This window comes from Rattus norvegicus, chromosome 3, assembly GCF_036323735.1.
Source record: "Rattus norvegicus strain BN/NHsdMcwi chromosome 3, GRCr8, whole genome shotgun sequence".
In the NCBI taxonomy this organism is placed as follows: Eukaryota; Metazoa; Chordata; class Mammalia; order Rodentia; family Muridae; genus Rattus; species Rattus norvegicus.
Window position 1 is genome coordinate 25,134,723 of NC_086021.1, and position 144,179 is coordinate 25,278,901.

The 144,179-nt window shown below is 42.2% G+C and overlaps 3 pseudogenes; all 3 read right to left on the reverse strand.

Moving 5' to 3' along the window:
- Positions 1-9,330: 9,330 nt before the first annotated feature.
- Nid2-ps11 (nidogen 2, pseudogene 11) lies at positions 9,331-46,098 on the reverse strand (annotated as a pseudogene).
- A 3,616-nt stretch (positions 46,099-49,714) lies between these two features.
- On the reverse strand, positions 49,715-86,825 carry Uba52-ps1 (ubiquitin A-52 residue ribosomal protein fusion product 1, pseudogene 1; annotated as a pseudogene).
- A 55,257-nt stretch (positions 86,826-142,082) lies between these two features.
- On the reverse strand, positions 142,083-142,849 carry LOC134486050 (ubiquitin-conjugating enzyme E2 variant 1-like; annotated as a pseudogene).
- Positions 142,850-144,179: the final 1,330 nt, after the last annotated feature.

Genomic DNA, 144,179 nt, shown 5'->3' on the forward strand with positions numbered 1-144,179 from the left:
GATGTATGTACAGAGAGCAGTCTCTTCTGGTTTCCCAGGCTTGTCTGCCTCTCTGAAGGTTCCCCTACCTTTATTCTTGTCAGGTTTGTATCCCCCGCCTCCCAAGATATCTTCGAGATCCTTGTCTGACCAACCTACAGAAAAACCACACATTTCAGTGGCCAAAAGAAAAAAATCTTAGCAGCAAACATTTGGATTAGTCAAAGTTGTCCATGACACGTGAGTGTTCTTCATGGAACTGAGAGTGTGGTTCAGTGACACAGCAGATGTAAGGTCTCAAAACCACACCTTGTGCTCATACTAAGGATTGATGGGGAGGGGGAGAAGGAGGGGGAAGGGAAGGACGTTGAGGGAAATGAACAAGGAAGAAAGGGGGTAGGCAAAATTTCAACTGGCCCCTCAGACAGCTCATTGCCGATGTATATGTTCTATAGAACGGCGAATCATCTTGAGTGTTTGTGTGACCACAGAGAGAAGAAATACAATCCTATAATTAAGTTCAGATGAGACGCCATCCCCCTGCCTCGATGGCAGCTCTCTGAGGCTCTGACTCTATAGAAGACTCTGCTTCTTAACTGAACCAAGGAGATTAATGCCTTTCTGCAAAAATAAGTCTCAACTTTCTCACGATCTGAAACACAATCACAGATGACTAATACAAGAAGCAGAATCATTATTAACCATAGTTCAGTGATTAAGTACACATCTTCCTGAATGTCCTGTGCTCTGTGTGCAAAGTGTGCTTAAACTCTATTCCAGAGGACAGAGGGGTGATTTGCTAAGCCCCTGGCGTCACTGTTACTTCTCTTACTTGGCTTTGTCTGCTTTGTGTCATGAGACCACTTTTGCCAGGCAGAATGAATGTCATACCAACTGGATGACTTGGGAAGCATTTCTTAAAACTGAATGAAATGAATCCAACAGTCCAGGACAGCCACTGATGGTGCTTGTCGACAAGATTTCGGGTGAAGCCTTTGTAAGCTACCGTGAGTCTTTTACAGTGGTATGGGTGGTGTTAGGAGCAAGTTAGATTTTTTTTTTATTCTAGGATGCAGCATTACACTGAACTTTTATAAACCATAAGAGAACAAGGTTTTCCAAAGACTAACCTGCAATGCTAGAAAACAACAAATGGACACAAGTCCATTGAACGGGTGTTGTAGTTCAAAAGTGAAATGTCCCTATAGGCTCATGTGCTGGGACTCTTGAGGCCTGCTTTTGGAAATATATCACTGGAAGGTGACATCTGGGTTTTACTAGCCCACTTCCTGTCTCTGTCTCTCTGCTTCCTGTGTGTGGATACAACTCGAGCAGCAGAGTCATATCGGGGCCTCATCGCTTCTAAAATGATAAGCTGAAATAATCCTTCCTCTTCTCTTCACTTGCTAGGTACTTGGTCAGGGCAACCAGAACAGTAATGAAAGGAGAACAAAGTGAGGAAAGGTACTAAACACTTTTTAAAATGTATTGTTCATTTATATGTCTGTTTTAAACCCTTTTGAATTTAATTGTATTTAAGAGTGTGTGTGTGTGTGTGTGTATGTGTGTGTGTATGTGTGTGTGTGTGTGTGTGTGTGTGTGTGTGTAGGTCAGAGGACAGCTTTCAAGCTGCATATCTCAATATGAGAATCCAGGTATCTCCTAGCAAGATTGACATTCTAGAAATTTCTAAGAAGTATAAAATATTGCCACTCTCTGACAAATTGTTTTTCTCTCGACACAGACTCATACAATGTGCTATTTATGTTAATATGTATTGGTTTAGTATTATCATTTTATACGAACAATACTGATTTTTTTTAAAAAAAATTAAATATATAGATGATAAACAGAGGTAGATATGACACACACAGACAATAGTTATTGAGAGTCCCAGTAATTCGGAGAATCCCAAGACCAAAATATATAACTACTACTATTGTGGGATTCTCCTGCAGGTCAACATGGCCCAGATCTGGCCCAGATCTACAGTACTCTGGATGTCTCAGAACGCCATTGCAGGTGTAAGACAAACCATACCAGGAACTATAGCACTGGCCTGTAATGTTGAGCATCTAGAACTTACCTCCTCCTTCTCCTGTACTTGGCTTTTTGGGGCTATCTAGATCATTCTGATCATCCAAGGCATCTTCCAAGTCAAACCCATCAAGTTGTGGGGACCACAGAACAAATTAGATAATCACTACTGTACTGGGTAGTTTGTTTTGTTTGTTTGTTTGTTTGTTTTTGTTTTTTTTTTCCCCGAGCTGGGGACCGAACCCAGGGCCTTGCACTTGCTAGGGAAGCGCTCTACCACTAAGCTAAATCCACAACCCCTACTGGGTAGTTTTTATGTCGGCATGACCTAGAGCCATCTACAAGGAGGGAACGGTGTTTAGGAAAAGGCCTCCATAAGCTCAGGCTGTTAGGCATTTTCTCAGTGATCGATCAGTGGGGAAGGACATGGTACACCGTGGAAGGTACCATCCCTACACTGGTGGTCATAAGCCAAATAAAATAAACCCTTTCTTTTCTATGTTGGTTTTGATCATGGTGTTTAATTATCACCATAGAAACACAAACTAGGATACCCACTGAAACAGGTAGCTGATGTAGAAAATCCTTCCTTCCTTTTTACCTCTGAGAGCTTGTCTTACCCATAGGATTTGATGGTGCTCTAGTTGTTCCTGGCCTTCTCGTTGTAGTAGTGGTGTTGTGGTCCCCTCTCTCTGACAGTAGGAGGGAAAACAGCAATAAAAAATAAATAATAATAAAATGCATACTTACATCATAGTTTAAGGAAGTCACACCGTGAATAGGCCATTGTTAGTACTTATTAAAGCTCCTATACAACCTCATGACTACCCGGAAAAAGATGGCAAAGAGATGGAACAGGTTTAAATGAGGGAGAGTCTAACCATTCTTCATATGTTGGGGACCGAGAGACCCACATCTCACCACTTGACCAGAGCTAAAACATGAGCCCAGATCTGCTGCACACATGGAGTAGGGAATTCTAGACGATCCCCGAGACCTTTGAGCTACGGTTTCCTCCACTGTTTGTGCAAGAACTGAACAGCACATTACGATGCCCAGAGATGAATGAGCTGGTGTTGTCTGTAATCTGCAGAGAACTGTTTTATAAGCTAGCATTTATGTGATGTACAGAGAACTGCTTTACAAACTGAAAGTGGTTAAAGAAGCAAATTTGACCATCATGTTATACAGTCCATTAAAATCAACTAAAAGTGGATCAAAGATCTAAAAAGCTAGTTTCTAAACACTCAGCAGAAAACATTTTGGAAAAAATATATATCCGGTTCCTGTCAGCCTGCACTTCTTTGCTTCATCCATCTTATCTAGTTTGGTGGCTGTATATGTATGGGCCACATGTGGGGTAGGCTCTGAATGGCCGTTCCTTCAGACTCTGCTCTAAACTTTGCCTCCCTATCCCCTTCTAAGGGTACTTTTGTTCCCCTTTTAAAGAAGGAGTGGAGCATCCGCATTTTGGTCATCATTCTTGAGTTTCATGTGATCTATGGCAATGCACTCTTTTAATCACAGCACTCCGAGGAACAGAGGCAAGAGGATCTCTGAACTTGAAAACAGCCTGGTCCACAGAGTGAGTTCCAGGACAGCCAAGAGAAACCCTGCATTAAAGAAACAACAACAAAAACAAAAAGAGAAAGAAATGAAAAGAAAAAACAACAAGGATTTCCAAACAACTCACTTGCACCGTCACAGAACAAGAAACAAATGGGTGTTGTAGTCAAACGTGAAATGACCCTACAGGCCAATTGTTGGGAATACGTCACTGGAAGGTGACATGTAAGTTTTACTAGTCCACTTCCTGTCTCTGTCTCTGTGCTTCCTGCGTGTCACTCCAACATGAGCAGTGGGGTCACATAGGGCCCAGGTTAAGAGTAAAGGAGAGCTACTGTGGCATTTTGTAAGTGATGGATTGGATGCTGCCTTGTCATTACTATTACATGTCGATGCTACTGAACTCATTTCAGCAGTGTCTCAGAAAGCAAAGTATTTAAAGCAGAGGTAACGGAAATTACTATAAACGTAAAGTAAACCTAAAGGTATAAAACCAAGAAGATCCAAATAAAGACACACACCAGAAAACACACCACACTGGCAACATCAGCTCCAACACTCTCTATGGTCAATGAAAGCTTATAGAAGTCCCACTGATTGTTTCTTTCCAGAAATAGTCAAATTTGATCTAAACTTTTTGGGAAGGCAGAATCTGAGATTGTCTTTTTTAAACCTTAAAAAGAATAAAGTGGGATGAATCACTCTACCTAATATTTCATAGTTAACATTTATCAAAGAAGTGGCAGACAGATAGATACAGGCAACAGAACAGAATGAAGAGCTCAAAAGACCTCAGATCTGCTCAAGAGGTTTTTGTTGTACATATGCAAAGCAACTCAAGGGAGGATGAAATCTTTTCAGCAAAAGGTGCTGGAATAATTAAACTTCTAAAACAAAAAGCAATGGGTTTCATTTTATATACAACTAACTGCAAATTGATAGGTTCTATTTGCTTAAATATTAAACCATTAAATTTTCAGAAGGAAGTGTTTCAGAATTGAATGCTTAGTAAAAACTTCAGATATTCGACAACAGAAACACGGCCCATAAGAGGAAAAGTTGTTACGAACATGGAAAGAGCAGGCCACCTGGTGCACGGCCACGATCCAGGAAGCTGAGGTGGGAGGACCGGGCATTTGAGATCCAGCTAGGACTGCTTGCCAAGATAGTAAATTCAGTCTCAAAAGAGGGAGGAAGAGGAAGAAGTGGCATAGGAATAGGATCTGTAGAAAGGAGGGAGGACAAAGAATTCTAGACAAGAAAACCATCAGGCAGCTTTAATGGAGCTAACGTTCTTGTGGGCTGGTGGCGTAGCTCAGAAGCAAGCATGCATTTACTTAGAGGTCCTAGGTTTTCCTCAGAACAAACGGGGAAAAACAAGGGGGAGGAGAGGAAAGAAAGGAAATCAGGAGTTGGCTTTTTGAGAAAAGAAAACAAGATTGAAAACTTGTTCTAATGACTCAAAATTATAAATGGGAGAGGAGGCATTGCAACTAATACTAAATAGGTACAAAGGAAACTACAGTGGACAATGTATTCTGACAAATCAGACACGCTAGAAGAAATGGATAGAGTTCTAGAAGCACACAAACTATTAAGGTGATTATGAAAAATCAAAATATAAATGGATGGATGATAATTAGAATAATTAACAACCTCCCAACAAAGAAATATCCAGGTAAAAGAAGGTTATTAAAATGAATTCAAGGAAAAGTTAAAGCTAATCCTTCTCAAATCCTTGCAGATCTGAAGAGGAGGAAAGAATTCCAAATTCACTTCATGAGAACAGCATGACCCTCACGCGAAGCCAGAGTAGAATGCCAAAAACAAGCAAAACTACATGAATAGAGGCAAAAATCAAGGAAACATTACATTAGCAAAGAAAATGAACAGCATATTTAAAAGATTGCACCCTATAATCAAAACTGGATTTATGCCCTGGACACAGGATTGCTCAACATAAATTAAATCATTAAACATTAAAAGTATGAAGCATAAAAACCATGTGATCATGTCAGTAGGTATAGAAAGAGAAATTGACAAAATTTAACATCTTTTTGATGATAATTCCACATGTCAGCCATAGAAGCTAGAGTGGTTAGCGCGAGTTGTCAACTCAATGAGTTCTAGAACCTCCTGAGAGAGAGGCCTCCAGCAATATGGTAGGAGATCATCTTGACTCGGTAAACTGTGTTGAAAAGAAGCACCTATGGCAGATGACATGGTTCTTCAGTCTGAGATCCTAGCCTGTACACAGGTGATGGAGTGAGCTGAGTGTATGCCATCATCACTCAAACTGGGCAAAAATAACTCTCCCTTAAGCGACTTCCACCCTGGCGCTTTCTTACAGCAAGTAGAAAAGTAACGAAGATGAAAGCGATGTCACCCAACGGAATGAAGACCACACAGGATGAGGCAGCAGGGTACATAGTCAAGGGGGAAACACTGAAAGATTTCCTTCTAACCTGAGGAACAAGACAACCGTGGCCAATCTACCAATTCTATTCAATGCAGTACCAGCAGTCCTAGCAAGAATGAGGAAAAGATATTGAAAACGGTCTGTAGGTGACAGGACTGTATGCACAGAAGATCCATGAGAAACAAGTGTGGTGGTGCCCACCTATGAACCCAGAATCTGACAGGCAGACTCAGGAGGAGGAGGACTTAGAGGGCAGCCTGAATTATATAACAAATTTCAAATGAGCCTGGGCTACAGATATGGAAAAATAGACAAATTGAAAGAGGAAACACTGGCATACCCATGGTTTTGAAGATGAACAAAGTAGTCATAAGCCAAAGAATGTATATGGCAAAAGGAGAGAAATAACTCCCCCGCAGAGCCTCCAAGAGGAATGCTGCCACACAGGCACTAGTGCTTTGCGCCACTGAACTATCCCTGCAGCCTCCCTTGATCATATCTGCTGCCAGTAACGAAACTTGGAATTTAAGACAGTTTTCCAAAAACTTGCTGGTGGCTGTGATATGAGCAGCTTTTCAATATCTAGGTGGTTTTTTAAATCATTGTTTTACTCATCATTTATTTGCTTATTTGTTTTTGGACAAGAGGTCTTGCTGTTGTAACCCTGAGTACCCTGGAACTTGCAATACAGAACAGGATTATCCTCAAACTTTTGGTATTCTCCCCACCTCTGCCTCCACAGTGCTGGGATTACAGGCGGTGCCACCCTGTATGACTTACTGAACGCTTTGTTCAATGAGATAGGTGGCAACAGATATCGGTGTGATTCTGTAATATATTACATTGTGCATTGGTTGGGGTATCAGTGTTTCCAAGTGACCAGTGCACGGCGCTAGCAAACTGTGAGTGATCCATTCAAAGAATAGGAGAGTCCAATGGAAGAGCTGGAGGAAGGACTGAAGGACCAGAAGAGGTCACGGACTCCAAAGGACTATGAACAGAGTCAACTAACCTGGACCCTTGGAGCTCTCAGGGTCTGAACCTCCAACCAGGGAGCATGCACATCTGGCCCTAGGTCCCCACACATGTGTAGCGGATATGCAGCTTGGGCACGTTGGCTCCAAACAACTGGACCAGGGGCTGTCCCTAAAGCTGTTGCCTGCCTGTGAATCCTGTTTCCCTGGCTAGGCTACCTTACTAGCCTCAGTGGAAGAGGATGAATCCAGCCCCAAAGAGGCTAGATGTGCCAGCTAGGTGTGGGGGGTGGGGAGTGGGGACGGATACCCTGGGGGCTCCACCCTCGCTGAGGAGAAGGGGCGAGATAGAGGGAGAGACTGTGTAAGGGAGCAGGGAAACTGGCAGCAATTTGGACAAAAAGGGAGTAAATAAATAAATAAGAAAATACTAAAGAAAAAAAGCACATTGAGTTCTTTCCCCTTTTCTCCTACATATTTGCATGAGTCTGGATTTTCTCCGCATGTTGTACTGAACCTCAGGAACTTATAACTGCTCAGTCCAGATGCAGATATTAAAAATCCAGGAGGAGTGATAACACACATCTGTAGTCCCAGCAAAGAGGTCCGGGGGTGGGGAGGTAGAGGCAGGTAGACAGATCTCTGTGAATTTGAGGCCAGTCTGGTCTGTCTAGTAAAGTGTGGTCTACATAGTGACTCCTAGGTCTGTCTCAGAGTAACACACACACACACACACAGACACACACATACATACACAAACACACACATACACACAAACACACACACATTTACACATTTACACACACAGACATGCACACACACATACACATAGACACACAAACATACACACACACATACACACACACAGACATGCATGCAATCACACACACACACACACAGAGGCGCACACAGACACAGACATGCACACGCACACACACACACACACACACACACACACACAGATAGAATCCAGATGCATTCTATTGAAGCCAGACATTACAGAAAACTATAAAATAATGTCATTCATTACTCTAAATTATGTTTTCACCTTATAAGCACAGTTATTTCTCATACAAACCCACCACATATGTAAATGCATATGGCTTTTTACTTTCCTCGGATTAATATCAGTTTTTAGTTCTAAGTTCTCAGATGAGAAGTATTTATAGATGTGACCCACATACACAAACTCTCCCGAGATCTTCAAAAACTTAGAGAATTTCAAGAAAACGTCTGAATATCTTCGTTGAAGACTTCTCCTTAGGCCTCAGGTTGCCCAACTCTGCTCGACTATGAATGGCTCATGTTTAACCTGGGAGCTATGGGGATAGGCTGGGGCTTAAGTCAAGTTCAGCTCACCCCTTCTGACTCCTGTACCTGGATTCTGCAGCCATCGTCACCCAAAGCAATAGGGAAGTGGAAACGCATGGCTTTCACGTAAGGCACAGTGACCAACCAGATGGGATTCTGTTGAATTAAATCTAACATTCACATGGGTGCCTTTGCTAACTTTTCATATGTGCAGCTAAAAATTCTACACGGCTCCTTTTGACCCTGTCCCAGATGGAGTCCTAACGAGTCCCTCCTTGTGTCCCTTCTCAGGTGAGTCTGGCCTCCTCACTTCCCACACCTCATTACTTGCTGGATTTGATGGGGCTCTGATTGTTCCTGTCCTTCTAGTTATGGTGCTAAAGTGGCTCTCTGAAGGGGGAAGGGAGGACGAAAGGAAGCAGATTGTAAAACACAGTGGCTGCTTTATGGTTAACGGAAGTCACATCGTGAGAATGGTCTCGATATAGGTCCCCGAGGCCATTGTGGGGATCACACTGAAGAATCATAAAAAGTCATGGGTTCTGAAGGTAGAAATGCACATCAGTGGCCAAGAGTCACTGTTGCTCTAGTACTGGACCCAAGTCAAAGCCGGCCCTGTCGGCACAGAGAATTTCAGGACAACTCGGGCTAAATCAAGAGACCCTGTCTCAAAACAAAACAGTGAGAGGAATGAAACGGGTCGGAGTTCTCTTTTTGTACAGCAGAAAAAATGCGAAGGCAGATGCATGTTCTCTTGTGGTTTCAACATAATGAAAATTGTGAAATTTTCTAAATGTAAAAGGAAGATGACACACGTATGACGAGACGACACAAGCCTTGCACAACAGAACAAACAGGTAGATGGAGGTACAGCTAGTCTCATATGCGTGTACTTTTCTGAAGGCAAGATTGTCAGTGTGGTGCATGGCTGACCACTTGTGTTTGCTTGGTGGACTTGTTTGTTTGAGTCACGCTTTACTGAGGAAGTTTCTTTCAGTGCATCCTCCAGATTAAAATCATCGCAGTCTCCATATCCTGCAAAGAAGAAGACAATTTTAAGTTAGTTTTTAGGTAGTTTTAATTTTTAGGTAGTTTTTAAAATGAAGGAAGGAGATTCAAGACTTGTGTGTGAGCTGGATGATGGCTTAGGGGCAGCTAATTTGAAAGAGGAAACCTTTTCTCAGCAAAGGCAAAGAGTGATACTCTGCACCTACATAGGCAAGAAATAAATATATTTTTTATTTATTTAATATATGTTATTAATATGATACACACACACAAACACACACACACACACACACACACATAAAATCAACGAGTGTGCAAGAATCCTTGGAGACCAGAAGAGAGCATTGGACCCCCTAAAACTGGACTTAGAGGCATCTGCGAGTTATCGTGTGGACGCTGGGAACTGAATCCAGGTCCTCTTGAGAGCTTCTCTACTCCCAGAAACTGGGAGTCAGCAGTTGTTCTACTACAGGCGCAAGGCGAGCCTGGTATGCACAGTGATTTCAAGTACAGCTTGGTGTACGTGTCAAGTCCTAGGCCAGCCAGGGCTACACGCTGAAACCCTATCTCAAAGAAGAGGAGGAAGGTATATCATGAAGGAGGCCTCTTGAAGATAGAAACGGACTGGAGTGAAGCAGCTCTAAACAAGGCAGGACAAGGATTTTAGTTTCAGTCTAGCTACAACCTACCCTGTGACTCTTTACTGCACACCATTTTCTTTAAGGACTTTTGTCCCTTCCAACAGCTCAAAGTATGGTCCTCCATAAAGTCAGTCACTGCTAATCCCTTCCTAGAGTGAGAAGGTAGACTTGTAGGGCACATAAAACTTAACAAAATGCCTCTGGTTCCTCGGGCTACCTGTAAATTGTTCAGAGCGCTCTATGTCTACAGCTTTGGTGAGCTATCACCCATGCTGGGGTGGAACTTCAAAACCAAACTTTGTAGATGTATGTGCAGGTGTGTGTGTGTCTGTGTGTGTGTGTGTGTGTGTGTGTGTGTATGTTTCTATGTTTAGGTTCACACACACCTTTGTGGGTATTTGAAGGCCCTTCTTTTTTTGAGGCAGAATCTTTCATACATACACAGAACATAGCAATTAAGTCAAGTCAGCTTGCTACTCAGTGCCAAGGATCTGCTCTCCCCCTTTCACCAACAATGAGAGCACAAGTGTGTGCCACTAGCATTGGCTTGTCACGTGGGTGTTCGGTATTGAGCTCAGACTCCTGTGCTTATGCAGCAATCACTTTACGGACTGAACCCTCTCCCCAGCCTCTGTGGTGAGCTTTTGGTGATGCAGCTGCCTTTCAGGCACACAGTTTCTTCTCAGTAACTAAGCCTCAATAAATTAATTGATTTACCAAGCTAATAGACATGCCAAAGTGGATGAAAGCCCATGAAGCCTCAACTCTACACAAAGAACTACATGCAACTAAGAAATGCTGAGACTTTGATAGTCTTCCCCGGGGAAGAGCAGGTCAATTTTTACCCAATACCAAGTAGTCAGTACTGAAAACATAAACATACGAGCAACATTAGACAGGTTGAATAGGTTATATTTATGTATGTAGGAAAATCTATACATAGTTGCATGTAACAACAATTAATGAAAAAGGAGGTCGTGGACTTGAAAGAGAGCAAGCAAGAGTAGATGGGAGTCATTTTAACATTTTATTTTATTTTATTTTCATCCTGTGTATGTGTGAATGCCCAAGGCAACCAGAGGCATCAGAGCCTGTGAGCTAGAAGTCCAGGCAGTTGTGAGCCATCTGCCAAGGGTACTAGGCACCAAACTCAGTTCTTCTGGAAGAATAAAATACACTTCCAAATACTGAGCCATCTCTCCAGCCCACATGGAAGGGTTTGGTGGAAGGAGAAGTGGAGGGAATGGAGAAATGTTGGGATTATGTTATAATTTCAAAAGTAAAAGTGAAAATTTTTAAAACACACTTAAAGCATCATGTTCCTCCCCCACCCAACCAGAGAATCATTATGTCCTGGCTATCACCCCACATCCCTGTGGTATCACTGGGTAGATGAGTTCTAACATTTCTGCACAAAGAATGCCCAAGAGGCCTGAGGCAAGACACCTGTGGTAGAGCCGCTGAGACACAACCCCACTGTACACTCAACATGTTTGTCACACTTAGACCTGCATTGAGAGTAACATAGATATTACCAAATGAGACACATACAAAAACATGAATACCAGACCTGTGCAAAAATAGCAGAACCCAGGCTACAAAAGAAGAAGACTGCATGCACAGTCCATTTAGCTTACTGTGTGCTCATTAACCACCACTTAGTGGAAGGAAAAAGTACTTAGGCCCCTGCAATGGGTCTGAGTCATTTCAGCTGACCCCGCACTTAACACACATATTGTGGAATTTTCATTTCTGATTTTCATAAGATCTTACATTGTTTTTAAAACCATATATGGAAGTTGTCTAGATATGATCTTTTCTGAGAATCTATTGTGGTTTTATGTAAAAGAAAAACAGTGTGACATCACGACACAATGCTAATGATATAATGTTCAATTTCCTGTAATGCATGCAGTCCCTCAGGGGTGTTCTCATTTCGAGTGTCAGGGCATACACAGTTGATACTTTATGAGGCAGAAATCACTATAAGATGTAACTAAGCTAGCTTCTAAGGTATTGGAGATACAGTTATTATCTTGTGTTATCTGGACAGGCTCAAAGTGAATTCTAGGGTCATGATAAGAAAAGAAGAGTGGAAGCACAAGGCCCTGGGTTCGGTCCCCAGCCCCGAAAAAAAAGAACCAAAAAAAAAAAAAAAGAAAGAAAAGGAGAGTGATAATCAGACAATATGTGGTCAGTGGATCAGGGGAAGGAGCCATGATCCATGAGATGAAGACGCATTTCATAAAACAAAAAGAAACAAAACAAACAATAAGAACAAACTCAGGAAAGGCAAAGAAACTAGAGCCTTCAGAGGAGGACAACGCTGCTAAAGCTGAACTTTATTCTAGTGGGAATCTTTCAGCCGCCTAATACCCAAAATGTTAATGGATGGATTTGTGTTGCTTTAGGCATCTAAGTTCAAGGCAGAAATAGAGAGACTATTTCCCCCTTTCTCCTATGTGTATCACAATCCATCACAGACCTGGAGAACAGTAAGTACATTGTATTCTTTGCCTGAAAGAAGTTTCCACAGCAGGTGACATCTGTTTAAAATAAACCATATGCTCGCCTTTGTTCTTCTGAGGTCTGCAGTATTCATTGGGAAATCTTTCCACATCCTATTAAGCTAACTCTTGAATGTCACACTTTTAACAAGCAAATATTCTTTTTATAAAAAAAAAATGGAGTCCTACTTCCAATTATGTATATTCTAACTGGGCAATATGACTGGCAAAGGCCTTAATTGAGGTTCATAATTCACACCTAGTGTATTATTAGGCCTTTGCTACACATTGGCATTTGTGAACATTTTACCATGGCCCTGTCGTCTGCACAGCTTCTTGCAATTACTGTGATTACAAAGGATTTGTGAAAGCTGAGGTGACAAAGAATGGCATTCCACTCACCTGAGGGACACATCCTTTGCTCACACTTATCTAAATCCAGAAGAAAGGCTTCTAAGACATCACATCTATCCACAGGAAACTTGTTAGCTGTTCTTATATTTTAGTGAGATACAAAGTAGTTAAGAATGGGGCGGAGGAGGGTTGGGGATTGAGCTCAGTGGTAGAGCGCTTGCCTTTCGCACGCAAGGCCCTGGGTTCGGTCCCCAGCTCTGAAAAAAAGAAAAAAAAAAAGAATGGGGCGTGGGGAGGAAGGAAGGATTCCATTCAAATCCAGGAACACTCAGGAGCATGGCTCTGCTGATATTTTGAACTCTGGGGAATTCTACTCTGGGGAATTGGAAAAAAATATTATTTCTTTTCAAATTTTAAGTTATCCAGTTTATTGTACAGTTATCTTCTGCATAAAAAGCAGAAACCCTGATAACCTGAACTCAATTCCTTGAACCAATGTAGAGATGGGAAATTATCAACTCCATAACTTTTCTTGGACTTCCACAGGCACCATGGTACATATCAATCTCTCTTTCTGTGTGTGTGTCACTCTGTCTGTCTGTCTGTCTCTCTCTCTTCTTACACATATACATACACATACACATAAATATACACACTCTTGTGCATGCACACACGCGCGCACACACACTCACACACACACACACACATGCACACACTCACTCATGCTCACACTAAATTACCCAAAATGTAAGCTCTCAGCTGCTCCTGACACCATGGCTTCTCTCTGCCATCATGGACTCTAACCTTCTGGAAATTTTATTTTTAATTTGCTTTGGACATGGTGTCTTTCAAAGCAATAAAGAAGTAAATAATACATACTGTCATGTATTCGGTCTTTAATGGATCAAATGTTGCTGTGTGGCCAGTTGTTAATGTATACTTTAACTCCACTGTGTCCCAGTAGCCCTAAGAAAGCAGTGCAACACAGATACCTACAGTGTCCAAACATAAGATATAGTCTGACAAGACTTCCTAAAAGCTGCCTGCAAGCCAGTCTTCTCCTATCTGCCCTCAGAAGATGTTGAACTCTCAGCTTCTCCAGCCCTACATCTGTATGGACACTGTCCTGCCCCCGCCCTAATGATAACGGACTGAACCTCTGAACCTGTAAGCTGGCCCCACTTTTTCCTAAGAGCAGGAACCATAGAGGTTGGCAAGGAAAAAGACAATGGACAAATGGGTTCTGTCTTTGATTAGAGTACTGAGCACTCCTTGAAGGAGGAGATAGTGAAGATACACTATTTTACACCTATCCTGTGATCAAAAATTATTACACAGATCAATAAGGAGGCAACAGAGAATCATTGATAGAGTGTTTGTCTAGCACACACAAGGTCATGGTTTCCAGCATCAGTACTCAAAAGAATGGAAAGAAGGGAGGGAAAATGGAGGAGGGTGTGGTTGAAACATTAGAAACTATAGCGTGTCAAATGACTATCTTTCCAGTATCTTTTTCTCCCTCAATGACCTGCTCCTCCTCACACTGTACATAGTGTACTAATGAACGCTCATGAACAGATCATAAGCACAAAAACACGCATGTCAAACTATGCTTTGAAATCAGGGCAAGTTATAATGTGGGATGCCTCAGTAGGTATGGTTTCCAAAAGCAAAGATAGATCATCTTCGACTGGTCCTTTAGTTTTTATCTAATACCTGTCTGCAATTTTCATGTCCTCTTTACATGGGTACATAGGTATGTTACCTTCTTCATCTTCTAGATTTTCCCAGCATTCTCTGCTGACTTAACAGTCAGCCTGTGAAAGAGGGTGTGTGCTCCTGGCACTGTTTGTTGCCAGCCAAGGCAGGCTGGTGTGCACACGTGTGTTCTTTCTTCAAACTCAAGAGAGAGGAAAATGGACTCCCATTTTGGAGTGTTTTCCTTAGAACTATCTGCAAAAGCAAACAGACTCTTAAAAATCCCTCTGGTGCATTTGTATCTTTGGCGTTTTGCAAGAAGGGGTGAGAAGGAAGAGAAAGGACGACTGACTGAGAAGGTTATTCTCATTCCCACTACTGGCGAGGGGTTTGGTTTCCTAAGTATTAATCAAAATCGCTCTTGATTATAGCAAAAACAACCTTTGCTATAGTTTTAATGAAATTAATGAGAATATATGGTAATTCTGAGCAATCTTGCTCTAGAGATTAAAGAACAGCCTGCCAGGAAACATACGAATAAAGCATTAAGATCGAAATTTGCATAATGAAGTTTCTTCCTTACATTGCCCACCCCACCCCCAGCATCACTAGCTGTGCTAAGTTCTAAGAAAAAAGATGTTTAAAGTCAGGTTGGCAAAGCCTGGCTTTCCCCCTGAGCCGGAACATACTTTTCCAATACTCTTTTTTAAACTCATGCCTGCCAGACTAACAGATAGACAATGACGATTGACCAAAATTACAGAGTGCAGAGGTTTTGAGCCCTCTTCTTAAACTCTTAAATGAAAAAAAGAAAAAAAAACTGCTTTCCTGCCACTTTGGTACCATACCAATTTGTGTGTCCTGCTCTATGGAAGTGTCCTGCCAAGTCGTAGCCTAAGCAATATATCAAAGCCCCAAATGACAAGCATTGTTTAAGAATACCGGACAGAAAGGCTCCCCCCTCGAGTACTACTCCCTCTCAAAAACAAAGCATAATTTTAGAAAGACAAGGTTGGGGCTGTGCACAGAGCTCAGAAGCATTTGGCTAGTAAGCGACTATGCTAGGTTCAATCCCTTGTTTATGTTATATTCTCTTGGTTTTGTTGTACTAGATTATAAACTGAGAGCAAAGAAGAATATTTTACGTCCTTGTCTGTTAACACAAAGTACATGACTTGATAAACAAAAGATACTGACTTTTTAAAATAAGTCAATAAAGAAATTATCAAACCTTTCATATACTGCTTAAGATTAGGGCAAACAAGAGGAATGACTTGGATAGATAGACAGACAGACAGATCAATAGATAGATATTGTAATGATAATGAAAAAAATGAAAAAAAATACAGCAAAGGAAACAGGAAAAAAGAGCATTGTAAGCAGGAACCAGGAGAAAATATACACAAGGAACTGAGCCAAAGGCTTGACCAGGCAATTCATTAAAGAAGAAACTATCTTAGACAACCCTGTAGTAATTGGAAGCATGTAAACTAAATTTAATTACAAATAAATAATTATAATATAATTGTATAATAAATGTCTAAATCTTGTGGGTTTAGATCATGACAAAGTTGACACGTGCTGACAAGGCCATTACACAATGGCTACTTTAGTACACTGCTGGTGGCCAGAATCAAAACAGCCACTTCAGGAGACACTCAGGTATTACTTCATAACAATAAAGTGATATACACTGTGCACAGCAGAAACCACTCTCCTGAGTATAATTTTGCCAAAGGAAGCATCAAACTTTTTGGTCTTACAACCCTAGATGCTAAAACACTTGAAGACCTTCATGTGCTTTTTAAATATGGTTTCTGACTATTGATATTTATCATATGACAGGTTAAAATGGATTTTTAAGGCATGAGACAGAGTGCATCTTCCACTAGACATCAAAGTACATGTTTTTAAAACTTTTGTTATAAAAGATTTTCAAATTAAACAACAAACAAAAACCAACAAAACCAAAAATAAAATAAAAGTCATCATGCACTGAGACTGGCGAGACCTAACATGTACCCATCTCAGTGACTTGCTATACAGTTAGGACAGCCAAAGCTCACCAGAGTCCAGGGTAGGTCTGAGATGAGTGGAGCTGACACCAACCCACAAAGATGGCCCCTGACCTCAATTCTTCCAACACATCTGTACTAAGGCAGCAAGGAAAACAGAAAACCTTGGTGTTTGAGTATATTGAAATCAAGAGAGGGAATTGTAAAAAAACAAAAAAAAAAAAACAAAAACAAAAAAACAAAAACCAACAACAAAAACACATCTGCAAGCTGTCTGAAACCTTTATCCTTGCATTTCATTGCAGAAGCAGGAGGGGCTTATAAGTTCAAGACTTGCCTGACATACACACAGAGATCCTGTCTCTGAAAAACTCTGCCAAGGTCTAGGCTGTGTCTTGGCAGTAGTAGAGCACCTGCATGATATGTACAAGGCTCTCCTCCTTCCCAGCCCTAGAACCACACACATATAGAGATATCTCAAGAGTCATGAGATAGACATCTTTGTCAGTATCACTGGCGCTCCACCAGTAGAAATCTACTGCTTGGCACACACTGGACGCTCTCTGCAGTCGTCTTCAGGTTGCAAGGCAAGTGAGCAGGGTGCTGTACCTGCTGGGTAAAGGCAAGAGATTCTGTGCCAAACATCTTACACCACACAGGACAGCACCCACGTTTCCCTTGCTTACAAGATATCTACTGTCAATCAACCAACTTTCCTTTTCCTGTTATTGCCCCACCACTACTTCCTGGAACCCAGAACCTCGTATATGCTAGACAGGTTTCTCACACTATGCTACCCCAACCCACATACAAGTTCCAGGCTAAAATTCAAAGGCCTGGTGCTAAGGAACTGCTCTGCTGTCTGTATCTAGAAACAGGCAAACCTAAGTAACTTTTCTCTGTCATAGACAAGGGCCCCCAGGTTGCCCCAGCTCCTGATCTAGACTTCTGAAGACCGATGCTCTGCCAATTCCACTAAGGGAGCTGTTCCACTGGACATTATACTCTCTGTATGAAGCCTCAACCATAGAGAAAATTCTAGAAAAAATCTTTGGATCCACCTAGTTCACGCCCAACCCCAATGGAGAGGGAACGTGACAACCGACAATTGACAGACACATCATGGCCTCATTCAAAGGGCTAGAAATAAAGAGATGTGCAGGTCACCAAATACCTCTAATGGTCATTGCTATTCAAAGAACTAAAGGGACCAGCTTCATGCTAGAGGTATACAGTCACTGCCACTGGGAAGACTGGGGAGAACTTTAGGGGTGCAGCATTTCAGCAGGACCCTACATCTCCATGAGTTTGTGCCTGTTGAGAAACTGGGGCTAAAATTCATTGGACACTCCTCCACTTTCATGATGGAATATGTACCGTGACCTAGACTCTCCACCATCCAATGGGACTTACAATGTGTAGAGTTCAATGAAAGCAACACTGTGTGACTGTGAAGGCCACAAAGGGCAGATATGCAGATGTATGGAAAAGTGGAGTCAAGGTTTCATATACCAGCGGGTAGCCTCTAATTGGCTGTGTAGTTGAGGCTAGCCTTGAAGTCCTGGTTCTCCTGCCTCCACCTCCTGAGTGTTGAGATTACAGACATTCACCAAAAATCCAATGGTGATCTTATATATACCTACTTTAGAACAACAAATCCTCAGTCACTGGACCTCTGAGAAGGCTACTGGGAGAGCTGAGTCTAGAATAAAAAAAGGTTCAGGAGCCTCTGAGCCAGGCTTTCTGGGAACCCAAGAGCAGCAGAGGAACAACATTAAAAATGTACAAAGTGACAGTAGACATAAAGTTGGAAAAGCCAAACCATCAGGTAGGAAGCACAACTGGAGACAGGAAAGTCACTGTGTCTAGAAAGTCTACTCTCAGAACCCAGTGAAGCTCCTGGCTTCAGGCCCCTCTGAGCAGCCTTTTCGTTGTCATCTCACACTGTGACCCTTCAACACCATTTCTCACGCTGTGGAGACCCCCAACCATAACTTTATTTTTGTTGCTACCCACAAATATCCATTCAAATGGCTTCTGTACACTTGATACAGGTACCTGGTGTCTGTCTTGTACTGGAAAATGAAGACATGGCCTATACCACCAAAGGAGGGGCTGAAAACTTATCCAACGTCTCAAGAATGAGGCTCTAGACCCTGTGGAGGACTAGCTGACAAAATGGTGACACCAGTACCACTGAGGGAAAGAAAATTCTCTCTGTCCTCATGATGCCCAATTCCCAGAACTGATGAAGGCACTCAAGGAGCTTGAAGCCAATCCCACACTCTTTCTGGGGCACATGTATAAAGCTTGATACCCCCAAATCAGTGCACAAGTTCCTGTTAGGAACCCAGTCTGTCCACTCAGTATAATTAGCTCATTGTGCTCTTACCCACAATTATGTACACCTTATTCTGGTTGGCTGTTTGCTGAGGGGAGTCTAGCCCCAAATTCAAGATCCTGCTGACTCAGCTCCTGGAACACTGAGAATAAAAGGCATGTGTCACCATGTAGGGTATAATTAGGAAAGCATTTTTTTTTCTATTAGACATGATGTGGTATTATGGATTCCGTTCCTTTCCGTAGGCTAGTGTGAACCTTATCAAGTAATCTAGACTGCTCTCAAACTTACAGCAATCCTTCTGCATCATCCCCAAATGCTGCGATTACAGACATAGGCCAACACATCCAGCTTACCTTTTAAAAAACTTACATTTATCTACTCATTCCTTTCTTTTTCTGGGACTGAAGATAGAACCTAGGGCCTTGCACATGCCAAATATATATTCTACCTGACAATGAGCAACATCATCAGCCTTTGGGGATTATTTTAAATGAATATAGAGTTCACATAACACAAGTCACCCTTTCAATGTGTCTAATTCAATGATTTTTATGATACTTTGAGAACATACAGCATTACCTTTCTCTATTTCTAGAAGGTTTTTATTACTTCCCAAAGCCTTGGTCCTTTAAGCTGTCACTTGCCATCATCCCCTTCCCCCTTTTTGTTTGTATAGGTGTGAGATCTCTGACCATTTCATGTAAACAACACTGTCAGGATTTGCAGAGTGTATTTATTAAAATGTTGCTGGGAACATCGAAGAAGTAAGATTAATTTGTACTAATCTGAAAGGGGCTACTGGAAGGTAGGTCCTGTGCTGAGCACTTTAGACACATTTATTTAATCCTGATAACTGCCACACCAGGAGAAAAGGGCCGTCATCCCCATTGTATTACTGAAGAAACGAATAGTAATGTCCCCAAAAGGTTGCTAAAGCCTTTGGAGCTACATGTTGCTTACACAGGACCAACAGTCCTACTGTTACTGACCAGTTCTTTTATTTTGTTTTAAAACTTAACATATAAAGTAATGGGCTTCATTATGACATTTCATACTTCACTCATGCTCACTGTCCCCATTATCCACTACTTATTCTCCCTTCTGATTTCACATCTGAGAAAAAGGTTCTATTTATCTTTTCCCTATTAACCTCCTCTTTTTCTTGCCACATTACTACTCCCTTACCTCTTCTCAACAGTCCTGCTTTATCTTCATGTCTTATGCATATAAATATATACATGGATCCACATATAGACTTAGCACATGAGGGGAAAAACTTGGGTATTTGTTTTTCCGGGTGATGTCTTTTACTTAACATGATCATATCCAGTTCTATCCATTTTCCAGCAAGGAATATAACTTTTTTTTTCACAGATGAATGAAATCCATTGTGAGGCTGGTAAAATGGTTCAGTAGGTAGAGGCACTTGCCATCAAGCCTGATAACCTGAGTTTGATCCTTGGGACCTGTAGGGTGGAAGAAGACAATAAACTAAAGAAACTTGTCCTTTGACTTCCATGTGTACCCTGCAGTGTGGCTAGACATATATACCCCAATAGTAAAATAATAATAAAAAGAATGATAATGATAATCATCTCAAAACTCCATTATGTACATGTATGTACCACATTGTCATTAGCTACCTGTCAACTTATGGGAGTCTAGACTGGTTCCATACCCTGGCTATTGGGAATAATCACAAACATGGTGCACAGCTATCTTCGTGGTCCGTTGACTTAAGGTCCTTTAGGTACATGCACAGGAGTGGTGAAGCTGAATCATATGGGAATTCTATTCACAGATTTTGAGGAACCGCATACTAATTTCCACAGTGGCTGCCCCAATCTTGAATAAGCCGCCCCCACCCCATCCTCATCAACACCATTCTAAGCTCAAGCAATTTCAATTTGCATTTCCCAAAGACCTAGGATATTGAACATTTCCTCAAATATTTATTAGCCGTTTATAGTTTGTCCATTGAGAGCTGTCTATCTGATTGGATGGTCCTGACTATGGCAAGATAGAATTGCAAAGCAGTTTGAAAAAATTCACTATGTACGTTGAGTGTCAGAGCAGATAACTGTGGCAACCTTCCCAGGTTGGTGCATGGCATACATGTGTGTGATGCACCTGTCCTCAGAAGATGTTTCAGAAGTGGTAGAACACATTAACATTAACTCCCCTTGGTCTCTATAGAGTGACGTTTTAATCACCCTTTCAACTTTTGAGAGCTAAAATGTGTTGCTACTTCCTAGCGCCTGGAGGGACATTGGAACCCTCCAGGAGTTCCACAGTGCTTCTGGAACCTTTTGCATGCCTTCTAGGGTTGCTCAGGTACAACCCATTCCTGAGGACCAGGAACAAGAATAAAGGGACACTGGCAGAGCTCCCTGGACCCTGCTACAGAAAAATTAGGTCCCTACCTTTAAAGCAAAGATACTTCTGGTTCAGTATTCTTAGGTCAAACGAAACAAAACAAAAAGGTCACAGAGTGGCGTTCTTATCTGGTTGAACCCTGCCATTCTTTCTGACCTGTAGCCACAGTCCCCTTACTTGGAAGTGAGGATATCTAACCTAAACAGTTGTAGTGTTGATTCAAAACAAGATGTATGTCAGACATGGTGGCACATAAGTGTAACTCCAAGTCTCAGGTGGGAGAGGCAAGAGATTCAGGAATCTAAGCCTAGGTCTCAGGAAGCAGAGGCAGGAGGATCAAGAGTTCAAGGCCAGCTTTGAACACATAGCAAATTTGAGACTCTATCTTTTAAAAAAAGAAAGCAAGCAAACAAGGATGGAAGGCATACGATGGGCACAAAAGACACCCAGGGAGTAGTACTTGATCTAAGATGGACACATTCCTGGACCAGAGACATCTTTTGCGATTATTAGTCATTATATGGACTGATTGAACGGGTTTAGAGAACTCATTTTCAGAAAGCCACAGAATGTTAGAAGTGGGGCAGCCTCCAGGTCTAAATGAATTATGCCGCATGTTTTAAGATGGTGACTGTGGAGTCACAGAAGCCTGGGAGCAAACCCTAGCCGCCAATTATTCACTGTATGACTTCGCCTCTACCAGCTTCCCCCATCTCTCTCACTTCAAAGCAGGAAAACCTAAGGGCATTCACAGTCTAGTTTCAAAACCTCCATGCTATAAGATGCAATTATCTACCATGCACAGGGCTTTGCGTTTCAACTCAGCAAAGGAAAAACAATTGACATTTACAGTCTCAGGCATCTCCCGCAGTGTTTGGGACACAAAGCTCAAGGATAAGTTGAGCTACTGGATACTTTTCTCTACAAAAGTACACTAGACAATAAAAATTTTATCCCCAAAGGGAGACTAAAATCATGAGCCACTCTTTATCCCTGTGATTGTTTGCTTTCTTCTCTCCTTAGCAGTCCATGACATAGATCTGACATTTATGCTGGGTTTCTTCCTCTACCACATTGTCATCGCAGAGATACAAGTGTTGGCTGTCTTCACCCTCTGCAGCATCAGTTCTTAGAACCCAGAACCCAGACTGGCCATCTCTCTGTAGCTCACTGAAAGGTTCTTGTACCAACACCAACAGAATTGCCTTAAGAAAACCATTTCTGCATTCATTCATTCATTCATTTATCATAATGACCTGGGCAAGGAGTTCTCTTTCCCAGTGTTCCTTATATGTGACATAAACCTTGCTAGAAGTCAGTTCTAAGGCCAAGTTTGGTTTGCCTAAGCCTATGTTTCTCACTGTTTGGGTTTGCCTTCATTTTTAGAAAGCTCAAAGCATAATGCTGCTTTGAATCAACTACAATTGCAGTGTTTTCTTGAAGCCATTTTTCCTCTCCTGATGTGGAGATGGGACATAATAAATGAAAGAAGACTCTGCTGGTGCATGCTTAATATGCTATTCTGAATCACCGATTGTATTTATCATAAGAAGACACTACTCAGACTTGAATGTGCCTGCAAATTCCTGGGGATCTGATTACTATGCTAAATAGATCATTGAATCTGACACAGTAACTCAGGAGCTACTGCATTTCTAATCTTAGACCCCAGGTGATGCCACTTAGGCCTGGTCTATAAATTGAGTTGCACAAGGTGAAAGAAACGTGTTCCCTTGATTCAGCACAATTTCTGTGTCCACCTCCTCCACAAAATATGACCAGAGTCTCTAGAAGTGTAGGGACAGACACCAAAAGCACGTAAGATGCTGTTAAGAAGTACAAGTCACCCCACACTAATTTCCCTTTGTCTCTCTACTAACCCTCCGAGTTCCCGATGATAGTGGCCAGAGAGTCTCCTGGGAAGCTCTCCAGATGCTTTTGCTGCAGGTGGCCTCAAGGCCAATTTTCAAAATGACTGCTTTTTCCAAGGTTTTTCCCAAGGTACACTGCTGGGGACAGCTGTTATCACTAATACTTGGCTAGGATTTTAACATCCTAGTGTTTTCATACCAGCCCTAAGAAGGTCCCATCCCTCATCTTCAATTCAGAGTTGGTTCAGTTCCAGAAAATCTTAGACCCTCACCCCTAGGCCCAGAGCAGCCAGGTCTCCCTATTCCTACCCCGATGCCACACCTCAGGCCAGCCAGGTAGAGACAAAGTCGCTCATGAACAGAGCGACCCCCAGGCACCAGGGCGGGGTCCCTGGGTGCCCCAGCCCTCACTCACCTTACCTGTCTGGACCAGGATGGCCAAGGAGAAAACTAGGTAAAGGAGGAGAGCAGTGAGCCTAGCCACCATGGCTGGGAGCAAGTACAGGGCCCCAGAGGAGGACAGCTATCCCAGGAGGGCCTGAGAGGTGGGTGGGGAGGAGGGGCTGGAGAGGAGGAGCCTATCACAGCAGCAGGACCCCACCAACAGCTAGAACCACTTGAGCAGCTTGGCAGCAGTCTGGAGGTGGGACATAGGGGAGGGGCGGAGGCGGGGCTAACAGACACCCTTGGGTCGCCTGATCCGGATTGGGTGGTATGTCTACTTGCTGCCCACAGAACCCTCCCCATCCTGCTTCACTATGGGAATGTCAGAAGAGGCCTGCGAGTATCAGAAGCCAGGGGGTGAGAAACAGCAGTGGAGACTGTGCTCAGAAATGGCCACCTGTGAGACCACCACACCCTGGCCCAGAGCTTTCGACCTGGCCACACCTTCCTCCTCTACTTCAGTTCTCCCAGCTGCGAGGACCCCAGCACCTCAGCAGTGCTTGCTACTCCAGGTTGAAAGCTGCAACAAAATCCCTGCCTCAGACTAAAAGAACTGGTCTGTTTGTGTAGCTGCTGGGAACCAGGTGGAAGCTGAGGATCAGGGCAGGCAACAGGGAGGGTGAGCTCAGTCCAGAGTAAAAGCTGTAGGGAACAACAGTTCCTGATGCTTGAGTTAGGGATGGCCTTAGTGAAGGGAAAGTTCACAGCTGCTCATTCTACTGAGACTAACAAATGCGCTGCAGCCTTTCCCCCTGAATCTCTCTCTCTCTCTGCAAATGGAGCCCACCTCCCTGGCAGTGAGAATGCAGATACTCTCTGCTGTGACAACCAAAAACCTACTGCAGCCTGGAATTGAAAGCTCCCAATATGAGCAGGGCTGCAGCCAGCTCTCAGCACAAAGAAACACTGCTCAGGGTGGCAGCATGGAACCTGTCTATACCATCATGCTGCATAAGCTGCCCTGGGGCCACTTCAGAGCACCTCTCCTATTCCTATGCCTATGGGGCCTACACAACACATATACATATGCACAGGCAGGCAGGCAGGCAGGCGTGCACAGACACACACACACACACACACACACACACACACACGCACACACACCCTAATGAAAACAATACTAAAAAGAAGAGAAATTTTCTGAGCCTTTAACAAAATCCTAATTCCCTGACTCAGCAAACCAAATCCTATATGCTTAAAGGGGAAGTTAAAATTTATTGGGAAGGGTGCTCTCTGTTCAGAAAATAAGGTTCAAACAGCATCTATCTTTAAACTACACAACACAGCTGCGGGGGAACTCAATTCCATCCACTACCAGAAGCTGCGCATTTCCTACCTTGAGCTGGTACTAGAAGGTCTCAGCCCCATGTCAACAGCTGCCCAGAGTAAGCCCACAGCTGCTGGATAAACCTCCGGGAGAACAGTGTTTCCTCTGAACATAAATAATAACAATTACATGTTTCTATGGTTCACACAGCTCACCAAACATTCTTCCTTAAGGGGTAGGCTTTCCCACACATGAACTTGTACACATGAACACACATAAATATTTTTTAAATAAAATTTAAAAGTATTTTTCTCCTCTAAGACTTAGAAGCTTCCAGTTGGACAATCTCCCCCTGAAAGTCTTTTTCATAACCATTCTAGCATTTAGATGTCAGCATTGACTACATTTGGCAGCTGATTAAATACCACAGATCATGTCCCTCCTCGGTTATGCTCTTACCCTCAGTTCCCAGTGACTGGTTCCATTTCAGGCCTTTCTGAGCTCTTAAACAGCCACTCGGAACCTTTGACACTGTGACACATTATCATCTACAAAGTTCACGCTTCAAGAACCATGACCGATTGCAAAAGAAAACTCTCTGAAGGTTTTACATCAGTTTACAGTTTTCTGCTGGGCCATAGCCCGCTCCTCAGGTTTCAGACAACTGTACATACAACCACTTTCCAATAACTGTGTGCTCTTCCTGGGCCAAGAAAATACAACCCCCAACAAAAGGCCACTCAAAAACCCATCTGTAACACAAAATCCCTTTGAGGAAATTTTTGATTCGTGCCTTTAAATCTCTTTAGATAGAAAAAATTCACACTGAATATATTAGGAGATTGTTAAAAGAATTTGAAAGTTCTAGAACGTTTAAAAGAAATCCATGCCTTTGGCTTTAACAAAAACAAATGCTCATCAAACTCCATCAAGCAGAAAAGGAGCCAGGAGGCAAAAGCTTTTTAATGAGACTTTCTGTTTTCAGTTTCTCTGTTTTCCAGCCCAGCTGTTCACTCCCCCCCCCCATCCTCCAGTTTGCTATGTTTTAAATCCTCTAAAGATTAGTAATGATGGTCTTAATTGTCTTCTGAGGAACAGACTAATGCAGGCACTCAAAACATAACATATACTAACAACAAATCCTGGCAATACGTTTATAAATGAAAATCAGACTTAAGGGTAAAATAAGTTGCCTTAGCATGGCCAAGATTCAAACTTGACAACAACAGTCCTACCCTAACTATTACTCTATACTCTGTTAAACACAAAGTGTTTTTTTCCCTCCTGAACTATTTCTCTAAATAACTCCTGAACCTGCAGAAAATGTCCCAGCAGAACCAGAAGGTCCTCTCTGCTAGGTTAATGTTTTTGTCAATACACGGACAGAAAAACTGTGAAGTTGAAATGCTGTGGAGAGAGGTATGACCTCTGACACATCCTCCTGGCAGAGATCATTGAGCAGGGAGAGCGGGAGATAGGCGTGGGGGAGGATGAATCTAGGACCAGTTTCCCACTCCATCAGGGTGGATGAAAAGTTGTTCCCTCTGGGCATTCCCCTGCCTTCTTCCTGCTACCTTTAGTGCTAGTGAGTCACAGAACCAGGTTAAGGTGGTTCAGGGGAGGTGAAGGCCACAGCTGTGGGGACAAGAACCAGAACTAATAGCAGACACAGGTGTCTATACCATGTTCTCTCCCTAAGGCTCTTTAGCATGTTTGCCTAAGCCTGCACAGCTAACTACCACAGTCAAAGCTAAATGGTTGTACCCTCCATCCTGCAATGCCTATGAAGCCTCGACATGGCTCACCTTCTCTGAACTTGCAAACCGAAATTTTTCATTACACTTGGGAGGAGAGCTGGCTGTATAATCCAGGCTAGCCTAGAATTGTCTATATGGCCCAGGCTACTCTTGAACCTAGAAAATCCTTATGTCTCAGCCTGCCCCAGCTTGTCCCAGCCTGCCCGGTACAGGGATGGGCCCAGGTGAATGACCATGTCTAGTTTGTCAACTCTGCTATATTTTCTTTAAACAAAACCTCAAATGCCCAGTTTTTCAATGCACTTGCCTTGAGCTTTAGAACTCACATGGTCATCCAGTCCTACCACATACCTCCCTCCACTCAGGGGTGGCATATACCAGACTCGGGGTAATTAGGAAGGATTTCTCCTTCCAAGGGAGCGACGGGAACCTCTGGCTGTGAAAGCACTGGCCATGCCTCTGGGTAGGACTGGGTGTTTCTGTTCCCAAGGTCTTTCCTGCCTGGAGTTAGGAAAGCTGCATTTGCCTGTGGAGGAGCTGGGGTTCTGGTGCCCATTGGATCCAAAATCAATGCTGCGTCCTTGAAATCCAGGACCTCTACCTCTCCCACAGGTGGCCCCTGTTTGATTTGACGGACCAAAGAAGCCGATTCTGTTTCCCGGTAGGATGGCCAGTTACCAGGTGCTGGGTGTGGCAAAGGAGAAGCGTGATCAGAATCTGGAGACGTGGTGCCAACATCCACAAAGCTCGAATTAGCCTTTGATTTGAAAGACACATCAATTCATTGATTCTGCTGTGGCCTTCCAGGGCCTCCCCTGGTTCAATTGGTGGGTATTCTATATCCTCTCCATTCTCAGTGTGATAATTGCAACTGTCCTCAGTACAGATCTCCAGGGATGCAGCATGGTTGAAGGAGTGCTCCAGCACTGAGGAGCAGGCTGTGGAATGGTCACCTCTGACTGTGGCTGGCCAGACATTGTCCAGGGCCAGCCTGCTGCTGATGTGAAAAGCCCAAGCCCCAGGAATCCCCAGGTTGCTTAGTCTAAGAACAGAGGAAAGTGTGGATTGTAACCAGTCCATTCATCCTCCTTCAGAATTCATATTGAAATCAAAAGACTTTAACGATCAAAGCCAAACTTTCCATGCTATGTCAAACAGAAGCAAAGCTTCTAAGTAACTGAGATAAATACCATACAGGAACTTTGTTATAAGCTGCCTTTTGTCTGGCATTGTGTATGGAACACTAAACCATCAGGTTATATGTCTGCTTCAGAAGCCTGAATCAAATATTCTGTCAAAAATCTGGCTGTCTTGAGAGCAAACATGGAATGCAAGAATATTTTATGCTTTCTCGACGTGAATGAAAACTTAAATCGGACTCAAGCTTACTTAAGCTTAAAATTCCTAAAACACTTAAATAATACTGATTTCTACAAGCCGTGCCTACACCAGTGCTTATCAGTCTTCACTGTGCTCTGCAAGATAGGGGTGGTAGCTCTGCTAGATCTTAGTGAGGAAAAAGTTGGTTTTGAGAGGTTAGCTAATCTTCAAATCATACAGCCCAAAGTTGGCAAAGCCACGGCAAGAATTTCATGTTAACAAGAAATTTTGTCTTACAAACATCTCTGTGTACTCTGATTCACATGGACTAATGTATTAATGACAGAGGATGATAGATCTATCAGTACTTTTTAATGACCAAGTCTAAAACAATTTTTGGGCAAAAGTTCAACATGGGTAAGATACAAATGTATTAATCAAAATGAGGCTCAGTATTTGGGAACAGATCTTCATTTTCTCTGTAGAGTAGACCATGAACCCCTGTTAGTTCCCAAGAATCTCCTTTCTCAGAGGACGCACACCAGATAGTCCCAGCTATCCTGAAACTCGAGATCTTCTGCTGGGATGTGGCACTACTCTTGCCAGCTCAGGCACCTACTATCTCAGTGTCAATGGTACGCTTGCTGTGAAGAGGACAGCCATGTGTAAGATGACTCCTAACCCTAAGAGAAAGCTCGGATTAGGAAGGCTCTGGAAGGCTGAAGGAATGCCCATTCAGAGCCTGCCCCACATGTGGCCCATATATATACACACCCCGAACTAGATAAGATGGATGAAACAAAGAAGTGCAGGCTGACAGGAACTGGATGTAGATCTCTCCTGAGAGATACAGCCAGAATATGGCAAATGCATAGGTGAATGCCAGCAGCAAACCACTGAACCGAGAATGGGACCACCCCATTGAAGGAATCACAGAAAGGACTGAAAGAGCTTGAAGAGGCTTGAGATGCAAACATGGAATGCAAGAATATTTGCCCATATGAACAACAATGCCAACCAACCAGAGCTTCAGGTGACTAAGTCACTACCCAAAGACTGACCCTGGGCTCCAACTGCATAGGTAACATTGAAGAGCCTAGTAAGGGCACCAGTGGAAGGGGAAGCCCTTCATCCTGCCAAGACTGAACCTCCAGTGAACGTGATTGTTGGGGGGAGGGCGGTAATGGGGGGAGGGTGGGGAGGGGAACACCCATATAGAGTGGGAGGGGAAAGGTGTTAGGGGGATGTTGGCCTGAAAACCAGGAAAGGTAATAACAATTGAAATGTAAATAAAAAATACCCAATTTAATAAAGATGGAGAAAAAAAATCACTCTGGAAAACGGGACCTAACCAATGATATCAATCCTGTGTTTGCACGAAATACCAAAGCTCAAATTATCCCAGACTATGTAATTTCCTCAAAAGTCAACAATCAAGAATAAGAGGGAATGGCTAAAAAGAGGTATTAAGATCCAGTGAATCATATAACGAGATCTTTGTTCACTGGGGCAAGTATTCATCATTCTAGTCTCGGTTTCTACTGCAATAGTGAAGAGAGTTGAGGTTTTCTTCAGTTCTCTATCTCTCTCTCATTCTGTGCACTGTCCACTAGCCACTACTTGTACCCAAGTGTATTCATGATACTCTGCTGTACTGGCTGGATTTCATCACCCTGATGCAGACCTGAGAAGAGATTGCCTCAATCACACAGGCCTGAAGGCAAGTCTGGAGGAGGGGCGATTTCTTGGTTAATGATTGGTGGGAGGAAGAGCAGTTCACTATGGGTGATACCACCCTAGGGTATCATCTCTGGTTGTGTAAGAAATCAGGCTGAGTAAGACAGAGGAACCAAGCCAATAATAATGTTCCTCCATGGCTTCTGTTCCAGTTCCTACCTCCTTCTAGGTTACTGTCTTGCTTTAGTTCCTGCCTTGACTCCCCTAATGCACTGTGTGACCCAGGACAGTAAACCAAATAAACCCTCTCCTCCCCAATCAGGTCAGTGTTCGTCCCTTCTGTGATTTGTTATATTCAATTGCTAAGGTTTCTTTTCATTTTTTGAGACACAGTCTCATGTAGCTGATGATAACCTTGAGCTTCTATTCCTCCTGCCTGCACCTCCCAAACACTGGGATACCAGGTGTGATACTAAACCCTGTTTGTGTGGCACCAAGGTCAAAACTCTGGGCTTTGTGTCCCCTAGGCAATATTCTACCAGCAGAGCTTCAACTCTTGCCCTCAGTTGGTGCTTATAGAAATAAGGCCTGCAAATAAATCACACCACAGAAGACAAAACTTCAGGCGGAAAAAATGACTTAGCAGGTAAAGCCACTTACCTACAAGAGCTTAGATCTATACCCAGAATCCACGTGGTAGGGGGAGAGCACAAACTCTGACAAACTGGATTCCGACCCAGACACCTCCCCAACACCTGTGTCCAACCCCCAACTCCCACACAGTAATGTAATTATAAAAACTGAAACCAATCAGTAAGAAGAGACCCTGGAGCCCCAGCCCATCCCACAGCAGGGTATTGCAGCTGGGAAACCTCTTGAGTTTGGAAGTGGACAGCTTCAAAGCTTCAAAGAGAAGGAAAATACAAATCATGCAAGAGTGGAGCTAAATAAACGCCTTCTAATGAGACATAAATCAATATCCTGGCGTTTGCCACAGCTCCTGGTGGGAATCTAAACAGTTAATTTACCCTCCACACTGAGGTCGTTTATGAATGCTCACAGATAGAATGTGTCTCCTAGAAAGAAAAACTGTATCACAAAACAGAACAGCCATGCTGGCCTGCCTGGGACTAATCCCTTCCCAGGAACTACTCTCTTCCCTACCTGAATATGCATGTTTCAGAAGAGGCCTGCAAACATGAATAATGTATGACCTCTGTTGGAGGAAGAGATTTCTGGACTAGGAAAATGTTCTTCTCCTTGGAGGGGTACAGCAAAGCATCCAGAGGGAGCTAGGACCATGATCCTGAGCTACTTTAGTTTACAAATGTTGTCCTCAATGCTGGGCATGTGTGATGCAATGTTTCAACCCTTAAGACAATGATACTGACAGAATCTGGAGGAAAGAAGGCTAGGAGACAGTGTTAAGTATGCAAACACTGAATGGGAGGCAAAGCCCACACTGAAAGGGGAGGTAGCAGAGTTGTCACTCAGAGTAGTGGTAGGATAATTCTGACTTGCATTTTATGTTATTCCATTGTCTGTAGTTTGTCTCATTTTATAAGCGTGAGGCACAGCAAATTTGTCAATCACTCTGGTCATGTCTCACGCTGCTCCTTTCTGGCACACGCCTGTGTCTTAAAAATTGTAGTATTTCAAGCACTCAGCCCTCCTTCCAAGGGGCTCTAGGTACAACCTGGGGAGAGAGAGTCTTTAAGCTAGAGGGTAAGAGGTTAAAGGAGAAAGGATAGAGGCCAACTGCTAAGTCCGTTCTAGAGTCTAGACTACACAGACTAGGGTGAGATGGAGACCAAGACCCGGTACGGATCACTGAACAGGAGGGGACACTTGTATGTAGAACCCTTGGAAATAAGGCTGAGTGCTTGAAATACTATGATTTTTAAAGGCAGAACCCCTGGACACCAACAGAATCTGGGAAGGACCAAGAATCACAGAGTATTAGAATGAGAATTGGTACCTGCATAGCCATAAGAAGCTGCTGTGCGTGTGCGTGTGTGTGCCCATGTGTCTGAGCCTGTGTGTGTGTGCAAAAAGCATGTGAGGAGGAAGATGTGTTTCCCTACTAGAGCCATAAAGGCCTTCATACACGTGCTCACACACACATGCATGCACATGCACGCACTCGCATGTGCTCGTGCACACACACACACACACACACACACACACACACAAACACTGTCATCCATTCACTCCGGTTCTTCACTGTTTCCTTTGATGCTTTCCAGAAATATCAAAATTGCAGAAGAGGAGCAGAGTGAGCAGTAACCGGAGTGACTGATAAAAGGAACGAAAATACAAACAACCAGGTAACATGAAATCCAAGTAAGAAATACCCTATCTACTCTGCATAAGAGATCACCCCTGTATCCATACTTCAGAGCTGTATTGACTATGGCTCGGCCATTTGACTCTGACATAAGCAACTTTCATAATTTCGGTAAGACTATTGGTAAAACTGGGAAGATAGTTATACTTACCGCCTATAAGTTGAGAGAGTTTTAATTAAGATAATATCTGCAAGGGTTTTATCACAATGCTCTGCAGATAAAGTGATCGGCAAATTTTTGCTCTGTCACTCTATCTACCCAAGATCTAGGTTGACTGAGAAGCAACTATGGGAAGCCACAAAGTAACTACTGTGGGCTAAGCTAGTATTGCAAAATACAAAGACAAAAGAGCCCACCTGAAGTCAATAGTCTCTTAGGAGCACCAACTGGACAGACACCTGCAGAATAGCCTATTGCAGCACTAGCAGAATAACCCACTGGGGAGACTAAGAAATGGATTTGTCTCTGGCAACGCTGTGGGTAAACCAGTCAGCATGATTTCTGGTGATGGTCCCAGGAGAAACCTTAGACGACTAAAAGCCTCATCTACCTCCCCCCCATTATAGTACTCATAATTTAATCCTTAACAAGACCTGTTTGAAAGACTGAAGCATGATGCCTCCTATCCAGAAATCATTAACCTGAAAAGGGTCCACTGAGGCAGTTAGTTATGACTGGATATTTTTATGTAGCCCCAAGAACAATGTTTTTCACAGCAAGCTCTAGTAGTTCTGCAAAAACATATAATCACTGCTGGTTCTGTTTTCTATGGCTGACAGATAGTGCAGGAAAAAGAAAGAATCTTTTAAATCTTGGACAGCCTGAAGCTCCAGAGGTCCAGCTTAGCTCTTGGTTTTCAACCAGCGCCTTTCTTAGAAGCCACCAAAGGTTATTATCAAATGGTTTCTGGCCACTAGAGATAGTGTCCCTCCTAAATGTCCTTCCAGTGCATAGTACAGTCACGCACTCCACATTACTCACTGGTAGAGATTCTTCACCGACTGCTCACTGTTAGTCAGGCTGAAATACAAGGCTTTTCTCCTCACGTCATCTGCTTCCCCTTGGCAGAATCTCACCTTAGCAGGAAGCTGCAGCTGGACACTGTAGGATTCTTTGGGGTGAGTTACAAAAACTGAAGACCACTGGCAGGATAGAGAAAGAGGGCATAGGAATCACATTCATCGGATGCCAGAACGGCCTGGAAAGTGTTCAGCTGTGGACAAAAAGGAATTGCAGACACCCTTAAACAAATAAATAAAGAAAAGAAGAAAATCAGAACACAGGTAAGGTGTTCCAACAAGGGGGCGGAGGCCAGATCCTTTTTAGGATTTCCCCATGTTGGTTTTGAACATAATCTCCTTTAGAATCCCCTCTTCAAATTACAAATATAATTTTGTAAACCATGTGTTATTTTTTTAATCTTTTCTACAAATTTAGATCAATAGCTAAATAATGCATAAATGAAACACTGGTTTAAAATCTTTAGGATTGTAGGGAAGAGGATGAAGAATAACTAACTAACACTAAGGATATTTGAAAAAGCCATATGAAGGGCCAGAGAGACGGACAGTTAAGGGCACAGGCTGCTCTTGCAGAGGTCCTGGGTTCAATTCCCAGCACCTACTCCCCCATGGTAACTCACCCCTGCTTGTAACTTCAGTTCCAGGACTTCTGACAGCCTCACACAGACATACAAGTAGGTAAAACGTCCACGAACATTAAAATACAAAAGCCATATGAAAAGCTACTTGCCAACTTACAACGAACGTTACAAGGTGGGTAATTCTCCTTCCATTGGCTACAAGTTCTCAAAAAGTCCAGAGCTAGATGTAGGACACCTTGCTCTCAAGTTGTTGGTCGAGGATGTCACAGAGATGATACCAGAGTTGTCAATTCTCATTGCTCAGGGCTACCCATCAGAATGTGATGGTAAGATCCTATAGCTGATGACACCACACAAGTAGGTCAAAGAACTTGAAGAAATCACGCAGACCTGCCTGCACAGTATTTAGCAGGAAGCTTCCACCCCTGCTAGCTACCCTTTATGATGCTAGAAGATGCTATGCAGACTATTCTCACTCCACTGTGACTACTCAGGGCTACATAACAAAAGCCCTGGCAAGATGTACTCATGGGTGCGCCATAAATGGCAGGAATGTAATGAGGATCACTAATCATTTTCTGGGTGGATTTAAGGTCTGCACTACAAGAGGAAACTTTTGCCTGGCATTGTAAATGTGGTCAGGAAAACCATGGCAGACAGGCACATAAGCCCTGGGAGTGAACCATAACTACTATTTTCTTAAATGGATATATAGTAGCAAACTATACCAGTTACAAGCTCATAGATTAACACAGCTCTCGGTGGTCATTGGGGGAGCATCTTCATACAGTGGATGGTAGTTAATACACATTCATAACTAGTCCAAGTATTGAGAATGAACTCTCTGTGGAGAGCTCAGCCACAGAAGCTCCCACCATATCAAGTTCCCTCAAGGCTCAGGGAATATTGGAAAGAAAGAGGTGGAAAGAGTTTAAGAGCCAAAGGTCAGAAGGAGTTGGATCAAAACAATGACATGTTCTCATGATATGGTCGTTGAAATCACAAACTCAGTGCAGTTGGTGTCCAGCAGAAGAGCAAACCACTCAACATTCCAGCACAGATGTGGTAGGGAACTGAAGCCCCTGCCTGCAGCTGAGAAGATTATGTCACTTGAGAAGTGCTAGGGGAGGGTTTTCTTTAGGGGTATGGTCCCTAGTGAGTGGACCATGCTGCAGTGGTGGCCCCTCACTCATGAGTAGGCTTCGCTGTATTCAAGGGATTATTAGAACAAATACAGGGGGTGAAGTGGATATATTGAAATATACTGTATCAATGTATGAAATTCTCAACAAATAACATTAAAACAGTGTATTTAAAAGTGTTAAGGTTGTAAGCTTTCCAGTCCAAACTCTTTTGAGAGTTCTGGACAAGGAACAAAATTGACTTGCTCATTCCTATACCCTCAGTTCCTACTTTGTGTCTGAATGGCCTTCACATCCATATATCATATTAGCATCCATGCATGCACCCACCCATGCATCCATCCATCTATGCATCCATCCATCCATGCATCCAACCATCCATGCATCCAGCAAGCCATGCATCCATCCATCTAGGCATCGATCTATCCATCCATGCATCCAACATCCATGCATCCATCCATCTATGCATCCATCTATCCATCCATCCATCATGCATCCAGCAAGACATGCATCCATCCATCTATGCATCCACCCATTGCCTACTGCAGGCAACACTCAGTCAGGAAGCAGCTGATCAAAAGGCATCCTTACTGATTTCACTGCCAAAGTCCCTTTCCTTTTCAGTCTCTTTACAGCACGAGTTATCTTGTCACATTGCAGATGAAGAAAGAGACCCAGGGGCTTGCTTAAGGTCGGGCAATGATTGATGGTGGAAGCCAGCCAGACCCAACAGCTCATCCCCTGCAACAGACATTCATCTGAACTCTACCAAACAAGCCATTCCAGGACACCTGCTCTGACCCAATCTCCCTTCCCAGGCTCAGCTCCACTAAGTCCTCTGCACAGTGTTTAAGGGTCCCCACTCCTACTAAGTGCTTTGATGCTGTGTCCATATTTCCCTGCACCAAGAAAATCCTAACCAGCAAGCACTGCCTCCTGGGGGTCGAGGACTGTGATTCCCTGCGGAACCCCTTCCATCCTTCGGCACCCACTATGTTGGTTTTCCAGTATGTATTTGGCTCCTGTTGGTTGTCTGGTTTGGCTTTGGCCTCCACTCACTAACCCATCTGAATATTAATTCATCGGGGTTGGGTACCCGCTAAACCACATTATGTTTGATGCTGCAGTCAGGAAAGAGCCAAAAAACTATGCCCCAAGAGCCTGAATTATAGGAGAGAGGAACAGCCAGGACTGGAATTTTAGGAGAGTGACTGGGGACAGGCATGGTGGCAGAGGCCACAGAAAAAGGAGAGTGTCCAGGACACCAGAGTGGGGTAGGGTAGCATCACAGTGGCAGCCAATGAATGAAGATAAACACTGTGGGAGCCAAAGCACACCTAGATGAGAGTTGGAGTCTGAATTAACACCAGGGTGACTGTGGAATTACTCCCTGATATTTCATTTACTGAGTTTCAAAGGGACCTTTTCTGCCATTACCACCTTCTTCCACCAAAGGATTAGTTAAGGGATGCTCCACTGTCTTAGACTCTGTAGTTGGCTTCTCTCACTAGATCATATATGCTTTACAATTTAATAGGGAACTGGGGAGACATTTCTCTTACAAATACTCGCTTTATAAAGAAGGTGGATGACAAGAAGGAAAAGAAATCACTTATTGGTATCATTACCTCTTCATTTTGCTAAACAAGACAAACTGACGCAGCAAGACCCTCAAAACTGAATACAAGGAACGAATGTGTCCTTGTGTTTTTTTTCTGCCTTGTTCTAGAACATCTCAAATGTTACTTTTACCTTTCTGACACATAATGCTAAAGTACAGCTTTGAGGTTTGGGTAATAAGACAAAGAAATGCAGATATTAATATGGTTTCAAAAAAAAAAAAAACTCTGTAGCTCCTCTGTATTCTCTAAATGGAAGAGTCTGCTTACCTTCCTTGTTTTTCAAAAAAAAAGTTCATGAATTCAGTCCCCACATTCTACATTTGTTGCAGCTGTAGTCCTCAAGTATGTCATCTGCAGGGCTTGACCTTCCCCAGAAAGGTCAAATCCCCTAAGTTTCCAACTCAGGTACACGAAGAACATGCGTCATCCATCATCAGTCAGGGTAGGGCCAGAGGCTGCGAAAGCTTTATTTCAGTCACAACAAAGTTCAAGTAGGAGATAAAAAGCCGAACTAATAATCCCATCCTTAAATAACCAACTGTGGAGGCTCCTGGTATGGTGGCCACAATCAACTTCACAAGATAAGGGAGAGCCAAGGTTCTAAATTTACAGAAATTCCATATGATAAGGGATGTCTACATGTGGAGAAGAGAAGGCAGTGGGGAGGAGGTCTGGGAAGAAGTGAGGAGGCTGTGATGGGAGAGCCTGACTTTTAACCTGGAGATCTGCACATGTAGTGCCTTATTTGCTCTATGTCTTTTCTGTGTCACCTTTTGGCGAAGAACTCACTTCAGATGGCAAGTTTTTAATTTCCTCATCCCCACTAAAAGAGGCAAATAACAGAGGAGAAAACAACAAAAACTCCCTTTTAATATAGTTTATGATCCCAAAGTACATTCCAGAAGAGTTGAGCTGCTTGAAATCTGCCACACATGAACCCCTTGTCAGGGCTACAGACTTCTACACAGAATTGCTAAAAGGCCACTTCATAGGCTCTGAAGAGCCCCTCCTTAGAGACACCCTCTGTCTGACTCTTTTCCAAAGGGAAAGTCCCTCACATTCCCAGAGACAAGTTTTCCAAGAGTCCTCCACAGCGGTTCTGAAGGTAAGCCCTCAGTTGCACTGCCAAAACCTGTACAAGAGTCATGGCCTCCCAACCTCCCCAAAGAGAAAGAGAGAGTGCCAGCTAGGAGAGGAGCTCTCCACAGGGTGGGGAGCAGTACAAAGAGGATCAGGTCAGAGTTGCCCAGCTGCAAGGTCTCCAGTTTCCTGTTCAGACAGAAAACCAGAAGGCTTCTCAAACATACCATCCAACAAGGGTAAAACATCAACCAGCAGAATGACATCTTTACAACAAGGGATTTGTCTATTCAGCCTTACCAAAATGATAACAAAATAAGAAATGAGGTGATTCCTTCCTGGGGGACAAAGTTCAATGATCAGTCTTCTTTAAGGACACATTCTCTGGAGGTGTAAGGCCACTGATTCTGGCCTACGATGTTTGGTGTGAACACCAACCACCACTTTGTATGTTACTTTTTCCCCATTCCCATGGGGATACTGATGTGCTTGGGGTATTCCAAATTCACCCCTGTACTGCAGAGTTAAGAGAATGCCTAATGCTTTCATGATGGCATAGTGTATCCTCCTTCATATGTAGTCTTCAAGGACACCTAAGCAGTTTTCTTCAACCCATTTTCATATATCTAGTTATTCTCTATCCTCTCTGTCTTCACTGACATGTGGTAAATTACACACGTCCTGTTTCTGTGGATTCTAGCTTCATAATCCAAAGATCTCCAGCTAAATCCAAAGTTCTTGATCAACAACTGTCACCTCTGCACCAACTCAACACCCACCTTCATGTTAAAGCATCCAGGGACCAGCTGTGATGCATACTATTAGCTGTCAATCTGACGCTATCTACAACCAACCAGGAAACAGTCACCAGGCATGTCTCTGATAAAGTATCTTGATTAGATTAATTAAGGAGGGAAGACCCACCTTAAATATAGACACCACCATTCCCTGGGCTCAGGCTTGCACTGCATACAAAGAAGAAAGAAAGCTTAGAAACAACACCCATCTTTCTCTGCTTCCTGGCTACAGATACAATGTTTCCATCCTTTTCTGAAGCAACTTCCACGCTCCCATCCCTCTCCCAGGATGCAGCCCAGACTAGGGCAAGCTCTCCTACCACTCACTCTCGGTTCCCATTCCTGTGGTCCTTCCAACCCAAATGAAATTCCTCATCAACAAAAACCTTCGACATACTATCTAACTCAGTTCTAGATAACACCCTCTTCCCCAGTGAGAACACAACAGCCTTCCCCTGACACCAAAAACACACAGAGCAACAACAACAACAACAACCACAACAACAACAACAACAACAAAAAACGGTACCATTCATTACTCAGATCTTCCAGCCATAACCTCTTTGCTCTATGAAGTGACAGTTTAAGAAATCTCAGATTAACTAAATGAACAAACACTTTATTTGTTCATTTTTTCAATGCAGTTGCACCATGCCATTCTTGCATGCCAGGTAGAACACTCTGTCACACCCAACGTGAACATCCTGGAGGGAATGAAGAGAGCAGAAACATTTCACGCTGTAAAGATATTATTCATCTGATGTCATTTCCAGTGACTAATATTAATATTGCTATACCAGATGTCAGAAAACTATGTAGCGATCACAGAATCTTCCAGGCAAAGGAGATTGTTGTGTGCCAAAATCTACCTCAAAAATAAAAAATCTATCAAAGCAAGAGTTCAATCCCACGGTCTTCAAAGTATTCAGAAGAGCCTTCCACAGGAGTAATTGAAAACACATCTTGTGCTCAAAACCTCATCGAATGGAACAAGTCCTGAAGCCCATTCAGCCTATGGCAATATCTGAAGAACAATATGGATGTTTGGAAAAGTTAAAAAACAAGAAAGCTACAGAATTTTCCCCACCAAATTCCCCTACAAAAAGATAAGAAAAACAAAGGGGAAAAAACCCAAAACAGTAATTTGGACAACCCTCCTCTTAAAAAGTACTTACAGAGAGGGCCAGAGAAGGCTTGAAAGGTAAATAAATCCCTTGCCTTGAATTCCGAGTTCAGTTCCAGGAACCCACGTAAAAGGAGAGAACTGGTACCGGGAGGATCTCCTCCCAATCTCTGCATGTGCACCCCGCTACGTGCACACATAAATCATACAAAACCACATACCATACATGTCCTACACACATACCATACACACACCCCACATATATATCATGCACACACAAGTGGCCTCAGTGCAGTATGCACATACCATACAAACACCACATACTCACACACAACATGCACACACCATATGTATATAAACACACCATACACACACACACAAGCACACACATTATGCACATACACACATCATACACATAAACCATACAGACACACACATCACACACACACATATACAAACACACACATAATGCACAAATGCAGACATACATACACATCATGAACATGCAGACACACAATTTCATATACAGCATTAACATAGATTATTTACATACACACTCACCATACATAGACATACATATTCACATGTAGCACGTAAACATATACGTACACATACATGCACACACAGAGAGAGAATAAAATGAAATAAAACAACCAAGTCCTTACATAAAGGAGTTCTACCACAAGATCGTTACATGGCAGGAACAACACATCGCCTTGGTTAATTCTCATGACAACCCTAAAAAGTCAGCACTACCATGTCAATCTACAGCTTAGAAAATGAAGACTGAGGGATTATGTCTTCCAAGACTACTGCTGCAAGTGTTTTCTGCCTTGTTCCTGACTTCACAAGTACCTTGAAGGTGTAATGAAAGAATTACTGTCCCTATGGGTGTTGCTCACTCATGAAGGACATACTTAGCTAACCTTCATGACGACTTGTGTTCAAGTCCCAGAACTGCAAAATTGAAGGAAGAGCTGGGAAAATGGTTCAGTGTGAGGAGTTGCTATTCAGGCATGAGCACCTGAGTTTGATCCCTAGAATACACACTGAACAAAAACAGTCATAGTGTCTGTCAGTCCCAGACCTGTAGTCCCATAGAAGGAAGGCAGCTTCCTGAGCTTCGTCACCCAGCAATCCATCCTGGCTTAGCTGCTGAGTACTGGGTCAGAGGGAGGTGTGCCTGAAAATGATTTGAAAGGGAGCTGAATAGAGTGCTCAGCAGGTTAAAGGCACTTACTTTGGAAGCCTGATGACCAGAGCTCAATTCCCAGACCCCATGAAGGAGGATTAGCAGAGAGCTGACTCTGAATTTATGTTGTGACTACCACAGTGTCAAAGCATGCACACGTACGCAGAACAAATAAATAATTTTGAAAAGGTGGATAGTGCCTAAGGAATGACACTCAAAGTTCTTCTCTGGTCTGCACACACGTGCATCTCCACACAAATGTGAACCATGCATGAATGTTTGTGTGTGCCTGTACATGCGCACACATTCACAGACACACACAGAGACACAGGTACCACATGCACGGACACCAAAAGGAAACTGTTTCTAATGAAATGTTGCTAATGAAATGAGAATCCTATGTAGTAAACTCATCTCTCTGGGGCTGTAACCTTCATGTCAAATAAACACTAAAACATTTGGGACCCACCGCAGCCTCAAGACCCCGGAGCCTCAGTGCAAATGCTCCTTGCTCTACTTTTTTGTTTGTTTGTTTGTTTTTTCTGTTGCAAGAGGCTAGCTAATTCAGCTGAATTTTCCTTGAGAGCATCAGAACATAATTTCAAAGTGAGGTTGTCATCAGAAGCATCCTTCACAGCAACTTCACTCCAGTCACACTTCCTTTGAATATGGCTCCAAGAACTATCCTAGCACCAAAGCCGCAATGAACACTAAAACGCTAACCTTATTTATTAGATGTCTTCAGAAAAAGTGCAGCGATTGTTACTGTAACTACTTATATGATTCGTGTACAGGAAATGGGTCTTGCATGAAAAGTGTAAGAAAGGGGAAAAGTATGTCTTCTAAGGTGACTTTGCCTCACTTAAGGCAGATTTGGAAATTATTTTCTCTTCTGTGATATAAACAGTAATTACTGTACTTATCCTGTGGGACTGTGTCGAGAAGACAGTATAAAACACTCCTGCAAGAAGGTAAGGAGAGGGGGGCAGAGGGATGGCTCCCTGGTTGAGATCATTGGCTCTTCTTCCAGAGGACCCATGTTCATTTCCCAGCACTCACATGACAGCTCACAACTGTAGCTAATCCGGTCCAGGGTATTCCACGGGCACTGCATGCAACGGTATGTAGGCATATGACCCATGTGCATAAACACAATTTTAAAAATTTAAAGAGAAGTCTGATGGTGTGAACAAACAGACTATTTAACAGTTGTCTAGTTTGCCCTTCGACCCTTACTAACTAAGGTCACCAGAAAGACTGTGGCTCAGCTAGTAGAGTGCCTGGCCAGCCTGCACTCTCGGTTCAGTTCCCATCAAATGGGTAGGGTGTGATGCTGCACACCCACTATCTCAGCACAGGTCAGTCAGGTCAAAAGGATCAGAGATTCAAGATCATCCTCCATTATGAGGTTTGAGGCCAACCTGAGATGCATGGGGTGGGGGGATCAAAAGCAAAACAAAAGGAACAACATAAACGTCAGACTCCCCACTTCAAATCGTTCAAGGCTGCCTACTTCCAGGAACCAATTGCAGTCCTCAGAGGGGACAACGTCTCTACACTTCAGTGCTCCTGCATCAGATCCCAACACCCTGCTCTTCTGAAAGACACTGTGCCTGCCATGCCCCTAGTACATTAACCTCCAGCGCACAGGCTGATACATGCTCTGCCTTCTATACAGGAGAAATTGCTTGCTCACTGAAACCTACCCAAATGGAATCCCTGAATCAAGATGGGTTAGGAGGAAGCTCTAGCTGGAGAGTCTACCATATTACCACAACAAAAGGTTATCAGTGGTGTTCCTACTAAATGTAAGAGAGGCCATTCAGAGTAAGAGCATTCCGCTTAGAGACTATGTCTATTTCAGTGCTGATATAAGGAAAATGTGTAAAAGTAGTTTCTGAATTAACAAATATCGACTATGTTCAGATAGAGATTATATATGATATATATGACTCTCTGCATATATAACACTAACCCTAACCCCTTACTCCTAACCCTAAACCCTAGCTCCTAACCCTAACCCTGTGACATAGATTTTTTTAACATTACAGGAGAAGCTGGAAGGCAGCACACCCTATGAAGTGCTTGCTGTGCGTGCATGAAGTCCTGATTTGAATGGCAGCACCCAGATCAAAAGCAGGTCGTGGCAGCACACTTGTAATCTCTGCTCTGGAGAGAAAAACAAGCAGATCCCTAGGGCTCACTGGCCAGCAAGCCTAGCGAAACTGGGGAGCCCCAGGTCCCAGAGAGACCCTGAGTAGAAAGACAAGATGGCTCCCAAGCAAAGACATTTAAAGTTGACCTCTGGTTCACACATGCATATGCACACATGCATATGCACACATGTGCATGCACACCCACACACTCACTCTTAAATTAAAAATTTTTAAAAAGACTGTAAGAAAATAGAAATATTAGAATTGGCGACCTAGTGGCTTGTATTATAAAAGTTTATTTTTTTCCACTATAGGCTTGTTATACATGATATTAGATAAACGTTTTAAAAAGAATGTATGAATGAATGACTGAGCGAATGAAACCTAACAGTGGGGACTGTCTTCTCTAGCCCTCTAGCTGGCTGGCCTGAGCCAAGGAGGCAGTGTTTGAATTGAAGGTATTCTGTTGAACTGTAATTGAGATGTCAAAGCCAAGGCATTACAAGGCTAGTCAGTAAACAAAACTGGATGTTAACCTGTCAAGTAAGAAACTGTAACTTCAAACAATTTCTCCATCTCTGCTGGTGCAGGCTTTAGGAAAACATGTCTCTTCCTTTAAGTTCACAGAACAAACTCAGGAACAAGGGGCAAGCTCTTAGGGAAGACATCACTTCTGTAGCTCAGAGGCACTAGGGGAGTTAAAGCAAACACAGATTTGCTCCAGGTCTATGGCATTTTACACCCAGGTGGAATTTCACAAGAGGACTCTGTCTCTACCTACAGCAGGAATGAGGCCATTTACCCTCACCCACCCAGACCCGCTTCACATGTTGCCAAGACCAAAGCCAGAGCAGAGTTGGTGTTTTCTCCAGGAAGACAGCAAAGCAGGCTCCTGCAGACAGAAGTATGCAAACTGTTACAAAGGCAATGTGGAGAAAGCTACAGGGAACTTACTAAGAAGTTCATGGCATGCTTGCTCACTCTCCTGTGATGTCAGGTCAGGCTGTGCAGTGTTTTGACACTTTAAAAAGTGTTGGCTTTGAAGAGGTGGCTCAGCTCCTTGTAGTCCTTTCAGCATGCTAGCTCAAATCTCTGTATCCATTGTCAGTCAAGCAGTTCACAACTGTCTGTATGTAACAACTCCAGCTTCAGGGGCCCCAGCCCTCTTCTGGCCCTTCCAATACAAGCAGACAAAGAGAAACACACACACACACACACACACACACACACACACACACACACACACACACACACATGAATAAAATAAAAACCTTATAAAGCATTTTATAGTATTGATTATAGTAAAAATGTCACGGGAGTAACCTTAATGACCACTAGGAAGGGTGAGATTTTATAAGGTTGTAATAAATGTTACAGAAATACACTGACCAGAGTATACTAAACAGCAGAACAAGCAAGTGAAACAGTAATATGGGCACTGTGGACCCACTGTTGTCAACGGCAACAATATTAAAGAAATAAATAGAAATGTACACACGAACCTACAGGATATTTTTGGTTTCTCCAGACAGGGTTTCTCTGTATTCTGTCCTGGAACTCACTTTGTAGACCAGGCTCGCCTAGAACTCACAGATATCTGTTTGCCTTTCTGACTCTGCTGGGATTGAAGGTGAGTGACACCACACCCAGCTCATACAAAAAAAAAAAAAAAAAAAAAAAAAGTTGTTCCTTTTTAAATTTCCCAAATTTTTAATTTTTTGATGAATATATCATTAGAACTATTTGTGTACTTATAGGTGACTCCAGAAAAAAAAAAAAAAAAACCTGTAAAGTGCCTTAAGTTCCCTCAGGGTCTTTGGTATCTGCACCTTAGTCCCTCATTTTACTAAGCGATTTTCTTAGTGTTGAGGAGGGGAATAAAGGGAATGCCTCTTAGCCAATGTCTTAGTTTCCTTTTCAAGTCCAACCCTTCTGTTTATTCAGCTGCAGGGTACACCTCTGCTTACCTCTCCAGACCACGAAGCCCCAAGCCTGTCCTCCTCCTAGGCGCCCACTTGCTCCCAGGTGGCCAGGAAGAAGTGGGTGGGGGGAAGCCTGTGCACAGACTCAGCCAGACTCAGCACAGCCCAGGAGGTGTCCTCCATACAGGATCCGGCCACTGCTGTGACTCAAGTGGATGTCAGCCAGGAATGGGGCGATGGCTGGGAAGTCAGTAGGAAAATCAGCAACGACATACTAAGTCTCCCTGGGTAAGTCCTGGGTGGAGATGATCCCATTGGTGCCCATCTACAATAAGACCACAAGGCGGTGAGACAGTTCAGCAGGTAAGGGCACTCTGCTGTCAAACCTGATGACTTGAGATTTAGGACCCGACAGAAGGTGGGATAAAAAAAAACAAAAAAAAAAAAAAAACAAAACTGGTTGTTCTCTGCTCTTCACACGCATAAGGTAGCACGTGAATCCCGCCCCACATAAACATTTTTAAAAGGGCAAAACGGTGGTCACTCAAACTGGTGGTGGGCAACCACCAGTCGAACGCACCTACGGTCCGATTTGCTTTCGAGTCAAGAAGACTCCCTCCTCTTGGCAGGTTGAGACACATCCAGGGTAACAAACTCAACTTTGGCGACAGTGCTCAAGTGCACTGCGACTCACAGGTGCGGCCGCTCTTGAACCCGCTCATCTTTCTCCACCACTGCACACCTTGGGCACCGTGTCCTTAATTAGATTGCTATGCCTGCGTGCACAGCCTCCCACCGCCCCTAAAGGCAAACCGCACTAGACGCCTCAATTTCATCTTCCTGCCTGGGAAGTCGAAGTAGAGGGGGACGGTTCCAGCTCTCCCTTGAAATGATCCTTATTCCTCCACAGTAGGGATCAAGAAGCTGCAGCACCGCTGCTAAGTCCGGTCACCAGCGGCGATGACAGTTAAACATGGAGGTTAGTTGCTCCACAGCCTGGGAAGAAACAACAACCCCACATCAAGCCTCGCACCTCTGGGAGCTGAACTTACGTAGAGGTTGCTGAACTGGACACCGTAAAAGCTACTTCTACTTACTGCTAGCTTCGCCGCCGCGGAGCTTTCAACGTCGCCCTCCCGCAGCAGTCGGTCTCCCCACGACTCCCCGTAAGGAAAGAGCTCTTCAGGATGCAGAGCCCCGTCTCGTGACAGCAGCACCAGCACCAGGAGCAGCGATAGCGGTGATGGCGGTGCCAGCCGCCTGGCTGTCCGGTCCCAAGACATGCTCACCCCTCCCTGGCCCCGCCCTCCACACCTTGAGTCTCTGCAGGCCACTGTGCCCGCCAGACGCCCACTCGGACCTTTGGTCCGAAATGCGGGCCCAAACACCGCGCTGATTGGCTACAGCTCTCGGCCACCGACCAATCAGCGACTCTGTGAAAGTTTGCCAGCGGCCACTACAACTGGCTCTCATTAGGTTTTCTAAGACTGCTGTAGTTTGGTGGAGCAGCCAGCCTGGGAAAGTGAGACTGTTGGCCAGATCTGGTCTGGGCTGTCCCAACTACTCCTGGGCTACCCACAACTCTCCAGTATGGGTTATGACGCTGCAGGAGGTGACCTCATGAGCTGGAGGGACACTCAGCGCGCTGGCAGCTGTAGGCTGTAAGCAACTGTGCATTCTAGGTCGGCAGAGCGAGGGAGTGTAATGAGATTACACACTGGAGTTTTCTCCCTGCCCTGGAGTCCCGGGTACCCCTCTTGCAAGAGGCCAGGCCTTCTGATAAAGATTCAAAGGAGCTTTGTCTCTATCCCAGGACTGCCCCGCCCCACCCACAATTCCTGCTGAGAAGCATGCCTTTGTGAAAGGCTGACTCCCAAACTCTATCCCCAATCACTGGCTAACCTTTGGGAGGACACTGCCACCCTCTGAAATGTCCTCCCCAGCTGTTTACCTTCCCTGGGGCAAACCACCCCAGGCAGACTGTGAATCCCACTTTGTTGTGACACCATTCAATTGGAGCCTAGAGTGAAGCTGCCTGGCGCCAGCGCGGGACAACTGAGTGTTTTCTCCCAAAGTAAAGGAACTGGCCTAGCAGGAGGCCACAGAGTCCATAATCCCAGCTGCCCTGTAGGGCTGGAAACCTCACAACCTGGAAAGCAGCTGCACCTGGGTTGGGGAACCCCCTCCACCATAAACATCCCCTCTGCTCTAAGCCTCAGGAGCCAGATGAGATTTTATTACCATTTTATTATCAGGAGCGTGAAATTTCCCACATACAGCCAGTTTTCTCTCAGCTAGGCCCACCCCCCACGGGCTCCTTAGAAGCAAAGGTAGTTTTTAAAAAAGCCTTAGAGATACTTTAAAGGACTCCCAAAACCAGCTTTCTCGTTGTGTTTATTCCAAGCCATGTAATTCTTAATTATTTATATATTATTTAATATATTTCTTTATTATTTGGCTCCAAGGGGCCAAATAATAAAATCCTTGAAGATACTAGACTGACAGACTCCGAATCAACAAAACAGAAAAGGCCCAGAGCAGTTTGTCCCCGCAAGTGGAGAGAGCTATGTTTTCTCCCTCAGAAAACAAACTGAAACTTGCACTTTTTTTTCTCATTTGCCCCCCTGTGACCAAGTATTTACATTTTGCTGAGGACAAAATGGTGTCTCAGAGGCAGGAGGCGATTTGACTTGTCCAAAGTCACCTTATTTACTCTTCCATACACAGTACATTCTGCCTCTGGCTCACCATCCCTCCATTCTGCATAACAATAGCTCTAACATTGACTGGAGGTCTAGCCTACAAATTAGAGGCAAACCAAAATCAAAGATGGAATCCCCACAGCTTGATTTCCTAGTGTTCTCTTTCTTGTATAAATGCCCATCCTCCCATACACTCCTACTCTCCAACAACACACGCCTGCCAACCTGAGAAGGGTAGGCTAGCTTGTGAATTCTGACCAACAGAATGGGGCCATAGTGTTCAGAATTCACTTCAATGGCCTTTCTGTCTTGCCAGTCAACACCGTATCTCCACTGGATCTGAGGAAGATATATACTGCCTTAGGAGGGCAACACATACTGAAGAACTCCAGAGAGACTCTGGTCACCAGCCAGCAAGAACCAAACTGCCAAGAGACCTGTAAATGAGCTTCTGGAGTCTTGAGATGGCACCACAACCATGGTTGACTTTGGTTGAAGCCATGTGATAGACCCTTGAAGCAAGGGCCTCATTTAAGCCATAACACATTCTTAATTCATAATGACCCTGAGAAATACTAAATATGTGTTGTCTTAAGGCATTTCATTTGAGAGGAGTTGCTGGACATCAATAGATAACCAAATCAGGAGAACACTGTGCTAAGGAAACTAAACTTGAAGAGTGTTTGGTTTTTTTTGTTTGTTTGTTTGTTTGTTTGTTTTAAGTGATTACTGTCACGTGACTGATGTATGTCAAAGCTTATCTTTAAACCCAGTTTTGTCTTGTCTCTGGACTTCTACCTTCATCTGCAAATTGTACTGACTCAATGGCATTTTTACTTTGCAATGTAACAGGTTAGATTCATCTCTGGCTATGCTATCAGCTGTCAAATGCCACCTCCTACATTTCATGATGCAGAATAACTCAAACACTAGTCCTGTTCCCTGTGGTGGGTAAATTTTTCCACCAGTCTACAAATGACCCTTTGTATCCCTCAAGGCATGAAGCAATAGTCTTCAGAATGCTTTCCTGGACAACAACTTGATTTAGAAGCCTCTTGCTCAGCACATACCCCACGTTTACATACCAAGGTGGAATGTCTTCCCATATCTCTCTTGTGATCCAATTAGACACCTTCAGTATGCTTTGGGAGAAGAAATGTTGTCTTATTCTGAGCCTGTCAAATGCCTAGAAATTCGAGGAGTATTTGTTGAGTGAGTGAAGCCAAGCAAGCCAGCCTGGGACTAGGACCCAGTTTTGCTGGCCCAGAACAGCGGTCTTTCTCACTGTCCACCCCACCTTTTCTACTAATGGGACCTAATTTGTAATCCTCTTTACCAGGCTGCTTAGCAACCCACCCACTACTGTACTCCAGTTTTCATCAGTCTCTCATTCATTTGGCAATATTCCTGCAAGCTTACCCAGGTGGGTAAGCTATGATGGGTTTCATGACCTGGTCCTCGACCTTACTGGCCCACGATCACAATTAGGTTTGGAAACTGAAGCATACGTACAAGGCTCTAACATACCATGTAGTCACCAGCAAAACAGGCAAACTGACTTTGAAAGTAAAGATAGTACTGGATTTGATTCCTACATAATCTGAGGATCAAGAAGTGAATCCGGCAGAGAGATGGCTGAAGTGAATGGTCTTGTGTCCCTGAATTACAGCTGTACTTAAACAGACATTCTTTGGAGCTTTTACATTTATTTTTAAATGACTCCATGGCATCAAAAGAGAGGCTTCTCCTTTAAAATGTCACTTTGTGTCTTGGGGAAAAGACAATTTCTGTCATAGCTGTTCCACTAATCAGAGGGAAGAGCTGCTTCTCTGGTACCTATAGCTCCGTTTGCAAGGATAGAATTTCTGTGAGCTGCCCAGCTGGCTGAAGAGGCAGAGGCCCCTTTCAAGCTCAGATTCTAAGGGACTACAGAAGTGTTGGGTCCTTGGTCTTGGGTTGGGTCCTTATGGTGACTGACACCATTTGAGAACTGAGATTATTTTATCCCCCTCAAGATAGGGACTGAACCAGACACCATGCTTCCCAATTGATCTCACGTGACTCTCAACACATTCCTGTTATGAATACTGTGACCTCAAGAATGATGATACTTCCTGTTATTTTGCTTAGGAAAATGAAAGCACATCTGTTCCTCTGTGTGCAGATAGATGCAAGTTCTCAAGAGCACGTTCCATGCATAGTCAATGGTTAGTGAGATGAGCATGCTCAATGTTTAGTCTGATGAGCATGCTCAATGGTTAGTGAGATGAGCATGCTCAATGGTTAGTCAGATGAGCATGCTCAATGTTTAGTCAGATGAGCATGCTCCAAGGATAGGCCAGAAGTATATGCTCCATGGACTGTCAGACAATCATGTGCCATGCAAAGTCAGGGGAGCACACTCTCTGTGTAGCCCAGCTCTTGTAGTACTCAGGGACTCTTTGCATAACTTTGCTATCCAACTATATTCCAAGGTCGGTGTGATGGCCTGTGAAAAAATAGAATAGGGCAAATTAGCACGTCTTCTCAGACTGAGGCTCACGTGGAATTATGTTGGGCCTAAGAAATACCACGCGCAAGATAGTATTTGATGTAAGATGTACGGTGTATAATGACTGTGAGTCTTGCAGTCTTGTCATCTATGTTACTGACCATGTAGGTTTCCTATAATTTTAAATACAGAGATGGTATGGGGGGGGGCATTCAGATTCTTTCCCAACAGCCTTCCTCTTCTTTTCTTTGGACTCAAAAGCTTCATACTGTTCAGATTCTAAGTGCAGCAAAGCTAGGAATGGTGGCCCCCATTCTGACAGACAACTAAAATTGGTCCAGCAGTCATGATTACAGTTGCTACCTCTTCCATTGCAGAACACATCCCTTGGATGTCTGAAACTGTGTGTTAGGGCTTTTACTATGCACCCCTAGGACAGCATTGAGTTGTTAATTAGGTGCAGCTGAAGGGGCCAGAGACAGCTCAGCAGTTAAAAGAATTTGCTGCTCTCAGAGAGCCCCTGAGTTTGGTACTGGGCACCCAATTCCTCAGGACTGTCTCATACTCTAGGGAACGTGGAAACCAGAGACATGCAGACACACATACCTACACGTAGTTAAAAATCATAATAAAAGTAAGCCCTAAAGGCATTAACAAAAACAGAATGGAACAAGATGCTTTAATAAGACTTACTGAAAAAAACCTATGCATTATTTATTTCTGGAAGTTTGGGGGCTGCAGGTAGTTGGCCATTAATAACTAAGGCAATAAAATACAAAGCCATGGATAAAGGGCAATGCCTGAATGTCTTTTCTCATTCCTACAAATGTCTACTGTGTCTTCAACCATTCCCTTCCTATTGGCCTTTCTCCTAATCCCTAACTATACACCAGTCAAGCCATTAATATTTTTCTCTACTTCCTACTGCATTGATTTTTTTCTCTGCATTTTTAGAGCCTCTGCTAAGAAGGAATTTAAACTAGCCAGGTGCCTTCCTTTACAATACAGGGAAATGGACTGTTCCGTTTCCACCAATAGATGGCTCAGATGGAGACCAGCTATGAAATCATATGACAAAATTGTCTATGCAATTTCCAGCCTTTTACCTTTAGACCTCTTTGGTATTTCTCACCCTTCTGGAGTCTCTTTCTAGAAATTCTCTGCCTGGCTCTCCTCTCTGGTCATCTCCTTATATTCTTCCTTAAAGTCTTTGTTTTACGCCTCTGCTCTAAAAGCATGTCATTACTGAGGCCTGATTCTCTTTCTGCTCCATGCCATCCTGGAGTGTCCGGACTCTTCTAATGGCCCCTACTCACAGCTAGAGTCTCAGACCCAGCCCTGAGCCTTTGGCTTTTGAACTTACATCCAGCCTTTTGCTGAGTTTCCCCTGAGACTCCACATCAAGAACGAGAAGAATTTCTAAATTCCACGTTTCTTCTAAAGGCATGTATTGTTACCATTAGCCTGCTGCAGGTCCTCATTGTATCTCACCTGCTCCCTATGGTAGAAGAAATGGTAGCTTAACTTATTCGTTGTTTATTCCCAGTTTCCCATGCCCAGACCTTTTATACAAGGAGAATTACTGCTTGCTTAGCTTTTCTTACAGCCAAAGGTGGCCATTGGAGATGGTATGTACCTGACTTGCAGAAATCTACTGAAGCTGTTGGTCTCTGGAAGGGCCTTTATGATGGATGATACAGGAACTGTTGGCTTATATCCCATTCTTGTATCATTAAACACAATTGCAAGGTCCTGTGCTCCACCAACCATCTTCTTATGGCAGAATGGCCTCTATGAGAGCAAAGCATGACAAAGCCAAACTGCAGAGAGCCCTGCCCTCCTGTCACCACCCCTTCACTGTGAGAGAAAACACACCACTGCTGGCGTAAACTTTTCTTACATGTAGGAATTCCTATGCCTTATTAATACACTCTACACTTAACCCTGCACTGTCCATAAAATTTAAACAAACCTATGGTATATCTCTGTCTGACATGCTTGGGTGGAGCTTCCCCACCTTCCTGGAAAGCTAATGCTGTTCTGTATCTCCTCTGATATATACTGTTCTTTCCAGCCTTACATCCTCAGAATACTGAACTGTTTCTCTCCAGTACCCCATCCGCAAAAACAGCTGGATCCTGGTATATCTCAGCAGATGCTGCTCCTTGCCATTCCCACCTGCAGATGTTCCAAAGAACCTGCTCTTTCTGCCTGCCTAATACTTGTGCATATGTTTCTCAGCCTTTCCTCTAAACTCTCCAGTACTCTAGTTAGGTCTGTCATTTCCAAAGGCTCCAGGGTTTGAACTGTAGTTTCATGTCATGGTACATCTTTGACCCACTCTGTCTGTCTCTGTCTCTCTGCTCTCTTATCTACCTTATGTAGTCACTTAAGAATGCTTGTTTCTCTGATCATAGGACAAGAGAAAGCTTTACAAATGTATTCCTGGCTGGATTTGCATAGTCATTGGAATGTGGTCAGCGATGCATAGTATCTCTTTATCTTATTTTTCACAGCACAGACCTGCTACACAGGGATGTTCAGTAAACCCTTGCTGACATGAATAGGAAAAAATACTACTAGAATGGCTTTCCTAACTCCCACACTTTCTCCTGTATAATCCACTCCCTGATTCTTTGCATTCTTGCTACATTCTTGATTGTTACTAGGAATACATGAGACTTGAGTTAAAAAACAAAGAAAAACAAGAAGCAAACCCACACACAAACTATACTTAAATATATTCTATCAGTCTCTATGTCCTCCACACAGAAGTCTTCTGCTCCCCAGACTCTGTTTCTCTTAGGTTCTACTTTTCATTTCCTTTAAGACTTTCCCAGCTGCCCTAACACAGTGTTCTGTAAATAAATGCTGGTGTACTTCTGATGATGCAGAAAGAGATCATGGCTGCCCAAATATAACATCAGTGTGAGCTGTCTCCACTGGGTAGTGAAAGCAGCCATGTTTTCAGTTGTCTTTGGCTTTCTTTGTGCTGTTTGCCTAGATATGCTCTGCTTTCCCCCAAATCAAATCACCTGTTATTGTTACATGTGACCTGCTGGCCACCAGCACTTCCTCTAGAACTTGGTACTTGAGCCAGAACGATGTTCCTGAAGTCAATGATAGCAATAGCAAGCCTTAACTGAGCCATCTATAACGTACAGGGCTTGGCCTGGGCACTCTTTCCACTGTTTTGTTTATCCGGTAATCGTGCCTCATTTTCAGATACAGAAATGGAGTGTAGAGGGATTACCTGCCTTAACCAAGAACCCACTCAGCAAGAATGAAAACCAAACTTCAAGCCCACGCTATCTGACCTCTGACCTCCCTCAAAACATGGGCAACAGCTGAACCTCTAATTCTGCCAGCCAGTTCTTGTGTTCCCAATTTTCATGAAGCTAGAATTATGTGTGCTCAACTGGACATACCTCATAAAATTAGTGGACTTTAAATATCTGAATTCTTTAGTCTGAAAAAATATGACACCATGCCATTTAAAAGCTTGCAGTCTAGATTTGTTGATGATGTTCTCATAATTTATTAAAAATTTTATTACACAATAGACATTGCAATGGATTCACAATCTTCATCACATCGTATGAGATAAGAAAATTGAGATTTTGAAATTTTAAGTGGCTTGCTCGTGCTCCAAGAGCTAACAGTAGCTAAATGAGAATCTGAATGGCCCGAAAAGCAACCTCACCCATAAATATAGCTATGCTTCATTAACCCAGCAGCAGGAACAGGGGTTGTAAGCCATCCAGAATTACTGCAAAGTTCTCAGAATTCTTCCGAGAATGAACATCACACATTATACCACAACGTAAAATACTAAATGAAGAGTGGGTTCCACTGAGATGGTATCGTTTACTGGTAGTAGAATGTCTTGTTACACACTGCATGTCTCTTCCTACTGAAATACTATTGTCATGATTATCCTGGGCAGTAGTGAGTTCTCACTTTCTCAGTGATGGAAAAGGGGGCTATATTCTAAGGCTGCGTTTCTTCTTTGTTTTGGTCATTGTGTTGGCTACTTTTAACTGTCATTTTTACACAATCTAGAATCACCTGGGAAGAGAGTCTTAGGAATTGTTTCGTTCATGTTGGACTATAGGCACGTTTTGGTGGTTGTGGTGGTGGTGGTGGTAGATATCTTCAATTTTTTTTTTTTAATCTCAGCACCCAACGACTATCTTACTCTTGGTACCAATTTTTGTTCTAGTCTTATTTGCCTTACTGTCATTACATATCTTGGCCAGAATCAATTTAGGGAACAAGGGATTATGGTGGCTTGAATGAGAATGGCTGCCAAAGGTTCATAAGTTTGAATACTTAGTAAGAAGTCCTAGCTCACTATGGGCAGCACCATTCCCTAAGTTGGGCCCTGAACTATATATAGAAGTGAAAAAAGCTTCTAAGTAACTATCCGTGCAAATATGCTCTCTTTACTCTTGACTGTGTATATTCTTCAGCCATCTGCCTGAAATTCCTGCAATTCCTATGATTTTCCTGAAATAATGGACTGTTACCTGAACTTGTAAGTCAAATAAACTCTGTGTTTGTCACTATTCTATTGCTATGAGGAGATACCATGACTAAAGCAACTCTTGTAAAAGGAAACATTTAATTGGGGGCTTGCTTACAGTTTTAGAAAATCAGTACACGTTATCATGGCCTGAAGCAAATAAGAAGGTGCTGGGGCAGTAACTGAGAGCTATACATCCTAATATATCCCAGAATGATACACTGGACTTTGAAACCACTAAACCCATTCCTCCAATAACATGCCTCCTCCAATAAGGCCGTACCTATCCCCAAAGGCCACACCTCCTAATCCTTCTCAAATAATTCAACTCCCTGATGACTGAGTATTCAAACATATAAGCCTATTGGGGTTCATATACAAAAGAATGTAAATGACTAAACTAAGTACTACACCAAGGACTGTGGAGAACCAACCCACTCACTGGACATTCTGTGCATGTGATGGCTTGTACTGGGTAGGGTTTCTCCTAAAAGGAAGAAACACACAATGTAAAGCTATAAAACTAGAGGATACCACAAACTGTGGCTTTCTTCTTTGTGAAAAATTAACAGATTTTAAAAATTCGGTTTTTACAAAAATCACGAGCAACAGAATACTGAGGCAGCCACATGCCCTTCCCTCTATAAGAGGTCTGAAATGGCACTGTTGTTTTTTCCTGATCTTTGAGAAGAGACAATCAGACAATTTCAGTTGGGTTCTATTGAAAAGCCCTCATTGGGATCTAGAGGTGAGGTGGTCCATTCAGATATTTTGATGTTCAGAAGCCTACCTCCAAGAAGAAAACCGGACCAACCAACTTAGCCTCAACACAACCCTTTTCTTCTGGTCAACTTTAAATAGTGGGAGGGAAAAATAAAACAATAAAAGCCTAAAGCATAATAAGGTTATGAGGAGGTAAAGAGCTACTCTATCGATAAAAAACTCCACAAAGGTCCGCTGAGGTAATCCAAAGCTAGAACTGAAGCATATAGATTCACTGAATCCCAGACAGTTATATAACACAAATGTCTTGTATTTTACACACTGCAGGGCCCCTAAGAATTGCACCCCAAGCACCATCAACTGTGTCCTGTGTATTGAGGACTTACACATTCTGTTTAAGTAGTTTCTGACTACATGTGTTCTCTACTGTGTGGTGATATTTTGGTACAATCCCTCTAGGACCTTGGCCTTCCTACAGGCTTTCCTTCTCTTGGGCATGCTTGAGGTTTTAGGCACAGTCAAAACAATAGGCCATTTCTTTCCATTCCCCCTGTGTATTGTTAAGTCAGCAGAAGATAAAGCAACTCAAATTGCACTAAAGGTACCTTAGCTGAATTATAATTAATTTTGTTAGGCTTTCCGTTTTAAATTTTCATCACATTTTTATGTGTATGTATGTATATACATGTATGGGTGCAGAGGTCAGAGGCCAACTTGTGGGTGGTAGATCCTTCTACCATATGTGATCCAGGCATTGAATTCAAGTCATCAAGCTTTGTGTGGCAAAAGCCTTTTGCTGAGCCTTCATGCTGGTCCTCAATTTTTATAATAGTTCTTCATGAGGCAAATGGACTTGACAAACAGATCTTATATTCAAGATTATTATTAGTGTTGGTGAACTTTCCCATATTGATGTAAAAGGTAAAAAAAACCCTCCTAAACATTAATGATTGAACAAAGTGAGCATTCAACTAAATGGGTGGCTCCTCAGCTAGGCTATGAGAAATTAGAAATCTACAGAAATAGCCAAGCCCAGGAGTTTAATGTAGGCCTTGTTCTGTCTGAGAACAGAACTTCGACTAGATGTTGACCCTTCACATCATTGTGTTGAACATTGAGCATCCTATTTCCCCAGTCCATCCCTCTCCTGTATTCTGCTGAAACCTGTGGCACTGTTCTGTGTAAGGTGATGCCATTATGGAGCAAGGGGAGTCTGGGATAAGGCATACCCTATCATTGGATGAGAAGGAAGGGTAGGTGGGGAAAAGTCTAGGAAGGAGGGAGGAGAAAGAGAGGTGAGGAAAATCAAGATGGGGACAACAGAGCAGGATGATCCAGGTCCAGGTGGATAGTTTTCCAAAGCATTATTTAAATTTGGCTTATGAGAAAGGAACAGATTTGTAGAGATAACAGTACTTGTTTGGTTCACATGTTATGAAAGAAACCAGTATGTTTACTTCCCTTTGACTCATGACCCCAGTCCTCACTCTTTTTGTGAGCTACATCTTAAAAGGACAAAGTTTTGCATTTTGCCCTATATTCATAAGTGCATGTTCATCCAAATTACTGGCAGTATTTCATTATTTTTGCCTACGAAGATGTTGTCTGATTCCTGGCAGCTGTAGTGACTGGTGTTTGCAGGATGCTGGGATTCGGACTGCAGGTCTCATAATCGCACAGCAAGTTCTTTCAACCTGGAAAGTATCTGTCTAATCACCAGACTATAGTTTATAAGGAGTCAAATATAGATTTAAACATGGACACTAAGGGAGGAGTAACACGCATGAAAGCATGACAGGCATGAGAGAAGGGGAGGCAAATGTGGGGAGTTGAGCTGTGTAAAGCAAAGACAGAGTGAGCTGGGGCCAAGAACAGATAATTAGAAAAGCTTTTAATTAATTAATTAATTAATTAACTCATTAACGTATTCTGTGTCCATATGTCTATATATGTTAGTGTGTGTATATGGAGACCAGAGGACAAACGAGTGGGGAGGGCGTCCGCCTACCCCATGGACTGTAGTGATAGAATGTGGATCCTCATAGGTGATGACAAGTTCCTTTACCCCCTTTTAAAAGTGACAGTTTTTATTTGTGTGTGTGTGTGTGTGTGTGTGTGTGTATGCCTCTGACAACTTAGTTCATAGATAAAAGACAACGACAAGCTTTATATTTACATTAATCAGCAAAGGAGCTGGGCAGATATGGATCCTCTTGCTGTTTTGTCTGTTTCACAGCCAAGAATCCCACTATAAAATTAAGTTTCCTATGTCTGGGCTTCTCTTAACTCTAATTAGCCAACCTACCTGACCCATGGAGGCTTCCTCCTCCCTTCACATTCTTTTCCCCTCATGGTTCTTCTCTGATGCCAAAAGTCCTGGAATGCTAAACCCTGTCTCTGTGTCTTCTGCCCAACTGTTGACTTTTGGCATCTTTATTCACTTATCAGAAATAATTTGGGGAAAACATCATATCTCATCACTTGGGTCTACTTATGGACTCTTGTCTCTGGGACAATCAGGCCTTGGGGGTCTGCAGTTAGCATTACAATGCAGAGCAACAGACCAAACCTCAAAACAAGGAGGTCAGGGGCATCTGGTAGGGGTCAGGTTTCAGTGTAGGTCCCAGGTAGTGAACTGATTACATCAGGCTTGGCCACACAAGAACCTTTACCCATTGAGCTATTTTATTGGCTCATGAAAAACCTTTCACAGGCTCGTTTGGCCTGGTGGCTCTGCATATGTGAGCTTGCATGTGTGGAGGCCAGAGGACAACCTTGGGGTTTACTCTTCAGGTGCCGTCAATAGGACAGGTCGAATTGGCCATCTGGCTAGGGAGGATATGGAGTCTCTGTCTCCCCAGCATAAGTGTGTGCCACCAAACCAGGTTTCTTTACTGTTGTTGTTATTTTAATTTGCTTCTTGTGTTTGGACTGAAGTTTATTATCCGAGTTTCTGGCCCCATGGCTTTCTATGTGTGCAGGAGAGGACAAAAAATATCTGTGATCAATGCGTGTATTGTATATGATTGTTCTTGAGTCTAGCATAAAAGTGAACAGAATGTTCCTTTCTGGCTTAGTCTTGTTTGATCACACTCAAGGTTTAAGAGGAACTTCTTTGTTTTATTTAATGTTTTATTAGGTATATTTTTTATTTACATTTCCATGTTATTCCCCTTCCCGGTTTCCTGTCCATAAGCCCACATTCCTTCCCCCCCCCTCCCAAGAGGGTCTTCTTGAAGGTTTAGTTATAGGACAAGGGTTGTATAATTCTCTAAACTCCATGATTCTTACATCTAAGATTACTAAGAATGTACTTTGTTTCATTTTTTTCCCTTTTGGCACAATCTCAATTATGTAGCTGAAATGTGGAATAAATTACTAATATAAAATTATTAAGTGTTCTTAAGTTCACTAGGGCACAGGCCAAGCGATTGGAAAAGACTAGATCTGATGCAAATACTGAGACTTTTCTCTTGCCTGTGCTGGCCCAAAGATAGGCAGCTAATCCGCAGAGGGCAGCATTTCTCTGGCTATTCAGGACCACGGGTCACTCTGTCTGCTTAGCCATTCTCTACAGATTTCATTTGACACTATTTTAGTCTACTGTAGAGAAATGACAGGAAGCAACTGCTCCTAGCTTGCCAGCTGCAGGGCACGCTAGGATGGTTTGGTCACTCCCAGCATACTGAGATACTGAGGAGGTACACTTCCTTAAGCAGAGGACTCTGATGACTTACTGACAAGTAAGCTGCAAACCTGAGGACGTGGCCTTCATGTTCATTCTCTCATGAGAAAGTAACTTTTTTTACAGTTTAATTAGACAACAGCACATCTAACAGATCAAAGAGTTGGACTGCTGACAAGTTTCTCAGTTTGCAAAGAGGTTTGCATCACTTCAATCCAAGATGTGCTATTGGTAGGGACGCAGCAGCTGGTGAGAAATATAAATTGTGGGAAACTTTTATCCTGCTTTGCTTTTAAAAGAAGTTGAAACTGAATAAACTGTGCATTGGCTGACTGGGCTGTGAACCCCCCATATCCAGGTTAATGCAAACTTCACTTGAGACCTCAATGTACTAGACTGTAGCATTGAATCCATTTTTCTGCTTTGGCTCCATAGTTAGGCATGGCACTGTTCTAGAGTTCTCTGAATGAAACACACATGTGCCCAGACGTGCACATGCACATGCACACACACACACACACACACACACACACGCACACCAGTTAATTTTGATACGCCTCGAATATGCCCAATGGCTGGACATTTCTAATCCTCCTGATATCTACCATACATTTCCCTCTGGTATCCCACGAGGGATCTATGTTTAAATCTGTGTTTTATCTTTGCTGCCTGTTACCTTCTGGGAAAGCCTCCACTTTCCCTATAGGATCCTATTCCCTTCACCTATATTGTAGGCTGCTTTCTCTCTTGCAGCTCTTAAATCTGATCCTTCTAAATATGGATCATGGTGATTCTCTTCATTCTCCCCTCTCTCAATCCCTTGCCCTTTCTTTCTGTCTTTCTACCCAGCCATTGCTTATATGGCAACTGTTTATTTGCAATTAAAGGACTCCAGGAGTCTCAGGCCTGGTTTTTTGGGGAGCCAAAATAAGACAATGCTCAACACCATATGTTGAACCTTTACACATACATTCTTGATATTAAATTAAGCAAATATCTTTAAGAATATAGGAATTTGGCCGCTGCAGAGAGCCCCTGGGCAGCACCCCACGAGCGAACCTGAGCCTCGGGACCACAGGTAAGACCAAATTTTCTGCTGCAAGAAAGCTGCCTGGTGAGCTTGGGACACACGGAAGCAGAATTTCTCTAGGACCGGGCACGTTCTGTGTTTACCGGAAGTCCCACACCCTCGGATCCCGGCCCGCAGCAGCTCTCTGCTCCCAGACCCGGTGAGAGAGAGACCCAACCGCCTGGTCAGGTGGGCACTCCTGAGGCTGCAGAGCGAAAGAGACCACCAACACTGCTCACCCCTGCCCACATCCCTGGCCCAAGAGGAAACTGTATAAGGCCTCTGGGCTCCCGTGGGGGAGGGCCCAGGAGCGGCAGGACACCTGCCTGAGACACCGCCAGAACCTGAAAGAAACAGACCGGATAAACAGTTCTCTGCACCCAAATACCGTGGGAGGGAGAGCTAAACCTTCAGAGAGGCAGACAAGCCTGGGAAACCAGAAGAGACTGCTCCCTGCATACACATCTCGGACGCCAGAGGAAAAAGCCAAAAACCATCTGGAACCCTGGTGCACTGAAGCTCCCGGAAGGGGCGGCACAGGTCTTCCTGGTTGCTGCCGCTGCAGAGAGCCCCTGGGCAGCACCCCACGAGCGAACTTGAGCCTCGGGACCACAGGTAAGACCAAATTTTCTGCTGCAAGAAAGCTGCCTGGTGAACTCAAGACACGGGCCCACAGGAACAGCTGAAGACCTGTAGAGAGGAAAAACTACACGCCCGAAAGCAGAACACTCTGTCCCCATAACTGACTGAAAGAGAGGAAAACAGGTCTACAGCACTCCTGACACACAGGCTTATAGGACAGTCTAGCCACTGTCAGAAATAGCAGAACAAAGTAACACTAGAGATAATCTGATGGCGAGAGGCAAGCGCAGGAACCCAAGCAACAGAAATCAAGACTACATGCCATCATCGGAGCCCAATTCTCCCACCAAAACAAACATGGAATATCCAAACACACCAGAAAAGCAAGATCTAGTTTCAAAATCATATTTGATCATGATGCTGGAGGACTTCAAGAAAGACATGAACACACTTAGGGAAACACAGGAAAACATTAATAAACAAGTAGAAGCCTACAGAGAGGAATCGAAAAAATCCCTGAAAGAATTCCAGGAAAACACAATCAAACAGTTGAAGGAATTAAAAATGGAAATAGAAGCAATCAAGAAAGAACACATGGAAACAACCCTGGATATAGAAAACCAAAAGAAGAGACAAGGAGCTGTAGATACAAGCTTCACCAACAGAATACAAGAGATGGAAGAGAGAATCTCAGGAGCAGAAGATTCCATAGAAATCATTGACTCAACTGTCAAAGATAATGTAAAGCAGAAAAAGCTACTGGTCCAAAACATACAGGAAATCCAGGACTCAATGAGAAGATCAAACCTAAGGATAATAGGTATAGAAGAGAGTGAAGACTCCCAGCTCAAAGGAACAGTAAATATCTTCAACAAAATCATAGAAGAAAACTTCCCTAACCTAAAAAAAGAGATACCCATAGACATACAAGAAGCCTACAGAACTCCAAATAGACTGGACCAGAAAAGAAACACCTCCCGTCACATAATTGTCAAAACACCAAACGCACAAAATAAAGAAAGAATATTAAAAGCAGTAAGGGAAAAAGGTCAAGTAACATATAAAGGGAGACCTATCAGAATCACACCAGACTTCTCGCCAGAAACTATGAAGGCCAGAAGATCCTGCACTGATGTCATACAGACCCTAAGAGAACACAAATGCCAGCCCAGGTTACTGTATCCAGCAAAACTCTCAATTAACATTGATGGAGAAACCAAGATATTCCATGACAAAACCAAATTTACACAATATCTTTCTACAAATCCAGCACTACAAAGGATAATAAATGGTAAAGCCCAACATAAGGAGGCAAGCTATACCCTAGAAGAAGCAAGAAACTAATCGTCTTGGCAACAAAACAAAGAGAATTAAAGCACACAAACATAACCTCACATCCAAATATGAATATAAAGGGAAACAATAATCACTATTCCTTAATATCTCTCAATATCAATGGCCTCAACTCCCCAATAAAAAGACATAGATTAACAAAATGGATACACAACGAGGACCCTGCATTCTGCTGCCTACAGGAAACACACCTCAGAGACAAAGACAGAAACTACCTCAGAGTGAAAGGCTGCAAAACAACTTTCCAAGCAAATGGTCAGAAGAAGCAAGCTGGAGTAGCCATTCTAATATCAAATAAAATCAATTTCCAACTAAAAGTCATCAAAAAAGATAAGGAAGGACACTTGATATTCATCAAAGGAAAAATCCACCAAGATGAGCTCTCAATCCTAAATATCTATGCCCCAAATACAAGGGCACCTACATACGTAAAAGAAACCTTACTAAAGCTCAAAGCACACATTGCACCTCACACAATAATAGTGGGAGATTTCAACACACCACTCTCATCAATGGACAGATCATGGAAACAGAAATTAAACAGTGATGTCGACAGACTAAGAGAAGTCATGAGCCAAATGGACTTAACGGATATTTATAGAACATTCTATCCTAAAGCAAAAGGATATACCTTCTTCTCAGCTCCTCATGGTACTTTCTCCAAAATTGACCATATAATTGGTCAAAAAACGGGCCTCAACAGGTACAGAAAGATAGAAATAATCCCATGCGTGCTATCGGACCACCACGGCCTAAAACTGGTCTTCAATAACAATAAGGGAAGAATGCCCACATATATGTGGAAATTGAACAATGCTCTACTCAATGATAACCTGGTCAAGGAAGAAATAAAGAAAGAAATTAAAAACTTTTTAGAATTTAATGAAAATGAAGATACAACATACTCAAACTTATGGGACACAATGAAAGCTGTGCTAAGAGGAAAACTCATAGCGCTGAGTGCCTGCAGAAAGAAACAGGAAAGAGCATATGTCAGCAGCTTGACAGCACACCTAAAAGCTCTAGAACAAAAAGAAGCAAATACACCCAGGAGGAGTAGAAGGCAAGAAATAATCAAACTCAGAGCTGAAATCAACCAAGTAGAAACAAAAAGGACCATAGAAAGAATCAACAGAACCAAAAGTTGGTTCTTTGAGAAAATCAACAAGATAGATAAACCCTTAGCCAGACTAACGTGAGGACACAGAGAGTGCGTCCAAATTAACAAAATCAGAAATGAAAAGGGAGACATAACTACAGATTCAGAGGAAATTCAAAAAATCATCAGATCTTACTATAAAAACCTATATTCAACAAAATTTAAAAATCTTCAGGAAATGGACAATTTCTTAGACAGATACCAGGTATCGAAGTTAAATCAGGAACAGATAAACCAGTTAAACAACCCCATAACTACTAAGGAAATAGAAGCAGTCATTAAAGGTTTCCCAACCAAAAAGAGCCCAGGTCCAGACGGGTTTAGTGCAGAATTCTATCAAACCTTCATAGAAGACATCATACCAATATTATCCAAACTATTCCACAAAATTGAAACAGATGGAGCCCTACCGAATTCCTTCTACGAAGCCACAATTACTCTTATACCTAAACCACACAAAGACCCAACAAAGAAAGAGAACTTCAGACCAATTTCCCTTATGAATATCGACGCAAAAATACTCAATAAAATTCTGGCAAACCGAATTCAAGAGCACATCAAAACAATCATCCACCATGATCAAGTAGGCTTCATCCCAGGCATGCAGGGATGGTTTAATATACGGAAAACCATCAACGTGATCCATTATATAAACAAACTGAAAGAACAGAACCACATGATCATTTCATTAGATGCTGAGAAAGCATTTGACAAAATTCAACACCCCTTCATGATAAAAGTCCTGGAAAGAATAGGAATTCAAGGCCCATACCTAAACATAGTAAAAGCCATATACAGCAAACCAGTTGCTAACATTAAACTAAATGGAGAGAAACTTGAAGCAATCCCACTAAAATCAGGGACTAGACAAGGCTGCCCACTCTCTCCCTACTTATTCAATATAGTTCTTGAAGTTCTAGCCAGAGCAATCATACAACAAAAGGAGATCAAAGGGATCCAGATCGGAAAAGAAGAGGTCAAAATATCACTATTTGCAGATGACATGATAGTATATTTAAGTGATCCCAAAAGTTCCACCAGAGAACTACTAAAGCTGATAAACAACTTCAGCAAAGTGGCTGGGTATAAAATTAACTCAAATAAATCAGTTGCCTTCCTCTATACAAAAGAGAAACAAGCCGAGAAAGAAATTAGGGAAACGACACCCTTCATAATAGACCCAAATAATATAAAGTCCCTCGGTGTGACTTTAACCAAGCAAGTAAAAGATCTGTACAATAAGAACTTCAAGACACTGAGGAAAGAAATTGAAGAAGACCTCAGAAGATGGAAAGATCTCCCATGCTCATGGATAGGCAGGATTAATATAGTAAAAATGGCCATTTTACCAAAAGCGATCTACAGATTCAATGCAATCCCCATCAAAATACCAATCCAATTCTTCAAAGAGTTAGACAGAACAATTTGCAAATTCATGTGGAATAACAAAAAACCCAGGATAGCTAAAGCTATCTTCAACAATAAAAGGACTTCAGGGGGAATCACTATCCCTGAACTCAAGCAGTATTACAGAGCAATAGTGATAAAAACTGCATGGTATTGGTACAGAGACAGACAGATAGACCAATGGAATAGAATTGAAGACCCAGAAATGAACCCACACACCTATGGTCACTTGATTTTTGACAAAGGAGCCAAAACCATCCAATGGAAAAAAGATAGCATTTTCAGCAAATGGCGCTGGTTCAACTGGAGGGCAACATGTAGAAGAATGCAGATCGATCCATGCTTATCACCCAGTACAAAGCTTAAGTCCAAGTGGATCAAGGACCTCCACATCAAACCAGACACACTCAAACTAATAGAAGAAAAACTAGGGAAGCATCTGGAACACATGGGCACTGGAAAAAATTTCCTGAACAAAACACCAATGGCTTATGCTCTAAGATCAAGAATCGACAAATGGGATCTCATAAAACTGCAAAGCTTCTGTAAGGCAAAGGACACTGTGGTTAGGACAAAACGGCAACCAACAGATTGGGAAAAGATCTTTACCAATCCTACAACAGATGGAGGCCTTATATCCAAAATATACAAAGAACTCAAGAAGTTAGGCCGCAGGGAAACAAATAACCCTATTAAAAAATGGGGTTCAGAGCTAAACAAAGAATTCACAGCTGAGGAATGCCGAATGGCTGAGAAACACCTAAAGAAATGTTCAACATCTTTAGTCATAAGGGAAATGCAAATCAAAACAACCCTGAGATTTCACCTCACACCAGTGCGATTGGCTAAGATCAAAAACTCAGGTGACAGCAGATGCTGGCGAGGATGTGGAGAAAGAGGAACACTCCTCCATTGTTGGTGGGATTGCAGACTGGTAAAACCATTCTGGAAATCAGTCTGGAGGTTCCTCAGAAAATTGGACATTGAACTGCCTGAGGATCCAGCTATACCTCTCTTGGGCATATACCCAAAAGATGCCTCAACATATAAAAGAGACACGTGCTCCACTATGTTCATCGCAGCCTTATTTATAATAGCCAGAAAATGGAAAGAACCCAGATGCCCTTCAACAGAGGAATGGATACAGAAAATGTGGTACATCTACACAATGGAATATTACTCAGCTATCAAAAACAACGAGTTTATGAAATTCGTAGGCAAATGGTTGGAACTGGAAAATATCATCCTGAGTGAGCTAACCCAATCACAGAAAGACATACATGGTATGCACTCATTGATAAGTGGCTATTAGCCCAAATGCTTGAATTACCCTCGATCCCTAGAACAAACGAAACTCAAGACGGATGATCAAAATGGGAATGCTTCACTCCTTCTTTAAATGAGGAAAAAGAATACCCTTGGCAGGGAAGGGAGAGGCAAAGGTTAAAACAGAGACTGAAGGAACACCCATTCAGAGCCTGCCCCACATGTGGCCCATACATATACAGCCACCGAATTAGACATGATAGATGAAGCAAAGAAGTGCAGACCGACAGGAGCCGGATGTAGATCACTCCTGAGAGACACAGCCAGAATACAGCAAATACAGAGGCGAATGCCAGCAGCAAACCACTGAACTGAGAATAGGTCCCCTATTGAAGGAATCAGAGAAAGAACTGGAAGAGCTTGAAGGGGCTCGAGACCCCAAAAGTACAACAATGCCAAGCAACCAGAGCTTCCAGGGACTAAGCCACTACCTAAAGACTATACATGGACTGACCCTGGACTCTGACCCCATAGGTAGCAATGAATATCCTAATAAGAGCACCAGTGGAAGGGGAAGCCCTGGGTCCTGCTAAGACTGAACCCCCAGTGAACTAGTCTATGGGGGGAGGGCGGCAATGGGGGGAGGGTTGGGAGGGGAACACCCATAAGGAAGGGGAGGGGGGAGGGGGATGTTTGCCCGGAAACCGGGAAAGGGAATAACACTCGAAATGTATATAAGAAATACTCAAGTTAATTAAAAAAAAAAAAAAAAGAAATGTCCTGTACTCTCATACAGTGGGTAAAAATTAATTAAAGAGCATTTTATTCTGAAAAAAAAAGAATATAGGAATTTGATCCTCAGTACTAGGGAGGGTAAATATAAAGAAGGAAATGGCAGACATTTTGACTGTGGCCTCGGTTCATATGTTGCTGGCTAGAACTTAATCAACATGCATACTCTTGATTAGATAGTCACCTAGGAAATATAATTCATAGTTCCCAATGCTGTACCCTATTAAAGATATAGGAAATGTGAAAGGAAGATAGAACATAACAGTACAGACTCTCTCAAAATTCTCTTAGACCTCTGGGTTTGTATTCCATTTATTTAAGCATTCCTGAGTGCTCTGTATTCTCTTAGTGGCCATTCTCTGATCCACATTTTTATCTTTAAGCCATTAAATACACCATTTAAAACTGTGGTAAAGTGCTAAAATGCTTAAAACATAAAAATGTAACATGTTTTTTGGTTCTTTTTTTCAGAGCTGGGGACCGAACCCAGGGCCTTGTCCTTCCTAGGCAAGCGCTCTACCATTGAGCTAAATCCCCAACCCCTAAAATGTAACATTTTGATGATCCTTTTTTAGTTATCGTTTTATGTGTAAAGGTATTTTTGCTTGCTTGTATGTCTCTACACCACATTCTTGCCTGGTAACCACAGAGGCTAGAAGACAGCATTGGGTACTCCCGTTACTAGAGTTAAAGACAGCTGTGAATCACCATATGGGTGCTGGCAGTGGAGCCCACCATATTCCTCTGAGAGAGAAGCCAGTGCCCTTGGCTGCTCAGCCATCTCTTTGGTCCCAACCATTTTTACATGGGTTGTTCAGTAACATTAATACAGTGTGCAACAGACATTACTACCATTCGTCAATAAATCCCTTTCATCTTGACCTAAGATTCTCCTGTTATTACCCCAGTCCCAAAACACACTCTCCTATTTTCAGTATCTCCTAAATACTTGAAGTATCTGGTCTGAGTGGGATGGTAGAGCAGTTTACCTTTACAAATGACTGCTTTTCTTAGCATCTTGATTTCATGACTATGCTGTTGCACATCCTAAATTTCCTAAGTCTAAATAATATTTCATGTGTGTATGTGGCATGTTTTGTTTTGTGATTGTATATCAATGTATATTTGGGATTGCTTTCACCTTTTAGCTACTATGAATGCTGCTGTTGGGAATACAGGTGTACAGATAAATGTTTCATTGTGAGCAAGTGGACCATGACATCAGACAGAAGAACTCAGAAGGTTTAGTGATCTCAAACACCATGAATCTCAGAATTGATAATGGTAGGAATGAGGCCGTTGCCTGCTCTAGAACATGTAACCAGGACACCACACTGAGAAGACCAGGACTATTAGTCACGTAGGAAAAACACCTGGAATCCTTCCCCATGCAAATAGAGCAGAACTAGCTTCTCAAACTGATCCAGTGGATCCAAGCATCTGCCCTTGGAATCCACTCTACTCCTCCAAAAGTATATTTCCTATTCACATTTAATAAAGTACAGAAGCTATGTTGCCTAGAGTAATCTGGGAGTGTCTGTTTTAATGAGTTGTAACTCTTGGGAAAGAGCTTTCTCTCCAGAAGCTTTCATCAGAAGCTTTCATCTGGACCTTGGCGCAGCCTCCTGCCATCAGCAAAGCCTACTGCTGCTAATGCCACCCTGGCATTGGCACTGGCACTGGCACTGCCACAGTAGCAGAGGGGACCCAGGACCCTGGATAGCTCTCCTGTATTGTACTCCCAACCCCCCCCCCCCGCTTTCCTTGTAAGATCTGTTAACACTCTGCTCATTTCCTGCCAGACCAGAGACCCCGGGAAGCAACTCAACCCATTTTCACCAAGGGCCACATCTACTTTGAGTTTGGGTCTATACTCAGAAGTGGACATAGAAAATGTAGTGCTGTAGTAATGCTTTTGATTTCTGCCATGCTTTTTCCCACAGTAGGAGCATCATTATATCCTCTCACCTAGTTCCTCTCTTGGGCGATGAAAGTAAGAGGATCAGGAATTCTGGCTATTTGGGTTACATAGAGTCTGACTCAAGGGAAAAAAGGGCTGAGGATAGAGTTAAGTGGTAGAGCACTTGCTTAGGGCACACATGACACTGGATTCAATACTTAGATTATGCCCAACACCCTGAACCCCAGTACCCGTCCATTTGGGTGTGAGGAGGCCTCTCCTAGTGTTTTTGTATGATTGGTGACTGGGAGCGTATTTTCCTGTGCTTATTGGCCATCCATACATCAAAACTGTTAGATTACTTTTTCAGTGATGATAAAATTAGTTTTAAGTAGCCTATATCTTTATCTCTTATTGAATATAATTTCACTTACTTTATTCCATTTTGTAAGTTGCCTTTTCACTGCTGTGTGATTTGATGCAGTTTTAACTTAAATATTCATTTTCTTAATGTCTATGACTGTTGTGGACTGGTTGTAATGCTATTTGTGTTCATTTGGCTCCCAAAAGTACATGGGAACCACATGTCTGCCTGTAAGACTCTGAGGGTCCTCACCCCCAGCTGGCTCTGATTGGTAATAAAGTTGCTGGTGGCCAATGGCTAGGCAGGGAGACAGAGGCGGGACTTGGGGATCACCATTGCCAGGGAAAGAGAAGGTCCTAGCCTGAGAAACATAGGACAGGGAGACAAAGACACAGGGACCCTGACAACATGTAAGAGTTGGAGATCATGGCGCATGAGGGCTGCAGGCTTGGGTCTGTGGCTGCCAGTATTGAATATTTTGTAAGAAATAATTAAAGCATATGGGAGGGGAGACTGTTTTAGTTGCGGGGATGTTTGGATGGGTCCAGACATTTCGATTTTTAAAGTATATTATATAGAAGGCTCTGAGTGTGTGTGTCTGTGTGTGTGTGTGTGTGAGTCTGTGTGTCTGTGTGGTCTGTGTATATGTGTGTTTCATTCACGAATCCAGACCATTTTGGCAGGCTGTGAGGATTGTGATTGTGTGCTGCTGCCACCGCGGCAGCATTTGAGTGCTGATAGTTATTAATTCAATATATGAATACTTGACTACGTTTGTATGTTTACAGCATGCATGTAGAGGCCAGAAATTGTTGCATATCCTGAAACTGGAGTTACAGATGGTTCCAAGTTGCCTTGTGTGCGCTGGATACTAAACCTTAGTCCTGTGCAAGAGAAGTAAGTGTTCTCAAGTGCTGAACCATCTCTTCAGCTCCAGTTTTTACTTTTTCTCCCCAAAAGTTTAATTAAGAGTTTTAGTTGGCACACAAAATCATGGGATTTATTCTTGTCATGGACCCCCTTCTGCTTTCACAGTATTACGTCTGAGTATTTTCTAGTTTATCTACTTTGTTGTGAGAATATGTTCATATCATATCCAAGAAATCATTAGCAAATCCACTGTCAAAATATTTACCTATTTTCTTTTTCTTGAGTTCAGTAGTTTTGGTCTTACGTTTAAGTCCATTTTAAAATCTATTATGAATTAATATTTATATATAGTGTAAACTAATGGTCCATCTTCTTTTGCATGTGATATCCCAGTTTCACTAACTCTCTTCATTTAAAAGACTGTCCCATTGATTTCTTACGGAGAAGCCCCTTTAAATACAAATGTCCCTGGATTGCACTATACCTTAAGGTCCTCAGTTGTAAGTAACTGCCTAAGTAGGAAACTGATGGCTAAGGTAAGGGAGAAAGGTACTGAGAAGAGAGATATGTGTGGGCCCAAACCCAGCTTATCTCGCCTTGTCAAAGAGTGGCCCCAGGTTGCTTTCTCTACATTTGTGGCACATTATGTGTTATGTCATACAACTAAAATGGGCACAATAGTGAACTCATTGTACATTTGTTTTAGTTAACAAATATTTCTTGTAACTATTAAGTGAGGGTAAGGTAGCACTTTGTATCTGTATATGACCAGAGCAATGAGACTGAATAAAGTCACTCAAAGGCAATTGCACTCACTTGTTTGGGTTATTGGTTTGTTTGAGATAGGATCTAACTACATAGCTATCTAGCCTCTGTTGGCTTGGACTCAGAATCCTCTTGCCTTAGCTTCTTCCTGTGTTCTGGGATTACAGGTGTGACTTACTGTACCTGGCTTGTTCTTCCTATGTCTCCTCCCCACAACACTGCCATTACCACTCCTAGGTAGCCCAAACCAGCCATAACTGTTCAGCCTCAATCTTCTGAGTGTTGAAATTACAGGGGTATGGGGAGCAAGCAAGCTTCAGTTTCTTTCATTAATACTTCATATCTTTAGGAGTTACAAATGCCATTAGCTGTATTTGGGAGCATTTTGTCACGGTGTGATAAATGAGCTCTTTATTATTTATTGTATAAGCAATTTTCTTAGTAAATATGTGAAATGCCACTTTTGCAAAACCTGATTGTTCCTAATGATGATAGTTCCTTTGACAAATATTAAAATTAAGAATCAAATGTGGTAGTGTATGTCAAGACCCAGTCTGAGTCAGTAAGATAACTTTGAGTTCTAGGCCATCCTTGGCTATAGAGACCCTATGTCAGAAAAACCAAAAAATAAGCAAAATTAAGTAAAGCTTACCAATGCCCACGTAAGCAGACAAAAGGAAGTTTTTTGATGGGGTGTGAGAGGCCTCTTAACATGTACATTGAAGTCCAGAATGAGCTGCTACTGCTGTGCCCATCAAGAATGACACATGCTTTAGTAATCCTGTAAGTCAAGAAGCCTATTGTAAACATTCTAAATCCGTGCTGCTCTATCATTCCCCTTCCATTGAAGGGAAGCCAGCTGGCTGACTGTTCTGGTATGTTGAATGGAACAGGGCATAGTTATGCTTTATAGTCACTGATTGGCTGACATTTAATATTTTTGCCTTAATATTTCTTTACAGTTTTAGCCTACAGAACCTTTCAGTGGTTGAGGCACTTTGGGCAACTTTCATAGAGTCATATGAAAACAAGAAGTAAGAACTGTGTGGTAACATGAAAGACAGCCTGGTTCCTGGTTGAACTAAGGCTAGAAATCCCGGTGACACTGAAGAGACAGTAGGCATTTCCCCTGACCCCTGGGAAACTAGGCAGATCACAAGCCCACAGCCCTCCATAGATTCATGGCCATCAGTCACAGAAGGGCAATGCCTCAAGTCCCTCCACAGGTAGAGGACATGGCCTGTGGTCTCATAGACTCAAGACAGATCTCCATTTTAATGAGGTACCAAAGGCCTGGAGGCTTAGCCAATAACCTTTCCTTCCTAGATATTTCACCCTTCAAAAGGTACTTAATCGCAAGTCCACCCTAAGAAGTGGGGTACGGTTTTAATCATTCACTTTTCACTATGCCGATAAATATCGTAAAACCATGGACTGCCTCATTTTATTGGGATTCGCCATGGTGAGCCACAGAGAAGGCCTTAGACTACAGAGCCAGCACCTAATCTCCTGCAGAAGGCCTCCCTGCTCTCCCAGCCACAGCAACCACCACAACCAAGCCAAACCAAGCGCCCCCTCACCAACCCAAAACCTCTCCTCAAAGGACCAGCTAGAGTCCCCCTTCTTTCCCCTTCAGCCCAGGACTAGATCCAGTTCCATGGGCCCCAACTCCATTCTCAACTCTTCTGTGGCATTCAGGGGCACCTGGATGCCTAAGAACATAAGAACCAGACAGCCCCTGCCTTGTTGCAGGCCCAAGGAACCTCCTCAATCCATCAGGCAGCTCCAGTGGTCCTGTGCCTCAGACTACATTTCATCCCCCCCCCAGAGCAGTGTCCCTTGACTTCCCATACAACCACTGGTCGATGGGGTAAGTGCAGTCATCTCCCACATCCCGCCTATTGCAGCCTTGCCCTGTGGCAGAGTGGACATGGGACTCACGCAACCCTACACTGAGGAATTTTACACTATTTTTAGCTGACTAGTTTAAATCAGTCTCATCTGTTCAAAACTCTTTTACTTTTAAACCTTGAGGAGACTCTATTCAGAACTTAAATCTAAAACTTAAATAAGAAAAAGGCTGCTAAAGACAGGATTAAACAACGGAACCCTCCTTACTTGACATATTTACGTTCAGTTCTCTTTACTCTGCTCACATCACTACCTAATATCCACATATGGCCCCACATGGGGATTTTCTGATCACTAGCGAGTCACATTTCTTGTTAATAGGTGAAGAGATCTGAGGCTCACTGCTCTTGAATATACCCTGTATAATAGCTAAGGTGGCAGTCCTTTGACTAAGATCTGAGCTGAGGTCTTTCATTAGTAAATCCTTTCCATTGTGTCTCTCTGTAGCGGTTGGATGGTGCCTTTAAGTGACTTTATGTTTTGTATAGTTTTCAGAGGGATTCTAAGTCTGTTCCAATATGCTTTTTGCTCTGCACTGGCAGGATAGAATCCTGTGATAAATCACTAAAGTGTTTTGAGGACATTCCCCAAATGATGGGCATAATGTGTTGTAGATTTATGAGTTCATGTCTAAGTTACTTTTAAGCTTAAGTTTTTGATATCATCATTGATAGTTTCTCTGTTAATGCTGCAGAATACAGAGAAGTTGTGGGCCGATTTATTTTGTACCTTGTATTTTAGACACTGTTTCTCACTGATGCTCACCTGAGATGAGCAAACACCATACAATTAGCTTTGGAAACCCAATCACCTCAAACAAGGTGGTTTTTACCTACAAGTCTAGCTTTATAATTGATGACTTGTCAATACAGAACCATTGCTTCCTAATGAGTCAGCATAGTGAAGAGGACACATTGTAATTGCAAAAGTTGCTTGGAACAGGAAGAAAAACCTCATTTTTTGAACTATGCCTCATCATTTTATTTGTATCCTAATCCATTGCCCTCTTCCCTTTAGACAAAGTCTTATTTAAATAAACAGACAAGTATTCTGGAGTGGGGAACCTCTCTATAGATAAGACCACAGAGACATTGATAAACTATTTCTTTTCTGGTGATCGTTATGGATTAGCAGAAATTTATGCTTTTATACCATGACACCTCATAGTGTATAATCCTATGAATGATTTGTAGTAATTTTCCACATACTACATGGTTCTTGTTGCCTTCAATGAGGTCCAAATGCTGGAGTTTTTTCCTATACTACTTTTAGAAGAGAATTTATGATATATATGTTCAGAGTTTGAGTCTGAATTTTCAGAATTTTTTCTATTAAAAATGTTTTATTTTATTTTAATAATATGCATGTGTATGTAGTAGCAGCTTGATGGTGATGGTGGGTATGCACACATGGGAATGAAGGTGCTGGCATCCAGAGAGTGTGTCTGAGCTCTTAGAGCTGAGTCAGGTGGTTGTGAGATGCTAGATGTGTTTGCTTTGGCCAATCTCTGATCCTCTGCAAGGGTATTATATTCTCTTCTCTACTGAAGCATCTCTTCAGTCCTGGAAAAAACTTTTTTGTTCATTTTCCTTGTTTGTTTTTTGTTTTTGTTTTTGTTTTTTTTCTTGGAAACAGGTTCTCACTATGTTAGTTTTCTGTCTAAGCTCCACTCCCACAGTTACTTGGTAACAGCCAGGTATGCCTGGCACTATAAAAGGGGATGCTTTTCCCGTCCTCATTCTCTTACTCTCTTCCTTTCTTGCTTCTTGTTCTTGCTCTGCTTCCCCTCTTCCCCTTTGTTCCTTCTCTCCCCATTCTCCTTCCCCCTTCCCTCCACATGCTCATGGACGGTCTTTACTCCTCTTCTCTTCTACTCTTCTCTCATTAAACATTTCCACATGGAACCTTGTTGTCCCATTGTGGTTTGTCTGGATGCGAAATGAGAGTTCTACCCCAACATTATGTAGTCCTGGCTGGACTGAAACACTCTTTGCTACCCAATCACATGTACAGTTAATGGCAATTTAATATATTTTCATGATAATATTTGAGTATGTGAAACAAGATTCTTGTTGGTTTCAGTGAAATATGAACGTGTACATATGAATATGATCTCCATGTTTATGTCAGCTCAATCTAGGCTATAGTCATCATAAAGAAGGGGACCTCGATTAAGAAAATGCTTCCCCATAAGATCAGGTTTTATTTTTATTTATCAAGCTTATAGGGTGTTATTTCAGTGATTTATACAGGAGAGCCCAGGCTGTTGTGGGTGTGGCCACCCCTGGCCTGGTGGTCCTGGGCTGTATAAGAAAGCAAGGTGAGGAAGCCAGTAAGCTCCCACTGGTTGACCACTGTACCAGTTCCTGCTTCTAGGTTGCTACCATGTCTGGGTTCCTGTCCCAAGTTCCTTCAGTGATGGATTACCAAGTGTAAGTGTAAGGCAAATACACTCTTTCCTCTGAAACTTGCTTCAGTGTTTCAGCACAGTGATAATAAACCTAACTAGGGCAATAAGTATCAGTGCAAGTATGTAGAAATGTATCACTTGCCTTGTATTTGGCCTTTTAGTAGAAGTTTTCGGGGGTTTAATTTCCAGAAAAGTTGGTTTGTTTACTTCTAGTTTGTTCTTATTACTTTTTTTAAAATTTATTTATTTATCTTATGTATGTAAGTACACTGTCATTCTCTTCAGACACACCAGAAGAGAGCATCAGATCTCATTGCAGAGCTGATCTGAGCCACCATGTGGTTGCTGGGAATTGAACTCAGGACCTCTGGAAGAGCAGTCAGGGCTCTTACCCACTGAGACATCTCTCCAGCCTCAGTTCTTTTTGGTAATATAGAGATCAGTATTCTTGGAAGATTCTTCAACTCCAGTTCTCATTCCTTACCTGTGGTGTTTGTCAAAATTATGGCTGCTCTTCAGTCACTCCTCTGGAGTTGACAGATTATTCTCAGAGAGGAAAGAATCCCATTGGGGGAAGTAGCAGGTATTTGTAAATTTTGTTCTCTTCAGATATTTATTTCACTAATTTCCACTACCTGGGAAGTGACTTTGCCTTGGGACAATTTTTCATAGAAAACATAGTTTTAGTTTCTTGTGGGGCTTGCTTGGTTTTGCGTTTTTCCTTAATTATTGACACCAAACCCACAGCCTCTTCAATGACAGGCGAGTGCTGCACCCCTGATGCATATCCATAGCCTTAGCATCTTTCTCAGTGTCAGACTTGATACCCTCCTTGTTACACCATCAATAAGGATTTTCTCACTGGCTTTTCACAGCAGAAACTTTGGTGAGCATACTGTGCTCTTAAATGAATAATCAAATGAATTGTTATTATTTTTTATTTCTCACTTATTTTTCTTTTATTTATTCATTTTTTCAAGAACTGAGACTAGGGTTCTGAAGTTGAGGCTGGTCCTTAGCTCATTATATACATGGGGCTAGCCTTGAACTTCTGATTCTCCTCATTGTACCTTCCAGACACTGAAATTAAAGGTGTAATACACCATACCTGGCTTTAAGTTTGAAGATATATTTTATTATTTGTAGAGAAATGGCATGAGGACACTGTTCCCAGCTTGCCAGCTTGCAGGCAACCTAGGGTGTTTGTCATTCTAAGCAAACTGAAACCAAGGAAGCAGACTTTCTCAAGCAGAGAATCCTGGTGCTCTGCCAAGTAAGCTGCAAACCTAAGGAAGAGACCTTCCTGTTGCTTTTCCCATGAGAAAGTAACTTTGTTTATAGTTTAATAGACATCTTGATGGGAAGCATGGTGGTGAGCAGAAGCAGAGAGAGCAGACTGGATATACAACATTCTTTACCTCTCAAAGCTTCCCTCCTGGGAAATGTTTCTTCCAGCAAGGCCATACCTCTTAATCCCTTCCAAACAGCATCACCAGCTAGGTGTCTAAATATGAGAGTCTATGAGGACATTCTCATGCATATGACTACATGTTGTTACATTTAATGATTGCCACATACACATTAGCAGAATGTTCAAGTCATTTGCTGTTAAAAGTATGTGTATAGATTCAGAGTTTCTTTGAACCAGTCATTATGCAATAGGAATTTCTTTGGCTCTTAAGGGGTGAAGACTAGCGAATAAGCCTCTTAAGGAGAATTTATGAGATACATCTGGCAATTCTGGGCTTAATAAGGAACACACCATGGAACACCCTGGTACCCACCTAGAGTAAATTTAAGAGCAAAGTCCACAGAATTAGTAATTTATTCTCAGGGCCTTTTACATAGGCCCCTAAAACATTTAATTGTCTTTCTCATTCCTAGGACTTAGCTGACAACGTCCGTGTGTCTTTAGCCGTTTTTCATGTATATAATATGTCATTAATACAAATGCCAGAAAGAGAAACCAAATCAAAAGGCATTTCAAAAAGTAGGAGTCATGTGTGTGGATAAAATATGTTTTAAGTGTTAAAGATTCTTATAAATCTTACCGAAGCTAGTTTGACTTTGATAGTGAAGGCTTCATATAATAGTCTTTGATATAATCGTAGAGAATTACAGAAAGAAATGTAAATGTTGCATTAATTTGTGAAAGTTAATGCAGTGGTGGCCTAACTTGTACTTAGAAAAATTTAACTTTGTGCCTCTTTTGATCCAACAATGACTTAACTAGCTGACTAGTTAGTCCCTAAGCTGGGAGCTTGAGACATGCCAGGATCTGATAATCTTGGTGTTGTATAGTACAGTTAAGTGTTGCATTAAGAATGCCAGAGTTTTCTGTCCTCTGAGCTTGTCTTCCCTTCTCTGCCCTCATGGCTCTGCTCTTGTCTGCCTGCTTCTACCCAGTCTCCAGGCCCTCACCCCCCACCCCCACACCTTCTTACCCCTGATCTCTTGCATGTAATCATTTCTCAAGAGCACATCTTGGCATGGGTCTGCAGTAAGTAATACTCCTTTATGTATTTTGTTTCAACCTCATGTATTCAATTTGTTATCACACTAAGAAGTCCCTTATGTAGATCTTTTAATGAATTTCTTGGGGGTGCATTTTGTTTGGCAGATGTGTTATACTATGTGTGTTTTCTTGAGTTGCTTCTATGACACAGTTTAACAGTTATTTTAGGTCAGATGACAAAGGGAATATTTTAGTAGATTGTTTAACTAATTAATGGTAACAAGTAAGTGACAGTTGGATTTATTGATGTTTGATGCAAAGTGGATGTTAAGTGTTCTTCAGGAAGGCATAGATTCCCCATTGACCCGGATTACAAGTAGAAAGTTGGAAAGTGTTTAAATATGAGACTAAAAGTGTAGGGAGGATGTTCTCTGGACAGACTGCACTGATAAAGCAACCTGAAAAGAACACATTTTGATAAGGCTTACTTGGGATTATACTTTTGTCTTTCGTTAATTGGACATTTGAGTTTTCAAATTTCCCATTTCCCTTGATAAACTATCAATGAGGAGTACGTTATGGTATAAAACTGACTTTTTTTTTCTCTCCATACAGAATCTCCACCTACCTACCATGAGGCAGTGTTTTTGGAGTACGAAATCTGAAAATCATGGCTGGGAAAAAGGCTGTGTTTTAATGAATAAAGATATTTACATATCCAGATAATTTTTGTTCATTTTAGTTTACAATATGGCTTCACGTAGAATATATTTTCACTGCTCAAAAATTCTAACCTTTAAAGTTAATTTTACTCTCAAAAATTTTGATCAGAGGAAGTAGATATTCTTGCACAGAACAATTCAATATATTTTTGTTTAGCTCAGCATTGCTAGTAATACTGGGAATTAGGAAAAACATATAAGTATCTAGTACATAGTGTTATTAGTTAATCATCTGTATATAGCAAAACATTTTCTTTTTATGTTTCTAATTTTTGAAAAATACAAAGAACATATAAAATTTACTAATCAGTAAAAGTAAGTTGTTTGCAGTTTGGACAAAGTATACCACTAGTTGTCACCTATAGCTTGACTTTAAAGGCAAACTAATCTTTACTATATTAATCCTGCCAATCCATGGGTTTGGGAGATCTTTCCACCTTCTGAGATCTTCTTCAATTTCTTTCTTCAGAGGCTTGAAGTTCTTATCATACAGGTCTTTCTCTTGCTTGGTTAAAGTCACACCGAGGTATTTTATATTATTTGGGACTATTATGAAGGGTGTCATTTCCCTAATTTCTATCTCTGCTTGTTTCTCTTTTGTGTAGAGGAAGGCTACTGATTTGTTTGAGTTAATTTTATACCCGGCCCTTTGCTGAAGGTGTTTATCAGGTTTAGTAGTTCTCTGGTGCAACTTTTGGGATCACTGAAGTATACAATCATGTTGTCTGCAAATCGTGATATTTTGACTTCTTCCTTTCCAATCTGTATCCCTTTGATCTCCCTTTGTTGTTTGATTGCTCTGGCTAGAACTTCAAGAACTATATTGAATAAGTAGGGAGAGAGTGGGCAGCCTTGTCTAGTCCCCGATTTTAGTGGGATTCCTTCAAGTTTCTCTCCATTTAGTTTACTACTAGCTACTGGTTTGCTGTATATGGCTTTTACTATCTTTAGGAATGGGCCTTGAATTCCTGTTCTTTCCAGGAACTTTATCACGAAGTGGTGATGTATTTTGTCAAATGCTTTCTCAGCCTCTAATGAAATGATCATGTGGTTTTTATCTTTCAGTTTGTTTATATAGTGGAGTATGTTGATGGTTTTCCGTGTGTTAAACCATCCCTGCATCCCTGTAATGAAGCCTACTTGATCGTGATGGATGATTGTTTTGATATGCTCCTGGATTCAGTTTGCAAGAATTTTATTGAGTATTTTGTGTTGATATTCATAAGGGAAATTGGTCTGAAATTCTCTTTCTTCGTTGGGTCTTTGTATGGTTTAGGAATAAGAGTAATTGTGGCTTCATAGAAGGAATTCGGTAGTGCTCCACCTGTTTCAATTTCATGGAATAGTTTGGATAGTATTGGTATGAGGTCTTCTATGAAGTTCTGATAGAATTCTGCACTTAACCAATCTGGACCTGGGCTCTTTTTGGTTGGGAGTCTTTTAATGACTGCTTCAGATTCAATGCAATCCCCATCAAAATTCCAAGCCAATTCTTCATAGAGTTAGACAGAACAACGTGCAAATTCGTCCGGAATAACAAAAGCCCAGAGTAGCTAAAACTATCCTCAACAATAAATAGACTTCTGGGGAAATCACTATCCCAGAACTCAAGCAGTATTACAGAGCAATAGTGATAAAAACTGTATGGTATTGGTATAGAGACAGACAGATAGAGCAGTGGAAGAGAATTGAAGACCCAGAAATGAACCCACAGACATATGGTCACTTAATTTTTGACAAAGGAGCCAAGGAAAAAAGATAGCATTTTCAGAAAATGGTGCTGGATCAAATGGAGGTAAGCATGTAGAAGAATGCAGTTCTATCCATTCTTATCACCTTGTACAAAGCTTAAGTCCAAGTGGATCAAGGACCTCCACATCAAACCAGATACACTCAAACTTATAGACGAAGAAGTGGGGAAATACCTCGAACACATAGGCACTGGAGAAAATTTCCTGAACAAAACACCAATAGCTTATGCTCTAAGATCAAGAATCAACAAATGGGATCTCATAAATCTGCAAAGCTTCTATAAGGCAAAGGACACAGTTGTAAGGACAAAATGGCAACGAACAGATTGGGAAAAGATCTTTACTAATCCTACAACCAATAGAGGGCTTATATCCAAAATATACAAAGAACTCATGAAATTAGACTGCAGGGAGACAAATAACCATATTAAAAAATAGGGCTCAGAGCTAAACAAAGAATTCACAACTGAGGAATGCGGAATGAATGAGTAACACCTAAAGAAATGTTCAACATCTTTAGTCACAAGGGAAATGCAAATCAAAACAACCCTGAGATTCCACCTCACACCAGTGTCTGGCTAAGACCAAAAACTCAGGTGACAGCAGATGCTGGCGAGAATGTTGAGAAAGAGGAACACCCCTCCATTGTCGGTGGGATTGCAGACTGGTACAACCATTCTGGAAATCAGTCTGGAGGTTCCTCAGAAAATTAGACATTGAACTACCTGTGGACCCAGCTATACTTCTCTTGGGCAGATACCCAAAGAATACCCTAACATATAACAAAGACACATGCTCCACTCTGTTTAAAGCAGCCTTATTTATAATAGCCAGAAGCTGGAAAGAACCCAGATGCCCGTCAACATAGGAACGGATACAAAAAATGTGGTACATCTACACAACGGAATATTACTCAGCTATCAAAAACAATGACTTTATGAAACTCATAGGCAAATGGATGGAACTGGAAAATATCATCCTGAGTGAGGTAACTCAATCACAGAAAAACACACATGGTATGCACTCATTGATAAGTGGATATTAACCCAAATGTTCGAATTACCCTAGATGCACAGAACACATGAAACCCAAGAAGGATGACCAAAATACGAATGCATCACCCTTCTTAAAATGGGAACAAGAATACCCTTGGGAGGGAATAGGGAGGCAAAGTTTAGAACAGAGGCAGAAGGAACACCCATTCAGAGCCTGCCCCACATGTGGCCCATACATATACAGCCACCAAACTAGATAAGATGGATGAAGCAAAGAAGTGCAGGCCGACAGGAACCGGCTGTAGATCTCTGCTGAAAGACACACCCAGAATACAGCAAATATATAGGCGAATGCCAGCAGCAAACCACTGAACTGAGAATGGATCCCCATTGAAGGAATCTTAGAAAAGACTTAAAAAGCTTGAAGGGGCTTGAGATCCCATATGAACAACAATGCCAACCAACCAGAGCTTTCAGGGACTAAGCCAGTACCCACAGAGTATACATGGACTGACCCTGTGCTCCAACTGCATAGGTAGCAATGAATAGTCTAGTAAGAGCACCAGTGGAAGGGGAAACACTTGGTCCTGCCAAGGCTGAATCCCCAGTGAATGTGATTTTTGGGGGGAGGGTCATAATGGGGGGAGGATGGGGAGAGGAACACCCATATAGAAGGTGAGGGGGAGGGGTTAGGAGGATTTTGTTCTGGAAACCGGGAAAGGAAATAACAATTGAAATGTAAATAAGAAATTCTCAAGTTAATAAAGATGGAGAAAAAAAGCAAACTAATCAAAACAGTGTAAAAAAATGAAATTGTATTTGTAAGTGTGTTGGCATTTTAAAGTTATTTTTGTGGCAGGGAGCTGTACCTGCTGTTTATTGGAATGTCTTTTCTTGGTTGTAGGATGAGCACCTGGCTGCCTTGTTCCAGAAGCTGGAGGAACCATTTGTTCTGTTAAGCAGGAGGATGGGACACTGCAATATTTAGAGGAATTGCTATCTATATTAATGGTTAGAGATGTTGAGTGCTTTTGACTGGTTTTGTGCCCAATTTTATCATGAACTTTTTAAGATTAAGAAAAAATTGTTTTAATCTTCAATTACTTATAGCCTGACCTATTTGCTTTTCTGTTGCTATAATGAAATACCATGACCAACTCAGTTTATGGTAGAGTTTATTTTGGTTGGGCTTCCATGAGACCATCATGGCAGGGCACTGAGAGATCACATGTTAAACTCCAAATATGAAGCAGAGAGAGTGAACAGGAATCGGGGCTAGTCAATATATACTAGCCTCAGAGCTAGCTCCTAGCAAGGTATAGCCTGTAAAGTCACCACCAGGGTTCAGACATTTGAGCCTAGGGGATACATTCTCATTCAAACCACCACATTTCCCTCCCAGGCTCCAAAGGCCATTGTTATAATATGAAGTATATTTAATCCTACTTTAGAAGTCCCCATGGTCTCACTCAGTCTCTGTAAAACCCTGTGAATTCGAAAAGTGAATTAATTTCAACATACAATGGAAAAGATATATATTACTATTTCCTAAAAGGAGGAATGGGGGCATAGTCAGAAAACGCTGGACAAAGCAAGACTGATAAGGCAGCATGTAAACATCAAGTCCCCTAGGTTAGATGTCCCACCTGTGGGTCATGACCCATTTACAGGGGCTCCCTAAGACCATCTGTAAACATATATTTACATTATGATTCATGACAGTAGCAAAAGTACAGTTATGAAGTAGCAACAAAGATAATTTTATGGTTGGGTTCACCACAACACAAGGAATTGTATTGAAGGGTCACAGCATTAGGAAGGTTTAGAACTAGGGCTGTAGCTTAATATCTGATATCGGAGGCTTAGATGGCACCATCCCTCCATCTTTCTGCCTGTTAAATATATTTCTTCCAGGCTGGTTCTATCCCATGTAAGCAACTCTCCCTGGAAGAAATCACAGCTTTGGCACTTCCAACACCTTGGAGTATCCCAGGCTTCACTTCATCTCTCAGGGTCTTCATGCAGGAACTCAGGATTAGGGTTGGCCCTGAGGTCATTTGGGGTGCATGCTTTTGATTTCCTAGAGAAAGATCTGTTTTTTCTTGCTTGAGAAAGGGTACATACATAGCAGAGAACATTTTTGGATTTGTCAAAGAAGGTCAGGAAAGGGCTGCAGGGAGCCATATTGGATTTGGGCCTAGCCGCTTTTTGAACTGCATGGTTCAAAGTGACTAGGTGACTCTGGGCTGTTTGGCCACAGAGACTCACCCCTAAGATGACTGCCTTAAGTCTTAAGATTGTTGGATGAAAGCCTCTCCCATGAATTTATGGCACAGGAAGATGACATTCAAGGGATGCCTCAGCTCCCTTAGCAGATACCTATTATCTCCTGAATCAACACCCGGTGTCTCCACCACCTGACCTCATCGTCTTCTGCCTGACATCTTTGCCTCCAGCTATCACTACCTATATCCACACCTCCCCCTCCTCTGTGTTTCGCAAAGGACACTCCCCCTACCTGAAAGCCTTAAAAGCTGTAACGTTCACCCCAATAAACGAGACCTTGACAACAGAACTTTTGCTTGGTCTCCTTTTTCTCTTCACCCCCATTTTGGCCCACAGGTAGAAGGCCTCTTCGGGACCCTGAATTACTGGGTCCCCGCTGGCGGGGGCAAAAGGCCATAATTGTTAGTCTAGAAAGGGTATCACCGAGTTACCCCTTTGTATTGGTTGCCTCTTCTACCAGCTCTATCTACTCTTCCTGGGTCTAGTCTCTGGAATGAATGAGTAGTTTGTCTTGTGGGTTGGTGAAGATATCTGGAAATTTTAGTTATAGCTAATAGTTTTAGCTATGAACTCCCTGTCTGAAGACTTATCTGCTGTGAAGATTTGAATAGGAATGACCACCATAGGCTCATATGCTTGAATGCTTGTTGTATAAGGAGTGGCACTATTAGGAGGTGGGGCCTTGTTGGAGTATGTGTGGCCATGTTGGAGGAAGTGGATCACTGGGAAAGTGGACTGTGAGGCCTTTATATTCAAGCTATGACCAGTGTCGACACAGTCTCCTGCTCCTGCCTTCAGATGAAGATGTAGAACTCTCAGCTCCTTCTCCAGCACGATGCCTCCCTGAATGCTGCCATGCTTCCCACCATGGCAATAATGGACTAAATTTCTGAGAGTGTAAGCCAGCCCAATGTCAGTTCTCCTTATCAAAGTTGACTCAGTAATGGTGTCTCTTCACAGCAATAAAACTGTAAGACACCTATTCACCTACTTTTTTTTGCCCAGTGAAATTGTTCTATCTGTTTCTGGCCCCCAATTATTTATTTATTTAATTAGTTTTATTTTCCTTTTTTTTATACCAAATAATTTCTTTCTGACTTTTCATTTACCCAATCTAGATTTATTCCTTTCTGATCATTTTAGCACTTTTTCTTTATTGAGTATTACTACCCAAGTTTTTCTTAATTTTGAGTCTTCTTGATGGTCATAGTTGTGTATGTTTGCCCCCAATTGACAGCAAATTGCTGTCAATATGTATGTCAGTGTCATGTTTTTTTTAACCCGTGCAGTTGACTGATACATATTTGTCATTTAAGATCTCTTCATATATCACTGTGCTTGATTGCCTGGTTGTCTTCATAGTGGTTTAGATGATTTCACCTTGCTTCTCTGGGTCCATGGCTAATTAATTAATTAATTAATTAATTAACATGAGTACACTGTAGCTGTCTTCAGACACATCAGGATAGGGCATCAGATCCCATTACAGATGGTTGTGAGCCACCATGTGGTTGTTGGGAATTGAACTCAGGACCTCTTATCCACTGAGCTATCACTCCAGACCAGGTCCATGCCTCTTAAGGTATGGGCAATATTAGCCCTCTTTAGTCCTTACTATAGTTCCTTGTTATATAGACATAAGGTAGAGCTACATTTTCATTACTGTATTAATTGTACTGTTGTTGTCTCTGTGATGACTGAATCTAACTATTTTATTTATTCGTTGAGTTAACATTAAGTACTAATCAATCAAGATATTTGTTTAACGAGAGCAGATCATACTGTTTATAATTACAAGTTTGCTGGTAAAGTGTTACGTCAGAGTGGATCCTGGTACAGCTTTTAGAGTTAGCCTGTAGAAAATGCAAAAATTATCTTCAACTTACCTTGGCAAATTTAATTTCTTAGACTTTGGTCATATATACTCTGAGAAGTTAAGAACGTTAAAAACAAAATCACTGCTTGTTATATTCACTACTTAAGAAACTCCTCAATTCTCTATAGCACCTTATGTGGGAAAAAGCGAAGGAGGAAAAGAGTGCAGTGGTACTATTTTAATTCTTATATTTGGTCTGAAGTTTCTTTTATCTTTGTTTCCTCCTGGTGTTTGATTTAGGACATTAAGGTCCTTTCAGATTCTTTCACTAGTAAGGAGGGTCTGACTCTACAAAGAACCTTGGCTTTTGTGTTTTGAGCCCTTTAGGTCTTTGACTGTCCTGTATAGCCTTCAGCCTGTGTATTGATCTTACACAGCCTGCAGTGTAAGCAGTTGAGATAGCTGGTCTTGCTACCTGTGTCCTGTGCCCTGTTTAGAAGTGGAGGGATGTTGGAAATCAAAGTGTGCATGAGAAGGTTGATTTGGGAGAGAGATGCCTAGATCAGCCCATTGTTATCTGTGAGAAAGCTTTGGAAACATACCTGCTGTGTTTTCAGTTGCTAATTTTCAGTTGTGAAGGCCTCATCTCAGGCAACCTTGACTTCCTGTCCTTTTTTTTCTCTCAGACTCAGGGAACCCCAACTATGTTGTGGCATTGGTGCCACCTTGTGTCCAACTCAGGGCTGGTGTGCTAACTCTGGTTGCCTAGGTTTGCTTGGGGCTTGGGCAGGGAGCCTCTCAGTTAGCTCTCTGTACACCCTTTAGACTCATGCTTAATTTCCACCCTGAAGCAGCTTCAGAGTAAAGCCCTAGTTGTTAATATTGAGTGGATGGGGGTGGATTTCCATATCGGGTTACTTCGGTTCTAAGCCAGACATGGGTTTGTCAATTTGTTATTAAAATTTCCAACCCTAACAACCCATGTAAAAGACACACAATCCAAATTTTTTAATCATAAGTTATATGCCTAGATTTGGCATATCTAATACAATACTAACTTATTTCCCAATTCTAAGACTCCTTATTACTTCTGGTTTCTCCCAGCCACATGATTCTGGTGCATAGTGGCTTCCTTCTCTCCTCTTCCTTCTCTCTTTTTCTCCTTCTACCTGCCACCATCTCCTGAGCCTCCAGTCCCACCTTTCCTATCTACTACCCAATCATAGGCTCTAACCTTTTATTGACCTATTAAAGTGGAGAGAAGGTTCACATAGCATCACCTAAGTACATGATGCTCTGCTTGTGGGATGGGGGCAACCCCTCTTGAGGAACCAATATGAACAATAATATACAAGCAGCATCAAGCCAAACCACTACAGTTTACTCGTAAGATCTCAGTTTTTAGTACAAAATCCCATAATGTTAGTTGTTTAAATGTGTGTCTTATTATATTTCTTACACAACTGTTTTCCAAATGTGGGTTGGTCTGGTGTGCTGTACCAGCATAGAGTACTCATACTTAACAGTGTGTTTTCATGCCACCAATACATGAATTTTTGTTGGATATGCTAAAGAATCATAATGGTTTTACACAGGAAAGCTAATTGTCAGAATTTCATTTTGTTTTAGAGTCAGGGTTTTCTGTATAGCCCTGGCTGTCCTGGAACTCACTTTGTAGACCAGGCTGCCTTCAGACTTAAAGAGATGTGCCTGCCCTCTGTCTCTGAATGCTAGGGTTTAAGTCCTGTGCCCAGCTTGATATTTTTCTTTGTCATTCTCTCTCTCTCTCTCTCTCTCTCTCTCTCTCTCTCTCTCTCTCTCTCTCTCTCTCTCTCTCTCTCTCTTTTGCCCCAGTCAATGGATTTTATTTGGTCACAGGGTCACAGGCCAGGTATGGCCCCAGATTTATTTGAGCTTCTTCTTTGGGGCTCAGGTTGTTGGAGTGGCTGAACTTCTTGTAACAGTTGACTATACTGTGTGAAGGCCTGAGTAGCACTTGTGGCAGATCATCTTGTCACAATTGTAATTCTGGACAAGGTGACAAAGGGATGACTCGATGATGCCACTGTGCAGACGCAGCACCAGGTACAAGGTGGACTCTTTCTGGATGTTGTAGTTGGACAGGGTGTGGCCATCCTCCAACTGTTTGCCAGCGAATATCAGCTCTGCTGGTCGGTGGGATGCCTTCCTTGTCTTGGATCATTATTGATAGTGTCACTGGGTTCGATCTCAAGAGTAATGGTCTTGCCCATTAGGGTCTTCATGAAGATCTGCATGTTGGCATCTGCTACTTGGCAACCTTGTTGAAGAGAAAGAGTGGTTTGGGGTTTTGGGGTTTTTTGTTTGTTTGTTTTGTCTTTTCTTTTTAATACTTAGATCATTTTGTTGACTTCTTGGTGTTTGTTGAGGGCTGGTATAATTTGCATTTTAAATATATTTACCTGGATCTTCACTGCTTGCTCTGTCCTTTGTCTTAACAGGCAGGTGTCCTTTGATTTGGGACTGAATAGACTTTTTTATACTTTGCTGGCCCTACTCCAAGAGAGGAGTCAGTCTCCAGCATTAGATTACTTTTCTCACTGGTCATCATTAGCATAGAGAATGCCTTTGATCCTATCCCCACAGCAGCCAGTTCCTGCCCCTGTGGTGGAAATGTCCCAGGTTGGGGGGCAGAGAATCCCCTAAACTAGTTTCAAAAAATCTACAACAAACTGTGAGGAACTTTGTTTTGTTTTGCCAGTCAGAATTTACAATTCAAGCTTTGGCTGTGGCCAAGGTCAGGATTAATGTTTTCTTTTCCATGGGCCTTTAGCCCACTGACACAGTTTGGTAAAGGGCTGCTACTGAGGTCCTGAAAGTCCCAGGTAAACTGGTTACAATTCCTTTGTCAGCTGCTTAGTATCTAACACCCAGGTTATAACGTCTCTCCATCCTTTTGTTATTAGTTCTTACTAGAAGCCTAGTGCCATTTAGAGGATGGGTCTCTTGAGCAATAAAGCCACGGAGCTGACACTATAGGGAGGTACTCCTTAAGGGAAAATCTAAGTCCAGAGAGACAGCCGGTAACAGATAGGCTGCCCTTCTGCTCACTTTTCTGTTTCACAGACACAAGGCCTTTTTGTCCCAAGAAAGCCTCCTGGTTTAGCTGTGTGACTAAATGCTATTTGCCCTCTTCAGTGGACCTCTATTCTCAAGATTCCCTTGTTTTCTCACCAACCCATTTGAGATGCTTGTTAGTAACCGTTACAGGCCTTCTTTACCACCCAGGAAAGACGGAATCCTACTAGAGGCCAGAAAAAAATGTTCCAGACATGGATGGAAGGCCCTCACTTCTGCCTGCTCTCTTCAGCTGCCTGAAGGTAGGGAGTGCTCCAGGTCTGCCACCAGACTCCAAGGGTGGGCCTCTGAGGGGCTGGAAAATGCCCCACCAAGCTGGCTAAGATAAGGAAAGGATATGAAGAGAAAGTTACAGAAATTTGAAGGGTTAAGCTAAGTTGCTGAGACTTAATATAAGTTATAAAAAAATAAGGTTAAACAGAGAGACTGAGAAAAAAAAAGAAGCTAGAGAGCTAAAGAGAGATAAAAGACAAGAGAGGAACATATACTGGCCACCATAGTTAGGGAACCTAGGAAGACAGTACCTGACAACAGAAGAGAATTCCTGGCTAAAAGATCAGTGTGCCTAATACAAAGAAAAAGGACATTGGGTCAGGGACTGCCCCAAGAAAAACAAGAGGGGCCTCTCCAGTGGCCCCGAAGGCAAGCCTCTCGTCCTAGAGTGCTGGCTATGTACAAAGATAGAAGAGAAGCCTGCCCAGTTGTTTTGTGAATATGGGGGCCTAACACTCTGTGCTCCTGCGCCCAAATGGACTAGTGTCTAGTAAAAGACCTTGGGTACAGGGGGCTACTGACAACAAACAATACTTATGGACTAACCCCATCCCTTGCTCATGAGAAATTTGCTCTCCAAAATGGCTTACATGGGCTAAAATGGCTGGGTGAGGCCATGTGTATACATATCTACAGACTGTGTATGTGGAGCTTAAGACCTGTCATGGTACACCAGTACCTGATGCTGAGAAATGTATAGCTTAGTGCCGTTCTGCCTAGAACACATCACTCCTGCCAGCCGGGCACTAACAATTATCCCCCAATCCAGGACTTAGACTGTGGTAGAGTGGCTGATGTTTTGCCTTTAAATAAAATGTCCCAGAGGATGGGACCACTGGTCTAGATTCTCCACTGGTTGGGGACAATCTGGTCACCTTGCTGCCCAATCCGGACCTGGAGCCACTGCAATATGAGTGTCAAGCACTGACAGAAGCCCATGGGTGGAGGAAAGACCTCTGCGACTGGCTGATTGACCCCTGCTAAAAGCTAAGGCTACCTTGTCTACAGACGGGAACAGTTCTCTTCATAAAGGTCAGAGATAAGTGGGTGCTACCGTGGTGGACAACACAATGTCATCTGGAATGGCTAAACCTCAACCCCCCAGCACATCAGTGCCACAAATGTCTTTGCCATCTCTTAGATGCCCTGATGCAGCCAACAACTGTGAGTATTATTCATTGCCCAGGACATCAGGAAAGAAGAGATTCAGTGACATGGGACAGTAACAAAACAGAGAAAGTGGCTCGGGAAATGGCTATACAGGAACCTATTCTGGTTACAGGCCTACAAGAGACAGCCACTGGGAACTGGGATTGGACTAAGGGATGGCCTCACTTAGAATGTACAACAGAAGAAAAGGCCCAAGTTGTTTAAAAGATAAAAGGACAATGACACACTTGGGGAGAAAGCTATACCCCCCAGAGAACAAACAAAAGACACACTTTGCCAAATAAAGAAATGGACTCATTTAGGAGATAAAAAGTTTGTCCAAATAGTTAAAATATATGTAATAGACTTTAAGATTTTAGCCAAGAGAGACAGTAAAAAAAGTATAAGCTATGTCAGTAAGTGAATGCTTAAGAAACAAACAGGACAAAGAGACCTAGAGAGTTTAACGAAAAGTCAAAGTAAACTTCACTGAGATAAAACCAAGAAAATATGATCACAAGTATCTCCTAGTGCTTGTAGATACCTTTCTAGGAATAGATAGAAGCTTTCCTCACCAATCAAGAGATGGCCTCCGTAGTCATCAAGAAGATACTGAAAGACATCTTCCCCCGGTCTGGAATGCCCAAGGTAATCTGGTCAGACAACGGCCCTACTTTTGTTGCCAAGGTAAGCCAGGGTGTGGCCAAGTATTTAGAGGTCGATTAGAAATTAAATTATATTTACAGACCTCAAAGTTCAGGACAGGTAGAGTAAATAAATAAAACTCTAAAAGAGACCCTAAACAAATTGACCATGGAGACTGGCACAGACTGGGTGACACTCCTTCCCTCTTGCTCTCTTCAGAGCAAGAAATACCCCTTCCAGATTCAGCCTTACCCCCTTTGAGATCTTATACGGGGCCTCAGCTCCTCTGACTGTATTAGATGATGTTACTGAACCAACATGTCATAGTAATAATGATTTATATGCCAGGCTAAAAGACCTACAGGTGATACGAAAAGAAGTCTGGTCACAGCTGACAGCAGCCTATACCCCAGGGACCCCTTTGATATCTGATCAGTTCCAGGTTGGAGACTACAGCTACATACGACGACACTGAGCCCAGACACTCGAGCCTCACTGAAAAGGACTGTACCTGGTGCTGCTGACCACCCTGACAGCCGTCAATTCTCAGCCCTCACCAGCCGCATATTAGCTGTTGGGGCTGAGAGCTGAGACCTAGAGGGAAACTCAGATCTTCAAAAAGCTCCCTAGACTTACACATCAGATAAGTCGATACATCAGAGACGTGACTGGGAGGTTGCTATAATGCTCACTTAAAGAGTGTGCTTTAGAAACAAAGATTTCATGTTTGCCCTGGGTACCATCGAGAAAAGTATAGAGATAGGCTCAATTTCTATTACAAATGATATAACATTACATGTGTTAGTACTCCTAACACTTCTTGAGACTGTGCCTCAGGGATCACAACCTGTATACGTTTAAAAGTTCTAAAAGACAGTCATGACCTTGGTGTATAGGTACAGATAGTGTCCAGATTAGAATCCTGATGCTAAAGACTTAGTAAGACACAAAAAGATAGAGACACTTAACAAGGTTGGTTTGAGTCTTGGTTCACTCGGTCTCCCTGGATGACTAACCTACTCTCTGCTATAGCTGGGCCATTACTAATAATTTTCTTGGTTTTAGTTTTTGGCCCCTGCGTGACATACAGGTTAATTGCTTTTGTTAAAAATCGAGTGGGTGCTATACAGTTGATCGTTCTGAGACAACAGTACCAGTCAGTTAAGACAACTGGAGAGACCAAATATGAGACTTGATATCAAAATTCTAAGATTAGAATTATTTAGTAGAAGAAGAAGGGAATGAAAAGAAAATTATACAAATTTAAGGTTTAAAAATATAAAACTAGGGGTTGGGGATTTAGCTCAGGGTTAGGGAGCTTGCCTAGGAAGCGCAAGGCCCTGGGTTCGGTCCCCAGCTCCGACAAAAAGAACCAAAAAAAATATATATATATATAGTTTTATATATATACATATATATATAAAACTAAAAGGGTAAGCCTCAAAAGCCACAGACTCAGGACTAAGCCCTGCCACCAGGAATAACAGGCCATAAAGATAAAGAAAAGGAATGCAAGAGAACTACTTTGCTTATCACCCAGTGTGAGTTAACTGTTCTTTGTTCTGCCCCTGTGATGTTTATTTAAGCCCCTACTTGTGCTACCTAGTCATTGTGTCCTACAGAGAGCACCCCAGGAAACCAGCAGCCCAAGCCTAACCAGAGGTGTTTCAAATACAGATGCTTCATCAATTTTGACAAACTTTTAAAAATAATGAGGACCTAAAGACCCAACCGTTCTCCTGATTTAGTAGCTCTGTTCCAGGAACCAGGGGGCTATAAAACCTTTTCGCATCCCCTTATCTCCTAGAGCCATAAAACAATCCTGTAACTTGTGGTGCATTCCCCTTTGACATCCCCCCATCCCCTGGGGCTCACAGCCCCTGCCTTTAAATACTCTTTCTCCCAGCCTCTTTGGGTCAACACCTCTGTCTCCTGCATGAGAAACGTGTCGGCCCGGAGATCTCTGTAATAGGTCTCCCTAATAAACCTCGCCTTTGCTTATTACATCCAAAATGGTCTCTCTGTGTCTGGGGTCCGCGATTTCCCAAGACTTGAGTAAGGTCTCTCTGCGTGGTGTCTTTCAACTTGTTTCCAGTCTGTGTTCTTCTTTCACTGGCCTTTTATGAGTCAGTTGTTCACAGAATTGGCTGTAACAGTGCACGAAAGATTCGACCAGAGCTTGAGACAAGTAGAAATGGGTGGCAGTTTTAGGACCTGTACTATCATATTTTGGAACACCAGCGGGATTATTAGAAGTAATATTATTATAAAGTAGTGTTATCCTAATAGTTTGGTTACAGTAATCCCTATTAACAATCTCTGGTTATTCTAAGTCAGTAATTTTCCTTATGAGATAATATTTACTTTCATCTCCATAAATATAATAGTCATGCGGCAGAACTAGTAACAGCTAATGATGAAAGAAAAATTCCCTGTGTATATAGACTTTGTTTTTTTGTGAACTACTTTTTGAAATATGTCAAATTATAACAGCAGTATTGTTGGTATCAGGAATTGCCTTGAGCAGCGACACCATTTGGTAACTGTTGACATGGCAACAGCCCTACATTCCCAGTATTCCTTTTGTCCAAATCCCAACTCCACATGGGAGTAGTTATGTCATATTCCAAATGAAAGGCAGACTTCTTCTGCCCTCATGCTCTCTCTTTTCTTCATTCTTTTCTCTTCTTTATCTCACCCCTTTCCCTTGTCTTGTTCTCCCATTAAATCTCACCAAGTGGAACTTTGTTAGTTTTGTGTGCTCTATTTGGATGGGTGTGGTGGGTATTTTATTACAACGAGATTTTAATAACAACAAGTATGATAATTTAAGAGCTTAGAAATCAGACTGACTGGAAATAAATTCCAATTTGGGTACTCACCAGCTGTTGAACTTATATTACTAATATAAAAGTTGTGGGTGATAGTAATTTTTCCCTATAGTGTTGTGAGAATTAATCTAACTCCTTGTAAACCTCTTGCGTTTTATTACTTATCAACAACATTTGGTAGTAGTAGCCATTGTAATTGTTTCATTAAATAAAATTTGTAGAGTTGTGCAGAATGGAGTTTATCAAAGCTAAATAGGTGAAACTACACATAACTAAATTGTAAAATCAGATTTATCTTATAAAATTATAATCTTAAAGGAAGAAGGTTAGAATGTAGAATAGGAAATAATGCTATGCTATTGTTAGAAGTGATTTAACATTCTATCAGAAAACTGAAAAAATGGAAATTCATCTATTAAGGTGGTGTACAGTCCATAATATATTCTATATTATGTTAACATTACTCTCAAATGTGATGTTTTAAAATTGACTAAATATGTTTTTAATGAGAAGAATTAGTTTGGGTTTGAATGCTCTTTTTTTCCGTTTAGGCAATATGTCAATATTGAGGGCACCCAGACATCAGAGCTCTGGAAGGCATGTTGATACTGTTTTCTTCTTTGTCTCCTGGGTGTAAGAAGTATAACAGATCTTAAAGATCTGTATACTTGTTTGTTCAAAAAAATTGATACATAAGGGAGAGAGAGAGAGAGATAGAGAGAGAGAGAGAGAGAGAGAGAGAGAGAGAGAGAGAGAGAGAGAGTCTGTATGTCTGTGTGTGTGTGTGTATCTGAAATGATAACAATAAATATATTCTTTGGAAAGTATTTTGTTTTTTTCTCAATTAAATTTATTCATTTGTTCAAATTGGCTACCCTTTATTATCACAGGTATAGGGAAATTAGAATACTACTGCTTTAGTGTACATTGAAATATACAGAGAAGAGTATCTTAAATTGAGGACTCTGTTATCTCACATAGATGAGAGTTTCTAGATATTTTCTATATCTTTTTATTGCTCATTAAGGGGAGATTGCTGCTATACTGTGTCTTCAGACTTCTCCTCTGTTCAAATAACTCCTCCCTTAATGTAGGTAAACATACAAACTTCTGGGTTTTGGATAATTCTGTATCATTGAGTTCAGTCAACTGGGCAGTCTGTTTTGCAAATGAAATTTCAGGTTTATGTGTGTACTACTTACTAGTATTAGAAGCATTTATTTAGCATTTTTCTTTAGTTCTTTCTGGACAAGATAGTTACATTTGAAGTTTCGTTTGAAAGTCCGTTTTTCTCTTATGTGAAAATACTAGAAAATTCTAGATTCCCAACAAGGTTTTATTTTTGTTCTAGGTAGTTTTGACTCAGCTCTGAAAGGGATTTTTTTTAATGTAAAGGAATTGATTTTAGGCTAGGGACACTTACCTTCTAGTCTATTGTTCTTTTGTCTGGCTTATGTAGTGAGGCAGGAGAGCTTTGTGTGTTATATGTTTCTTTGTTCTGAGCCCCCTGCTCTCTAAACCTATTTATACCTACTTATACCAGAATTACAAAAGTCTGATTGTAGTTTTTTGTCTCATTTTCTTCTCCTACAATCTGAACCTTGTATCTGAGTTGCCTGTTTTTCATTGTAAGAAATCAAAGGCCACAGAAAACTGACTCTGCTGCTGTTAGATTGAGTCAGTTCATCAGAGCCATGTTTGGTGGAGCAAGCTTTTAATCCTAGCAGGTGAACCTCTATGAGTTCCCGGACAGCCTGGCCTACATAGAACACCTTTTCATCCTGATGCTAACACCCAGCTGGAGTGGCATTATTACCAGAATAAACTGAAAGGAAAAGCAGGTGCATATAAGTTCTTTAAAGCAATAGTCCTCCCATGGATGGTCTCTGAATGTTGGTGTTGGTGTTGGTGCATTAGAAGTAAAAGTAGAATTGGAATAATTAGCTCTTTAAAGGCTTTAAGAATGCTAGTGACTGTAGAGAGACTATCTTGTGTATTTGTATGGATATATCACCTTTCAGTTAAAAAAAATTATTTTCGGGGCTGGGAATTTAGCTCAGTGGTAGAGCGCTTACGTAGGAAGCACAAGGCCCTGGGTTCGGTCCCCAGCTCCGAAAAAAAGAACCAAAAAAAAATTATTTTCTATAGGAAAGGGTAGAATAGAAGGTGGGACATCCAGGAGGCAAAAAGAATTCTGGGATGGAGCCAGGTCGGAGAGATTTGCCCTGGAAAATGTGACCAGACAGACTCGTGGTTCCTGAGCACAGGTAATGAGCCACATGGCGGAATGTAGATTTGAGTAAGTGGGTTAGAATTTGTCAGAGAAGAGTCTAGCTCTATGGCCAAGGTATTTGTTAATATATTTTGAGTCTCCGTCTTATTTCTGGGAGCATGGGGCTGGGAGGAAGAACTGGGTCCAAACTTCTACAAGTGACAACATGAATCCAAACAAAATCTAAATCTGAGCAATGACCAGTGTATAGTTTTGATTTCTGGAACTGGAGGATGATGTTCACCTGGAACTCAATCCCAACTTAGGTTGGGAGCGAAAGCATGATTTTTTCATATTAACTAGATGAGCTATTAGCGATGTGGCTTATGTCACCGTGCACACACTGAAGTTTATGTTCTTCACTATGTTTTAGAACTTAAAAGCAGACACCATGGTACCTAATCTCGGCTTTTAGGAGATGACACCAAGAGAACAGAACTTTCAAGGGAAGGCTACAGAACAGGGAATCCCGACTCAAGGAAGGACACAACCACTATTGTAACCAGGGTCTAAATGCCTCATTTGAATGAGCTGGTTTCTTAGAAAAAATATTTCCATAACTGTGTTGGAAAATTAGTCTGTTTACAATCACAAGATCTTCATTTGTTTTACTACCCTGCATTACAATTCCAAAGAAATTGGCAAGTCTTTCCCATGGGTTTACTTGTAGAATAAATTGTAAAACCACAAATATTAAAAAAAAATCATTGTTTTAGTAACACATTAACGAGAAGAAAGACATATAGCACAGTAGAAAGGATATAGATTTTGGTTTTATCCCATTTCTGTTTCCTGTTTTGTCAGGTTTAAGAAAAAAACAGTGGTTATTTTAGAAACGACCCTGTTGAGGCAAAACAGAATCTGGCCATCTGGATTTCTTTTCTGGAATTAGTCTTTCTTGGTTGCCATCATCTGCTTACACGGTGCACCGGGAAGGGTGATTGTAGACACACATTTATATTTTATATGTGTATCAGTTTTTCAAGTTTTCTAGGGCTCTTATTAGCTGTTAAATGTTTTCAGAAAATTTTGAGATTAGTGATTTGTGTCAGTAGATCTTGGGATAACTTCCTGAGCTTGTTGAGTCTTTGTTTCATTGCTTGTGGTCAGTTTCTTCAGCATACTTGTGTACCATGTTGCTTTTTCTTTCTGAATTTCCTACTTTGTATTATTAAACAGATAAAAATTTAAGATCTAGAAAGCAAGGGATGTGTAACTGAAGGAAGTACACAGTATGTGTCCCATGCTGAACACTAAGAAAATACTTAGTGAACATCTGTCAAAATTGGGGGAAAAAACAGTTGTGCATGTTTGGTGGTGTTTCTAAGTTCCTTTGTTGCTCAGTCTGGTGGGTAGACTCTAAGTCAGCTGCTTGTTTTAGTAGTCTGCATCTAGATTTTGACCTGGGTAGGTGCTTGTTCTTTGAAAGTAGCAGGAAACAAATCTTCTTTTGTCTTGCTTTCCATCACTGGCTGCCCAAGCATGGCTTTGCAGCAGAATATTTTCTTTGCTTACTTAATTAGTTGCATCTTAGTAGCCACTGGATTTTTAAAATATTTAACATCCTTTTATAATTCATATCTTCTTCATTTCTTTTGGATGGGCCACCAGAAGTCAAATATTAGAGGAAATGTTTAAGTTCCACTTGCTATTGAAAAGTGACAAAGTGAAATATTCCTTTCCTTTAAAAAAGTGGTCATAATACCTTGATACTATATTCTTGTTTTAACTTTATGACATTAATTTTTGTATCTTAAGGTCTTTGACCCATTTGGATCCTGTAAAAGTATTTGCTAGATATAAAATGACTAGATTGTCTTTTATTAAATTTACAGCCAAACCTGTGCCTAAAACTCCTTTTCCAATGCCTTTCTTCTACTTTTTTCCAATATCACATCTTCTGAGTCATTATTAGACATCACACAAAAATTAAATGTACTAAGAGTCATTTTAGTCAAGTTAGTATCTTTGACTTCTACACATTAGCTCTATAAAAATTAGGTCTAGGGGAGGTTTGGGAGGGGAACACCCACAAGGAAGGGGAGGGGGGAGGGTGATGTCTGTCCGGAAACCGGGAAAGGGAATAACACTTGAAATGTATATAAGAAATACTCAAGATAATAAAAAAAATAAAATAAAAAAAAAAGAGAGAGAAAAAAATTAGGTCTAATGTTGACTTGTATTGTTAGATGAAGCATCTTTCGTGTTTTTTGGAAACTGATTTCTTGTTCCTTATATTAAGAAATTAGGTCAATGTAACCAGAGCATTTGATCCATCTGTGACTTCCTTTGTGTGCTGTTTCTTGAATCATCTCTTTGATGATTCCTGTTTAGAGCTATTTAATCTCTGCACATGTTTGGGGCCTTTTACAAACCCTTCCTGGATTCCCAGGATGCAGATGTTTTCTACCCTGTTAGCAACTTTACTTTTCATTCTACAAGAGCAACAATTTAAATTCTATTAGTCACTGACTGACTCTCAGTGATTACTCTTTCACAATTTTGTGTCCTGGTCTCTGATTTCTCCAACTATTCCTCCACATCCTTTCTCCATGTGCTTGTCTAGTTTGCCCTCCAGTGAGGACCGTGTATCCTTGCATTTCCATGAATCTCACATAGAGGAGCTCAGTCTGCTTGTGGAGAGACCCATGCACTCTGCTGCACTGTGGAACAGGTCAGCTAGCCCAGTGAAGAGGAACACTATGGTGTTGCCTCTCAGGCCAGGGCAGTGGGGGTGCATGGCCCACACTCAGTAGTCAAAGATGAACTTTGTATAATTTCCAAGTGAGACTCTTATTTTAAAAGTCCTTAAAATATAAAGGTTATGTAACTTCCTTTTAAAGCTTAATTCATAGTTGTAACTTTGGAATATACTATATCATGGCTGTTGTCTTTGTTTAGTGGCATTTTCTGTTGGTTTGTTATTTATGACCCTTAAATTCCTGCAGATTAAATAGTGGACTGTTGTGAAAACACTGGATAATCTGCTCACTTTGTCTTGAGTTTGTAAGAATGTGACACGTACTTACATTTTACCAGAAGCCCTGGGTTCGGTCCCCAGCTCCAGAAAAAAAAAGAAGTTCTTTGTTCTTTTGGGGCTGGGGATTTAGCTCAGTGGTAGAGCGCTTACCTAGGAAGCTCAAGGCCCTGGGTTCGGTCCCCAGCTCCGAAAAAAGAACCAAAAAAAATTAATATTTTGTAATTACATCCTTGATTTATTTGAAAACAAGTCACTAGACCATTTATTTCACTTCTTAGTGTGTTTTTATTGAATTTCACCAGTTCCATTAATGAACATAAGAAGAAGGACCATGGAAAGGAGTATATCTCTTATATATTCACAGAAGATTATGGCAAGCAGGAATACTGTGTGTAAGACCTAAATTTCATTAGAAGAACCTGACTGAGGAAGTGAAAAGGAAAGGATGGGAAATAGGAAAACATTTGAAAATAAGGCTGTTGACAGGCTGGAGAGGAAGGAGGAGATTGAACATTTAAATTGTGCTACCTGAAACAATGTATTTTCATGGATACAAATATGTCTTTGCCTATTTAAAAAAATACTAGTTACTATGAGGTAGGATTTATCCATGTCAGTTATGGTACAATATGCTTTAGGAATTTAATTCCTGGGGACTTAAATTGAAAGTTAGTGGTATGGTTATTTAAAAACTCATTAAAAACAATTTAAAAAGAGTTAATTTCTCACTGTAATTGTGTACTTTTCTCCATTTCCATTGCTTATATAGATACGCATTACTTCTTCTTACCATCTTTTAAATGATGTTTAGTTACTTATAATAGTTTTTCTTTTTGTGAGCATAGTTATAAATACACATGATAGTATAAAATAATACAAAGAATAGTGTACTCTATCTTACTTATCTGTTTGTAAATACTCATTTGTGTGTGTGTGTAAATGTGTGTGTGTGTGTGTGTGTGTGTGTACTTTTAATGTGAGTGAGGCATGTGCTTTGAGAGTGTGACAGTTGCCGTGGCAACAGAAGCAAGCAGGTCTTTGTTACCTAAGGATGATGTCATTGCTGGATTCAGAGGCTAGCTGTAAACCACTTCTGATGATAACATACTTCCCTTTTTCTTATCATAGAGAGAAGAAAAAAGGGAAACAGGAGAAGCCAATGCTAAAAGGGAAATAGGGGCTTTAGACCTCTTAACTTGCTCCCTGCTGTCTAGGAGCATTATCAGTTTTGGGGTGTAGCTGACTTTTACCATCCGGGCCCACTTGATAGTTGTGTAAAAGGAACTGTTTGACTTTTTGGTTAGAAAATTTTGAATTTGTCTTTGAAGGAATGTGGAAACAAGATTAATGAGGCAGGGAGGAAATAGTAGCTCCAGGAAAATGGGGAGAAGACGCATTAAGAAGGGCAGTATCCTATTTCCATGTAGGGTTTTGAAAAACCCAGGAATTGGAGGCCTCATGCTGTTCCCTGCATTTCTGGATGTCTGATTGCAGCTGATGGAATTTGTTTCTTACTGCCCCAGATTCGTTGACATAGAAACAGCATTCTTCCTGGTGAAACAGACTAAGACCACCTTCTTTAGCTGTCAGGACATCTAGTCCCTGTCAGTTCTGAAGCACAACTGCTGCCAAAGAATTGATCTTTTTCTGGATGATGAGCATGGTTTCATACATTCCTTGGAATCGGTTGCAAGCTGGGATAAGAACTTCTGGTATAGGATTAGGGAAGTCTTCGGCCCTGCTGTTCCAGTGTCAGCACCTGTAGCTACTCCTGCAGCAACCAGGAATGGCACAACCTGCAGTGCCCTCTTATGCTGAACAGGTATATGTCAAAAACTGGAATTGGTAGAGATTCTTTGTCATGTATTACTCCTAGTTCAGGGAAGGAACACCAGTGTGCAAACTCTTCCTGACCAGCTGGCAGGTAGGTGATGATATATACCAGTGCCACAGAGAATTGACGTGTTTTGGACTGCAGGGCACTGCGTCAGAGATGGGGTATCAAGGATGGTGGTTCTCTTGCAGTCTAGGGAACTGAGTTTCCCTTCAGAACATGTCCTGGATGTCATAAAACTGACAAACCAATAAGAGGGATATAAAAAAGTATGGGGCGATGGCAGCATCGGAGTCAGGGCAGCTGATAAAAGCTGAGGTAAGGTTATTGGGCAGTATCACTAGAGAGGCTGTAATTGGCAATTGTGAATTAGTTTCAGGGGGGTACTGTGTAGCTAACAGTCTTTAAAGTGACCAGGTTGGGTGCCATAAGGAGTTGGTACACCAAGATCAGGGTCTGAATCAAAAGGCTAAATGACAAGTTAGTACCATTTGTGAGGGGGCATGTCAAGGCCGTAAGGACCCTGGAGGAGTGTTTGATTATTTCTCCTATTTTTCCGATATCTAGAGTTTGGGAAATTGGACAAAATTTCTCTGGATGTGGATAGTACTCACTGGAGACCCTGCTTGGTTTTTACATTAGAGCTTACCAACAACTCCTGTTTTCTACCTGAGATTCCATGGGTCTGGTATATAGAAGAACAGGGTTTTGCATTGCTGACAGAAGTGATTGGTCCTTGATCTTAACATATGTATCTGGAACGAGCAATATGGGCAGCCCCCATATTTGTCTGGCCATTTTTTGCAATCATCTTTTGTCTGGTCAAAGAGGAAGCAGACAAAGAGAACATAATATGTAGAAGGAATGACAGATATAGGGATGACAGCAATTTGGATTGGCTCCCAGCATGGAGCGGTTTCCTGATCCTATTGGGAAAGTCTGTTTGTTATCAGTGGGGATTCATTGAACCTCGAATCTCTAGATGTAAGTGATACCATGGATGGAAACGATCAGATGAGAAGCCCAGGTCTAATCCAGTGGAGTGGAGCGCAGATGCTAGAGTGGAGTCTCATTCTTCTGGGATTAGGCACAAGGTGGGTAGTCTCAACATCTTGTGGAGCTTAAGAGAGCAGGGTCCATGAAGGGGCCTACCATTTAGGAGAGACAGCTAAGAGCTCCTGATCTGGAGGGGACAGAAGAACTTGGTCTCAAATGTTGATAGGTAGTGGACAGGAGACAGTGTGTGGCCTTAGTCAGTGGTGGTCAGTAAAGTTCCATAGGAGAGAAAGGGGGTGACAAAGTAATGGGGTAAGTCAATGGTCTAGGAGGGTAGTGCATTTACTTGAAAGACCAGGAGTTATTACTGACATCCGTACACGAGTTTGAAAGGTGAGACAAAGAGAGGTCACTTGGGGAGAGCTTGTAGCCTAAAATGAGCCAGAGGTAGGAGTTTTGCCCAATCGAAGTTCCTGTGACAGTTTGACAAGAGTGGTTTTTAGGGAGCAGTTAGTTCTTTCTACCTTACCTGAAGATTGAGGGTGGTATGGAATATGAAAATGCCAGGTCATGTCTCGGGCCTTAGACAGGATTTGAGAAATTTGGGAAGTAAATTCGGGACCATTGTCTCACTGAAGGGAGGCTGAGACACCAAATTGGGGATGATCTCTTGGAAGAGGAGCTCAGAAACTGTCTGAACCCTTTTGTTAATTGTGGGATATGCCTCCACCCACACCGAGAATGTGTCAATCAAAACTAGGAGGTACTTGGCACATTTGGCATGTGGGTAAAGACAAGTTGCCAGTCAGTTCCAGGAAGGGAACCTCTGGCCTGATGGGTAGAAAAAGGGGTGCTACAATACCAGAGGTTGAAGTCTGACATTTGACAGACTTTGGAAGAGGCAGTAATGGATTTTAAGAAACTTAAGTCCTTAGGAGTAGGCTTCAGGTGGGTTTTAACAAAATAAGAATGTCTTGCTGTTTAGTATGAAAGATGTGGTGAAGACAGGACAGAGTTTGATGAGTGTTAGGGAGTGAGAGTGTGGATGTGGGTTGCAGTGTAAAAATGTCCTGGGGAGGGTGAGACATGTATAGGCCCCTAAGGGCTGAAGCTCTGGCTGCCTCTTCAGCTCCATTGTTCCCCTTGGAGACAATAGAGTCGTTCGTCAGGTGGGATCTGCAGTGGACAAACCCAATAGCTGTGTGGAGATGGGAGGCCTTTAGCCTGGCCATAATTTGGTTTGCATTAGTTACTGATCCTCCTTTAGTCATAAGTACCCCATGCTCCTTCCAGTTAGTGGCATGGGTCAGGATGATATGGAAAGCATGTTTAGAATCTGTGTAGATGTTGAAGGATTTTCCCTGTGCCATTTGTAAGGCATGGTGGTATGAGCAGGAAGGGCCTGTGCCTCAGTGTCTGACACTAGGGGGCAGCTGGCTCTTATGGCTCCTTCATGTAGAAAGGAGCTTCCATCTGTATACCAGGAGTAGACGGTGTGAGGCAAATTGCCCTCCTGTATGTGTGAAGGGTAAGGTAATGATTCCTCTAAGGTTTTAGTGCAGGGGTGAGATAAGGAGTGGTTAGTATTTGGTGCAGAAAGAAGATTGGAAAGGCAGGTGTGATTGAAAGGTTAGTGTGGAATCTTCTATTAGTGCTACCTGAAGAGAAAGAACCTGGGAGGGAGGTAGATTCTGTAAACCTTTGAAAGGTAGAAGCTGTGACATGTTATAAGAGGAGAAGACCATTATAGGCAACCCAAATGTTAGGTTTTCTTATTCTTGAATAAGGAGTTCAGCAGCTGCTAAGGTACAAACACAAGGTGCCATCCCTGCATGGTTAGATCTAGTTTTTTTGACAGGGATGCTACAGGTACAAAGGAGGTCCCAGTTGGTGACCTAAATTTCCAAATGTTGGTATCAGGAACTGCTTTTGCCTCCAGCAATGATGTCATCTGGTCACCTGAGCATCTGTTGTCAAGGCAACGGTCATCCATATCCAGCATACATTTCATGTTACAGTTACACCACATTTCACATAAAAGGCAGATCCTTTCTGCCCTCTTCCACTTGTCTCTCCTCTCTTCCCTTTTTCTCCTCTCTTTCTCTCCTACCTCTCTTCACCCCTTGGCCTTTGTCTCTACCATTCCAATAAACCTCTCCACGTGGAGCCCTGTTGGCTTGGTGTGGTTTGTCCAGACGTGAGCCATAGAGTCTCTCTGTAAAAGACAATGTAAAGGGTTGTATGTGTATGGCTACTTAAAAAGACAACCAAAAGCCATCAGTGGCTGAACAAAGAGGAAAGTGAAGGGAAATGGATTCATGGGAGTTCAATCAACCTGATAACATTTTACATTTTATGCCCAGGTTTGGTGCCATAGGAGAACAGCCTATAGTATAGTTGGTGACCTCCAAAGGAGCTGGGAGTTGGGTTGAATCTTGTGAAAAGATCAAATACAGAGAACTCATTCTGAACCGTACAGATCCCATAGGATGCTTTATGCTAAGAAATATAATGTCAGTGCTGGAATATTGTTATTGGTTAAAACTTAGGCTTTAATACCAAAGTACTCATTTTGGTTCAAACTGAATTTGAACACCTGCAGCGTGAAATACCGAAGAGGGCACCATCCCATATTACCCCATGTACGAGCAGGTCACATGGCACAAATGGGTCATTTGGCCCTGGTGGGCTGTTGTTCTCATCTTGACAGACTTTCTGGCCTGTAGCTCCAGAAATCTCTTCACCCAATTAGCTAACTCACCTTAGAAAGTCACTACCATGACAAACCTCAGACTCGAGCATCCAAATTTATCGGCTGGTTGGGGAGTGGGGGTGGGAGTGGGGCTGTACCTATCTCTGGAGAACAGTTGAGAAGCTGTGTGAAGGCAAGCACCACACAAACTTAGTTTAGAATCAACAGGTAATTCAATCACTGGGTACAACTACTAACATTCCTTATTAGTAAGCCATAGTAAATGAAATCCTTCAGTGGCTGATCCTGTCTGATCAGAAATCTAAGTGGGAGACTCTAGTTCATTATATCACCTACCCCAAGTTCTTCTACAATCCAACAATCCACAGGTCCCTTTTCTCATCCTCTCTTTCTCCCTCCAACCTGGAAGTCTAACCAGAAGTATATGTCCAGTGATTGGTGCCCTGAAATCTTTATTCATTAAGGAAAAGACCTTGCTGCAAACACCCACCATATCAAAGACTAATCCATATAAATAAGCATGGGCATGGTTGATGTGGATACCACAGGTCATATGGTAAGGTGGAAAGAGAAAAGAAGATAAGTCTTGGATGCTTCTGATCGAGGTAGCCTTGACTACTCAGTGGTAGTAGCAATAGAGGTTACCCAGGACAAGGTAAGGGGTGACAACCTACACATGAACTTTTCCTCTGACTTTCACATGTGTTTCCACACAAAAGAGTGTGCATTCACACATAAATATATACACATCACACACATGCCACACACACACACACACACACACACACACACACACACACACACAGACCACACACATTTATAAAGACAGATGTGCAAAAAAGACACCTAACCGGTGGGTATATACCAGCCACACTTGTATATGTGTATATATGTAGGCATGTATGTACATATGTCTACTTGAATATTGTAAAATGTTTTTGAGTAATTTAGTAAATATGTAACTTATTTACATGTGTATATAGATGTCTGTCTGACACACAGTTAGATACACATAATAAATGCATAGGATCTTTGTATATTTGGTTTTATCATGGAGTATATTGGTTTCTCCATCTTTGTTAATCGACAGTTTTGCTGGATAGAGTAGCCTGGATTTGTGTTCTCTTAGGGTCTGTATGACATCTGCCAAGGATCTTCTGGCTTTAATAGTCTCTGGTGAGAAGTCTGGTGTAATTCTGATAGGTCTGCTCTTATATGTTACTTGATATTTTCCCTTACTGCTTTTAATATTCTTTCTTTGTTTTGTGCATTTGGTGTTTTGACTATTATGCGATGGGACAGATTTCCTTTCTGGTCAAGCTATTTGGAGTTCTGTAAATTTCTTCAATGTTTACGGGCATGCCTTTCTTTTCTTTAAGGAAGTTTCCTTCTATAATTTTGTTGAAGATATTTACTGGACATTTATTTTGGAAATCTTAGCTCTCTTCTATACCTACTATCCTTATGGTTGATCTTTTCATTGTGTCTTGGATTTCCTCAATGTTTTGGGTTAGGAGCTTTTTGCGTTTTTCGTTATCTTTGATAGTTGTGTCAGTGTTTTCTGTTATCTTCTGCCGATGAGATTCTCTCCTCTATCTCTTGATTTCTGATTGAAAATATTTGTGTTTCTGACTCCTGATCTCCTTCCTTCTTTTTCCATCTCCAGGGTTGTCACCCTTTGTGTTTCTTTATTGTCTCTATTTCCATTTTTAATTCCTGGATGACTTTGTTCAATTCCTTTACCTGTTAGTTTGTGCTTTCCTGTAGTTCTTCAGGAGATTTCTGTGTTTCCTTCTTAAGGGCTTCTATTCCTTACCTGTGTTGTGCTGTACTTCTTTAAGATAGGTATTTATGTCCTACAAAGAATAATAGATCATAAACTCAAACACAAGGAGGAAAACTAACCCTAGAAAAAGCACAAAAGTAATCTTCTTGCAACAAAACCAAAGGAAGAGAAATACACAAATATAATTCCACCTCTAACAACAAAAAATAATAGGAAACAACAATCCTATTCTTTAATATCTCTTAATATCAATGGACTCACTTCTCTAATAAAAAGACATGGACAAACAGAGTGGATAGTTAAAGAGGACTCAGCATTTGCTGCAAACAGGAAACCCACATAAGTGACAATGACAGACATTACCTCAGAGTAAATTGCTGGAAAATAATTTTCCAAGCAAATGGTCCAAAGAAAAAAGCTGGAGTAGCCATTCTCATATCGAATAAAATCAACTTTCAACTAAAAGTTTTCAGAAAAGATAAGGAAGGACACTTCATATTCATCGAAGGAAAAGTCCAACAAGATGAACTCTCAGACCTGAATATCTATGCTCCAAATGCAAGGGCACTTGCATCATAAAAGGAACCTTACTAAAGCTCAAAGCATATATTGCATGTCACACAATAACAGTGGGAGATTTCAACACCCCACTTTCATCAATGGACAGCTCATAGGAACAGAAATTAAACAGAGACATAGAGAAAATAACCTAAGTTATGAACCAAATGGACTTAACAGATATTAATAGAACATTTCATCCTAAAACAAAAGAATATACCTTCTTCTTACAACCTCATGGTACCTTCTCCAGAACTGACCATATAATTGATCACAAAACAGACCTCAACAGATATAAGATTGAAATAATTGCATGCATCCTATCAGATTACCATGATTAAGGCTTGTTTTCAATAACAACAATAGTGACAGAAAGCTCACGTATACATGGAAGCTGAATAACACTCTACTCAATGATAACTTGGTCATGGAAGAAATAAAGAAATAAATTAAAGACTTTTTTGGATTTAATGAAAATGAAGGTACAACGTACCCAAACTTACGGAACACAATGAAAGCAGTGCTAAGAGGAAAACTCACAGCTCAAAAAGAAATTGGAGAGAGAGCATACGTTAGCACCTTGACAGAACACCTAAAACCTCTAGAAATAAAAGAAGCAAATGCACCCAAGAAGAGTAGAAGGCAGGAAATTGTATTAAACTCAGGACTGAAATCAACCAAGTAGAAACAGAAAAGGAATATACAAAGAATCAACAAAAGTTGGAGCTGGTTTTTTGAGAAAATCAACAAGATAGATAATAAACGCTTAGCCTGGGTAACCAGAAGGCACAGGGTATCCAAATTAACAAATCAGAAATGAAAAGTAAGACATAACAAGAGAATCTGAGGAAATTCAGAAAATAATCAGATCCTACTACAAAAGCTTATATTCAACAATACTGGAAAATCTGTATTGAATGGATAATTTTCTAGACAGATACCAGGTACCAAAGTTCAGTCAGGATCACACAAAGCATCTAAACAGTCCCATAACTACTAAAGAAATAGAAGCGGTTATTAAAAGTCTCCCAACCAAATAAAGCCCAGGACCAGATGTGTTTAGTGCAGAATTCTATGAGACCTTCAAAGAAGATGTCATACCAATATGGTGCAAACTATTCCACAAAATAGAACAAGAAGGAACACTACCCAATTCCTTCTATGAAACCATAATTATGCTTGTTGCTACTAAATATTGGCTGTGCCCGTCCAGAAAGAGCACACCAAACCAATACCAACATGGCTCCATGTGGTGAGATTTAATAATTCCCTTATTAAAAACGAGGGGAAGGGGCCAGAGAAAGAACAGAAAAGAGAGTGAGGGTGGAGGCAGTCTGCTTTTATTTGTACTGTGAGGTAAAGATGCCCAGGTGGAGGTGAGACTTAAGCCAAAACATCTTCTGGGAATGTATGGCTTTACTGCTAAAGGCAACACTTGATACCAACAATGCTCATACCTAAACTACACACACAAAAAAAAAAACAAGAAATAAAGAGAACTTCAGAGCAATTTCCCTTATGAATATCAAAGCAAATATACAATAAAATTTTTACAAACCAAATCCAAGCAACCATCAAAATGATAATCCATCATGATGAAGTAGATTTCATCCCAAGGATGCAGAGATGGTTCAATATATGGAAATCCATCAATGTAATTCACTAGAAAGGCAGGCAGTGAAAGGTACCCTGATTCCTGCTGGAGATAGGTTGAATCCCCAGGACACTTAAAGGGGACTGCCGGTGCCTTCCCAATTTCCCAGGATAACAGGTCCCCCCAAAGACCCCTTTACAGAGGTTTGAGACAGACCAGTCATGTAGGGCAATGCTGCAAACCCCTTCAGCACAGGTCATGTAGGCTCAAGACAGATCAGAGGTAGAAGCAGGACCACACCTACAAATAAGTATATGAGGAGGTCTTCCCAAGCTCTCAGGACAAACCAATAGGAAGTACCTTCTGTCAGACACTGACCCATTCACAAAACTATTTAAGTACAATGAAAGGTGTGCAGGAATTATTCCATTGTCTATAAGCTTCTGTTATAAGAGCTGTTACTCTGCCACTTGGAGATGAGATCTGCTCTCCAGAAATCATCACTGCCAGAATCTCCCTTGCACTCCTCACTGGCTAGTCAGTCCCCTGCTGGTTCAGCCCAGCCCAGGTAACCAAAGTGGCAGGCAGTGGGGGTAAGGAGAAGGACCGGCAGTTGGGGTGGCAAAAAATGTTCCCCCTCCCTGCCTGAGATCTTTCTCCCTTTACCTGTACCCCCACAACTAGCCAGCCTGGTCAGAGATCACTGCGGAGAGCACTCAGGCACCAGAGCCCTCCAATGTAGTGCTGGAACAATGATCAACAAAACTGCAGTGCGGGAAGGTGAGTCACCTCCCCCAACTCTGGAGACTAGCAACCTATCTTTTCCTGTTGAGTTTTCAGTCAGCACCATCTCAAGCTTAGGTCAAGCTGAAGGGGCAACTGAAGGCTCCTGGCCAGAGCTACTCTTTGGAGTTGGCTGAAGGTTCCTCAAGCCCCTGTCTAAATCCTGACAGCCTGCAAAACAGCCTGCAATCGGTTTTGGCAGACTCCCTATTTAACCTGGTAAAGCAGCAGACACTTAAAGCCACAGGTTACCTGCTAATCTGCAGGAAGGCTTAACGTTTTGGACTTCTGTGGAATCTCCCAAGGCCGATAGGCCAAGGGAATGCTCCCATTGGACAAACCATTTCTCCTTTTTTCTGTAACAGACAGTTCATCGACACACACAAAAACACAACATTAAAAAAAAATTTACTCAGTTCCTGCACCCCACCCCGCAGTGTTCTTGCAGTTTTCCACAGCCCAACACCCACCCTGTGGCAGTGTGGTCAAACTTCTAAGTCCTGTATCACCTAGGGGATGTGCCTTGTGGCTGAGCTGATCCAGAAAACCCCCATGGCTTCAAAGGAGACACTAAACAGACTGTCTGCTCCTCCCTCTCCCCCCAGGGCAGGACTCCATTAAAAAAACAAAGGAGCTTGGACTTGCCTCTCCCCTTACTCCACCTCCCCCCATCCAACAAAGGAGATCTCTCCTTAGAGGTAGGTGTTAAAACAGCCAACCAGATAAAGACCACATTAGGACAGAAGATATCATCTATAAAGACAATAGAATACCCGAGGAGACCCTGAACCCCCCCTCCAAATCACCCCCAATTCTAAGGGTCACTGTTGACAGCACACCTAAAAGCTCTAGAACAAAAAGAAATAAATAAACCCAAGAGGAGTAGAAGGCAGGAAATAATCAAAATCAGAGCTGAAATCAACCAAGTACAAACAAAACTGAGTATACAAAGAATCAGCAAAACCAGGAGCCGGTTCTTTGAGAAAATCAACATGATAGATAAACCCTTAGACTAACCAGAGGTCACAGAGAGTGTATCCAAATTAACAAAATCAGAAATGAATAGGGAGGCATAACAACAGCATCTGAAGAAATTTAAAAAAAAAAATTAGATCCTACTACAAAAGCCTATGTTTAACAAAACTGGAAAATCTGGAGGAAATGGACAGTTTTCTAGACAGATACCAGGTACCAAAGCTAAATCAGGAACAAATAAATCATCTAAACACCCCCATAACTCCTAAAGAAATAGAAACAGTTATTGTTATTAAGAGTCTCCCCGGGTTGGGGATTTAGCTCAGTGGTAGAGTGCTTGCCTAGCAAGCACAAGGCCCCAGGTTCGGTCCTCAGCTCCAGGAAAAAAAAAAAAAAAGAGTCTCCCAACAAAAAAGAGCCCAGGTCCAGATGGATTCAGGTCTGAATTCTACCAGACCTTCACAGAAGACCTCATACTAATACTGTTCAAACTATTCTACAGAATTGAAACAGATGGAACACACCTAAATTCCTTCTGTGAATTAATAATTGTATAATAAGACTATACAATTAATCTTATACTGAAACCACACAAAGACCCAACAAAGAAAAAGAAGTTCAGATCAATTTCCCTTATGATTATTGATGCAAAAATACTCATAAATGTCTTATAAACGGAATCCAAGAACACATCGAAATGATCATCCATCATAATCAAGTAGGCTTCATTCCAGGGATGCAGGGATTGTTTAATATACAAAAATCCATCAATGTAATCCACTATATAAACTAACCCAAAGATAAGAATGACATGGTCATTTGATTAGACGCTGAAAAAGCATTTGACAAAGTTCAACACCCCTTCATGATAAAAGTCCTGGAAAAATCAGAATTTCAAGGCCCATATCTGTACATAGTAAAAATAATATGCAGCAAACCAGTAGCTAACATCAAACTAAATGGAGAGAAAATTGAAGCAACCTAACTAAAATCAGGAACTAAACAAGACTGCCCACTCTCTCCCTACTTATTCAATCTAAGAGTCAATGTCATAGCCAGAGGAATCAGACAGTGAAAAGAGGTCAAAGGGATACAAATTTGAAAGGAAGAAATCAAATTATCACTATTTGCAGATGATATGATAGTATAGTTATGTGACCCCAAAAGTTCCACCAGAGAACTACTTAACCTGATAAACAACTTCAGCAAAGTGCCGGGGTATAAAATTAACTCAAACTATTCAGTAGCCTACTTCTATTCAAAGGATAAACAGGCTGAGAAAAAAAATTAAGGAAATGACACCCTTCACAATATTCCCAAGTAATATAAAATATCTTGGTGTGACTTTAACCAATCAACGAAAGATCTGCATGACAAGAACTTCAAGTCTCTTAAGAAAAAAATTGAAGGGTTGGGGGTTTAGCTCAGTGGTAGAGTGCTTGCCTAGGAAGCGCAAGGCCCTGGGTTCGGTCCCCAGCTCTAAAAAAAGAACCAAAAAAAAAAAAAAAGGGATTAAAAAAATAGAAAAAAAAAAGAAAAAAATTGAAGAAGAACTGAGAAAATGGAAATGTCTTCCATGCTCATGGATTGGCAGGATTAATATAGTAAAGATGGCCATTTTGTCAAAAGCAATCTATAGATTCAATACAATCTCCATCAATATCCCTACTCAATACTTTGTAGAGATAAAAAGAGCAATTTGCAAAACCCAGGATAGCGAAAACTATACTCAACATTAAAAGAACTTCTGTGAGAATCACCATCCCTGACTTCAAGCAGTATTACTGAGGAATCGTCATAAAAACTGTATGGGATTGGTACAGAGACAGAGAGATAGATCAGTGGAATAGAATTGAAGACCCAGAAATAAACCCACACACCTATAGTCACTTGATCTTTGACAAAGGAGCTAAAACCATCCAATGGCAGAAAGATAACATTTTCAACAAATGGTGCTGGTACAAGTGGAGGTCAGCATGTAGAAGAATGCAAATTGATCCATTCTCATTACCATGTACAAAGCTTACGTCCAAGTGGATCAAGGCCCTCCACATCAAACCAGATACACCTACACTAAGAGAAGAAAAAATGAAGAAGTGACTCGAACACATGGGCACTGGGCAAAATTTCCTGAACAAAATGCCAATGGCTCATGCTCTAATATCAAGAATCTACAAATGGGACCTCATAAAGCTGCAAAGCTTTTGTAAAGCAAAAGACAATGTCAATAGGATGAAATGGCAACCAACAGATTGGGAAAAGATCTTTACCAATCCTACATCTGATACAGGGCTAATATCTAAAACATACAAAGAACTCAAGAAGTTAGACTCCAGAGAGTGAAATAACCCTATTGAAAATGGGGTACAGAGCTAAACAAATCATTCTCAGCTGAAGATTATCGAATGGCCAAAAAAAAGCTAAAGAAATGTTCAACATCCTTAGTCATCAGGGAAATGCAAATTAAAACACCCCTGAAATTTTACCTCACACCATTCAGAAAAGCTAAAATAAAAAACACAGTTGACAGCAGATGCTGGGGAGGATATGGAAAAAGAGGAACACTCTTCCATTGTTGGTGGGATTGCAAACTGGTACAACCACTTTGGAAATCAGTCTGGAGATTCCTCAGAAAATTGGAGATTGCACTACCTGAGAAACCAGCTATACCTCTCTTGGGCATATACCCAAAATATGCTCCAACATACAACAAACACACATGCTCCACTATGTTCATATCAGCCTTATTTATAATAGCCAGCAGCTGGAATGAACTCATATGCCCTTCAACAGAGGAATGGATTCAAAAAAGTGGTACATCTACACAGTGGAGTACTACTCAGCTATCAAAAACAATGACTTCATGAAATTCATAGGCAAATGGAATGAACTAGAAAATATCATCCTGAGTGAGGTTACTCAATCACAGGAAAACACACTTGGTATGCACTCATTGATAAGTGGATATTATCCAAAAAGCTCAAATTACCCAAGGTGCAATCCACAGACCACAGGATGCTCAAGAAGAAGGATGACCAAAATTCAGATGCTCCCACTCCTTCTTAAAAAGGGATATATATATATATATGTATATATATATATATATGTATGTATATATGTGTGTGTATATGTGTTTATGTGTGTGTATGTATATATGTGTACATATATGTATATATGTATATATAGATGTATACATATATATGTATATATATGTATACTAGATAAGATTGATGAAGTTATCAAATGCATCTTGAAAGGAGCCGGATATAGATCTCTCCTGAGAGACACATCCAGAGGATGTCCATTACAGAAGTCAACGCTAGCAGCAAACCACTGATCTGAGAACAAGACCCTCGGAGGGAATTAGACAAAATATTGAAACAGTTGAAGGAGCATGCAACTCCATCAAAACAACAATGCCAACCAAACAGAGCTTCCAGGGCCTAAACCAGTACCGAAAGACTATACATGGAATAATCCAGGGCTCCAACCGCATACATAGCAGAGTATAGACTTGTTGGAGCACCAGGGGAAGGGGAAGCCCCTGGTCTTGCCAAGGTTGGACCCCCAGTGAAGGGGAATATGGGGGGGGGATAAAGTGGATGTATTGGGGGAATACCTGTATGGGGAGGGGGATGGGAGGGAATGGGGGCTTATATACAGGAAATTGGGAAGGGGAATATTGTTTGAAGTGTAAGTAAAGAAATATATCTAACAAAAATTTTTAAAAAATTAAAATTTAGGAACCAAGAAGATGCCAATGCCAGTTCTAGCTATAATGTTTAGGTCCCGAAATGGAGAAGGGGAGTTAACAAAAGTGAAGATACTGACCACCTTTTGATTTTCAGGCAAGTGGCCACAAATAACTTGAGCCTTCTATATTTATACAATGACAATTGTGCTTACCCAAGCAGTGATATCATTGCTTACATTATTAAAAGAAATCATAATATCCACATTTCAAAAGCTCTGTCTTTACACAAATCCTCCAATAGTTCCCCTACCTCCTTCTCCCATTCCTTGGATCAGCACCACCTAAACTTATTTTGCATTAAAAAGCACAATTTCAGCAAGACAAAAGAGATGTCTGGCCAGGCTTGTCGTGTAAACAGGAAGACTTACCTGTCTGGTAGCAAACATGGTTACATTGTTATGCATGGTGAGAGGCCGAATTAAACATTTGTTGGTAAACTATCTCTAGTCATTATCTTCTATCATAATTCCCTTTTTTTTTTAAATTAACTTGAGTATTTCTTATTTACATTTTGAATGTTATTCCCTTTCCCGGTTTCCGGGCAAACATCCCCCTAATCCCTCCCCCTCCCCTTCTTTATGGTTGTTCCTCCCCCCCCCCATTACCGCCCTCCTCCCAACAATCATGTTCACTGGGGGTTCAGTCTTAGCAGGACCCAGGGCTGCCCCTTCCACTGGTGATCTTACTAGGATATTCATTGCTACCTATGAGGTCAGAGTCCAGGGTCAGTCCATGTATAGTCTTTAGGTAGTGGCTTAGTCCCTGGAAGCTCTAGTTGCTTGGCATTGGTGTTCATAAGGGGTCTCTAGCCCCTTCAAGCTCTTCCAGTTCTTTCTCTGATTCCTTCAACGGGGGTCCTAGTCTCAGTTCAGTGGTTTGCTGCTGGCATTCGCCTCTGTATTTGCTGTATTCTGGCTGTGTCTCTCAGGAGAGATCTACATCCGGCTCCTGTCGGCCTGCACTTCTTTGCTTCATCCATCTTGTCTAACTGGGTGGCTGTATATGTATGGGCCACATGTGGGGCAGGCTCTGAATGGGTGTTCCTTCTGTCTCTGTTTTAATCTTTGCCTCTCTATTCCCTGCCAAGGGTATTCTTGTTCCCCCTTTTAAAGAAGAAGTGAAGCATTCACATTTTGATCATCTGTCTTGAGTTTTATGTGTTCTATGCATCTAGGGTAATTCAAACATTTCATAATTCCCTTTTAATTGCAGACAGACAAGTTCAATTTACAAAGCAGATCTTCTAGACATCTTTCTAATATATAGATCTTTGTAAGATGTAATCATTCTAAGAGCCATTTTCAAGTCTCTATCAATCCAACATAATCTCTGCATTTTCCATGTCTCTACTGATCAGATATAGCTTCTTAAAAACAGTTATGTAAGCAGGACCTACCTCTCTCCACAACTGACACAGACTTGCTCAGTGTGACTGAGTACTTCTCTAAAGATATGATTATAAGTCTCAAATTCCCAGGATTTATGGTAACATCTGGAGGATTGATAGATACAAAAAGAGGTGAAGAACATTTTATCCCTTGAAAGAGTTTTGAGAAAAATGTAGAATCATCCACAGTGACTTAGCCTGTGTGACTCCAGATGACCTTGTCCACGACTGATGAAGTGATACAATTTTGATAATGACTATATGCAGTACAATGAAGGAATGGAGAGCTTGTAGGGCATGCAAACTTGGTACTAAATAGAAAGGCCCGCAAATTTCCCTTGTCAACTGAGAAGTGGTTTAAATGAACTTGCCACAGTAGAATCCTGTCACTGAAGCACTCATATGCTATTCCTTGCAGCAGCTACATGGCCACTGCCAGAAAGAGGTAGCACCTCTGCTAAATTATTTCTGGTACATGCATGAGGATCTGAGTGCAGTCTCCAGAGAACATGTAAAAAGTCATGGGACTGTGTTCCAAGCTAATCATCCTGGTGCCTGTGAAATGGAGAAGAAGAAACCCTGTGGCTTGACAGAGCCCAAGTCTAGCTGTATTGTTAATTCCGTGGTCAGCTTGAGACCATGTCACAAAATCAATACAGTAGGGAGTGACTGAGAATGATACCCAGTATTGATCTTTGACCTCCTTATTCACACCTGTGGACATGCACCTGCAGACACATGTACCCCCACACAAACATGTACACACAAAGTACTGCGACCTTATAAGCAGACTCAAGCCTCTTTAGAAAGTTTCATGTCATTTTTTACCCTGCAAGATCTCTCATACAGCATACTGTTCCTTATTGTTTGCACTTTATCTTTTTTTAGTTTTAGATATATTATGCCCACTGTCTATCATAATGAATTTCATCTTTAAAAATAACCTCAGAATCATTATATTCATTCAGCCTCCTTGTCTTTAGGCAACAGAAATCATTTTTTTTAACTTATTTTTACAGGAGACTGGAGAGATGACGGAGAAGTTAAGAACATGTACTACTTTTGAAGGAGACCCATGTTAGATTCAAGGAACAAGATGACTCATAATCACTGGTAATTTCAGTTTCAGGGACCCAATACTCTTCCTTTTCTAGCCTCCACAGGCAACCCTATACATCCAAATACTCACACATAATTTAATAAAGACACACCCCCCCACATACACACGTTTACAATTTAAATTATTTTCTGGCCTTATTTTTTTTTTTACTAGGACAAAGAGGGAAAAAATATTCAATCTACTTCAAATTTCTGAATGGGAACAACATTTGCCTTCTCAATAGGAGACAAACCCCTCCAGATTTAGAGGCATCTAAATCCAACTTGACACAAGTGTCCATCATATACATTAATGTGTCTTTTGAATTGTCTTTTACTTTTCCATAATGGGTATTGCTTACAATTGTGTTGCTGCAGATTTGGTTTTACCACAGGCTTCTTTGATGGTCTGAGCTGTTTTGATTTTAATTTCTTCTCCTCTCTCAATTAGCTTCTCACCCTACATTGTTATTCTATCTTACCATTCATTTTATAACATCCATGCTCCATAAATTTGAAGAAGATAACAATTGCTGCTTAAAGTGTACTTCTTTTCCTTATAGTCACTCTATTGAAAAACATAGACTTTTGCCTTTTATTGTTGTTTTGTTTCTTTGACACAAGCTTTTTCCTTGAGTATAATAATATTGTTTTAGTCTTTTAAATTTATCCTTTCCAAGTAAGACAATAGAAAATTTGTGCGGGTGCTTTGTAAATGAATATGAGGATGATTCCTCTTGTCTATGTTTTGATGTCTTCTACATTTGAAAAATGAGTGCTGATTCAGCAACTAAATCCTACACAGGCAACCACTCTGGAGAGTCCAGTGGAGGTATTCCATGACTCCTGATGGATGTCAGATGCCCTTGGACTCATGCACTTGACATTTTTAACTAATATATTACCCTAAACCCAGGTTGTTGGGGTATTTTCTTTCACCCTCTACCTCATATCTCAGAAAGAATGAAGAATATCATATTGGAACAAGGTCACTTGATTCTATTTCACAATGTGACTAAGAAACCTGGAATCTCCTAGTAGTATTCCTGATTTGGTTATAAAGGAGAACATTTTGTTTTATTTCTCTAGTTACATTTAGTACATTTCAGTGTAGATGACTATTCCTCCACCATGCAAGGAAAGGTCCCTATAAATCTAAGTGATACAAATACAAGTGCTATTGTCTGGTCACCCTGGTTACACAATTCCACTGTGGAAAAGTCTCTGGAATCTACATGCCCCATATTTAAGTTTTTGATTCATCAATCTGAGTAATACATGTTCATGAGTCTGAACTTATAGTATCCAGGAGTTGTTTAGCTTATCTCTGCAAGACCAAGTTGCCTTCATATGAACTATATATGTATTCTTCTTTTAATTCTCAATATTATGTTCTGTTGCTCTGTAATACTAGGCAGAAGTTCCATGTATGTAATTTTTTTCTTGCTTCAGAAATGGGAGAAATGGAACACACATATGTATAGGAATACTTTCTCTAAGTCTGGGTATGTATCAGCTTTACAGAATTCTTACCATATCTCATGTCAATCTATATCCTTACCTTAATTTATGCATATATTTTAAATCCTATATTTATAGAATTCTAATTTTCTGATTCTTTTAGTTGAGTATTTGCACACATGTGGATGACGGACTACAATTTATGGCATTCATTTCCTCCTTCCATTGTGTATGTCCCAAGGACCAAACCAAGGTTAACTGCCTTGGCAACAAATATCTTTACCTACTGAGCTATTTCACTCTTCCTAGCATATGTCATAATTTATTGTTGCAAGCCCAATTGCTACCCCATGCCAAAAAAGGAATGTTTTCTTGCTGGTGTGTGCTGTAATATAAAGCATTTCTTCAGATTAAGTCATTGTCCTCTTTAATACTCTATTATGATACATACAATATCTGTGGGCATGCAGAAACACATATACACACAAAATTTCACTGACATACACTGTCGGTGCCCAATGCCCGCACCAACACGGCACCGAGAATCGGGCGAAAGCCTGCGGGATTAAAGAAACACACACACACACACAGGTTATTATTAGCCATTTTTTTGTAAAATTTTTAATGATATCACTTCAATACACAAGCTTAGAGATATACACCCACAAACTCTCACCTACAAACCATATAGGAAGGTTTTTTATCAATGTGATATAAAACTAGAGATAACTTGGAAGAGGAAATCTTAACTGAGAAAAAAACTCTTCATAAGAATGTCCTATGAAAAAGCCTGTGGGCCCTTTCTTGATCAATAATTTTGTTGGAGGGCCCAGCTCACTGTAGGTTGTCCCACTCCTGGGTTTATTGTTCTAGCTTTTATAAAAACACAGGCTGAGCAAGCCATAAATATTGACTAATAAGCAATCTTCTTCCCATGTCTCTCTAACATTTCCTGCCTGCTTAATCACTGGGATATCTTCCCACCCTACCTGATGCAACTAGGATTTGTTTTAGTGATTTTGTGTTTTGGACTGATGGCTGCTAATGGGATCGTAAAATAAGACTTAAGTTGAATCTTTCAACGTTCTAGAAAATGTGTAGAATAATTTTATTCTAATACCCTCATCTTTGAGACACAGGACATCATATATGAAATGTCAGAAAGATTCTGCCATAAATATAGGCATCCTGAAAGGTTAATTCTTTACAACCAATAGGTCCAGGTAAGAACTAGGTAGATAAATATTAGCAAAATGATTGTACATTGTAAGGTTAGTTTATATAAAGAAGTAGCCATGTTTGAAAGTGTCATATAATTGAGGGCCAGATAAAGTAGTAATTCAAAGAAAAAAGTGACAGAATGTATCACAGATAAAATATGCCCAATTCACATGAGAACAGCTTAGGAGTAAGAGAATACACAAGAGTAGAGAAAGAGAGACAAAAATAGACAAAAGAAAGACAGAGAGAAGTAGAGTAAGAAAGAGAAGTTGTGGTGTGTGGCATGTGTTTACGGAAGTTTTCTGGACATGATTTTACAGATTCAGGTTCTGAGAGAACAAACTATTCACTGGGGATAATAGAAAAAGCTGGAGAATTAGAAGGATCCAGAAGATTGTAACACATTGTCCAAGTTAATGTGAGTCCACGTAGAACAACTCATGAAGATGCCAAGAGAAACCATATTGAATCAGTCAGCTTGGAAGGTTGGATTACATGGAGGCTAGAAGCTCCTAGTATTAGGTCTATAAATAGTAGAACAGAGGGAAAAAATACTCTGGCCTCAGCCTAAAGGACGGATTTGCATAGCTTGGGTAAGACTCTTATCTCATCACTTTATCTAAGAATAGAAAAGTGACACTCACTTAGAAAGACATACAGACAGACACACAGACAGACAGACAGAAGACACACATACACAGAGACACACAAACACACAAACATACAAACAGCGGTGTGGTGAGGGAGGGAAGAAGAGAGGGAGGGAAGAAGGGAGAATGCTTGCAGTCAACCATTGAGCTGAGAACAAGGTTCTAAAAAGAGGAGTTAGAGAAAGAACTGAAGTAGTTGAAGGGGTTTGCCACCCCATAAGAAGAACAATATCAACCAACCAAATCTCTGCCCTCCATCTTCCATGGATTAAACAACCATCCCAAGAATACACAAGGATGAGCCTATGGCTCCATCTGCATATGAAGCAGAGGATATCCTTTTCAGGCACCAGTGCCCTTGGTCCTGTCAAGGCTTGATGCCCCAGTGTAGGGAACTGTCAGAATGGGCAGGTTGGAAGGAGTGAGTGGGTGAATGAGGAACTGCCCTCAGAACAGGAGGCATGAGGGGAAGTAATAGCCGGTTTCTAGAGGGCAAATCAGGAAAGGGGATAATATTTAAAATGTGAATTAAAAAAAAATCCCCTCCCCCAATGAAAGAAAAAGAAAGAGAAATAGAGAAAGAAAAAGAAAAACAAATGGGGGTACATAACTAAACAGATGCCGACTGGCGATGGGGCGGCGTTATTCCCATGATAGTCAAGCATCTTCTGGGAAACCAAAGTCTTTGGGTTCTAGGGGGAGTATGGTTGCAAAGCTGAAACTTAATGGAATTGATGGAAGGGCACCACCAGGAGTGGAGCCTGCAGCTTAATTTGACTCAACACGGGAAACCTCACCCGGCCCGGACACAGACAGGATTGACAGATTGATAGCTCTTTCTTGATTCCGTGGGTGGTGGTGCATGGCCATTCTTAGATGGTGGAGCGATATGTCTGGTTAATTCAGATAACGAACTAGACTCTGGCATGCTAACTAGTTATGCGACCCCCTGAGCGGTTGGCATCCCCCAACTTCTTAGAGGGACAAGTGGCGTTCAGCCACCCGAGATTGAGCAATACAGGTCTGTGATGCCCTTAGATGTCCGGGGCTGCACGAGTGCCACACTGACTGGCTCAGCGTGTGCCTACCCTACAAAGGCAGGTGCGGGTAACCCATTGAACCTCATTCGTGATGGAGATCGGGGATTGCAATTATTCCCCATGAACGAGGAATTCCCAGTAAGTGCCGGTCATAAGCTTGAGTTGATTAAGTCCCTGCCCTTTGTACACAGCACCCTTCGCTACTACCGATTGGATGGTTTAGTGAGGCCTCAGATTGGATGGTTTAGTGAGGCCTCAGATTGGATAGTTTAGTGAGGCCTGATCGGCCCATGGCCCTGTCGGAGGGCTGAGAAGAAGGTCGAACTTGACTATCTAGAGGAAGTAAAGTCATAACAAGGTTTCTGTAGGTAAACCGGTGGAAGGATCATTAAAGGAGAAGGCCGAGGGGGTGTCTGGTCCTTTCTCGGGCCTGTGTGATTCCCTCCTCTCACCAGGAGGCGCGTCCCCGGTCCCGGTCGCATTCGTGGCGTGTGCCGCGGCCGGCTGGCCAAGTGAGCATTTCGGGAAAGGCGGGGGTCATTACAGAGCGGTGCGGGGAGGGTGTCAGGTCTGGTCGGTCGAGGGACCTCCTCCATTCTCTCTCTCTCCCTCGCTCGTCTGCCTATGTCCTTGCCTCCATGCGCCCGCCTCCGCCTCCACCACTGCTGCCTCTGTGGCCGGCGCCTCCCTTGCCCGCTGGCCAGCCAAGGCCCTCAGCATACAGAGGTCATTCTGCCTCTTTCTGGACCGGCTCTGTGATCTCATCTCGTGTGGACCGGGCGGCGGGGGCGTCGCGCCGCTGGGACTCTGCTGGTCTCCCGAAGTTCAGACGTGGGCGGCGTCCGGCGGTCGTCCACGTCCGGTGGGTCTGCATGGGCCTCCATCTCCCCGTCCACCGGTGCCGCGGGCCGGCCACCCTTCTCGTGGCTCATTCCTGCTTGCTTTGCCACTCCCGCTCCTGTCCTCGCCTTCTCTCCCCACCGTGGGGACACATCGGGGTGGGCCGGTCGGGTGCCTGGGCGCGAGAGGGGCCGTGTCACCCGGGTTGGTCATCACGCCTCTGGCCTGGTGGGAGGCGGGCCCGGCCCACTGGGTCCGTGCATACGCCGCCACCACGCTCCTGCCAGTGCGTGCAGAGAGAGCAATCTGCGAGGGTTGGACTAGGGGTGGGGGGGATACCACACCTGCCGGGGCCGGTCTCAGGTACCTCACCTCCCCCCCTCCCTCTTGTGGGGACTGTCTGCTCGGGCGCCAGCTGGTGTGACACTGTGGCGTCCATGCGCTGATGCGACTTGTCCCCGGGATGTGGGAGCTGGCCGGTGTAGAGGTCGCAGGCCCCAGCCTGGGACCCCGGTGCCCTGTCGCTCTCTTCTTCTTCTGTCCTCCCGTGGCCGCGTGCGCCCTCCTTTCCTCCTTCCCCTCTCGACTGCGACCTCAGATCAGAAGTGGCGACCCGCTGAATATAAGCATATTAGTCAGCAGAGGGAAAGAAACTAACCAGGATTCCCTCAGTAATGGCGAGTGAACAGGGAAGAGCCCAGTGCCAAATCTCCGCCGCATGCCGTGGCACGTGAAATGTGGCGTACGGAAGACCCACTCCCCGGCGCCACTCGTGGGGGACCCAAGTCCTTCTGATCGAGTCCCAGCCCTTGGACGGTGTGAGGCGGGTAGCGGGCCCAGGCGCGCTGGGCCGGGATCTTCCCGGAGTCGGGTTGCTTGGGAATGCAGCCCAAAGCGGGTGGTAAACTCCATTTAAGGCTAAATACCGGCACGAGATCGATAGCCAACAAGTACAGTAAGGAAAAGTTGAGAACTTTGAAGAGAGAGTTCAAGAGGGCATGAAACCGTTAAGAGGTAAACGGGTATGGTCAGCGCAGTCCGCCCAGAGGATTCAACCCAGAGGCACGCGTTTGGCTGTGCAGGTGATCCCGGCGGATTTTTCGCACTCCCCGTTCCTCCCGACCCCTCCACCCACGCGTTTTTCTCCCCCCTCCAAGCGTCCCGCCATCGCTGTTCCTCTTCCTCCCAACAGGGGGTTTGCGGGCGCTCAGGCAGCCGGCGCGGGAACGCAGGTGTGGCCAGGGGTGGGGTTGTTGGGTGACCGCCCCTCCCCCCCTGTTCAGTGACTGGCCACAGCCAGGCGCCCTTCCACCGTGGTGATGCCCGGAAACCAGCTACGGGACCCCTGGGAAGGCCCTATGGGGAAGGTGACTGGGGCGGCGGTGCGGCATCACCCGTGGGCCCCACACCACCCCGTCCCGAGTGTTACAGCACATCCTCTCCATACAGAAGACACTGACAGACAGACAGACAGACAGACAGACACACAGACACACACACACACACACACACACACACACACACAAATACATATTTAAATATTTAAAATGTTTAAAAAAAACAGTCTTCCTGTTTAACAGAGGTTTAAAGGGAAGTTGGCTGACAGAACATTTTTGTGGTTTTTTATTCTCTTTTTTACCAAATAGTAGGTAGATCTGTTGGCCCTTTTATTAAAAGCCAAAGTATTAAGTGGCGAGCCGATGTTTCAACTTTTCCCATTATGTTCCTTTCACGAAAACCAGGGAGTTGTTGTTTCTTTGGCTTTTCCTTTTTGAAACAAAATGAAAGGAGCTCTACCAGTTGGCCTAGTTTCCCTGTTCCTTTTCCCTCTGCCAGGGTATGCTCGATGAAATAAAGTAAATAAATGAAGATTCTAGTTATTTATTTGTTTGGGAGACACGAACCCTCTCTCAAGAGATACTTCCATCTCCCCCCTCCACACACACAAGGCCTCCTCCCTGTATGTGGGGGATGGGGTAGGGGTGGACAGGAGCTAGCTGAGAGCAGGTGGGGTGGGGTGGGGCTGGAGAATGTGCATGTCTGTGAGGAGCTGTCCTCACATACTCCATTACAAGATGGCACCGGCATCCGGCAGAACGCATCTAGTAAAAAGGGCAATACGCAGGCGCCTGGTAACTTCCCTACTCAAAGGGACACGTACGCTTTGGTATGTCATCTGGCATAATTGGCAGCGACCAGTCAGAGAGTAACACGTCCTAGGTGAGGATAGTTTCCTATATAAGGGACGGTTATTCCTCACTCGGCGTCTCTGCATTGTAAGCTTATGCTCTCCCTCTCAAGAAGCATTAAAGCTTTTCTGCAGAAGGATCCTGTGTGTGCTGCGTCGTTCCTGCTGGCGAGACGTAGCGCGGGACATCTGGTGCCGCAAACCCGGGAAAGACCTCGCCATCGTCAGCACCTTCGGAGATCCCTTGGCGACAAGGAGGATTCAGAACTGCAGGCAGGTACGTTCGGAGAGGCAGGCCTCTCTTGGACTTTGGTCTGGGGTTGTCACCGCCTTGGGAAGGATTTGTTGAAGCTATACCCTACTCTTTCTTATTATTATGTTCTGTTTTCACCGTTTTCGCTGTTAAAAGGACGATCACAGCAGCTGAAGGCGCGTCTCAGTCTCACGTATATAAGTGAGCTTCGCGCAGCTCCCTTTTACCCTCGATTTTTACTGTTGAGGAGCAAGGATGCGATAAGGCCGACGTAGATAAGCGGCACTGTCCGGGGAGGCACGTGTAAGACTCCCGTACATAAGAGAGCAGCGTGTCCATCTCTACCCTTTCACCTCACGCCTTGTCAGACGGATGTAGATAAGCCGCCAGCGTTCCTGGCCCATCATGGGATCCTCACAGTCTGTGGTCACGGCCTTGGAAACAGTGTTAAAGCAGAGGGACATCAAAATTGGAGGAAGAACACTTAAAAACTTTGTGAAGGAGGTGGAGAGGGTGGCTCCTTGGTTTTCCTGTTCAGGCTCGTTTACAATTGCCTCATGGAACAAACTTGGAAAGGACCTTGAAAGAAAATTGGCGGAAGAGGATCTGCGCCTAGGGACCAAAGCTATATGGAAGCTGGTTAAGAATTGTCTAAAGAATGAAACGTGTAAGGCAGCAGTAGTAGAAGGTAGTCCGGGACAGTATGTCAGAAACCGAACGTAGTGAGAGGTTGGGTGCGCGCAAGAAAAAGGACGTCCTAAGAAAGAAAAAAGGCCCTCCCGGTAAGTCCGCAGACAAGGGAGTGTTGAAATTTTCAGATTCCAGCACTTCCTCCTCTACACATAAACCAGGAGGGGGAGCCAGCCTATACCCTGTGAAAGAGCTAGAAGTGCTGAACCTCGACAGTTCTGAAAGCTCTGAAAATAAAACCTTAGACTCAGAGGAGGAGGCCGAGCTAGATGAGGAAACAGCTAAATATGAGGAGGAAAGATATTACCCCGATGAATGTAGGGGAAGTAATAGAAGGCTTCTAGTGCGGCCGCCACCAACGGCGCCCCCTCCATATGAGACACGCTCAAGCGCCTTCTCACTAGTCCCCGAGAGGGTGAGAAGAAAGCTGAGTATGACATTTCCTCTCTTTGAGACTCCGGAGGGAGGACGGGTCCATGCCCCTGTTGAATATAATCAGATTAAGGAATTAGCGGAATCAGTTAGAAAGTATGGAGCCACGGCCAACTTTACTCTAACACAACTCGACAGGTTGGCCATGACGGCATTGACACCAGCTGATTGGCAGATGATTGCTAAGGCAGCCCTTGCCAGCACGGGCCAATACATGGAATGGAAAGCGCTCTGGTATGAGGCAGCCCAAACACAGGCCAGAGCGAATGCTACGGCCTTAATAACTGAGCAACAGGAATGGACTTTCGAACTCTTAACAGGACAGGGCCGCTTTGCAGCTGATCAGTCTGCTTACCACTGGGGCGCCTATGCTCAGGTCTCCAGCACGGCTATTAGAGCCTGGAAGGCACTGTCCAGGAGAGGAGGTATCGATAATCAACTTACAAAAATCATTCAGGGACCCCAGGAAAATTTCTCAGATTTTGTAGCTAGAATGACAGAGGCTGCAGGACGAATCTTTGGCGATCCTGAACAAGCAGCACCGCTTATAGAACAGGTCGTTTTCAAGCAAGCCACCCAGGAATGCTGAGCAGCCATAGCCCCCCGAAGAAATAAAGGGCTACAGGATTGGCTTAGAGTCTTCAGGGAACTTGGAGGGTCCCTAACTAATTCAGGCCTGGCGGCCGCCATTCTCCAGTCCCAGCGACGCCACGTTAAAGGGACGGATAAAAGATCATGCTTTCCATGTGGGAAAACAGGCCATCTAAAAAGAGACTGCAGGATGACAAAAGGCGACAGGGGGTCTGCAACCCTCTGTGTCCGATGTGGCAAAGGCTACCATAGGGCTGACCAGTGCCGATCAGTGAGAGACATTAAAGGCAAAATACTCCCTCCTTTGGAGACTCGGCCTAATGAGATGTCAAAAAATGGGCTGGTGGGCCCCCGGTCCCAGGGCCCTCAAAGATATGGGAACCGCTTTCAAAGGGCCACGACCCTGGTAGAGGAGGTCCCCCAAGAGGCGACACAAAATTGGACCTGCATGCCGCCTCCGACTTCTTTCTAATGCCCCAGATGGGCATTCAGCCAATTCCTGCTCAGACTGTGGGGCCTCTATCCCCGGGAACCATAGGCCTTGTCCTTGGGAGAGGATCTCTCGCCCTACAAGGACTGATAGTCCATCCAGGCCTTGTTGAAGCTCAGCGCTCTCTTGATGTTCAGATTCTTTGTTCAAGTCCCGATGGGGTTTTTTCCATAAGTAAAGGAGATAGAATAGCACAGTTATTACTCCTTCCGTGCTTCCAGGCCACGATACAGGATACCAAGGGACCCATGGGGTCCACTGGTCATGATTCGGCATATTTGGTGGTTCACCTTAACAACCGCCCAAAATTGAGCTTAGAAATTAATGGAAAGAAATTCGAAGGCATACTGGATACTGGGGCTGATAAAAGTATAATTTCCTCAAAATGGTGGCCTCAATCACGGCCTACCACAACATCTTCTCACTCGCTACAAGGATTAGGCTACCAGTCATGCCCTATGATCAGCTCTGCCACTCTAACTTGGACAACTGCCGATGGCCGACAGGGACAATTTATTCCTTATGTACTTCCCCTGCCTGTTAATCTTTGGGGGAGGGATGTTATGCAGACCATGGGACTGACCTTATCTAATGAATACCCCTCACAAGTGGCCCACATGATGTCAAGGATGGGCTATAAGGAAGGGAAAGGCCTAGGGCGATTAGAACAGGGTCGTTTCACGCCCATTGAACCGATCGCCAACCCCCATAAACAAGGCCTGGGTTTTTCCTAGGCGCCATTGGGGCAGCACGACCCATACCATGGAGGACGGAAGATGCGGTGTGGGTTCCCCAATGGCCATTAACCTCTGAGAAATTACAGGCAGCTACAGGACTGGTGGATGAACAATTAAGATTGGGACATTTGGAGCCCTCCACCTCTCCTTGGAACACCCCAATTTTTGTAATAAGGAAAAAAATCAGGAAAATGGTGACTACTCCATGACTTGAGGGCCATTAACGATCAGATGGAATCCCTTGGACCCATTCAGCGGGGCCTTCCTATACTCTCGGCCCTACAAAAAGATTGGAATTTGGTAATAATAGATATCAAGGATTGTTTTTTCTCTATTCTGTTTTACCCCACTGATAGGCCCAGGTTTGCTTTTACTGTCCCATCAATTAATCATACTGAACCTGATAAAAGATACCAGTGGAAGGTCCTACCTCAGGGCATGGCCAACAGCCCTACGATGTGTCAGTTATATGTTCAGGAAGCCCTCAAACCAGTCAGGGAGACCTATCCAAATTTACTGTTAATCCATTACATGGATGATATATTGAAGTGTCATAAAGACTTAGAATTACTCAAACAAGCCTATTCCTTATTACAAAAAACCCTTAAACAATGGGACTTACATATTGCTACAGAAAAGGTCCAAATTGCTGACACAGGTCATTTTCTAGGGTCCATTATTTTCCCTGATAAGATTATACCCCAGAAACTGGAAATCCGTAGAGACCACCTCCATACTCTTAATGACTTTCAGAAGCTCTTGGGAGATATCAACTGGTTGAGACCATTTTTGAAAATCCCTTCCGCGGAATTAAAACCTTTGTTCGAAATATTGGAAGGGGACGGCCACATCACCTCCCCTCGTGTGCTAACTCCCGCTGCAACCAAGGCCTTACTAAAAGTAGAAGATGCCATAAAACAGGCCCAATTGCAACGCATTGATTGGTTTCTGCCTTTTTCACTCTGTGTACTAGATATCAAGGATTTACCCACTGCAGTTTTATGGCAACAAGGTCCACTGTTATGGATCCATCCACATGCTTCCCCTGTGAAGATTATTGATTGGTATCCAGCCGCAGTAGGACATCTGGCTATTAAGGGCCTAAAAGCTGCCATCTGTCATTTTGGGACTCCACCCCAATCCTTGATTATCCCATATACACCCTACCAGGTCCAAACTCTAGCCGCTACCTCTGATGATTGGGCAGTGCTGCTCACATCCTTTACAGGGAAGATAGATAATCATTATCCTAAACACCCCCTATTGTGTTTTGCAAGATCACAACCTGTTGTTTTCCCTCGCGTCACATCCCACAGACCATTAAAGGAGGGGATAACAGTGTATACGGATGGGTCAAAAACAGGGGTGGGAGCATATGTGGTAAACTCCCAAGTATTCTCACGACAATATTTTGAAACCTCACCCCAAGTGGTAGAATGCCTAGTGGTCATGGAGGTCATTGAAAAATTCCAGGTTCCTCTAAATATTGTTTCAGATTCCTCCTATGTGGTTAATGCTGTTAGTATTCTTGAAACCGCCGGTATAATTAAAACCACTAGTAAGGTGGCAGATATTTTCCGAAAAATCCAAATTATCCTATTAAATAGAAGATTCCCTGTATACATTACTCATATACGGGCCCATTCTGGACTCCCTGGCCCAATGAGTTCAGAGAATGATTTGGCTGACAAAGCCACAAAAATGATAGCTGTGGCCCTGGCCTCTCCTTTAGAGGCCGCTAAAGCCTTTCATGGCAATTTCCATGTCACCTCAGAAACTTTACGCCGCCGCTTCTCTATAACTAGAAAAGAGGCACGTGATATAGTCACCCAGTGCCAACAGTGCTGCCAGTTCCTCCCAGTTCCTCACATCGGGGTCAACCCGAGAGGAATACAGCCATTGCAAATCTGGCAAATGGATGTTACTCATAATTCTACTTTTGGAAAATTACAGTATGTGCATGTATCTATAGACACATGTTCTGGCATTCTACATGCCATCCCACTTACAGGAGAAAAAACAACACATGTCATTCAGCACTGCCTTGAAGCATGGAGTGCTTGGGGAAAGCCAAAATGTATAAAAACTGACAATGGCCCCGCCTACACATCTCAAAAATTCCGTCAGTTTTGTGCTCAGATGCAGGTTACCCACCTGACGGGCCTGCCCTACAACCCTCAAGGACAGGGAATCATAGAGCTTGCTCATCGGACGCTCAAATCATATTTAATAAAACAAAGAGGGAGAATTATGATAGAACTCCCCCCAACACCCCGAGTGGCCACTGCTCTGGCCCTTTTTACCTTAAATTTTTTAAATCTTGATGAAGCTGGACAAACAGCGGCTGAGCGACATTGCTCAGAGCCCAAGAGGACAAAAGAATTAGTCAAATGGAAGGATGTATTGACAAATGAATGGAAAGGCCCGGATCCTGTTTTAATAAGATCCAGGGGAGCTGTCTGTGTTTTTCCACAGGACAATGAAAATCCCATATGGATCCCTGGACGACTTACTCGGAGCATCAAAGCAAGTGATCAAGAAGGGACTGGGACTCCTGCACCTCCTCACTCTTCTTCCATGGATGCCAGCAACGGTGCAGGGCGAGCTACGATGGGGAATAATGTCAACCTTTCCACTCCTGATGCCGGTGATGTACCACTAACAGGGATTTAGGACTGGCCTATTTACCTAAGGATCCACAGGTTGAACGACTAAAAGAAAATAGGACTATTCCCCTTAAGGGCAGCCTTTGTTTTGGCATATTCAACAAAACAGCTTTTGATCTCCCTTGCATTATGTTATGTAATCAATCTTCTGCTTGGTTAAGGGAGGCCACATGGGGAACTGGTGAGGAGGACATTGTGGCTAACGCCACAGTTCTCTATGGTGGTGGCCTTACATTGGGTTAATGGTAGCTGCACTGATCTTATGCCCATGGCGATGCTACTTGGAGGAAAGTGCGGAAAGGGACGGTTGTCATTTTCCTGGACGGGGAACATCAAACCTGCTGCCTCTGTCTGGACAGCTACTCATATAAAATATCGCAGTAGTTACCCACATGCCTCGCTTTATCCCGATCCCTGTTGATACCCCGGGGATCATGACCTCATTTAGAGGAAAAAGAGATTTTGGTATTTCTGCAATTATTGCTGGCATTATTGCTACGACAGCAGTCGCTGCCTTGGTTACTGCCTCGGCATTGGCCTTGTCAAATTCAGTACAGACAACCCAAACTATCAATGATTTATCGGTCACCGTCTCTGTGGCTCGGGACAGACAGGCCTCGGCCAATACTCAGAGACAGGGAGGCCTTATGCTTGTCAACCAAAGTATAGATCTGGTCCGAGAGCAATTAGACATTCTATGGCAACTGGCCCAGCTTGGCTGTGAGCAAAAACTCCCAGGCTTTGTGTCACCTCCATATAATATGACAAATTTACCCGAGCTGCTAATCTGTCTAAGAGTCTTTCACAGCATCTGTTACAGAATTGGACCTCGGAGTTTGAACAGACACTTCGGGAGCTGAGAGCGACCATCATTCAAGTAAATTCTACCCGACTTTGACGGAGCGATTGTCGTCCTGGATCACCTCAGCAGTCTCTTATTTCAAGGAATGGGTGGGAGTGGGATTTTTGGAGTGATCCTCTGCTGTGGATTAGTGTTACTCCTCTGGTTGCTTTGCAAATTGAGATGTCAAACAAGAAATGACAAAGTAGTGATCGCCCAGGCGCTTGTAGCCCTTGAACAAGGAGCGTCAGCCGATATCTGGTTGACCATGCTCAAGCAACAGGTCGCCGGCTGGACAGCTCTTGCACTCCTAGAACCTCGGTTCATTGCACAGGATTAGAGTGTCCGGCTTGAGCAGCCCATGAGGGGTGACAAGCTTAGCATCGCACAGGGAAGTTCTACAAAATACGCTCTCTGGAAGGCATGTCATATTACATGAAGGTTTCTGCCCCAGTTTTCCCTCCCTCGAAAAATGGCAGTGCGACGGGTCGGGAGTGCCCTGGGTCCCAACAGCAGCCTAAGGGTATCTCTCTTGTACAGGTTCGCCAACTTTGTACGAGGATATGACCTCTGTCTTCGCCCTCCTATATCTGGGTGTCCTGTTTGCTTAAAAAACAGAAAAGGGGGAGATGTGAGGAGTTGTCCTCACATACTCCATTACAAGATGGCACCGGCATCCGGCAGAACGCATCTAGTAAAAAGGGCAATATGCAGGCGCCTGGTAACTTCCCTACTCAAAGGGACACGTACGCTTTGGTACGTCATCTGGCATAATTGGCAGCGACCAGTCAGAGAGTGACACGTCCTAGGCGAGGATAGTTTCCTATATAAGGGACGGTTATTCCTCACTCGGCGTCTCTGCATTGTAAGCTTATGCTCTCCCTCTCAAGACGCATTAAAGCTTTTCTGCAGAAGGATCCTGTGTGTGCCGCGTCGTTCCTGCTGGCGAGATGTAGCGTGGGACACATGTCCCTGAAGGACTGTCCGGGAAATACTGCTGCTGCCCTAGCACACTTTGCTTCAGCACTGAGCCAGGCGGTGCCTCTTTAGGGGGGGCAAGTTTTCTGCCTGAAATCAGTGAGTGACGATTTCAGTGTGAATGTCTGATCCCTTGCTGTCCTTTCAGTGCTCTGGCTCATGGCAAATGACTGAAGAAAACCTTAGTTAGACTCACACCCAGCTGTTTGGAAATGGTCATGGAATTGATAGCACACCCTCAGGGAAAGAGGAAGACTCCCTTTGCTCACTCCCAGCCTCGCCCTGCCAGCTCTGGATTTCTAAGTAAGGCTGAATCTGGACCATATTTACAGGATTTGGCGTTTCTGATTCATGTTTAATATTTAGTTAAATAAAGCTTGTGAAGGGCTGGAGAGATGGCTCCGAGGTTCATAGCACTCACCGCTCTGCTCTTCCAGAGGTCCTGAGTTCCATGCCACAGAAACCATATAGTGGCTCACGACCCTCTGCAAAGGGATATCCCATGTACTCTACTGCCGTGTGTATATGAAAAGGGCTTTAGTGTACTCATATAAATGAAAATCAATAAATAAACCTTTAAAAGAATGAAACAAAATGAAGCTGGCAAAGAAATTGAGCATCTTAAAATGCCAGGCACGTCTATCCACTCCTTTTATTTTATTTCGTGTGTGTATCACATAACCACAGAGGTGGTTCCCCTTTTCTTAACCTCGATAGCCCAACTGGGGCAGAAGTGCAAACTATCATCTCCCTATCTGGGAGTGGAGTGGTTGGATACAGGGAGATGGAACATTTGCAGTTAGTAAAGTTCTGCTGTCGGTTTTTTTTTTTTTTTCCTTTCCTTTTTGGATAGATATCGGGAGCTTTTTGTTTTGTTTTGTTTTGTTTTTTGTTTTTTAAAGTACAAATTTTGTTTTCTGTGCAACATTCTGATCATAGTTTCCCATTGCAAAGCTCTTTCCAGATCCTTCCTCCCCATCCACCACCCCATTGTACCCCAGGCCTGTCCTTATATGTGGTTGATGCATACCCAGGTGAATCTCCATTGGAGAAAGCACGATATTCCCATCTCCTATGACTGTCAATGGCAGATGATTTAAATGCCGGTGACTTCGGACTTGACTCCATTTTCCCCTCGGAGAACTGGGTTTGGATCTGTTGAACGAAGGCAGGCCCTGGGTTTTGAAACAAACAAACAAACAAACAAACAAACACACCAAAAATTATTTAAAGCAGGCAACAACTGCCTGCACGCCAAGAGACTGTTGACTCCTCTTTGGAGCTAGTATGATGTGATGCTAAATAAAGTAGAATCCACACAGCACAAAGGGAACACTTTACCAAATTATGAGGAAGAGGGAGAGAGAGAGAGAGAGAGAGAGAGAGAGAGAGAGAGAGAGAGAGAGAGAGATCTGTTTATCTCCCTCCTCTAGTTTTTCATACTAGAGATTTCATCTTCCTCTGTCTCTAGTCCTGGTGGCTTTACTGCTGGTTTGGGGGGATTGGGATAGGGATAGGAAGAAAAAAGTCTTGAGTGCTGATTTTAAAGCTCTCTCTCTAAAGCGCTCTCTCTCTCTCTCTCTCTCTCTCTCTCTCTCTCTCTCACACACACACACACACACACACACAAACACAAACACACACACACTTCCTAGGATGGAAGAAAAAAATGAAAAGGAAGGCACCCATGGTGATGCATGACTTTGATCTCACTTTGGTCTCAGCACTGGAGAGGAAGATAGGAAGGCCTATCTAGATGCAATGTGAAGAAGGCCTATGTCAGATTAGTTAATGGCTAGGGAACTGTTACCTGGCTAGTCTGCCATTTTGTTGCAGTTACTAATATTATAAGGACACTTTCTCATTGGTTGTTTCTGCTGTTACTGCTGGAATTCATTACATATTCTGTGTGATAACACACTCAGAAACCAAACACTGTGGAAGTCAGTCTAACTGCTTTCTTTGTTGTCTAGTTACCCGCAATAATTTGGACCTGAACCGAACACCCAGCAGCATTTCCCGCACCCACTCATGTATAAGCTTTTATAAGCTGGACCATCAACACTAGAGCGACAGTGCAGACAGATTTGGAACCGGATTTCCATTTTGAGTTTTTGTTTGTGTTCTTGTTTTTTTCTCCTGTCCTGTCCTGTTCTGTCCTGTCCATCCTGTCTCTCTGTCTGTCCATCCTGTCTCTCTGTCTCTCTGTCTTTCTGTCTGTAAATCCACACATGTAGTTCTTTCCACGTCTTATGTTTCAAAACAAATAACGCTTGTTGTGCTCTTCATTCCATTCAAGGGTACTATTCTATAGATCAGAGGAGCCCCCTTTCAATTCTCCACAGGTAGTGATAACTGGAGTGTTCAGTGCGACTAAGCAGGAATTATATGGTTGCCGCCATTATGCTTGATCTTACCCAAGGAAGGGTTGCGGGGCATGGTTGCCAAGATGGCGAACAACAGACAGTGATTGAAGAGATGGAACAATAACCTACAATTCTCCCTCTCTGTCACTGTTTCTCTGTTCCTCTCTGTCTCTCTTCCCTCCTTCCCTCTCTCCTCTCTCAGACCTGAATGAACATTGGAACTAAAGTAAATGTACAGTGAAAAGAAACCAGGTGTGGTGCTGCATGTCTTTTATTGCATCACTCAAGAGGTGGAGGTGGGTAGAACCCTGTGAGCAGACTGCAGACCTGTTCCAGGTACTGATTTTCAGGGCTTATGTGCAAAGACCCCTGACTCAACTAAAGAAATGGAGAGGAAATTAAAGAAACAGATACAATTAACTTGGAATAAACCAAACAAACTAAGGAAAAGGAAAAGCAGTATTGGGGAGGACTGGCTTACAGAGGAGGGGCAAACATTTATTTGCCAGTGCCTCCTCAGTTGAACACACACACACACACACACACACACACACACACACACACACACACACACACATTGAGAGAGAGAGAGAGAGAGAGAGAGAGAGAGATCAATCTGTTAATCTGTTTGTCTCCCTCCCCTAGTTTTTCAGACAGGGTTTCTCTATGAATTCCTCTGTAGACTGGTTGCTTAGAGGGCAAAGCTGCTGGCTGTTAAAGGTCTAGGTAAAACATGAAGGCCTGAGGGAACTGTTAAGGCCTAAATGCCCTGTGAAGGAGGCCTACATCATGTATACATATATACACACATATTCATATATATGAATATGTATATGAATGTGTATACACTCAGGTATCCTTTATTTAATTAGCTTATTTTGAATATAATTTCCATGCTAATCAAAAAGAGGAAATTTTCTTTGGCATCGGATTCTTCTTGGACAAAAAATGGATATAAATAATCACATATTCAGATGTTATGTCTAATATTGAGAAGATATTCCCAGACATGGTGTTAATCCATCATAGTCCATGTGTGAAAACAAAACAGACTTAGTAAGAATTTTGACAAATGGATTTTAAAAGCATACAGGGTTATTAAGAGCAGTAGTAACATTTTAACTTGATATTTTATATATTTACATTGCAAATGTTATTCCCTTGCCTAGTTACCCACTCTCCCACACCCCACCCCCTGCTTCCATGAGGATGTTTTCCCTCCCATTCACCCATTTGCACCTCAATAGCATGCCATTCCCCTACACTGGAGAAAGGGGCATTCACAGGACCAAGGGCTTCTCCTCCTATTGATGCCAGACAATGCTATCCTCTGCTCCATATGCAACTGAAGCATTAGGCTTTTACATGAGTACTATTTGGTTAGTAGTTTAATCCCTAGGAGCAGTGATTAGTCTAGCTAGTTGATATTGTTGTTCTTCCTATGGGTTTGCAAACCCTTTCAGCTCTTCCTTCACTCCTTCATTGGAGTCCCATGGAGTCCGATGGTTAGCTTCAAGCGTGCTTGTCTATATCAGTGAGGTTCTGGCAGAGTCTCTCAGGAGACATCCACATCAAGCTCCCATCAGTAAGGACTTCTTGGCATCAGCAATAGTAACTAGGTTTGCTGGCTGCATATGTGATAGATCCCCAGATGGGGCACCATCTAGATGGCCTTTCCTTAAGTCTCTGCTCCACTGTGTTTTTGTTCCCCCTTCTAGGAAGGACTGAAGTGTCCACATTTTGTTCTTCATCCTTCTTGAGCATCATATGGTCTATGAATTGTATCTTGGGTATTCCAAGCTTTGGACTAGTATCTACGAACTGGGTTAATTCACTCAGGATGATATTTCCTAGTTCCATCCATTTGCCTAGGAATTTCATGAAGTTATTGTTTTTAAAAGCTGAGTAGTACTTCATTGTGCAAATATGCCACATTTTCTGTATCCATTCCTCTGTTGAAGGGCATCTCGGTTCCAGCTTCTGGCTGGAGGGCCTTTGCACTAGAACTCTTCCAGTCTGATGTCTCTCTCTCTCTCTCAGACATGCTCAAAAGTTTTTGTCCTGGGTGATTCTAGAATTCCATAAATCTGGATATAGTATTTTGTGTAAAATTACGAAAGCATTTTAATTAAATTAAAATAAAGGAAAAATAAAGTTAAAACTATGGAAAAACTCTCTTCCAGCTTAATCTTTTCTTGGTTATTATCAGTATCTAAGATACATGCTGGGTGACAACAGCAAATTAAGAATTACCCTGCAGTCCCTTAACCATTTTCTATGTATCTGTGGTGTTGTGTGTTGTAAGAATGTTGGTGGATGTGAGTGTGTGGTGCATGCCTGTAACTGTGTGGCTTTACCCATCTGTGCATGTGTTTTTGGAGTTCTGAGAGGGATTTCAAGCATCTTCCTTAGTGCTGTTCACTGTTCTTGACATAGTTCTCTTGTTGAACTAGAAATTTAGTGTGGGATTGGAGAACTGGTCAGTGAGCCCTCAGGATTCAGAGGTAATAGTTATGTGTAGCTATCCCCTATGCCTGGCATTATGTATACATGCTGAATATTCACACCCAGGTCCATACGTTTCTACCCACTGAGCAATTTCCCAGTCCTAGAGTGGTGAATGTTTGCTTAAGATTTGATAACAGATCTTAATTGTTTTCTGTTTTTGCTTTTGTTTGTAATTTTCCATAGATAACTCTGCAGGTGGATATTATAAAACACACCTGAATAGACCAGAAAATAAAAACAGGAGGAGATGCATTACAAGCATTTCTATAAAACCGTATTTTGCATACTTACCTTGTGAAGCACAGTTGATATTTCTGGGTTTGCCTCTTATATAAACAGCATAGTTTGATATAAGGACAGTTTAGACTCTTTAAATAGAAAAGGAATAAGAGAGATACATCTCTTGAAATAGTATAGAGAATTTGATACTTTATCACATGAGAATTAAAACTGAGCCACACAGCCTTCAGCAGAGGAAATGAGGGAGAAGTGTGTATATACCTTTTGCAGCACAGTCTCTGGAATAAAACAAACAGGGACATTTAAATAAATATATAGCAGTGTTTAAGACTTCATTTCTCTTCCAATATTTGCAATTACATAGTCAAAAATTATATCTTGTAGTCATAGATCACTGTGTTATCTAGGATTGCACGATGAGGATGGCATAGTGGCAGTATAGCAAAATAACTGATAGGAAAAGCAGAGCAGTCACCCCATTAGGATTCATATGAATTGCATTTCCTCCCTGCTGGGAACTAAGCAACAATGGGTGAAACTGTACAAGTACCTCTGTAGTAATTTGGTGTCTTGGAGTTATGTCCCGAGGATATACAGCTGGAGCACATGGTGTTCAATTTATTTTTAGTTTGTCTGATTTAAAATGTGATTGCTGTTAGTAAACATTTTTGTGAAGATTGCTTGAAATTTATTTGCACTTTATTAGAAATTGTAGAATCATATTTATAATTTGCAGTCCTGGGGGTATTGGTGGTTGTACATGGGGAACAACTAAGTCAGCAAATGATTAAGTCAGACAATGCTGACGAAAAGAACATGGGATACCACAGTTACAGCTGCCTAAGAACTGATATCCACAACCTAAGGGAAGAGTCTCTTCCCTCAACCTTGACTCCTTTAAGACATTGGCTTCAGCATCAGACAGGCCTTGACAAGTTTGATCCTGGGTAAGGGCATAGAACTAGTGTTCCAGTTATTCTTTTGTCCAGGTCTTTCAGACAGCCTTGGGCAGTCCTGGCTCCCCACATTAATAGGTACTTCATAGTATTCATAAGACTTTTCAGCTGGATGTGACTTTTGAATTTTCTTTCATAAGCAGGGAAGTGTTAGATCACAGTCCTGTCTAACTGGCTGCTTTCCTCAAACCTGCCATCCCCTTTGTAACCTCAATATAATTGATAAGCAACATGTTCTGTGGCCTTGTAGTCTCTCTGTCCCTTGCATCTGATTCCCAGGCCCCAAAAACCTTTAATGGTAACTCTGCCTCCACCTTTTTTCTTTCTGTGATTCATCTATTAGTCTAGATCACAAGGTATATATCCTACCCCCAAAAAATCGTAGGATTGAGGGACACCAAAATCCTATAATTTCTTGGAAATTAAAAATCTTCACTCTCCTATCTTTGTCTTTAGTATCCCATCATGGTTATATGTGGCCATGATGCAATAAATCACTTCATACTCAAGGACTTAAGCATGTTTTCCCTTCAGGACACTCGACACACAATATATGTGCTGCAGTAAAAATAAAAACAAAAAAACAAAACAAAACAGAACTGGTTCCCAGGTATACCCTGGCTGTCTCACTCCCTTAATATTTCTGGTGCCATTGGAAATAGCAATAATTTATCTCAGTGGCTCCATGCTGTCCCATCTACTTTCTGACACACTATTCTTCCCAACACGGCACCCTGTCGGGCTGCTCCTCCCTCATCCACAGCCCTCTTGGTTGGGTTTCCATCACGCCAGGCATACACATCCCAATTCTTTGGTAGGCCCATGCATCTGGCCACCATACACTCTCTTAAACTCAATTAAGTTGCCTTATGAAAGAACACATCAAACAATATTTTCTGATCCAATTGATAAGATATAATTTGCCAATCTAGACAGCACAAAATCCTTTACACACCCATCCCTTGAGAATAGTCATAACAACCTGTAATATGTACAGAGAGGCATCTAAACATCTACTGCCATGTTCTCTGTGCTCTCACATTCTCACTCTGGCTTCCTCTGCCTCTCTAAAACTTTTCTCCCACCCATCCTTCCTTCTTATCCAATGACAGGCCTGGTTCTATCCTGTACCTCCCTTCCCTTAATAATGACATCAATCTACTCTTTTACCCTTTTAATTAAAAAAAAACAGAAACTTTTTTCTCAAATATAAGTTGAGCACAACTATTATCATTCTGTAATTTAAAAGTATCAGATGTACCTAACACCCAGCCCAACTTTTATCAGTTAAACAGAACATTTAGTTATATATTTTAGCTTTTAAAAGGCTTAAAATCTGTTATATCCTGGCTAGCTCATGTATTATCTGATAACTAACTAATTAAATATGTATTCTCAAAGTTAAATAGTCTGAGTGGGTTGTAAGATTATACTAAGTTTTCAACCCTGCCAGTAATCTGAGAATGAGCCATATATCTGTAAATATAGGAAGCCTAGCATGGCTTCTAGAACTGAGACAGGTTATAGAGACAATTTTCTATTTGCACAATCCCCTGTGAGCAACACGTGAGAGCAAGTCCTCAGGCTTCTGGCTTAGGATCATCAGACAGACTTTTGAAACACTGAATTTTGAAGGGCTAATCATTCTGGCTTGGCAGAAATTTTCAGCCAACTTATTCTGCAATGTTTCCTTTTCTGGCCAGTAATTAGTCTGTAGAAGAATTGGAGCAATTTTTGCATAGTGCCTATCTGCCACGATAAATCACCTCACGTGGAGGTGGAGATTTTCAATTTCTTCTTTGAATATACCAAGGGGGAGCTGGTGGGAGCGGGCATGTCTCAATGAAAGTTAACATTAAATGTCATATTTTGTGGACTTCTGGTGTTTTTTAGAAACCATCTAACTATATAAGCAATCTGGACTGTTGTCCATTAATTATCTTAATAAATTATCTTGAAAGCATTCTAACAATAAACTTAGAGACATGAATTTGCTATTTGGCCTTAAACTCACGTGCTTAATCATCTCAGCTTTATTTTTTAATAGCAGAAAAGGACTGGGTATAAGCCATCTATGCTGAAATGTGTTGTATGGGCACAATACGTGTACATCAGAGTAACAATATTAATTTTAAATCAATGAGAAATTTATATTAAAGAAAATCTTAAAAATCTAAATTTGTATCAAATACATTCTGTGCCAATGTAAAAGATCATAATTTTAGTTTAGTAATAAATATAAAAATAATTATGTACAGCTTGAAGAAACCATTGAAGAGTTTTTGCCCCAATTCCCTGGACTTTGGGGGACTAAAAGTAGTTATTCTAAGGTTGTTTTTCTGAGGAATTTAGAAATGCGTATAATTTAACTGGGAGGAATTAGCTCAAACTGATTATACATAATCTCAGTCGGTGAAAAACCTTGTATTTATTACTAACCTAAAGTTTTAATCTTTTACATTTGAAAGTATATTATAATACATTACATTCTCTCCCATGATCTCTTACGATGATCTCTTAAACAGTGAAGAAAATTTGTACATCTTTTAAACTCATCTATTATTTCTAGCTTTATGTTTATAAGCTATTTAGAATTTGTCTATAGAGATATTCTATCTTCTGTTAATTAAGTAAACATTTGTCCTTTCATATTTTTCTTTATTTTTTATATAAAGAAATATACTTGTATGCACTCTACATTCTCTTTACCAAATCTCACCACATTTCCTATGATACATATCCTGACACCATGTCTTCATCTGTTTAGTTTTTAGATCTCATCAAAGAATCAGAATCTAGTGTCACTCGTGAAGGGAATCTATTGAAGCACAAGCAAATTACCAAGGCAATACCCCCCCCCCCACAAAATGAATGATTCTTCATTCACCAGTAGCCATCAAATGCCAAAAGCCCCTCAATATGGCATTGGCAAGGGTTGGTCACCCCATCTAAGCCCTGACTCTAGCTGGCTTGATCATGTGAAAGTATTGTGTTAACACAGGTGCTGTGGGTTCATGAGTGTGATAACCATGAGCTGTCCAGAGGACAGCTTTTCATTCTCTGTACCTAACAGCTATCACAATTTTCTTGATACAATAGAGATCAATTCAATGTTCATTGCAAGAAGGCAGGAACATACTCATCTAATTATGATGGAGATGTTATTAAAAATTTTTTATTTATGTAAATGCCTTTTATTTATGTAAAATTCCAGAAAATTTTATTTCTGTTTATGGTCTGAAACATCTTCCTTTCATTCATAACAAACACAATGATAGTTCTAACTTTTGAAGTGACATTATAATATAATGTATATGTATCAAACTTTTCTAAATTTGTGTGCATGTGTATCCCATTTTTAAGAGTATTAAGTTTTTCTTAATGTTTTCTAGCTGTATTAATATGATCATAAGATTTTCTTTTTAAGTAAAATAACTTATGCATTATTTTACTAACATAAGTCTTAATTTTATATCTCAAATATTATTTTCTATTGCATACATAGGTGAATTTTAGTTGTTAACATTTGGTTGATCAATTAGTTCCTTGTTTATTAAATTGTAAATTTATACTTTTGTGTTGAAACTAACTTTTGTAAAGTTTGCATACGTAATTTTCATATTTATTCAGTTGATATCACGTGATTCATAAAATTCTTTCTCTTCAAATAACTACAACATAGATTTTGATTAGTTTAACGAACAAAGACTATTAAATGCACCTGTAGAAATTATTGATTTGAATATTGATTTGAATAACTATAGAGAATAATTTGATATTAACTACTGGGTAGGAGTGTGGGACTGCATTTTAACTATCTGAATTATGCTGTTTCAAGGTTATGTTAAATGACTTTTTTTATAGATATGTACAGTATTAACATGACTTACATTCAAATCATTGTTCTTTGTCCTTCATTTTCTTTTTGACTTTTTTTAGTTTTTCATATTTAAAAGCGGTTTTAAATATATGCTTCATGCATCTGTACATGTGTGCACAAATGAGTACAGGTACTTGCAAAATGTAGGAGAGGGTACCCAATTTCCAGAGCTCGATTGACAAGTAGTAATGACCCACCAAGTATAGATACTGGACACTGAACTTAGGTTCTCTACTAGAGACCAAGGAAAACCCATGAGCCTTTTCTATAGGTCCTGATTTTAATTTTTGTTAAGGGTTTAGTTCTGTGTGCCTTTCTTATTCATGAAAACAACTTCGTCGAATTTGATACAAACAATTTTGTGTAAATATACATCTTTAATTAATTGGGATTCAAAAATTTGGACTGTATTTCCTATTGATTTTAGTAAGATGATATCATGCTGATATATACTATCAGAAAATCCGGCATGAAGTCACCATGACTGAAAATAGGAATAGAGAAGGCTTAAAAAATTGTACTTCATTAAAGGTTGACATGTCCACAATTCCTCTCATTAAAGTAAGCTCATATGTGGGAAAAGATACTTCAAATCAATCAGTTGAGGATTTGTCTTATTCTTATACTATCAACTCGGCTCATTTACATTCTACCACTGTGAGCAAATTCCCTCCCCAAGTGACTGCCATGTGGTTATTATCATTGTCTTTTTGAATTTTGCTGTAAATATGGCTAGTTTGAAAAATTTGAAACTTAATGAGGCTTGAATGGACTAAGAAAGAATCACCAGCGTGTCATCTGCTCAGTCCTTTTCTTTTTCCTCTTTGCAACACCTCGAATTGCCTTCATTTCAGTATGCATCCACATTTCAACATTTAGTGGTCCTGAACAGAGTGGGGAGCTTGTCAATGAGCCAGGAGCCAGGCCCACCTATCTGCAAACGATCTGTGAACATGGTGACACAGAGCTCCTCTGGGTCCCTGCCCAGGGTCTGAGGAGCAACACTGAGGAGCAGAGTCAGGGCCTCCTGCTCCAGCTGTCAGACTCCACTCCAGACCCGATGGGTGGTCAGGGTGACTGAGAGCCCTGTTCAAACCTCTTCAACGTGTAAAAACAAAGCAATTATGGGAAAAGGAACCAACTCAGAACCATGCGCACTGAGGACTCTCCACATGGCCTTTCTCTAGGCATATATCCTAGGACCCTGAGCGGTGGCCCGTCTGAGTCGCCCTGTGACTGCTCTGTTCACCTCTAGACCTGAGCTCAAAGCTCAGGAGCTGATGGTGGTGGCAGGGCCGCAGACCCAGCGCTCCCTTCCCAGGCTGGTGGCAGGTGAACAAGTGTGGTCCAGAGCTAAGGGAGGGAGGCCAGGCGTTTTCAACCTCATCTGATGGCTTCTGGCTACAGCAAGTGTTGGGTGGTGATGGGCAAAAAGGGACTTGAGGAGGGGAAAGCAGCACCCCTTGATAAAGGTGGGGAGACTGGAAGCTCTGAATTCCTCAACCGCGGCCAATTTCAGGGGAGGGGAGGTTACAATCTAAGCTTTGACCAAGGGTGGGAGTGGAGGAGTGGGGACCATGGCTTGGATGGGGCAATCACTTAAGACTTAAGAAAGCATGGGTACAGCCAGAGCACCCCAAGCCTAGTGATGGTCAGTCGCACAGCTGCTACCTGAAACCTCCCCATCTATTCTATGGGCCACCACACAGCTGTGGCAGAGGGCGGGGCGGGCAAAGGCATATCCAGGCCAAGTGTCAGCAGCAGGTGATTGTGTGAGACGTGTCTGTCCACAGTTGCGTTAGCTATGCCCACCGCTCCCAAAGGAAACTGATTTCAACACACCTTATTGATCCCAGAAGTTCAACCAGGCAGACAGCGGTTATACTCGACAGATGATGTTACACAGCACAACTTAGGTATTTCAAATGGACAAGAAGTTAGTATGAGAGCAGTGTCTCAGGATGAAGTCTGAGTGGAGCTTCCTCTCCAGTACTTTGAGGTCTACAGATGGATCTAGAAAATTCACTACTGTGGAAAATGAAGACTTGGGTTGGATGGGGAAGGGAGGCCGGGGCCTTGGTGACTAATGGCTGTAACACTGTCCTTCTGGTGGCTGTGGCAGCTTCATGTTCTCTTTTGACATCATCAAGTGCCTCAGTTCCTGCAGGATAACTTTGATGCTGTGGGAATTCTGACACTTTGCCAACACTGCCATGGCTCGTGGATCCACCACTCCATTGGAACTGCTCACGCCGTTCATATTGACTCTTGTTACAAATCTCACAGACTGGGATGCTTCTGGATACTAGAGTGGCCCACACTCTATCTTAAGGCTGCATATTCGGTTTTCATAAATTGTTCATGGAGGCCCAATTATCATGCCTGTCCATCTTGTGAGTGTCATGTCCTCATAGTCCTCCAGACCCTAGCTAACTGTGCTGTCGCCTACTCCTTTCTGGCCTTCTTCCAGCTCTTCCAACAGTCGGATTCAAAGGACTTTTACTCCAGAGCCTGTGGTGGCTGCCATCTTGCATCGCTATCGCTCGAAGTCAGTCCTTCCTTTCTTCCTCTACCCCTCGGTCACTAGCTCCTTCCCTCTCTCTCTCTTTCTCTCTTTTTTCCACAGGGTCTCATAAACCCCAGACTTGCCTGAAGCTCACTATATATCCAGTGATGACTTTGAATGTCTGATATTCACCAATAAATTATAGATACGAACAACCATACCTGATCTTGTACAGTTTTGGAACTCATCCAAGGGTGTCTTCCATACTGGCATGTAGCCTGTCAAATGAGCGACTTACCAAATCTCTTCCTGTTTCTTCCTTGTTCCCTCCCTCCCTTCCTTCCTTCCTTCCTTCCTTCCTTCCTTCCTTCCTTCCTTCCTTCCTTCCTTTCATGCTTTCTTCCTTCCCTTCTTTTATTTTCCTTCTGTTCTTTCTGTTCATGCATTTTGTTTTCATTTTGATTTTGAAGTTAAAAGCTATTACTGAAGTTTTCACTTCTTGAAACCAGAAAGCATGAGCTGTAGAGCATTTAGACTTTCATATGTAGAAATCATTGTGTACCTATAGCAAAAACTATATACATTAAAGGTGACAGAAGCATTATTGTCTCAAAGTACTGGCTCTCTTCTTCAATTATTGTTAGAAACTTTTATTATTATTAATAGTCCACATAATCTAATATGTATACTATGAACATCTGCATTTTGAAAATGACAAAGGGGTATAAATTATATTTTCAATGCAGTAACACAGAAACAAGCATTTTTCTAATATTCCCATTCTAGAGTTAATATTTTATCTATCATGCAAATGTATTTTAGAGAAATTCATTAAGGATTCTCCTCTTGCTTAATTGTAGGTGACATTATCAAAACTTCTGAGAAAACAGGAATTCCAATGTGATTGTACTTAATATCTTAAAGTTGAAATTGGTACAAAAAACAACACTAGGATGAATTTTTTTATAACTTCTGATTTCATTGAATAGGCATTAGATTAGACATGGCTTGTGTCATTCTTAGAAGTTCTTACAAGAAAGTAACAGGAGAATTCTTTTAGAGCTTCCATAATTCGTGTCATTATTTGAAGAAGATGCTTATCAGTTTTATCTGAGGTTACTGTCTAGGTGAGGTGTTTCCAGGATGTTTTCATCTTATTACAAGAAGTCACAGAGAGCAAGGTGACAAAGAAACTTTATTCAAAAGCAAAGTGAGAAACACTGGTATTCAGTGTAGCTTTAATTTGTGGACCTCTCGAGAAGGAGGAATTGTTTACTCAGAGTTCAGTGTGGATATTTCTGTTTTGATTGACTTTTTTTTTGATTAGGCAAGCCTTAATTTACTGTGAACA